We start from the raw sequence: 127,958 nt of genomic DNA, 5'->3' as shown, positions 1-127,958 counted from the left end.
ATGTGGGATCCTCCCGGACCAGGGCACGAACCCGTGTCCCCTGCATCGGCAGGCAGACTCCCAACCACTGCGCCACCAGGGAAGCCCAAGTCAAGGGCTTTTAAAGGCAAAGAAGGAAGATTGCATTACAAAGAGGTTTAATTAGAAGTGGAGGCAGAAACTAGTCTTGGCTAAACAAGTAAGAGTTCTCCACTGTGACAAGTTTCAGGTGTTCAGTCGTTAGCATATTTATATTGTTTGCCCAATTCAAAAGTTTATGGTTCCACCTGGTGAGGACGTGTGTAAAGGCCAACCTCCTTAATGGTCTCCTGCCTCCATTAAAAAACCCCTTGACATAAATAACTCCATGTTATTCCACATTTCACACCTGGAAGAGAGCTCTAACCAGAACCTGACCATGCTGGCACCCTGGTCACAGACTTCCAGCCCCATAACTGTGAGAAAATAATTTCAGTTGTTTAAACCACCCAGTCTATGGTATTTTGTTATGGCGTCCCGAGCTAAGACAAGGGGTCTTGATCTCTGGCTATGACAATGTGTATAAGAGAGCTCATAAAACAGGTGTTAGGAACTGAACTGAATAAGTCGCCTGGCCTCAGTCTGACGGATGATCCTCTCACTTTATGGAGATGTTGTTTACGTAACAGCAAGAGTCACATTTTGAAAAGTCTGTGCTTGTACTGTCAGAACATAATCTCCCCGCATGAACTAAGTCCCGGGTAATGCAGTTCCTGTTTTACGGTCACTCAGAAGTTGCTAGTCAGCATTGCTGGTGGCAGAACCGTATTGCCACATGGCAGGGGTACAATTCCAGCCACAAGTAAAGAAATTTGATGTTTTAAACCACCTGAAAAGACTTACTGGGAGCAAATTAATGACTTCTCTGGGGCTTTGTGAATTGTTGAGACAAATCTGGGGGCCTTCATTCCTTCCATTAAAGATTCCCAGTGATGCTCAGACCCAGGCTGGGAACCCTTAGCTCTCAGATGGTTGAACCAAGGGACCCTCCTGTCCGTGTGCCCTGTGGAGGCCTGCCTGGGACCCCCTCTTCTTGGGGGCTTCATGAGCTTCCCATTGCTGCTGTAACAAATTATCACAAACTTTATGGCTTAAAATAAAAATATATTATTTTGGGCTTCCCTGGTGGTGCGGTGGTTAAGAATCTCCAGCCAATGAAGGGGACATGGGTTCGAGCCCTGGTCCGGGAAGATCCCACATGCCATGGAGCAACTAAGCCTGTGCGCCACAACTACTGAGCCTGCGCTCTAGAGCCCGTGAGCCACAGCTACTGAAGCCCACACGCCTAGAGTCCATGCTCTGCAACAAGAGGAGCCACTGCAATGAGAAGCCCGTGCACCACAAGGAGGAGTAGCCCCCGCTTGCTGCAACTAAAGAAAACCCGGAGATAGCCTCATCCACCTGAGGGCAGAGAGCAGAAGCAACAAGAACTATAATCCTGCAGCCTGTGGAACAAAAACCACATTCACAGAAAGGTTGACAAGATGAAAAGGGAGAGGGCTATGTACCAGATGAAGGAACAAGATAAAACCCCAGAAAAACAACTAAATGAAGTGGAGATAGGCAACCTTCCAGAAAAAGAATTCAGAATAATGATAGTGAAGATGATCCAGGACCTAGGAAAAGGATGGAGGCAAAGGTCGAGAAGATGCAAGAAATGTTTAACAAAGATCTAGAAGAATTAAAGAACTAACAAACAGAGATGAACAATACAAAAACTGAAATGAAAAATACACTAGAAGGAATCAATAGCAGAATAACTGAGGCAGAAGAACGGATAAGTGACCTGGAAGGAAGACAGAATGGTGGAATTCACTGCTGTGGAAAAGAATAAAGAAAAAAGAATGAAAAGAAATGAAGTCAGCCTAAGAGACCTCTGGGACAACATTAAACACAGCAACATTCGCATTATAGGGGTCCCAGAAGGAGAACAGAGAGAGAAAGGGCCCGAGAAAATATTTGAAGAGATTATAGTCGAAAACTTCCCTAACATGGGAAAGGAAATAGCCACCCAAGTCCAGGAAGTGCAGAGAATCCCATACAGGATTAACCCAAGGAGAAACAGGGCGAGACACATAGTAATCAAATTGGCAAAAATTAAAGAAAAACTCTTGAGAGCAGCAAGGGAAAAATGACAAATAACATACAAGGGAACTCCCATAATCTAAACTTACACCTAAAGGAGCTAGAGAAAGAAGAACAAACAAAACCCAAAGTTAGCAGAAGGAAAGAATTCATAAAAATCAGAGCAGAAATAAATGAAATAGAAACAAAGAAAATAATATCAAAGATCAATAAAACTGAAAGCTGATTCTTTGAGAGGATAAACAAAATTAATAAAACATTAGCCAGACTCACCAAGAAAAAGAGGTAGAGGACTCAGGTCAATAAAGTTAGAAATGAAAAAAGAGAAATTACAATAGACACCGCAGAAATACAAAGCATCCTAAGAGACTACTACAAGCAACTCTATGCCAATAAAATGGACAACCTGGAAGGAAGGGACAAATTCTTAGAAAATAAAACAGAAAAACCCGCATGCAGCAATGAAGAAAAAAATTATATATATATATATATATTTATTTATTTATTTATTTATTTATTTATTTATTTATTTTCTTACAGTCTAGAGGCCAGAATTCCAAAATAGGTTGACAGGGCTGCCTTACTTCTGGAGGCTCTAGGGGAGAATCTGTGTCCTTGCCTTTTCCTGCTTGTAGAGTCTGAATTCCTTGACTTGTGGACCCTTCCTCTTCTTTAAAGCCGACAATGTAGTGCCTTCAACCTTTCTTTCTCCAATCTCTGCTCTGTCATCACATCTCTTTTTCTTTTTTTAAAATTTGCGGGAGTTCCCTGGTGGTCTAGTGTTTAGGATTCCGGGCTTTCACTGCTGGGGCCTGATTCAATCCCTGGTCAGGGAACTGAGAGATCCCACAAGCCTTGCCGTGTGGCCAAAAATTATTTTTCATAAAAAAATAAATTTGAGATATAATTGATATAGAACATTATATTAGTTTCAGGTGTACCACATAATATTCAATATTTGTATATATTGCAAAATGATCTCTACAGTAAGTCTAGTTAACATCCATCACCACACAGAGTTACAGAATTTTTTCCTTGTGATGAGAAGTTTTAAGATCTGCTCTCTTAGCAACTTTCAAGTCTGCAATACAGTATTATTAACTATAGTCACCATGGTGTACGTTATATAATCAGGACTTAATTATTTTATAACTAGATGTTTGTACCTTCTGACCACCTTCACAAATTTCACCCCACCCCCTGCTTCTGAAAACCACCAATCTGTTCTCTGTATTTATGAGTTCAGTTTTTTCTTTCTTTCTTCCTTTTTTCCTTTTTTTTCTTTTTAGATTCCATATATATGTGAGATCATATGGTCATTGTCTTTCTCTGTTTGACTTATTTCACTTAACATCGTACCCTCAAGGCCCATCCATGTTGTCACACATGGCAGGATTTCCTTCTTTTTTCATGGCTGAATAATATTCCGTTGTATATATACTGCAGTTTTCCTTATCCATTCATCCATCAATGGACACATCTTCTTTTCTGACACTCCTGCCCCCTCTATCCCTTATAAGGACCCTTATGATTACGTTGGGCCCACATATATAATCGAGGAAAATCTCCCCATCTCAAGATCTTTAATCTAATCACTCCTGCAAAGTCCATCTTGTCAAGTAAGGTAACATATTCACAGGTTGTGGGGATTAGAATGTGGACACTTTCGGGGGCCATTACTGAACACACCAGAGGAGCTGCACGGAATGACACCAGACAGGTGGGTAGCTGCTCTTAGCACCTCTGCTTTGGGCTCTTGCACCAATTCAGCCTTGCACGCCCCCTCACCTAGCACACCCACACCTCTAAATCCTGGCATCCCCAGGCTGGCCACTACACCAACACTCCCTCTCTCTCAAAATCTGAAAGCTGTGGACCTTGCAGGACTCTGCCTCCTAAGACTGGCATTCACCCTCTTCTTGTTAAACTCAGTGCACCGTTAACTTGGTGGGTGTAAAAGCCTACCTTGAAAAAAGAAGGGATAGAAGAATTAACTTAGTTTTCTAGAGCTTGGGTTTACAGCAGGTGAGAGTGGAAAGGATTGGCTGCATTTCTCTAGTAATCTGTATACACTCATTTGTGAAATAGGCTATGACTTTCTGTTTACAAAAGGGCATTCATCGGGCCATGATGTGGGTAGTGCTGGCCAGTCGTTAGGTCTACAGTAAGTCCCCTACCTACGGACCTTCAAGTTGCAAACTTTCAAAGAAGCGAACGTGCGTTCGCATGTCCAATCACGTAAGTTCATGTGTCTGGTGTACATTGTCATGTGCGTGCATCCTCTACAAGTGGTTGTGCTTTTGTGTACTTTACAGGACTGTATAGTGTACAGTAGTACAGTATCTTTATTTCAAGCCCAGGATGTCTGGAAGCAAGCGTAAATGCAGTGGGTATACAGCCAACTGTGTTAGTTGGGTACCTAGGCTAACTTTGTTGGACTTATGAACAAATTGGACTTACAAATGTGCTCTCGGAATGGAACTCGTTCGTATGTAGGGGACTTACTGTACTGGTAGGGAAGAGAAAGCGTTACTGGGAACAACAGGCTTCTTCATTTATCTCCTTCCTCAACACTAACAATTCTTTCTGGGTACACATTCCCCTTAAAAAGGCTTGTGCCAGAGTTGAGACTTCCAGGAAAAGCTGGTGTTTGATGTAATAATGCCAGTCACCTGGATCAGCATATTGGCTTAGCTTGGGCAGGACCTATGAAACAGCAGCTGATTTCTAGAACTCAATAAGAAAACAAAAATTCCATACCTCGTTCTGTAGAATTTTAAGGCAGCCTAGAATAATAAATACACTACATGGCGGTGTATACTATTTTATATATGGTAGTGTGCATCTGTTAATCCCATGCTCCCAAAGTATCTCTCCTCCATATGCAAGTATTTTTTTTTCTTTATAAATTTATTTATTTTTGGCTGCGTTGGGTCTTCGTTTGCTGCGCGCGGGCTTTCTCTAGTTGCAGCGAGTGGGGCCTGCTCTTCATTGTGGTGCGCGGGCTTCTCATTGCGGTGGCTTCTCTTGTTACAGAGCATGGGCTTTAGGCGTGTGGGCTTCAGTAGTTGTGGCATGAAGGCTCAGTAGTTGTGGCGCACAGGCTTAGTTGTTCCGCGGCATGTGAGATCTTCCCGGACCAGGGCTCGAACCTGTGTCCCCTGCATTGGCAGGCAGATTCTTAACCACTGTGCCACCAGGAAAGTCCAAGAGGTACAATGAAATCTTTCATGTTTAAAACGTGGTTTTTGAGTAACTATCACTGGATTCATTTTATATACAGTGTATATTTTGGATAATTTTAGATTTACAGAAAAGATGCAAAGATAGTACAGAGTATTCTGTATGCCACTTATCCTGTTTTCAGTTTCTCCTAAGGTTAATATCTTACATTTGTCAAAACCCAGAAACCAAACTGACACCTTAATATTAACTAAACCCCAGACTTTATTTGGATTTCACCAGTTTCCACATTAATGTTCTTTTTCTGTTCCTGGAGTCAAGTCCAGGGTACCACCTTACATTACACTGGATTCATTTTGAACTGGCAGATATAGGATTACAAAAAGGGTAGAGTTAATTATATGGTTTCTTGTTGGTACCATTGAAATCTGGGCACTTTTCGTTTTGAGTTTTGTTTGCTTTTTGAAAATAAACCAGATCATAAAGACAAACACCTGGATTTGTCCCTTACAAGCAAGCGTTTGCTAAGGGGGAAAACTTTAAATTTCTTGATAATCTCAACATGCCTTACTTAAAAACTGTGCACAATGAAGAAACTTTGGAGGTGATGGATATTCGTTATTTTGATTGTGGTGATGGTTTCACATATGTAAAAACTCATCCAAAGGTATACTTCAAATGTGTACAGCAAAAAGCATACCAATTATACCTCAATCAAGCAGCAAAAAAAGAAACAAAAAAATTGCATGTCATGTTTAAGATCTTAAAATAGGGTTGCAAAATGCTTTTAGTCAATGATTATCGAGGCATCAGATCAATCTATATATTCCAAGAGTCAAATTCTACCTTTTAGAAAACCTCAGTGAGAGAGAATTTTAACTGTAAAGATATTCCATCCTTAATGTGAATTAGGGATTTCTCCCTTGGAAATTAGACCAGGACCCATATAGAAAATGATCCCAATTCTATGCTAGTGGCTCTGATCTCCTAAGGTGGTTCCACACTGGGGAAACTCCAGTGCCACTTTGGACTTGGCAATACCAACAACCCAGTGATGTCACATGCAAAATTGTCCTTACCCCACCTGCCTGGCCAAGGGTCACTGGGGCTGATAAGAAGTGAAAATATGCCAAGAAGCCAGAGTTGTCTCCACTGAGAATTGGATATGTCATATTTCAGGCTGGTGTTGAAGGATTTTAAAAAACCAAGTGTCACAGAACAAAATAATTAGGCCATGGGAACATACAGTAGATACAATACAGGTGTACAGTTCCAATCCACAACTCCAAAATCCAAAGAGCTCTGAAAAGCACAGGCTTTTGTAACTTATGACCTGAGTTAACATGAAGCTATATATACCCTTTAATTATGCCATAAAATGCGAATGTTACACTTTTCCCTTGAGGATGACCAATGGTATGATTACAGGGTGCTGGCCCATGCACTGCCACAGGGGCTACACGATATCACCTGCAGCATGTCACCTTTCTAAAACCCCAAACTGCAAAATATGACTGGCCCAAGGTTTCCAGGTAAAAGGTTGTGCTTCTGTGCTGACAACCACTCCCAGTGACCACACATCAGTACCTGGTATCTTGGGGAATCTTGTCAACCAACTTGTAAAGAGGAAATTGGTATCCCCTTCTTACCTTCTTACTCTACATTGGAAGTCAGGGTCTAAACTGGAAACAACAGAACCCACCCTAGCTAATTCAAGTAGAAAACAAGTGTCTGAAAGAGTATCAGGAAGCAGAATCTTTGAAGAGCCAGAAACTAGGCCTGGGGGCCCCATGGACAGGAAGGGTTTTCACATCACCTGTGGGCAGTTCTACTGGACACATTCTTTTCCTACAGCCTCACCAGCACCAAGGTTTTAAACTGGGTGATTTTTGCCCATGTGGTAGGAAAAAAAAAACTTGTGAGATTTGTATCTTTTGACCATGAATAGGTTGACCACCTTTTGTTTAAGAACATTTGAATGTCCTTTTCTATGGACTGTGTGATCGCATCTTTAGCCTCTCTTTGGGTGGGTTATTGTCCCTTTTAAAGTTGATTTGTATTAGTGATATTAGCCCTCTTTAGTCATGTGTGTTGCAAATATGTCCCCCAGATCGTAGTTTGTCTTTTGAATTGGTTTGTGGTCATTTTTCCCATATAGAAATTAATACTTTTTATGCAGAACAATGAAATATTATACAAGTGGAAATGAATGAGTCAGAACCAAATTGACAGATAGAGGTTGATCTCTTGTTTGGAGCAAGTGAAAAATCTTAGGGGCATGAGAGTGTGTATAGTACACTCCCGTTCTTACTTAAAAAATATGGTACTCTATTGGTACCATATGGTACCATATAGTATCTAATATGGTACTGCATGTACTCTATATTCCGTAAAGATACACAAGAAAACACTAATGATGGTTCAACACGTGAACATGCATTGCTTTTTTGTGTATATATACCCTCTAAAAAAGACAAATGTTCTTTTTGAATTTTGTGAACTGTGGATGTGTTATCTTCCAAAAAAATGATTAATCAATTATTTAATGTAATTAAAGTGATAATTACTTCCCTTTCTGCTTCTGAATTTTTTTTTCCTTGGAAAGAAAGAGATTCTGTAGTTTAACATTGTTAACAGATCCATTCATGTTTTCTTCTAGGACTTCGTTTCATATTTATTTAATTGCAATTCATATTTTTGTAAAGAATAAAGTTAGGATCTCAGTCCTTTTTTTCCTGTCATCGGCAGGCGGACTCTCAACCACTGCGCCACCAGGGAAGCCCCCTGTTGACATTTTAATTGGGATAGTCCTGAATTTAGAAAATCATGCGGTGAGAATTGACATATTTTACAACCAAGTGGATCTTTCTATTTATTCATCTTCTTCTATATTCCTCAAAATAATCCCTTCTAGTTCTTGCTAAGTTTATGCCTCAGCATTTCATCTTGTTCTTTGTTTAAAAGAGTTTCTTTTTATTTTATTTTATTTTTTAAAATTTATTTATTTATTTTTGGCTGCGTTGGGTCTTCATTGTTGTGCGCGGGCTTTTCCTAGTTGCGTCGAGCAGGGGCTACTCTTCATTGCGGTGCGCAGGCTTCTCATTGCTGTGGCTTCTCTTGTTGCAGAGCACGGGCTCTAGGTGCGTGGGCTTCAGTAGCTGTGGCACGCGGGCTCAGTAGTTGTGGCACACGGGCTTAGTTGCTTCGCAGCATGTGGGATCTTCCCGGACCAGGGCTCGAAACCATGTCCCCTGCATTGGCAGGTGGATTCTTAACCACTCAGCCACCAGGGAATTCCTGCTTCTCATCTTTTGATGTGTTATTGCCGTGATTGTAGAAGAGACCTTTTCTTTCATTATATTGTTTTATTTTTCTGATAGGCAGTGTTTTTGAATGTGTTTGTCCTTCTGAAAGAAGGCATAGGTACTGAAAGTAATTTTTTAAAAACTGAGACATAATTGGCATATAACATTGTGTTACTCTTAGGTGTATAACATAATGATTTGTCATATGTATACATTGTGTTACTCTTAGGTGTATAACATAATGATTTGTCACATGTATATATTGCAGGACGGTCACCACGATAGGTTTAGTTAGCACTCATCACCACACATGGTTACAAATTTTTGTTTGTGTATGTGATGAGAAATTGTAAGAGTTACTCTCTCAGTAACATTCAAATGTACAATACAGTATTGTTAACTATAGTTACCATGCTGTACATTATATCCTCAGGACTTATTCTTCTTATACCTGGAAGTGTGTACCTTTTGACCCCCTTTAACCCATTTTGCCCCCAACCACACCCCCTGCCTCTGGAAACCACCAATCTCCTCTCGGTATCTATGAGGTCTTTTTTCTTCTTTGTATTGTTTTTTTGTTTTTAGATTCTACTGGTGAGTGAGATCACACAGTATTTAGCTTTCTCTCTCTGACTTATCTCACTTAGCATGATGTCCTCAAAGTTCACCTATGTTGCCATCAGTGGCAGGCTCTCCTACTTTTTAATGGACGAATAGTATTCCATTGTAGCCATGATGTCTGTAGGACTGGTTTTTGTTTCTCTGCAGGAAATTTGCTTTTTATAGCTTATTTTCATAAGGTGTTCCATGACTAAATCCCCTGATTGTTTCTAGTACCTTTCCCATTGATTGTCTTCGGTTCCTCACCTTCGCTCACATCACCTTCAACGGGAATGGTTTTGCCTCCTCTTTCACCTGCCATCACACACCATTTGGATGAAGCCCATGTTCTGAGGTGTTGTTTCCAGAGACCTAAAAATGCACAGACCCTGATGATGCTTTGGTGTTTATAGACAGCGGCACGTCCTCGGTTGGCAGGTGGACCCGGGCTAAGGCTTTAGCGTGGTCAGCGTTCGCGATCTTGCCTTCTTACCCAGCCTGCCCCTGAGCAGATAGCTGCTCCTCTATCTTCCGGGCCCTGGACAGGATTTAGACTGGGTGGCTTGGTTGCCAGTTAATGGTACTGTTTACGTAGAGCATCTCCCCTTAGAGCTGGCAGGGCCACCCCACAGGGATGTTGTATGTCAGCAGTAGGATTCCGAAGAGTCCTAACTGTTGCCTGGAAGGGGGTGGGGGCCCTGAAAAGATGCCAAGGTTCTGGGCTGGCATGGGGGACCCCTGGGACAGATTTCTCAGTGTAACTCTGGGGTCAGTTTCACCAACAACAATGGCAGAGCAAAGCCTGGAAATTATTGAGGATTTCAACAATTCTCCCAGGAGGGGAGAGGAGTCGAATGAGAGAGGTGACTCGTAAAGTAGGAGATTCGAGTTTCTCAGATGGTGGTTCACTCAGAGGAGTCATCCCCGTTGGGGGCCAGAAGGAGAGGAGAGCGAGTTTTCCAGAGGTGGTGTTGTAGGGTGGTGAAGTGGCCTGGGCTGAGGTCCCCGGGGGAAGGTAGACTCTCAGGGCAGCCGTGGCCTGGAGGTGCGCCCGAACCTTTGATACTGGTGGCCAGTTCCCTGCCCCACACGCCCACTGGGCAGGACCTGCCCTCCTAGGAGCATGTTCCACTAAAGCTGGGGAAAGGACAGATGGCAAAGGAAGAGGGCATGATTGCAGCTGGGAAGGCCCTGAACATGCTTAGGTAAACACAGATTGGACTTTCCTAATGGCATCATCAGACAGATCCTGGAATCAGCCCCGGGGCTGCTTAAGAATAACAGAAAAGAGACGATAGAGGAGAGTCAGCTTCCCAGAGCAATGTTTTTTTGGCTAACCTACACTCAGAGGAGCCCAGGCAATTCTGCAATTGCCTTGTAATTTGTACTCAACTCGCTTAGTAAAAATAGCCACCTGGTTCACATCATACAGTGTGCTGCTATGTGGTTGATGTGAGAAGACACTTTTACCAGTGGTTAAAGCCCTTCGGATTTTTCACCGTTGATTGAGAAGACAAAGCGACATGTGGTTATTATGTTATAACCACACAGTATCAAAGGTTACTTAGCTAAGTGTGAAAGTAATAGTAAGCGTGGCAAACATCAAGAAACTTAGGAGACTATTCCTCGAAGCCTTTTGAATACATCCAGTACTGCATAAAAATCAAATACGTTCTTCTCAGATCAAGGTCATATGCTCTTGCATGTGCTGAAACCCCCTCTCAGTGTGCCGAGGAATCAGATCCTGGTGAATAAGTCTCCTTGGTACATTCTTTTTTTTAAAAATTTTTAAAATTGAAATATAGTTGACTTACAATGTTGTTTTAATTTCTGCTGTACAACAAAGTGACTCATTTATACACATAAATAAATTCTCTTTTATATTCTTTTCCATTATGGTTTATCCCAGGATATTGAATATAGTTCCCTGTGCTATACAGTAGGACCTTGTTGTTTATCCATTCTATATGTAATAGCTTGCATCTGCTAATCCCAAACTCCCAATTCATACCCCCCCCACCTCCCCTCCCCCTTGGCAACCACAAGTATGATCTCTATGTCTGTGAGTCTGTTTCTGTTTTGTAGAGAAGTTCATTTGTGCCATATCTTAGATTCCACATATGTCTGACTTACTTCACTTAGTCTGATAATCTCTAGGTGCAACCATGTCGCTGCAAATGGCATTATTTCGTTCATTTTTATGGCTGAGTACCCTTCCATTGTATATACATACTTGGTACATTGTAATGTCCCATAGAAGAGTGATAGAGAGGTTTTTAATCATGTCGCTGAGACGCAGGGTAGTTTAGAGAAGGATGGGTGGACTCTGTCTCCTTCTGGAAACAGATGTAAACAGCTCAAACGACTTCACATCAACAAATACTGATGAACTGACTAGGCATGTGACGTTCCAAAGGACGTAAAATGATAACATAGACTCTGCCTCCAGGATCTTGCAATCAAATAGCAGAATAAGATGGGAACTCAAATAAGGCAGAGGAGGAGGAAAGAAAAGAGAGTTCTTAGTAGGAGGGGGCTGGTCAACAGGGTCCACCGCTGCAGAGCAAAAAGATGGGAGAGATTGGACCAAATCTTGGGGTGTGGCTGCCGGGAACAGCAGTGGCTTTCAGAGAGCAGCAGGCAGGGAAGCCAAACTGAGAGGGATTCACCAATGAGTGGGTGTGAGGAAGCCGAGAAAAGTGTGGTCCTGAGGCACGGTGGCGAGCCCAGGAAGTGGTAGGGCTGCAGGAAATTTGTGTCACTTTTCTTACGTAGAGGAAGACCTGGGGATGTTTATAGATGTGGAGAAGGAACCAGTGGAGGAGGGATTAAAGATGCCGAACACGTGAGAGTGATCACCAAGCTCTCTCCGTGCCCCGTATGCAGACCTAGCCGTACTTCATAACTGCTGGAAGGCATTCAGAGCACGGGTGTTTTATCTCTTAATGAGTATTGTTTTGAGTTTTGTTTGCTTTACAATGAGAACCTATTAATATCCTACTTGTGAGGTTAAAAACAACAGCCAGAACAGGTGTTTGTTGAGGTCGACCTTGTTCCCTGGAGGGGCTCAGGGCAAGTTTGAGCTCAGCTCAGACCTTCAATAACAACATAACAACTATGGATAAATAAACGTGGTCTATGCATATAATGGAATAGTGTTCAGCTGTGAAATGGAACAAAGTACTGACACGTGCTACAACATGGATGAACCTTGAAAACATTATGCTAAGTGAAAAAAGCCGGGCACAAAGGGTCACATACTGTGTGATTCCATTTATATGCAATGTCCGGAACAGGCAAATCCACAGACACAGAATGTAGATTGGTGGTTGCCGGAGACCTCAGGGAGGAGGGGTGTGGTGTGACTGCTTAAGGGGTACAGGGTTTCCTTTCGGGGTGATGAAAATATTTTGGAATTAGGTATAGGTGGTGGTTGTACAACATTGTGAATATACAAAATGCCACTGAAATTATAATATACTTTAAAATGGTTAATTTTATGTTATATGAGTTTTATCTCAATTAAAAAAAAACAAACAAAAAAAAACCCAGGGAATTCCCTGGCAGTCCAGTGGTTAGGACTCCGTGCTTTCACTGCTGAGCACCTGGGTTCAATCCCTGGTTGGGGAACTAAGATCCCATAAGCTGTGCAGTGCGGCCAAAGCAAACAAACAAACAAACAAACAAACAAAAAACAGCTCAAAATGATGCTGGGCGCTGCCCATTGCTGGACTCTGCATTCTTCCCTTCAAGGATTTGTTACTCACTAGCCTTGCAAGTCAGCCCAGTCCACAGTTTGCTGGTCTCTGAAATAGGGATCCTAACATTCATCAGGGCAATTAACCTCCTGGCACCACGTGACCCCAGCTGATCTCCTGCTGTCCTCCTCACGGAGTGGATTGCGTGCCCCTTCCCAAAGCTTCATTGCATCTCAATCTTTAGCCGACGTTGTGGCTGAAATGTACCAGGCTCTGCAGGGACACCCACCGTCCTGGTTAGTCAGGGATGGGGCATTTCCTCAGAAGAGGGAAGTTCAAGTGCTGAAACTGGGAAAGTCCCGGGTAAACAGGGATGAGTGATTGCCTTATCTCGTGCTCTGGTCAAACGATTTGCAGAAGTGAAGACTAAGATCTCTCCAGTTTTGGGGGACAGTCCCAGGTTCTCTCATCCTGAGATGGTCTTCTCTTGAAGTCATAGGGTCACATTACAGATGTGTGACAGGGCTCCCGTGGGCCAGGGCAGGAGGCTGGATCTTAAGATTAGTGAAGCCAAACCAGCACTAGACTAGGGGCGGGATCAGTTTCTCCTTTTGTAGTGGAAATTGGAATTTCTTTTGAGGTCCACTTTGAGGTCAGGTTGCAAGGTACAGAGATGTAAGGCAAACTCCCGAGGATTATGCTAATGGTAGTGAGAGGACCTTGGCAGGACCATTTGGGCTGGACAAGGACCTGGGGCTTAGATGCAGTCAGTGGGGGAAATTAGGAGATGCCTCAACCTGGGAGATGTAGATTTACTGAGATGCCAAGGAGGCTCCGAGAGAGAGTGACTGGGACTCTACTGTTTTGCTTTGAAGTTCAGTGTTACTGGAGCCCATCTGATGGATGGAGGGTGGGGAAGCTTGACTGAGGCTGATGGAAGAAAGATCAGTGGGGGTCCTGATTCACCTTAAGGGCTGGGTGTGTGAAGGGGTTAGGACCGAGGGGATCTGAACAGTGGTCTTGGAGCCTAAGTCATTGGGGAGGAGTGTTAGTCTGGGTCAACCTGTGAGGGACACGGCCACCAGCACATTGTGGGGTGCCTTCTGGGAAGTGGTTGTGTGTGAATCAAAAGTGGGCTCTGGGACTTCCCTGGTGGCGCAGCGGATGGGACTCTGCGCTCCCAATGTAGGGGGCCCGGGTTCAGGGAACTAGATCCCACATGCATGCCACACTAAGGAGCCCACCTGCTGCTACTAAGGAGCCCACATGCTGCAACTAAGACGCAGTGCAACCAAATACATACATAAATAAATATTTTAAAAAAGGAGGCACTATGGGGCACTCTTCGTAACAGCCCCAAAATGGGAACAACCCAAATACCCACCAGTTTATGGATGGATAAAGAAACTGGTCTAACTGTATAACGGAAATTATTCAGCAATAAAAAAACCCCGAGTACTTCCCTGGTGGTCCAGTGGGTAACATTCTGCGCTCCCAATGCAGGGGGCCCGGGTTCGATCCCTGGTTGGGGCGCTAGATCCCACATGCATGACACAGCTAAGAGTTCTCATGATGCAATTAAGAGTTCTCATGCCGCAACTAAGTCCACATGCTGCAACTAAAAGATCCCACATGCCGCAACGAAGATCCTGCATGCCGCAACTAAGACCTGGTGCAGCCAAAATAAATAAATAAATAAAATTTAAAAAAAGAAAAGAAAAATGGAGAAAGTCAATGAAACCAAAAGTTGGTTCTTTGAGAGATCAATTAGAAAACAAAGAAACAGCTAAAAAAAAAACCCAAAGTGTGCACGTTACAACGTGGATTAGCCATGAAAACCTTGTGCCAAATGAGAGAAACCAGTCAGAGGTCACATGTATGAGTCTCTATATGAAATGTACAAGATAAGGAAATCCATGGACAGAATATAGATTAACGGATGCCAGGGGATGGGAGGAGGGGGATGGGGAGGGCCAGTTGCGGGGTACAGAAGGTCAACTTGGGGGGTCACACATTCTACCAGTGTGCCTCCCAGAGTCATGCTGTGTAACCTCTGCGGGCCCATTATCCATGGGCTGTGTTTATGCTTCAAGACCAGCTCTTTGTGACGGAGTCTCTGACGCATGGAGGTGATGGGGAGGGAGGACAACACAGCCCAGATGCTCTCAACGCTCTTAGTCTCTTTTGCTCAAATGTGGGTTTTCTGTGTCACAGAGCTGAGTTTTGCCCTGAAGTTGTGGTTTCCTGTCTCTTGCCAAGCTTCTGTTTGCCATCCTTTCGTGTGAGTTAGAACAAGTCATAACTGGGGGTGTGGGAGGCCAAGAGACGGCCCAGCTCAGTGCTCTCAGTTCTGGCTGCACTTTAGAAATACCTGGGTCTGTTTAAACACTAGCAATGCCCGGGATTGTACCCAAAGTCTCTTGAGTCAGTTGCGGTGGGTGGTGAACACCCACACCTTGACTGTACAGCCAGGATGAGAACCCCTCTTCTGCAGAAAATATTACAGAATAGATCAAAGCGCATGCAGGCAAAACAGAGGGGGAAAGTATTCCAGAGATGTCTCAGGCGGTGAATTAATACAAATACTGTGGTATTTTCCTAGGTTTTGTGATGTCCAAGATATTTGATTCCTTTTTGAGATTTGTAAATTGTAATTTTATTTTCTCATTCTACACAGCTGTTCACTTTTGCACCAAATTTTGTATTCTTTTTCTCAAAAAGGGACTCCCAAGATTCTATGAGTTTTATGCCCCAAAACATTTGGGGTCTGCTTCTCGTCTAAAGGCTCACTTAGGTTCAAGTTTAACATTTTGGCAAGAATATTTCACACATATATCACATTAGTGCTCCCATAATGTCTGTGTGTCTCAATTTTAATGACCACTCAGTTAAGTCATGACAAGCCAGATCTGTCCACTGTAAAGACCCATTTGTGCCATTGCAATTAGCAAGCAGTCAGTGGAGTAGTATGTTGTCACCGTGCAAATATTCCACTCCCCAACTTTTCACTGAATGGCTTTAACAAGCATTGGTGTTCCTTTCTTGAGTCAGTTACACCACTGGGTGTTGCAAAATGCTAACTGTATGATTCTTTCACTCATTTTGCCTTTATTGTCTGGAATTCTTCTATGAAGAAAGCTTTCCCTTGTTGTTTCACAGATGATTTTTTTTTTTTTTTTTGCGGTACGCAGGCCTCTCACTGTTGTGGCCTCTGCTGCCGCGGGGCACAGGCTCCAGACGCGCAGGCTCAGCGTCCATGCCTCACGGGCCCAGCCGCTCCGCGGCATGTGGGATCTTCCCGGACCGGGGCACGAACCCGCATCCCCTGCATCGGCAGGCGGACTCTCAACCACTGCGTCACCAGGGAAGCCCTCACAGATGATTTTAATGTCAGCCAACCGTCGTTTAGAAGCAACGATTCAGTCCAATAGCCAAATTTACAGAGGAGAAATACCGAGGTTCAGGTAGGTATAAAGATTTGCTCAAAATCACACAGTAACTGGCAATCAAAGTCTCCTTTTTTTTTTTTAATACCAAAAGAAAAACCTTTCCCTTGAAACAATTCCAAAACACCAGAGCAGTGCATACCAAACTGTTGTTCTTTTAGAACTCCTGTCAACATTTCCCAGAACAGGACCTGGCTTGGAAAATACTACCAGGTTTTGGGGAACATTGGGAGGCTTTTCATTTCATCCAGGAATGGAATTAGCTCCCCACTCTCTCATGGCCATTATTTATCATGGTTCTGGAGGTTCTGGTTAACAAAGTAAGATAAAAATGGAAAAAGACGTATAATTGCTAGAAATAAGAATACAAAATCACCACTATTTGCATGTAGTATAATACTTTTTCTAGAACAGCAGTTCTCCTTTTGGCCTCAGAACCCCTTTACCTTCTTAACATTTACCCTCTTAAAATTTACAAAATGACTTTTTAAAAATGTGGGATATATATATATTTACCATATTAGAAATTAAGACTGAGAAAAAACCTTTAAAATTTTTACTTATCCATTCAGAAGTTAAAAAAACCAATTACGTGTTAATGCAACGAATTCTTAAGAAGAATGATTCTATTTTCCCAAACAAAAAGCATCTGGTAAGAAGAGTGCTACTCTTTTGTAGATTCACGGATCTCTTTAACCTCAGGCCTGCTGGAAGGCAGCTGGGTCCTTATGTCTGCTCTGCACTCAGCAGGTGCCCTGTCATGCGTAATGCAGTCAGTGGGAAATTCCACTTCACACCCATGAGAGAATGAGTGAAAAAAGCAAATAATCTCTTGGTTTTCATTATGAAAATAGTTTTGACCCTGCGGACCTCCTGAAAGGGTTTCTGGGACTATACTTTGAGAATAGCTGTTCTGGAACACTCAAGAGACTCAGTTAAAAGCTTTACTAGTATCTATTAGCTTGCTAAAGTGGCTGGATAAATGATAAATACATGAAGACAAATCACTTTCCCATATACCAGCATCTCTGGAATGTCCCAGGCCCAACACAGAGTGTGTTGTGTGTGTGTGTGTGTGTGTGTGTGTGTGTCCATTGTGTCACCTTTATAGCAAATCTGGAATCTTAGCAATCCATGGCTCATGTTGCTGGGAGTCTAGGCTTTTCAAATGTTCCTTTTCCCTAGCCATTCCTTCTAGGGCTCCTGGATGGGGCAAAAAGGGCAGACAAGATGGGGAGGCAGAGAATGAGGGCTCACATATATCATCAGAGCTGTGCCTGCTGTGAGGAGCCCTACTGTGTGCTGTTGGCCCTCCCTCCAAGTCCTCCCCCACACTGTACTGCTGACATCCGCCGGCCAGGCCTTGCAGAGAGGAGCCCATGCTTCTCTTGGTGCTGCCTTGATCTTCCCATGGCTCCCGGGCACTGAGGGGAGCAGGTGATTGGGAGGTTGGCCCAAGGGGTGGTCAGAAAGGCACCTCACAATCTCTGGGATCTGCCACCCTCTCTGGCACTCTGGCCCACCAGCCAGACCTCTGCATTCATGAAGCATGTCTCACAGGGGCAGTGCTTTCTCTTCCTCCAGTTCGTCTCCCTTCCAGGAGCTGCCATCTGGGTGTGGAGTTTGTACAGGTGGGTCCCTGAGCCTCATGTGAATCAGTAGGTGTGACTGGGTATCTGTGTCTGTGTCCTCACATAGTCCAGGGCCCTTCAGAAGGTCAGTTGAGCAGGCAGTGGCCTTGGTCAATTGAGTCTCATTTGACACATGTCAAAAGGCTGGGAAGACACAGTCGTGCCGTGAGGGTGGGAAATTTCAGTAGGATGGAAAAAAAAAAAAAGAAAGAAAACAAGGGGCCAGGTGAGCAATAGTGTCCGAGTCTTCTGGAAGGTTTTGCCAGAGGAGACAGGAAGGAAGCTCCTTCCTCCAGACACTGCTGGGAGCCCAGTGTGAATGTCCTTCTAGCATGAAGGGAGACCCAACCTCTTCCAGGAGACCCATGACTTCTTTGTGGTTAAATCCAAAAGATGCTTTTTAGTCCCCTTATCCCAAAGCAGTGGACATTTTCAGTGTCGTACAAATTTATAACAAAAAAAACTTGTTTCCTTTGTAAACAGAAAAAAAGGGTTTTTTAAAAAATGATTATTTTGTATGCCTGTCAGAATTTTCTTCATGGTACTATATTTCAAGTGTCCTCAGACTTTATCTTAATTATGTTGAAATACTATGGAGTCTAGTTTTGTTATAGCCTTGGAATTCTCTTGTTTGGATGTTTTTTCATGAAATAGAAATGCTTTATGACTAACAGTTCATTTATTGCCCAGTTAATTTTTTAAAAAATAGGTTTTACGGTATAATTTATATACCATAAAACATCCATCTTAAGTGTATAATTCAATAATTCTTAGTAATTTTATAGAGTTGTACAACCACTACTGCAGTCCAGAATATTTGCTCATTTTTGTTTAACTCTGAAAAACACCTTAAGTACAATTAGTGTTAGAGAAAATATGGATATCTATTTTTTAAAAACCCTGAAATTTGAAAGTATTTTAAAGTAGTGTTTTTGCTTTCAGTGACAATAGCTTAAACTAAGCCAATTGAACTCGTTTTAATGAATCAATCAACTATTCAAAATTTTATCAAGCATAACATAATGGCTCATTCTATGGGTCAACCTGGCTTGGCTATGGCACCCAGATATTTGGTCAAACATTATTCTAGATGTTTCTGTGAAGATAGTTTTTAGATGTGTCCTAATCTCTTCTTCTCATAAAGACAGCAGTCCTATGGGATTAAGTTCTACCCTAATGACCTTATTTTACCAGAATTACCTCTTCAAAGGCTCTGTCTCCAAATACAGTCACATTCTGAGGTACTTGGTGTTAGGGCCTCAACATCTAAATTTTTAGGGGACGGAGAGAGACACAATTCAGCCCGTAGCAGATGAAAAGCTAGGCTACTTGGCTAACTTCCTTTAAATTTCTTTTATCATTTTTCTTCTTGAGACATTCACTTGAAAAAAAGAGTTTCACCCAGTGTCTTAGTCAGTGTGGGCTGATATACCCAAAACACCATAGACTGGGTAGCTTATAAACAGAAATTTATTTCTCACAGTTCTGGAGGCTGGAAGTCCGAGATCAGGATATAAGCACGGTTGAGTTTTAGTGGAAGCCCTCTTCCGGGTTGCACACTGCCGACTTCTTCTTGTGTGCTTACCTGGAGGAGAGCAAAGAGGGGAAGCAAGCTCTCTGGTGACCTTTATAGGGGCACCAATCCCATTCATGAGAGCTCCACCCTCGTGACCTCATCTAATCCTAATCACCTCCCCAAACCTCCACCTCCTAATACCATAATGAGGGGTAAGGTTTCAATGTATGAATTTTGGGGAGACACAAACACTCAGTCCACAACACCCATATTGGAAAGTCAAATTTTAATTTTTAATCATGTGAGCTCATTAAGGGTTTGACCTAACATTCTTGTCAAAGTGATGATTTCTGGAGAATGACTGTGGCCGTGGCTGCCTGTGTTTGCTTGAGTTTTCAAAGGCGTGGAGTAAACTGAAATCTCTGTAAAGAAGGTTTTATTTCTCCCAGTCTGATTTCCCCTCCTACGTGTCCCTCCAAGTAAAGTCAACAAATAGGGCTTAACACTTTTAGCTTCTCTTAACACTTTGTAATTTAGTGAATAGATCATTCATCTGTTCATTCATCACTTGACCATAAATTATTAGTAAGCATCTACTGTGTAGATGTGCCAGGTAATTTCTAAGATCGGGGATACTGCAGTGATCAAAAGAGATTAAAAGAAAAAAACCAAAAATTCTATCCCACTTACATTTTAGTGGGGGACACAGAAAATATTTAAGAGATATAAGGTAATCTTTTCTTTCCTAAAGAGAAAAATAAATCAGGGAAGGGGGTTAGGAAATGTGTGTGTGGGGGGGCGGGGGTGCAATTTAAAGTAGATTGAGCAGAACAGGCCTCCCTGAAAAAATAACATTTAAGTCAAAACCTGAAGTGAAGGGCTTCCCTGGTGGCGCAGTACTTAAGAATCCGCCTGCCAATGCAGGGGACAGAGGTTCAAGCCCTGGTCCGGGAAGATCCCACATGCCATGGAGCAACTAAGCCCATGCGCCACAACTACTGAGCCTGCGGGCCACAACTACTGAAGCCCGTGCACCTAGAGCCCGTGCTCTGCAACAGGAGAAGCCACCACAGTGAGAAGCCTGGGCACTGCAATAAAGAGTAGCCCTCCGCTCGCTGCAACTAGAGAAGGCTGGCGCGCAGCAACGAAGACCCAATGCAGCCAAAAGTCAAAAAATAAATAAATAAAATTTATTTTAAAAAAAAAACGCCTGAAGTGAACGTGTGAGCCATGGGGATAAGCATGGGAGAAGTGCATGCTAGGCAGAGCAATTGGCAAGTGCAAAGGTCCTGAGGCAGGAACATGCCCAGTGTGCCTGAGGAGCAGTGGAGGCCAATGTGGCTGGAGAGAAGGGAGCAAAGGGGGAGATGATGCCACAGGGGTGATGAGGTGCCCCATAGATCATTGGAAGGATTTGGGACTTTGCTTTAAGAAGGGAGCCATGGGAGGGTTTGGAGTCCATGGGTAGTGTGGGTGGCTTACAATGCTGAATGGTCACCTAAAATGATTGAATAGGGAAAAGGGCTGAAGGAGGAAGGAAGGTCAGCTAGGAAGCAATGCAATCATCTACCAGGAGATAATGGTGGCTTAGACCAGGTGGTAGCCGCGGAGTGGGTAAAAGTAGTCAGACTGAGATGTTTTGGTGGGATTTCCCAACAGATAGAATGTGAGACAGGAGTCAAGAGTGGCACAAGCTTTTTGGCTTCAAAAAAATGAAAGAAGGGAGTTGCCGTTTACTGTGAAGGGGAAGACTGAGGGGGCAGGAAGTTTGATTTGGTTTCAAATCAGCATAAGCATATCTTATTTTATAACAAGACTTAAAAATTTTTTTTTGGCAGCATCGTGTGGCATGTGGGATCTTAGTTCCCTGACCGGGGATTGAACCCGAGCCCCCCTGCAGTGGAAGCGTGGAGTCTTAACCCCTGGACTGCCGGGGAATTCCCAGAAGACTTTTTAAGAAAGAGATACTGTGTCGGAGGCACACGATTCCAGGATCTTCTAGATGATCCTGCAACCCACAAATTGTCCTAAAGACTGTACATCCATCACTGCTTAGCTCAGTAACTGCTTATCTTAGCACATCCATGTGACATGGCGTGACCTGCCAAATTTCTGTTTATTACTGTCTAATGTATTATGTTATACCTGTGTTGTAATGAATGATCGCTCATACATACTGAGCACTTCTTGTGTTTCAGGCAGAGGTGAAGCTGTTTGCCCAAGTTCATCCAGCCAGCAGGTGGGATCTGAACCAGTTTGCTGGACCCTGAAGTTCTAATCCGTCTGACACACAATTTGGTGCCTAATTGCAGAACTCAATGTTGTGCCCCATCAGAAAGAAGTGCTTGAGAGTAACTGAATTATCCATTCCCATGCTCGAGAACAGCGAACTCAGTAAGTTATTTGTTCTTATGGCATTTGAGTTTTTGCCTGAGATCCACACTTGAAAAAATAAGCTTCCCTGCGTTAGAGGAAGTGTAGCTAGATAACTGCATGCTTAGTCAAGGGGAAATTTTCAAAATAAAAGACGGTATACATTTGAGGAAGTGGGTTAACAGGCCATCGCCCAAGAGGCCAACAAAGAATCAGAGAAATTCACACTTCTCCATAATAATTGTTTAAAACTGAATGGACAACTCAAAAGCAGTATACATCTTAATTTGTAATCAGTCTAAGTCGATGATCCCTGAACATGGTAATGGAGAGACCTGCATGGTGAGGGGGCATACAGTACACAATCGAGGTTTGTGGGATGAATGAATGTTCTTTGCTTTTTATTTTCAACTTCCTTTCCCTGAAATGACAGACAGCAACAGAACTAGGAAGACCCAGTCTTCAGCTGACGTATTTATCCTTTTTTTTTTTTTTTTTTTTTGCGGTACGTGGGCCTCTCACTGTTGTGGCCTCTCCCGTTGCAGAGCACAGGCTCTGGACGCGCAGGCTCAGTGGCCGTGGCTCACGGGCCCAGCCGCCCCGTGGCATGTGGGATCTTCCCGGACCGGGACACGAACCCGTGTCCCCTGCATCGGCAGGCGGACTCTCAACCACTGCGCCACCAGGGAAGTCCAGCTGATGTATTTATTCTTGATGGTTATCGTCATCAAGATGTAAGTTACAGGAGGCAGATACCAGCTAGTACAGGGCCAGTTACAGAAGAAAGCTTTTGGGTACACCCTCAGTATAGTTTCCAAGGAAAACAAATATGCAAGATAAATGCTTCATTTTACCAAATCCTCTCTTTCTTAAAAAAAAAAAATCAAAATGCATCTATTATTTTCCATATGGTTATGATTTTAATAAAATCAAATGAACACGTCTCATTCAGGGTAAATATGTACTCAAATCCTTTAAGTCATTGGTCATTTAAGATGAATTCTCCCAATATCTAAGCCTGCAGGTTTGTTGACCACAGCAAGTAGGCATGGCCAAGTGTTCTGCTCAACATATAATAAGGTAGAAATCAAGGTGTTGGCTGGACTGAGTTCTCGTCTGGAGGCTCTGGGGGAGAAAACCCTCCTTGAAGCCTGTTCTTCTTGTTGGCAGAATTCCAGTCCTTGAGCTGTAGGACTGAGGACTTGGACCGTATTTCCATGCTGACTGTCAGCCAATGGCTACAGGCCCCCTGTATTCCTTGCCATGGGGCTCTTTCCCTCCAGCAACAGGGTGTTGAATCTCTGTGCTTCAAATTGCTGACTTCCTCTTCTGATATGATGAGCCAGAGAAAACGCTCTGCTTTTAAAGGGCTCATAAGTCACGCCCACCAGGATAATCTCCCTATCTCAGGGTCAACTGTGCTCTATAATACAACCTAACCATGGGAGTAAAATCCATTATCCTCACAGGGCTGGGGATCATACAGGGTGTTTACACCAGGTGTGGGGATCTTGGGAACGATCTTTGAATTCTGCCCACCACACCCAGCTTCAGGAACTCATGGCCAAAGTTGTTTCATCTTGTTGCAGAATCAGCTCCCTGGGAAGCAGGTGCTGAGATGAAGGTTAGCTTGCAGGAGGCTTAGTGAGAGCGCTCTCAGGATCAGTGCTATGCAAGGGAGGAGACTGAGGTAGGGCTGCGAAGAGGGAGGCAGAAGCTGGGATGGTCCTTCAGAGGTGTCTCAAGGTGAGGCAGCCCTGCATGGGCAAGACCCTAGATGTGGGCTGCCCCAGGCAGGGGTTCTCTGAGGGCAAGGCAGCAGTCCGCAGCAAGGTTCTCCCTGAAAATGCTGACAGTAGGAGGTAAGGGAATAAACTTTTCATTTCTGATTGATACATTACAGTGATTGCACTGCATTTCTACTCCCCTCTCACTCCCATTCATCCAGTAATATATTGAATTAAATCCAAGATATCATATAACTTCATCTATAAACATTTTAGTCTGTCTTTGAAATACAGGAAACCATGATATCCTTATCTCATCCAAACTAAATTAATAATTCATATTATAAAAATGCAGTTAGTGCTAATTTTTTATTTAAATTGTCTCATAAGTGTCATGACTCTCCCCCCCACCCCCCGCCATTTCTCTCAAGTTTGCTTGTTTAAGTCAAAATTGAAAATAGATGAACTCTCTCTTTTTCCTTGCACTTGATTTATTAATGACACCAGACAACTTGTCTTGGAGACTTGATCAGAGTCTGGGGTTTGCTAATTACATCTGTATATAGGAAGTTTCTTTGTCCCCTGTACTTCCTGTAAGTTAGTAATTGGATCTAAGGCTGGATTAGATGAGGATTTATTTTTTTGGCTAGAGTAGTCCACAGATGGTCACGTGCTCCTCCAGCAGGAGGTGCATCATATGTAAATATTCAATACATTTTCTTTATCCATCCATTCATCAGTGGACATCTGGGTTGCTTCCACCTCTTGGCTGTTGTGAATAATGCTGCAATGAACATGGTTGTGCTAATCTCTCTCCAAGATCCTGCTTTCAGTTCTTCTGGATATATACACAGAAGTGGGATTATTAGATCATATGGTAGTTCTATTTTTAATTTTTTGAGGAACATCCGTACTGTTTTCCATAGCAGCTGCACCATTTTACCTTCCCAAAAATAGTGCACAGAGTTCCAATTTCTCCACATTCTCACCAACGCTTGCTATTTTCTGGTTTTGTTTTTTTCTTTTTGATAGTGGCCATCCTAATGGCTGTGAGGTGATATCACATTGTGGATTTTTTTTTTAATTTATTTATTTTATTGATTTATTTTTTTGGCTGTGTTGGGTCTTCATTGCTGTGCACGGGCTTTCTCTAGTTGTGGTGAATGGGGCTGCTCCTCGTTGCGGTGCACGGGCTTCTCATTGCGGTGGATTCTCTTGTTGCAGAGTACGGGCTCTAGGTGCGCAGGCTTCAGTAGTTGCAGCACACAGGCTCAGTAGTTGTGGCGCATGGGTTTAGTTGCTCTGCGGCATGTGAGATCTTCCCAGACCAGGGCTCAAACCCCTATCCCCTGCATTGACATGTGGATTCTTAACCACTGCGCCACCAGGGAAGCCCTGCACATCTTTCATATGCTTATTGGTCATTTGTACATCTTTGTTGAAGTATCTAATACTTTGTCCTATTTTATTTTAATTTAATTTTATTTTTGACCATGCTGTGTGGCATGCAGAATCTTAGTTCCCCAGCTGTTGCAGGAAGGGGGACCCCTTCAGGGCCTGAGAGTGGGCTCTTGTCTAACACTCAGAAATTAATTGTCCGAGGAGACACACGTTCTGACAAAGCAAGAGATTTTACTGGGAAGGGGCATCCGGGCAGAGAGCAGCAGGGTAAGGAAACTCAGGAGAACTGCTCTGCCACGTGGCTTGCAGTCTCAGGTTTTACAGTAACAGGGTTAGTTTCCAGGTTGTCTCTGGCCAATCATTCTGACTCAGGATCCTTCCTGGTGGTGTGCACATCACTCAGTCAAGATGGATTCCAGTGAGAAGAATTCTGGGAGGTTGGCGGGACATACGGACTGGCGTCTCCTCTATCTTTTTGACCTTTCCTGAATTCTTCCAGTTGGTAGTAGCCTGTTAGTTCTGCATTCCTTACCAGGACCTCCTGTTGTAAGATAACTCATGCAAGTGGTTACTATCTTGCCTGGCCAGGGCAGGGGGTTTCAGTCACTGGTTCCCCTAACACAACCAGGGATTGGACCCATTCCGCCTGCAGTAGAAGTGTGGAGTCTTAACCACTGGACCACCAGGGAAGTCCCTCCTTTGTCCATTTTAAATCAGGTTATTTGTTTTTTTTGTTGTTGAGTTGTAGGAGTTCCTTATATGTTCTGGACATTAGTCCCTTAACAGATATGTGATTTGCAAATATTTTCTTCTTTCTGTAGGTTGCCTTTTCACTCTGTTAATTTTCTTCTTTAATATGCAGCCATTTTAAGGTTCTATGTTACCTGCGTTGTCTATTTTTGTTTTGGTTGCTTGTGCTTTTGGTGTCACCTCCACCTCCCCCAGAAAAGAAATCATTGACAAATTCAGTGTCATGAAGGCTTCCCCTTATGTTTTCTTCTAGGAGTTTTATAGTTTTAGGTCTTACAATTAGGTCTTTAATACATTTTGTGTTAGTAGATAGTATGAGGGAAGTGTCCAACTTCATTTGTTTGCATGTGGATATCCAATTTTCCCAATACCATTTGTTGAAGAGGCTGCTGTCCTTTCCCCAGTGCATGGTCTTGGTACCCTTGTCAAAGATCATTTGAGCATATGTATACTCAAAATTTTTATTGGGTTCAGTAGACAAAGAACGAAGGAGTGATACCAAACTCTGTCCCCAAACTGCACTCTACCCATAACCTCAAAGTTGCACCTGGCACGGTCTGGCCTCTCCCTGGGGTGATAGGGCAGGAGAAGCTACAGTGTTAGCTATCTGTCTTGGGTAATAGCTCCAACTGTTCTGTACCACCCCTGTCTTCAGTAGCTTGTTCAAGAGGTGAAAGAGGACGAGTCAGAATCAACTCAGCCAGAAGAGTGTGCGGGAGGGGCCAGGGCCATCTCCTTTCGGGTCCAACTCAGCTTTGAAGCAGGGCCTACTTCTTCCCATCCTCTCTAAGTGTATTTCTACGGATGTGGGGCTTCCTTCTCAATGGTTCATTTACTACAAAGTCCTACTTATTAAAAGGCAAGGGTGGTTGTGGTAAAGGAGGTGGTGGCTACGTATTTGGTTAATTGCTTTATCTTGCTTAGTAAAGCCAACGACAACCAAACCATTTCTGGGGCAGGTTGTGGTGACCAGCACAAGATTCTTACTTTTTCTTTCCTTTCCTCCTTGTTCAAGACGAGGCATTCGCAAATAGAAGAACTTCACAAAGCTCCCTGCGTAACCATACTTTGAGGAACTATCTCCTGAGGGTAATAGCGCCAAAGGATTCCCATGAAGCCCTTTAGAAAGGATTGAGGCACACCATTTAAGAAAAGTTTTAAGCCAGTGTTTTTCAAATTACAGGTTTATTTGTAGGGTATCCTAGTTCGCTTCCAGAAATTTAAGAATTTGCCTTCACTTTGGTGGTAATCTTTAAAAAACCAATATAAGCATATTCTGGAATCATCAGAATAAACCTATTGTTTAGGGTCTCCTTGAGATGTACTAGCACTATTTTGATCATTTCCAGATAATGGGACCTAAACAGAGACAGACTTAATATGTTCTATTCCAGCCAAATGTCATCAAATGGTATTAACCATACTGTACAATCAGAGACTCATGGTAGTTTGATCTTTAACAAAAGCAATGGCTAAATTGGTTAATTATAAGGTGCATGGGAGACAAGCCATGCTGAACTCAGAAGAACCTTCTCTCTGACCAGATTCATTCTGACAGTGGCAATTTAACTTGATCAATATAACATTATTTTAAATACTGAATTAATGTTTTTGCTTTAACTTTATTGTTTTTCAGTTTGGATTAGAATTCATTTATAAATTTGATTTGGTTTTGTGGTTGTATGAGAGCTATAAACTGAAGATTATATTTGGTTTTAAATTCACACGTATTTAAGGAATATTATAATTTAAAAATTGTCAATATTAGGAGATGCCAAAGAAGGCAATTACAATCCAACTTCCCACAAAGAAAAGCTCAAATCAGCATGGTTTCACTGTTGAATTTTGCAAAACATTTAAAGAAAAATGAACACTAATCCTTCATAAGCTCTTCCAAAAAATACAAGAGAAGGAAACCTTTCCCAACTCATTCCATGAGGCCAGCATTACCCTGATACCAAAACCAGACAATGGCATCAGAAGAAAACTACAAGTCAATATCCTTTATGAATATAAATGCAAAAATCCTCAACAAAATACTAGCAAACTGAATCCAGCAACATGTAAAAAGGATTATACACCATAATCAAGTGAGATTTGTCCCAGGATTGCAGGTTGGTTTAATACAAAAAAACTTATCAATGTGATGTGCCATTTTAATAGTATAAAGGAAAAAAAAAGATGATCTCAGCAGACACAGAAGAAGCATTTGACAAAAATGTAACACCTGTTCATGATGAAAACACAAAGCAAACTAGGAATAGAAGGGAACTCCTTCAATCTGATAAAGGGCATCTATAAAAAAACCCACAGCTAACATCATAGTTAATGGTAAAAGACCATAAACTTTCTCACTAAGGTCAGGAACAGGACATTCTTTCACTTCTATTCAACATTGTATTAGAGGTTCTAGTTGGGGCAATTAGGCAAGAAAAACAAATAAAAGGCATACAGATTAGAAAGGAAGAAGTAAAACTATCTGTATTTACAGATGATGTAATCTTCAATATAGAAAATCCTAAGGAATCCACAAAAAAAACCCCACCCACCCAAACAAACAAAAAACTTGCTGAACAAAGAGCTAATAAATTCAGTGAGGTTACAGGATACAAGATAAATATAAAAATAATTTTGTTTCTATACACTAGCAATGAACAATTTGACAATTAAATTAAGAAAACAATTCAATTTACAATAGCATCAAAAAGAATAAAACAATTAGGAATAAATGTAACCAAAGAAGTACAAGGCTTTCACACTGAAAACTAAAAAATATTAAAAGAAATTAAAAGTGACCTAAATAAACAGAAAGCTATCCCATATTCATGGATTGGAAGATTTAATATTGTCAATATGGCACTATTCCCCTAAACTGGTCTAGAGACTCAATGCAATTCCTATCAAATTCAGCTGGCTCTTTTGCAGAAATTGAAAAGCTGATCCCAACATTTATTCTTCACTGTCCTGTGCATTATTGGATATTTAGCAGCATCTCTGGCCTCTACATGCTTGATGTCAGCTCTCATCAATCCTCAGGTAAAACGCGCTTTGGAAACTAGAGATTTGGAAGTTCCCTCAGGCTTGGAAACATTAAATGCAAAGGAGATATGGGGAGGCACCAGTAGCATCTGCTATAGTTAACCCTTATACCGTCAGAACAATTTTTGCCCCATATTAACTCACTGTATGCTGTAACTGGTTCTTCCAGGTGATGGCTGGTCACGATTAAAAAAGAATTTTAAAGATCATCGTAATAGGGCGATTAGAGGGACAGCTCAGTCCCTATTTCTGAAGATGTTCTTAAGGCCATAATAGACACTCATCTCCCTCTTCTCCCACAGATTTGAGATTCTCCTCACTCTAAGCCAGCACTTCTGATCTGGGTTGCTTGCCTGATGGGATGACCCAGACCTTGATCCCTGAGTGATCTGTACCCCCATGACTGTGCCCTTATCAGGCCATTACTTTAATTGTCCATTCCCAGTCATGACTTGGCATGGAAGCATGAAGACATGCCTCAGGGAATTCCCTGTGTTTCAGAACCACTCCTTCTTGTCCCATTATGTAGTTTTATCTCCTCATAATAATTGGGGTGAACTACGCTTGCCTTTACAGCATCTCCTTTTTCTGTCTTCTGGTCTATTGGCATGAGGAGCTCAAAATAACTAAGTTTTAGCCACAGACTCAAGTTTAGTGGAGTCCTATGTCCTTTTGCAAAACACCCCCTTACCCCCATCAGGGAACTGAGACCTCTAGTCCAGCCAAACCTAAAGTGCAGATTCCCCAGGGGGACCCTGGGAGTGATGGTGAGAGATGCCACTAGACTTCCATCCCTTGGTTCCCAGGGAATTCTACCTATCAGAAACCAAACCCTCAATCCCTCAGCAATCACCTGCCAGCTGGTGCCTTAGCTGTGGTGTTTCAGACCATCCCAATGTTTTATCAGACTGATAGCTTCTAGGTGATGTTCCATACAGTAGGATCACCGGATCCCAGGATCATGTGCCCATTGTTGTACCTGCTTTGACATAAAATGGAACCCTTGGTCTGAGGCAATGTGTCAGGATTCAATCAGAGAAGCAGAACCACCCTGAATGACGTAGAATAACGTATTGTTTTAGGCAGAATAATGCCCCCCACAAAAGATGTCCACGTCCCAATTCCTGGAACCTGTGAATGCATTAGTTTAGGTGGCAAAGGGGGAATTAGGGTAGCAAGTGGAATTGAGGTTGCTTATCAGCTGACCTTAAAATTGGATTATCTGGGTAGACCCAATGTAGTCACGAGGGTCCTTAAATGTGGAAGGGGGAGGCAGAAGAGGAGGTCAAGCAATGCCAAGTGAGAACTTGACCTGTTGTTACTGATTTGAAGATGGAAGAAGGGACCACAAGCCAAGGAATATGGGTGACTTCTAGAAGCTGGAAAAGTCAAGGAAATGATTCTCCCCTACACCTTTCAGAAAGGAACACAGCTCTGGTGACACCTTGATTTCAGCCCAGTGAGACCCATTTTGGACTTCTGAGTCACAGAACTTACAAATCAGTCATATAATAAATTTGGGCTCTTTTTAAAAAAATAAATTTATTGATTTATTTATATTTATTTATTTTTTTCTGTGCTGGGTCTTCATTGCTGCACGCAGCCTTTCTGTATTTGCGGCGGGGGGGGGCTACTCTTTGTTGCGAAGCACGAGCTCTAGGCGCGTGGGCTTCAGTAGTTGTGGCATATGGGCTCAGTAGTTGTGGCTCATGGGCTCTAGAGCACAGGTTCAGTAGCTGTGGCGCATGGGCTTTGTTGCTCTGTGGCATGTAGGATCTTCCTGGACCAGGGATCAAACCCGTGTCCCCTGCATTGGCAGGCAGATTCTTAGCCACTGCGCCACCAGGGAAGTCCCTAAATTTGTGTTCTTTTCAGCCACTGTTTGTGGTAATTTGTTAGAGTAGCAACGGAAAACTAATACTGATATTTATTATAGGGATTAGACCCTTGGCAGTTATGCTGTCAGGAAGGAAAGCTGAACGTGAACTGACCAGCTGCTGTCCCACACCAGCAAGGCAAGCAAGCGAGTCAGCAACCATCTGCCCAGCTGCCCAATGCCATGATGGATGCTTGCCTCTGTCTTAAACATCTTCGGCAAATTGCTTCCCAGGGGTCTCCTAACCTGCAACAATACAGAGAAGGAAATTCTGGGAAATGTAGCTTCTGCATAGCTATTTTGACACTAAAATGCCACCCAGTCTTTTGACCTTTGGATGGTGATGGGGACTAAGGCACTGCCGGGCATGTAAGAAATAGCATTAGTCCCAGTAAAGTGAATTGCTAGCCCTCCAGGTGGGTGCTTGGAGCGTGGGTGGATGAAGGCTATTACTGTGTAGGATTCAGCATCCATCTAGGCTGACGTGGGGTTGAACGACCAGCCTTGGTGACAGGGAGCCCAGGCTGTTGGGCCCGTGCATAGCTTCTTTCATGGCTGCTCTAGTCCTGGGCACACTGTGTAAACACCATGGGGGCTGAAGATGGAGACTGGTTGACCTCTATAGCATGAGTGGGCCTCTCCACCCAGTGGCCCAGGGCTCCCCCATGGTGGAAGCTCTCTGGTTGAGCACTGGTAACAGACACCCAGACCTGCCCCTTCCCCAGACCTGTTTGTCCATGATTTTCTAATTTCTTTTATTCCAGGCCATTTGGTGGATTCATGAGTACAAGTAAAGGCATGTAATTTATTCTTTCATTTAAAAACATGTATTAAGCTCCACCCTGTACCAGGTGTGATGCTGAGCACTGGGGTCACTGTAGTGAGCAAGTGTCACTGTCCCCACCTCCAGGGAGCTGGCAGTCTAATAGGGGAAAGGTCATTATACGAGTTCTTTCTAGGGTGATGTGGAAGTACGGAGTGCTGAGGGGCCTATAACAGGAGGACATAGCCTAGTCAGAGGGTAACAGCTCAAGGAACAAGAGTAAGGCCGGGAAGGTCGGGCTGGAAAAAGGAGCCACATTAGGCGAGGAAAGGATTCAGGGCTCAACCTAAGAGCAATGGGAAAGCATCTGATAGGTCCCAAATATTGTCTTTAAAGGGCCACTCTCTCCTGTGAGAATGACTTGGAGAAGGACAAGAGAGGAGCAGGACCGGTTAGGAGGTGGTGTGTGGGAGCCAGATGGCGGCGTAGACTAGGGCAGGGGTGACAGACACAGAAGCGGAAGGATTCAAGAGCAGCTGAGAAGGTGGAAGGAATGGTACTTGGGGAAGGATTGGATAAGGAGTGAGGAGGAAGGAAGGGTCAAGGACACCTTGTGGGTTTCCAGTCTGAGCAAAAGGATGGATCCATTTCCTGAGCGGGCACAGAGTGCAGTGGAGGGGAGCCTGGAGGTTCATTTCTTCATCTACGTTTACTGATTTCTTAGGAAGAGGTCAGTACATGGAGGTGCTGAAAAGGGTAGAGTAAAAGGCTGTCCCTGCCCTGAAGGAAGGCAGTCTAGTGGGCAAGAAAGAAAGGCAGACCAATACACGAAAGGCAGTAATTCAGCTGGCAAAAATATTCTTTTTTTTTTTGCCACGCTGTGTGGCATGTGGGATCTTAGTTCCCCGACTAGGGATCGAACCCATGCCCCCTACATTGGTAGGGTGGAGTCTTTTTTTTTTTTTTTTAACATCTTTATTGGAGTATAATTGCTTTACAATGGTGTGTTAGTTTCTGCTGTATAACAAAGTGAATCAGCTATACGTATACATATATCCCCATATCCCCTCCGTCTCGCGTCTCCCTCCCACCCTCCCTATCCCACCCCTCTAGGTGGTCACAAAGCACCGCGCTGATCTCGTCTCCCTCCCACCCTCCCTATCCCACCCCTCTAGGTGGTCACAAAGCACCGCGCTGATCTCCCTGTGCTATGCAGCTACTTCCCACTAGCTATCTATTTTGCATCTGGTAGTGTATATATATATCCATGCCACTCTCTCACTTCGTCCCAGCTTAGGTAGGGTGGAGTCTTAACCACTGGACCAACAGGGAAGTCCTATTCTGGCTTTTTAACCAAGCAATCCTACCCTTGGAGAGTGATCTGAAAGAAATAACTCTAAGTGAAACAGTGAATTCATTTCAATTCAACAGATCCCTTTTTTGAGCAACTACTCACGGTATGTTGGGCACCGTTTGGCCTGAGGAATCAAAGACAAACGAATATAGCCCTTCACCTCATGCTGCTCACAGTCCGGCAGGAAAGACAAGCATGTGAGTAACTGTGATGTGAAAGAACATGTGAACAGAGCCAGCTGAGAAGTGAGTGCAAGGTGGTAGCTGGCCAGATTCTTCAGAAGGTCCCCACCCCACGGAGCTGCCTCCCTCAACGCCTTCATATTGGGACAGAATTAGATTAGCATTCATTTTTCTGGCTTGCAATGTTGACTGTCTTAAACACTGTTTATTTATTTAGGCTGCGTTTGGTCTTCGTTGCTGCGTGCTGATTTTCTCTAGTTGCGGCTAGCGGGGGCTACTCTTCGTTGCGGTGCGCGGGCTTCTCATTGTGGTGGCTTCTCTTATTGTAGAGCACGGGCTCTAAGCGCTCAGGCTTCAGTAGCTGCTACACGCGGGCTCAGTAGTCATGGCTCGCAGGCTCCAGAGCGCAGGCTCGGTAGTTGTGGCACACGGGCTTTGTTGCTCTGCAGCATGTGGGATCTTCCTGGACCAGGGATCGAACCCGTGTCCCCTGCATTGGCAGGCAGATTCGTAACCACTGCGCCACCAGGGAAGTCCCTTAAACATTGTTTTAAATTGTGAATAAAACATTATGTGTGATGAAGCTAGTATACATTTCTGTATGAAACATTATTTATATTGGTTTGGGAGGTGTTGGGAGGGCTAGTAGTATTTTTGAAACTTAACATCCTCAGCGTTGCCCGATAAAAATACAAAATTAAAATTATGCTTTCACATAAGCAGATGAATAATGTTTTAGTGTATGTCCCAAATATTGCATGGGATATTACTAAAAAAATTTTGTTGTTGTACAATGCTTTGAATACTCTGGCATTTTACATAGAGATGATTATGAATTTTTTAGTATAAAACAAGTTTTGAAATCTTCTAAATGAATTCTGTCACATAGACATGTAGAAGTCATCTTTGTGGCCCATCTGTAATTTCAGACAAATAACAAAAAACTTTTCAGTTTATGTTTCATGCAATATTTGGGACAGACTTATACTAAAAAATTATGTATTGTTTACCTGAAATTAAAATTCGATTTAAATTTAACTGGGTGTCCTGTATTTTTGTTAAATCTAGCAACTCTAAACGGTATACACCGTCTTCAGCAACACACTGCTTTCTTTGTGTTTCCTCATGACACAGCGGTTTAGGAATCTATTTCGAAAACACCAGCTAGCTGTGAACCTAAATAGGATGACTTATCTTCCCCTAGTGGCGAGTCCAGTCAATGTATGTAATTCAACGCCCACTTAATCACCTACTAAACACTTACCAAGTGTCAGCTACAAAGTTAAAAAAAAAAAAAAAAAGCTAGTCCTTGCTTTCATGGAGCGTGTTATCTAGCAGAAGGGGATACATATGTTGGCAAATGCTATAAAGTCTCTCCTAGGTCAATGTCTCTGCTGGACAGACATGAAGGGGAGATGGGCACAAAGGCGACTTCTACATGTGTACGTGGTGGAGGTCTTCTAGGAAGATTTCAGAGTGGATGGTGCACTTTTATTCTGAAACACTCATAATCATCTTCTTTAAAAAAAATTTTACTTTATTTATTTATTTTTGGCTGCATCAGGTCTTTGTTGCTGTGTGCAGCCTTTCTCTAGTTGTGGTGAGCGGGGGGCTACTCTTCGTTGCGGTGCGCGGGCCTCTCATTGCGGTGGCTTCTCTTGTTGTGGAGCACGGGCTCTAGGCGCGTGGGCTTCAGTAGTTGTGGCACGCGGGCTGCAGAGCGCAGGCTCGCGCACAGGCTTAGTTGCTCCGTGGCATGTGGGATCTTCCCGGACCGGGGCTCGAACCCGTGTCCCCTGCACTGGCAGGCGGATTCTTAACCACTGGGCTACCAGGGAAGCCCAATCATCATTTTTTTTTTTTCCAGCCGTGCTGTTCGGCTTGCGGGATCTTGGTTCTCCGACCAGGCTTCGAACCCTGCCCACTGCAGTGAAAGAGCCAAGTTCTAACCACTGGACCGCCAGGGAATTCTCCAGCTCTTTTTAAAAGTTAAATTCCAGGGTATTAAAGCCTTATAAAATCTGGGAACAGACAATAGTACACAAAAGGCACTCTGCTGTTATGCAGTTAGGGACTAATTCCAGTCTTTTGGAAAAAAATGGACCATCGTTCCACTGGAGAGATAGGAAAATGCTTTTCTTCTTCTTCAGTCATTCCCTTTCCCCTCAACTCCTCCTCTCTGATGGATGCAGGAACTTTGGGGACAGAGGACCGGGAGTGGCCAGTCACCGTGAGGAGAAATGTTTAATTTCAACCTGCTCCTGAGAGAATTTTTCCATTTCCTCCCTCTTCCCAAGACCTTTTTCTAAGCCAGCATATCGACTCTGCCCACTTTTTCTTTTCTTGGTCTGCATCAATTACTACTTCTTCACCCAGAAGGTATCTTCTGCTACAACATGAGTTCTAGTGGGGACAGAACGTGGAAAGGGAAGGTATATCCTTTCCATGAAAGACGTATCAAATTCTCTCTTCTTGCCTTTTTTTCACTCAGGTGAAAAAACTGGATGCTACTGGTATTTGTCATTACTGTTAAGTAACAAGGCGTTTCCCGGGCGTCAGAGATGAATTTACTCATATTTACTTCCCTCTACAGTTTGAAAAAATTTTGCGGAAGCTTACTAAAAACACACGAAGCGTTCCCAGCCTGAATGTCAGTGGTGTTTAACTTCAGATTCAAACGTATCTAGAAGGCAGATCAATTTACATGTGGGACTAGGGAGTCTCCTTAAAGAGCTTACCCTGAGAAGAAATGTTGGTAAAAGGAAGCAGTGTAGTTCGACGGAGCAGAGTCTGCACCACACTGCAGACTCACTGGGTCAAGGCCGTGCTCCGGCCAAGTCTAAAGTTGAGGCTGTGAAAAAGCAAAGGGCAAGCAAGAGAGCTCCCTGTCCAGGAGCTCCACGGGGCGGTGACGGCAGTGGGGCCCCCTTCAGGATACCAACGCCGGGCATGCGCACACCGGGTACAGGGACCAGCCCCCTCGGTTGTGAATACCTTGTGAAGACAGCAGTTGCCACTCCTGTGATGCATGTTTAATCAGTTCAAGCAGAACCACCATAAAACCCAAGACTTTTGGCCTCAGCGCTTATTACAGAAAACTGTTTAACAAACTGTTTAAAAAACAGCAATGGGGGTTAAGACAAAGTACAAACGAAGTAAGATACAAAGCTCACTGCATAGAAACATCGGAGACACGGTTGTGTCCTTCCACAACTCAACAAGACACACAAACAGTGTCAGAAACACCCATTTGGTTCAAATTTTAGATTTCAGTCATTTGACAGTTATTTCCTGCGCGCTTTTTCCGTCAGGCACCGCACTGTGGTAGGTGCTGGGGATACAGTAATAAGTGAAAGCAAATTCCTGCTCTCACAGAGCTTCCGGTCCCCTGGGGGGCAGACAGACACCACGAAACAAACATGGCAGGTAGTCAAAGGGTTACGGGGAGGAGCGGGCAGGTAGGCAAAGTTTCTGTACACTCTCCAAATTCTTAGGAGCCGTCAGAGGCTGCTTTGAAGGTCACGGTTTGGGGAAAAGATACAAACTCTCAATTATATTTTTGAAATAACTTTTTTATAGGTTGCAAATTTCTGGTCAGACTGTTTAGTTCATGGTTCTCGAGCAGCATTTATACTTTTCTAACTAGAAGCTGTGCTAAGTCTTTATGGCTGTACTACTGCAGTATGGCCCACATCCTGCATGTGCACGTGTAGGTGTAAGTATGCATGTTTACAGACGTATGTCACCACTTACGTATATGTTAATCTACGTTACGTATGAATACATTATTTCTGGCTGCAATGATACAAATCTTTTACATCAGTGCGTAGGTTATATCTAGCTTCTCCAAGAACTATCAATACTGTAGCTCTGAGGCAATTTATTGGTGCTCCCAAGTATATGGTATTTCCAAGTAAACTACGCTTCAGAAAAAATACTTGTCACTTTACAAGCACATCCTGATTAAGCTACATGTGGACAACAAAGAAGAAGGGGACGGAATTGCATTTTTAGGTCAGAAGACAAGGCAAAATCGAGGGTTTTTTGTTCGCTGCTGCTCAGATGCTTGTTCGCTGAAAACCACAGGGGGTCCTAAACCCCAAAGACACACAGACTCCCACATCCAGGGACCTGGCGACTTCTGTGGTGTCTTTTCAGCCTAATGCCCGAGTTTTCCCTCTTCCACGTCCCATGAAGGAGCTGCTTCCCTTTGGGATGTCCATTCTGAAGCAGCCTTCTTCCTGTGGTAAATCCTGGGCCCGCGTGCTGACCAGGCCTGTCGCACTGACACAGCGTGGAAGCCCGGGCTGACGGGGTCCTGGCACGTCCCTCACTTCCTCGCTACAGAGGCAAATTCCCACTGACAGGGCCTTTACAAGCGAAGGGCCAACCCAGATCTGCTTTGAACCAAAGGCCTCCGGTCAGCAGGATCAAAGGTGTGCGTGGGTCCCTGTAGGGATTCTGCAGCAGAGAACTGCCTCGGCGGGGATCCCTGGCCCATACTGTATGCTCCCCTAGGAGCTGGACCGAGGTCCAGGGAAGCACACGGTATGCTCTGCAGAGGACGTGCTGAGCGTCACAGCCCCTCCCAGGGCAGCTGCTTTCAACCTTTTCTTCCACCCAGAAGACCACAGCGGACCACTGTGTAAATAAGACTGGCCTGCCGTGATGCTCTGGGTAGCTCCATCTCCCCTCCCTTTCACTGGTCCTTCTGCAACGACTGAAGCTGAGAACCCGGCCTCAGAGGCCACCAGAATTCCCACACTTCCCTCCTCTGCAGGATCTCCATGAATAATCCCAAATAGCGAATCATTTAAAAATAAGCTATAGATGCCTTTGAAAGGCATTACATATTTTAAAAATTAGGTTTTCTTCCCAGGTACATTTCCTCCCACACCTTGATAATAAATAATTTGCATTTTCTTGAGTGCATGTAGGCTGAGCAGAAGGGGTACCTGAATACTTCCAGACGGCGTAGAGAAGCTGGCCTGGTGTTAGAAATGATACAGATAAGCCACAAAAACAAACCACCCTCAGGAAGTTAGTCATCAACAGTTGATTACACACATGATTCTTGTTTTTCGCTAAAGCCACCTGCTTCTTTCCTACTGAATTACTCTACTTCTTACCTGTCTCTTCTCTCAGTACCATTTTCTGGTCCCAAGACTTCTTACATCCACTGTGACTAATGTCACATACTCCCGTATCTTAAAAGATAATAGTAAGCTATCTACTCAGGTAGTTTCCCATTTCTCTGTAATTTTAGAAGCTATTGTTCCAATGTTCTGAATCAGGAAGCCTTCATGGACACCTAGCAAAAGATTATCTGGTTTTAATCCTAAACCGTAGAAGGGATAGGTAACTGTGATGTAGAAGCCAATGTAATTGGTAAACGGATAGAATTCCCCTGGAAAACCTGTAAGGACCATACCATGTTTCTGGCATCTGCAGCTGTTTTCCAGAGTAAGCTACCTTTTCAGAAAACCAAGTGATGGTGGTATTCGGGCTTTTCTAAAGACATTTCCAAAGGGCCTACTTCCGTGTCCAAAGAAAAGACCAAATGTTCTAAATGTGTCCTGAAAAATAATGGACTGTAATACCGGGATGGAGAAGGGACAGATGGTATATGCAGCAGCAGTGGCAGCACGGCGACGGTATCAGCCGATGGGAACACAAGCGCCGCCCTTACCACACGACGGCGCGGTGGAGCTTAGGGAATCATTAGGAAGACAGAGGGCATCTTCTGGATTTAACTTCTCTCATCCAGGGCGGTCCCATGACAGGTCTTTCAAGACCTTACACGTGGAAAAGAATGTAGAAAACTCTTCTCCAAATTCCTTTCAAATACTTAAGTGCTTGCCTGTATTCTTTGGACCTACGATCTGAAGATGATCTTTCTTCCCCCACAAGCAAATATTCTCTTGCTAGTTACTGAGAGAAGCGAGGAGCCCAGGCTCCCACTGCAACTCCCGCAAGACTCCCTAGTATTTTCGAGTTCATTCCTGGTCACACAGTTTCCTGTTCCAGAAGTTCTTCACTTATTTTACTTCCACTGTTTTCGTCTTCATTAGAATAGTTTCCTGAATCTTGACTAGTTTGGGAATTGTACTTTTTGTGATCTTCAATTGGATTAGTCTCTTCTATTACAGTAATAGTGTTTGCATTTTCAATGATAGAACATCTTTCCGTTTGTTCCTCAGAAGTGGAAAGGAGTAGATTCCTTACTGGCTGTTCAGAGAAATACTAATTCAAAAGGGAAGGAACAGAAACAGATTATTTAAAATCACAAAAACTAGTTTTCCAGTTCTAATAAGCTGTGGTTTCTTAAGTTTTCTAGAAACCCTATCTTTTGACATGCATATTAAAAAGCAAGCTAAAAGCGTATCGATTGCACTATAACATTTAGAATAAGACCATCACTAGTGAGGTCACGTACATGTTGTTACTGTTTTGGGGAATTATATGAAGAGTCCCTAAGAAAGGTCCACTGTGCTATCAGGGGTGGGGAGTGGAAGAGTGTGGGCGAGGAAGGAAAGGGAGAACACTGGGATTTGGGACATTTTATTTTGACATAATAAAAATTTTGGTATCTAATCCACAAATACCCAGAAAAAGCACAGGGAGAAATTAATTTTTCCCTGTCCCACTAAGAATAAAGAGCTATTGTAACTTGATAGTTTTAAGTTCTTTAAATAACAGCTCTGAATAGAAGAGTATATAGAAATGATATTTAAAAACTCGGGCATAAAAGAGTAAAACGGTTCATATTTATGGAACGTTTGTACAGTGTTAGGCCCTTCTGGTTTATCTCCTTCGGTCCTCCCAATTCTGCAGGATGGTACGACTGGCTCTGTTTTACAGTCTACGGGCACTTGCTCAAGTACCCTTAAGAGAGCTGCTCAAGTTCACAGAGCCAGTAAGTGCAAATACACTACAGCCCATCAACAATTCACCTTCAGGTCTCTGGCTCCAAAGCCTGGGGAACCTGAAACAGGGCAGGCAGCGTGGAAGCCTCTCCAGTGAACACACCACCCCCAGGGTGATGTCCTCACTCAGTGCCTTCACTAACTCTGCCAACCAAAACACTGAGGTGCTGTGAAAGGAAACTCATGTTTTGCTCCTTCTTTTTCTGTGATTTTATCCACAGAATACAGTTTTTGCACTGATGAGAATGTTTTAATCTTTTTGTGAATATAGACTTTCAACGGTCAAACAAGTGCCACAGTAACCAAGCTGCCAAAAAATATGAGATTAAGGACACATCTTACTATTCCATGTTATATTCTATTAAATGACCGTTTCTAAAGTTAATTTCCTGAAACTCTGAAGAAAAAAACCCCAAATCAGTCTGTATTATTTTCTGAACATCAAGAAAACATTTACATTCTGTTGAAATCAAATATATTTCCCATTCATTTTAAGAAAAATCCAGTTAACTGTTGAAAAGAAAAGTAACATACCTCATCTACACTGGAAGGAGGTTTACTTGATGGAAAGAACACATAATTGATACATCTCAAGAGGACTTTCCCAACATAAATGGTAACAATGATAGAAAATAACGCAGTGCAAATTCCAGCTATAAGCCAGGTTTTGGAAGTATTTCCTAAAAACAAATAAATGGTGTTTAGCATCTATATAGGTTTTGACACACAAATACATTAAGACTGCTGACAGTCTGTGTGAAACAAATACAGCCACGTGAAAGGAAATATACATTCTATTAAATAATACCAACAATAACATAAAAAAATTCGCAACCGAACTAATTAAGGGATTGCCACATAATAATTATATTAAGGATTATATAAAAAATTAAAATAGTCTCGTTAAATTCTAAGAGTAATAATGAAAGGAAATTAATTATGCAGATATGCATGAAATATAAAGCATATAAAAACCACTGAACTAAGTTGATTATTAAAAATATTTTCTAAAACTGGAAGGCTCGGCGTGAAGTACTCACACAGTTCATGAAAAAATATTCTCTATATTTTTGGGGTAGAAAGGAAATATTTTACAACTTTCAATGAATTGGTTATTTTTATTAAGTCTTGTTACATTAAAAAAGAAAAGATGCAATCAAAGATTCTGACCTGGTTTTGTTTTCTCACACACAGTAGAACTAAAAACACTGCTTTTATTCCACTTGCCATTCTCAGTGAGTGCTTTGGCTTTCACACAGTATACAGTCAGCGGTTTCAAGTTAGGAAAGGTAACATCAGTTATTTCCTCTACAACTTTTCTCTATAAAAAAATAAGTAAATCGTTGATAAACTTTAGAGCCCCAAGAACTCATACAGGGAATATCTATTTTCTGAATTCCTTAAATAGTCAAGCTAAGATTGGCCTCTCCCAAACACTTAGTTGGTGTATGTTTGAGAAATATAAATTTGTTTTGGACAACACATTATAACCAAACTCAAAAGTTAAACATGGCTGCTGCCTGAGACGACTCTAATTTATTTTATAAGTCCATGCTGATTTGGTTTAATCACCATCATGTTATCTCTGTTTAGTGGCAGAACAATTAAGTGCAGAGGTTCTGGCCTCAAACTGCCTGTAGCAAGATATCACTCACAGCTACGTGGCCTTAGGCAAGTTATTTAAGTTCCCTGGGCCCTACTCCCAGATCCGTAAAGTGAGGACAATTATTACTCCTATTTGTATTAGTCGGCTATTGCCACAATAATGTTGCAGAACAAAACATTACAAGGCCAACAAAATAATGTTGTGCAATGCTGTGTAATGAAACAGCCTGTGGCTCAAAAGATATTTGTTTTTCTTACTCGTGAGTGTCCCAAAGTCCTGGGGGAACGCTCACTGAGGCCGTGGATCAGGTTTAGGTCTGCTCCACGGTCTCCCATCCGCCTGGGGCCAGAGACCACACGGAGCTTGCTTTCCTCTTGACAAATGGGAGAAGCATGCATGCGCACTTAAGGCCTCTGCTCATACCACATCCACTCCCATTCCACTGTTTACAGCCTCGTATCAATGAGGCAGTAATGAATATTCCATCCCAGGTATTTGCTGAATAGTGATTTAATCAAACTGTCTGGCAGGGTTGAAGAATGATCCAGACGAGTCATGTAAAATACTTAGCCCAGTACCCGATACATAATGAGTATTCAGTAAATTTGAGCTGTTATTACAACTGTAATTATTGATGTGTTACCCAGCATAGGATGGCCAAAGGAAAAAACGAAAGTTATTGAATCTACTATTTGTCAAGCAATGTGGTATGTATTTTCATATATTTTACCTCATTTTAAACCTTATAAACATCCTTTCAAAAAAAATTAAGTTACAGTGTAATATGTATGAAATGGATAACTAATGAGAGAACCTGCTGTATAGCACAGGGAACTCCACTTCGCTGTACAGTGGAAACTAACACAAGAGTGTAAAACAACTATACCCCAATTAAAAAAAAAAATTAAGTTACTATGACCACCACCACTTTAGAGGAGAGGAAACAAAGTTTTAGCAGTTAACCACCTTGCCTAAGGTTATACAATTTGGGGGCTTGAGACACAAATTTAGATCTTTCTGATCTAGGGATGACTGAGAACTAACCATCGTGCTCAACAGGGCTAAATTCTGCTATGGTTACAGAGTGTTCAGATAGTTAAAATGAAACTAGCCAAGTTGCTGGAATTTTCTTAGATTTTCAACAGAAAATGAAGTTACAGAGTTTACCAACTTATGTGCACAAGATTTTTTTTTTTTTTTTTTTTGCCATTCACGGGCCTCTCACTATTGTGGCCTCTCCCGTTGTGGAGCACAGGCTCCGGACGCGCAGGCTCAGCGGCCATGGCTCACGGGCCCAGCCGCTCCGCGGCATGTGGGATCCTCCCGGACCGGGGCACGAACCCACGTCCCCTGCATCGGCAGGCGGACTCTCAACCACTGCGCCACCAGGGAAGCCCATGCACAAGATTTTTAAAGGTTGATTCCTTGATTGTAATTCCACAGGGAAAAGTGATCTAGGAATAATGCGGATTATCTGATGTATACTAGCTTTGTCAGTGGTTTTTGAATTTTAGGGTTTAAACAAGTGTTTCTCAACCCTTTAGTCATGCCTACTTCCCTAAGGAGCCTTTTTAGACTATTTTTTCCTAATCCCTCCCCCTTTACAAAGTTGAATAAGATTTTGCTGGGCGCAGTTGAACACTTGAGGCAGGTTTTCCTCCTGGAGGGTCACGAACCACTGTAACAGCTAAGATTCTTTTGCGCCCTAAAAGCCAATTTTTGCCCTCTTGGAGGTGCCCCACCCCCAGGGGATATGTGGCAATATCTGGAGGTATTTTGGGTTGCCAGAACTGGGACGGAGCGCTACAGGCATCTAGTGGGTAGTGGTCAATGGTATTGCTAGCCATCCTATAATGCACAAGGAAGCTCCCGCAACAAAGAATCAGCCAACCCAAATGTCAAGAGTGTTGAGAAACCCTGGTTCACGAACACCTGAGAATCCTGTTAAAAATACAAATTCCTGAGTTCTACCCCCAGAGATTCTGACTGAGAGGGAATAAGCTCAGGATCTGAATTTTAAAAACTAACTTGCGGGGGGTGGGGGGGACTTCCCTGGCAGCCTAGTGGTTAGGACTCCGTGCTTCCACTGCAGGGGGCACGGGTTCCATCCCTGGTCGGGGAACTAAGATCCTGCATGCCACGTGGCGTGGCCAAAGAGACAACAATAACAGCAATTAACTGGGGCCCAGATGCAGGTGATCGTAACTCCTACTGTGTAAAACATGGGAAATGCTCACTTCTTCCTATTGTAAATATCTGAGTTAATCACATAGTCGTAAAGTTTAAAAATTTCCCTAGAATTTTAACTTCAAGCTTTGTTTAACCAAACCACAGTTATAACTCTAAATTATAAACCTATACCACATAGTCTTTTTACCTCAGCGTTTGAAGTGTTTTCCCAAAAAATAACTTCATAAATTAGTGGGTAAAGCTGGTTCACAGACTTGTTTTCAGACTCTTTTGGAGCACCGATAGAGACGTGCAGTGAGTCATCATTAACGGATTTCATGCTAATGACTGGAGGAAATATGATAGCTAGAAAAAATGTGTAAAGACACAAAGTTCAAATTAGACTAAGAAAACAATTTTAAGAGTTCGCACCAAATTGGAGAATTACAATGTAAAGTAAAAACTATCGGCTTACTTTTCATTTCAGTATTAAATTTTTTCTCTTCAGACCAAAAAGATGTGTTATTTCCATCAGATGCTTGTACACGGATACGGTAAATTCCTTCTGGGAAAGCATTTTGAGGAATCACACAGTGGGTAGTTTTGACATCTTCACAGTTTGGTATTTGTTTCCATTTGTCTGAATGACTCCCAGGAATCCTTTTTAAAAACTCACTTTTAAGACAAAAAAATGTTTTTTCTTCCAAACACATTAATTTAGTAAACATTTACTGAATACCTATAATACACTAGACACTCTGTTAGGGGCTAAGGTTACAGAGATAAACGGTCCTCACCCTCAGGAAACTCATAGGATGGTGGAAGAGACATGTTCACAAAAGAAAACCAAAGATCTTGCTCCAAAGTGTGATAAGGTAGTGGTGTGCTAGAGCTGGCTCGTACCGGTGCACAGAAACAACTGCTAAATTTTCAGGAATGCTGCCAGCTAGTTGCTAAACACAGCCCCTTTAAAGAGTTAAGTTACATAAACTTACAAATAAATAAATTATATTAAAAACAAAAGTAATAAATACTCAAAACCCATCTTGTCCTAATTATTTTCCTACATTTTATTATCTGTGCTCAAGGCTAGTTACGTCTATCGCGTCTATGCGGCGGAAACGCTATATGACGGAGGGCTTACTGTCCATCTTCCCAAATGCATGTTCAGTGACCTGCTGTTGGGAGCTTGACAGTGGCCATAATAGGAGTAGTTATGTTATAAAAACTGGCAAATGCTACAGATAAGGCTTTTCCCTTCTGGAAAGCCAGCTGCTAAACGTACCAGCACACCTGTGGGTAAGTGCTTATCAGAGATAACACACCAGTGTCCTAAGAGCAAGTCTGCACAGAGTAAGACTGGGCCTGGAGAGGTTAAGTCAGCTGCTCAGAAACCAACAGCTCCAAGCATCTCAGTTCAAGCCTGGAACTGTAACAGCCTCCTGACTTGTCCCCTTGTCTGTCCTGTCTCCTTAGTCCTGCTGCACCACACACAATGTGGCCACCTTCACCTTCCTCAAACAGAGGCCTCACGTTACCCGTCCCTCAACACAAAATTCCCAACGGCACTCAAATGCCTACAGGGCAGTCTGAAGCTAAGCCTAAGCTTATGCCATCCTATTAATTCAATGTTCTCTCTCATTGCTCTCCCAGGCCCAAATGTTCTGCTACTCTCAAAGCAGGTCCTCCCTTCTTGTCGGCAAAATTCCAAACTGGCCCCCCAAATTCCTACCTGCTGGTGCACAAGCCCTACATGATCCCTTCCGCCTCAGTGTGGGCAGGATCCATGAACTCTTGATTAGGTTACATTATTTGGCAAGGTGAAGGGATCTTACGAATGAAATCAAGGTCCCAAACCAGTTGACTTTGAGTTTATCAAATGAGAGCCTATCCTGGGTGGGCCTGACCTGATCAGATAAGCCCTTTAAAAGAGGGTCTAGAGGTTCTAGAGGACAGAGATTCTCTCTGTTGATGGCCCCCAAGAAGCAGGTCACCATGAGTTCTGCAGCTGCAAGAAACGGATTCTGCCAACCACCACATGAGCTAAGGAGACAGCACGAGACAGCTTGTACGAGACAGCACCCCAGCTGACACCTGAACTGCAGCCTTGCGAGACCCTGAGCAGAGAACCCAGCTAAGCCACACCTGGACTCCTGACCCAAAGTCACGGACAGATAATAAACTGTGGTTTTTTTTTTTTTTTGCGGTACGTGGGCCTCTCACTGTTGTGGCCTCTCCCATTGCAGAGCACAGACTCCGGACGCACAGGCTCAGCGGTCATGGCTCACCGGCCCAGCCGCTCCGCGGCATGTGGGATCTTCCCGGACCGGGGCACGAACCCGCGTCCCCTGCATCGGCAGGTGGACTCTCAACCACTGCGCCACCAGGGAAGCCCAACAGTGTGTTTTAAGCTGCTAAGTTTGTGGTAGTTTGTTACAGAGCAATGGGAAATGAACACCTCCTCGTTACCCCGACCTAATTTTGTCTCTTCATATCCTGAGCTTTCCCCTGTGTGTAGCCCCTGCCTGGGATGCCCTCTCTTGTCATTTAAAAATATGTGACTCAGCAGTCAAGGCCTGGTTCACACTGCATCTCCTTCCAGAGGGCTTCTTCGGTCTCTCCAGCCCCATCCACCTTCACGCTTCTGACTTCTGTAACCCTTATAGTCTGTACTCCACTCCTCAGTCCTAAATCACATTTTGCTATGCAAAGGCAGATAACTGCTTCGGATTCCTAGCACCATGTGTTTTACTCTGCTGTACCCTTACGATTCCTTTAGTGCTTTGTACGGTGTGCTAAGGACCCAAAAGAAACTTAGAGACCAGCCATCAGAAACCCCCATCCCTGTCTAGTCTGTGGCCCTACTGTTTAACATGCTTTTGAAAGTGAAGAATACATGAAAGACTCCTCCTGTACAGTTTCCTGATCTGTGTGTGTGTGTGTGTGTGTGTGTATCCGTAAGGGCGTGTATGACATGAATGCGTTTATTATACAAACTGTTACTGCTTCGAAACTAACACCAAAGGGTTGAAAGTAATCAATCACAGCAGTACTGACTTCCCTTTTCCCTCGTTTTTTCTGTGTCTTTCTAGTCTCTTTCCTCTCACTCCTCCCTTCCTGCTTTACCTATACTTGCCTTTGGCCCCTCTAGTCCTCAGTCCTCAGTATCTCTTTCTTTCCCACAGTCTACTTCACCTTCCACTTGATTACCCTCTTCTCTCCTCCCTCTCTACTTATCCCCTACAGTTTTCCAACTAGTATAAACTCATGCAGTCCTTTTCCACTCACGTGGTGCTAAGCTTCACTCACATTCGGCTGGTCTCTACTCAATCACGTAGAGCCCAGTTCTCTCCAACTTTCTTAATTTCCCACCAAAGCAATCACTAAAAAATCTGTCAAAGCCACTAAAATAATCAAGACAATGGGAAGGCTAACTCGAATTGAACATGACAGAGTGACTGGACTCAGATCATTTCAAGGACTCATGGAAGAGGTGGGTTCTGAAGAAAAGATCACGGCCATGTGTCAAGTATTCCAGATTGAGGACATAGCACGTGCAACTAGAATCACACCTTCAAAAAAAAAAAAAAAAGAGAGAGAGAGCCGGTAAGAACACTAGATATTATTAGAATACACCCATTTTACAACGAGTGAAGAAACTGAGGCCCAAAGAAGGTAAGTGATTAGCTCAGTGACATCCTGGGACTAGAATTAAACACTCCAGTTCCAGGATATCACAGCCACCTTTCCATTGGGCCACACGTGTGCACGGAGCAGCAGGTGACTGAAGCCGAGTGAAAAGAGACCTAACAAACTGGGCAAAATGAACTGCAGAAGGACACTTATGGACTAGAACTTACTGGGACCACTGAGCTCGAAAAGTCGTGTTTTCATGCGCGTAATCCCATTTAAGGACATAGACCTGATTTTCAGCATCGATTTGTATATTTTCTGGTGAAGGCACTTTGTGTTTCTCTAGAAGACAAAGAGCACAAAACACACACACACATTTCCTCCGGTGAGATGGCAGATGGCTAGAATTCCTAACAGCATGAGCGAGAAGATAAAAGGCTTGCGTCTTATCATAATGACGTAACAGCGGAATAAGTTATGCTGTGTATTCACACAGGGGAATACTACACAGCCATTTAAAAGAATGTGATAGATCTATATGTGCTGACACGAAAAGAGAGCCTCAATATATTGGGTTAAACAAGCAAGTTCAAAATATATCTGGCAGGACCTTAGTTTTTAATTTAAAAGACAAAAACCCCAAAACTGTTAAGTCCAAGTATATACTTACATAAGCCCTGAAAAAAGTATGAAAGGTTGTACACAGACTGCTGGTGATACTTATCTCTGGTAAATGGAATTGGGGGTCAGGAGGCAGGAGAGGAAACCTTTAAACCCTTCTATACTGTTTGATTTTAGAAACAAAGCATATTAAACTTATAATTAAAATAATAAATCCAAGCTCCTGCCCTTAAACCTTAATCGTTGGCAAGATGTCACTGATTAAATGTATCAGGATGCTTTCATATTTTAACATTTCATCTATAAAGGTAAACTTTTTAGAAGACTAACTGTTCTTCTAGCAACTACCTCCCTTTCTTGTGGATTCTGAATAAAAACAATTTTTTTCATTAGAAAATACTTGGATTTTATGCAAAATTTTCATTACTATTTACTTGAGACAAAAATCCCAAATAACATTTGTTGCTTACGTAAATGCTGTTAGAATGCCTTTGTTTTAATATCTATTAAACCATCACATAAGCTTTAGCAACTATTGGAAAAATGCCAAAATTAATAGGTGGCCAATTTATATACATAGTTATTGAATCTGAAGCAAGACTTCCTCCTTACCTGTGGTGTTTATACAATACACTGGACTATAGAAACCAACTCTTCTTGGTGAACGTAGTTCTGCTTTAACTTTTAAACAATAAGTAGTCTCTGGTGAGAGTTTATAAATTTTATCTCTGGAATAAACAGTTTCAGTCCTTTCCTATAATTAATAAAAAAAAGAAGTCTGTTCTTTAAAAAAGTAAAAAGTCAAGTTTTAGAGTTAATTCATGTCATTCTTCTCTCACATCAAACAAAGATAAAAATAATGCTTACTTCTAGACTTGAAGAGTTTTTCCAGATAACTAAGCTATATATAAAGCTGGAACGATCCATAGCCCACATGATACTATCTTTTGTCCCAGGAGGAGAGATGTTTATTATTATTGCCTTATCTTCAGCTTCTAAATGTACATCTAGAGGACCAATCTGAGCTGTAAAAATAAAAACATTCACTATGTAAGTTCACGAATACAAGCCCAAACATTCATACAACAAACAATTCTAAGCACTTAATATGTGCCTGGCATATAAAATGGAGAAAACCCCTCGTGGAGCTCACACTTTAGTGAGGGATGTGGCCAAAAATCCCAAATAAACAAGTGCATATAATGCTATAAGGTCATGTGTGCTATAAGAAAAAATGAAGTAACATAACGGGACAGAGAATGGCAGCAAGAGCTGTTTTAGGTGAGTTAGTGAGGAGAAGGCTCCCCGAGACTTTGAGCTGAAACCTGAACAAGGTGAGGGAGTCAGTCATGCAAGTCTCGAGGGGAGAAGCATCCCCAGCTGAGGGGGCACCAAGGGCAGAGCCCCTGAGATGGGAATGTGCTCACCATTTTCAAGAGACAGTAGGGGGTGCTCGAATGGCTGAGTGGTAGAAAATGAGATCAGAGAGGCAGCTAGAAGCCAGGTAACAGGCAGAACTCTGTAGTCTGAGTCTGTAGTCTCTGGAGGACTGCTGAGACCTGATTCACATCCAGGAAAGATCACCCTGGTTGATGTGTGAGGAAGCAGGGAAGCTACCGCAGTAGTTCGAGTGACAAATGGAAGTGGCCTGGCGAAGGCTGGTAGCGGGGCGTGGAAGTGAGAAGGGATCCGATTCAGGATATACTCTGAAGGTTGATCACTCAGCATTTGTTGATGGACTGGATGTTGCATGAGAGAAAGAGATGTCAAAGGTGATGCCAGGGCTCTTGGCCTGAGCTAATAAATAGGTGATGTCATTAACCGAGATGAAAAACACTGTAAGAAGAGCAGGTCTGGAGGGGGAAAATCAAGAGTTCTGTTTGACATTTTAAATTTGAGACGACTTGTAGACCTCTAGGTAGAGATGCTGAATAGAGAGCTGGTGATATGAGTCTAAGGTAAGGGGAAGGAATGGGGCTGGAGTGATATAATTTGGGGAGTCAAGGGCACAGATGATGTTGAAAGCCATACAATTCCTGGTGGAGGGGGCGTAGGAGAAGAGGTTCAACGACCAAGCCCTGCAGACTGAGCCCTGCAGCTGTCCAACATTTAAAGGTCTGGGGGATGAGAAGAAACTGACAAAGGAGCAACCAAAGAGCAGCAGGAGAGCCAGGAAAGGGCAGCGCCCTAGAGATCAGAGATGGGAGGGTTTCAGGAAGAAGGGAGTGATGATCACGCCGATGCCACAGGGGAACTGGGCCAGAAGAGGACAGGGAATCCACTAGGCATTGTGGAGGTCACGGTGACCTCGGCAAGAGTAGTTTTAGGGTAGTGATGGGTAACAAAGCTCAGATGGAGAGGGCTGAAGAGGGCGTAGGAGGAAAAGTGTACAGAGAGGGGGTACAGATCATTCTTGTGTGAGTTTTGGTATAGGGCAGTGGTTCTCAAACTGTTTGGTCTTGGGACCCCTTTACACTCTTAGAGAAACTGAGGGTCCTAAAGAGCTTTTGTTTACATGGGCTATGTCATTGAATATTTAGCATATTAAACATTAAAATTGATACAAATTTAAAATATCTACCAATTCATTAAAAAATAGTAATGATAAAACCCACTATGTGATAAAAAATGACTATATTTCCCAAAACAAACGAGCCAAAAAGCTTAGTGAGGAAAGTGGTGCTATTTCACATTTTGTTCAAACCTCTTTAATGTCTGGCTTAATAAAGAAGGCAGCTGTGTCTCACACCTACTTCTGCATTCAGTCAGTCACCATTTCACATCAAACAGCCTCTAGAAAACTCCAGAGTACACTCACGAGAGAATCGAAATGAAAAAGACAAGTAAGTCTTAGAATTATTAAGAAAATAGTTTGGACTTTATAGACTGCCTGAAAGGGTCCTGGAGACCACACTTTGAGAACAACCACTATAGCAGCGGTCCCCAACCTTTTTGGCACCAGGGACCAGTTTTGTGGAAGACCATATTTCCACGGATTGGTGGGGGCAGCAGTGATGGGAGGAGATGGTTCAGGCGGTAATGCAAGCGGTGGGGAGAGATGAAGAGCAGTGAGGAGTGGTGGGGAGCGGTGAAGAGTGGTGGGGAGCGGTGGGGAGCAGTGAGGAGTGGTGGGGAGTGGTGAGGAGTGGTGGGGAGCAGTGGGGAGCGGTGAGTTCGCTCGTCCAACACTCACGACACTCACCTCCTGCTGCACAGCCCGGCGTGGAAGGGGTGGTTTGGGGTCCCCTGCACCGTAGGGAAAGCAGGAAAATGATGCCATAGCAGGAAGGAGACACCGGTTTAAGGGAATCCTTGTTTGTTTGTTTGTTTTTAAAGATGGGAGATTTTATATCATGTAAATGAATGGGCCAGGGAAGAGGCTGTTCTGGTAATATTTAATAAAGGATACAGTGTAATTCAGCTGGCAACTCCTTACCTTCTTGAAATGGTATAAATGGCTTAAGCTCATGCCACTGAGAAGTGCTGTTTCCTTTTTCTGCTCTTATACGCAATTCAATCTTTTCATAAACAGTTTCAAGCTTGACTGAAGAAAAGTTGCATTCGGTACCAGTAATATGCTGACACCCAGGCAACTTCTTCCAATTTTCCATCCCTGGTCTTCAAGATAAAAAAGCAAACAAATGGATGAACGTTATAACTACAAGAGTGACAAACATGTTTTCTATTTACATTAACATTATAAAGTGTAAGTAGTTATTTCTTCTACTTGAGTTAACGTCCTGACAATATTTTTGTGTGTAACATTCTACTCTTTTTCAATACATATATACCAAGTTATTATTTATACAATGGAATAATTCTGACATATAGTTAACTTTTTAATGTAAAAAATCCTAATGCATTAGGATTTCAAAGAAGCAGAGAAAGAAAGAACCCATAAGATAAAAGTGGACTTACTGTTGGCTTTGTTAAAGATAGTTGTGTGACTTTTGGCCAACTACTTTGTATTCTGGATCCTCTCTTCCTTACTGAAAATTTGGGAAGTGGATTTGATGATTCCCTTCTGACCTCTTCCTATGAAGAGACTTACTAACCCTAAGGAAGACCTCGGAATCAGTACGGTTTGAGAATTTCCTCTGCTCTTCTCAAAACCAAACCATTCCTTCTGCATACTGATCTCTATAATTCCTTTGTTACATGACTAGAAACAAAGAACTTAAAATGTTAACATAAACTAACAAACTTCTCAATGTGGATTTAGTCCATTAAAAAGTTTGGGTGATATTAGATTTTTTTTAAGCATGTGAAGAAACTAAGTTGGCACAGAGTGCCTTAAACAGAAAGGACATGTTGCTACAAAGTGGACAGGAGGCGGAAGTGAAGGTGAGGGACAGAAAACAAACATTAGATTTCAAAATGTTTGCCTGTGGTAAGCCCTGTCTGCCTTAAACCAGAGAAACTATCCTCTGAGAAGGCATTTTTGTCAAGCCTAATTCATAGTTCTAGCACTAGCTGATTTTTATTTTTTTGGGTAATATTGTAGACCTCATTTTAAAGATGCTAAAGCATGTTTATTTTTTTTAAAAAATTAATTTATTTTTAAAAATATTTATTTCTTTGGCTGCACCAGGTCTTAGTTGTGGCACTGGGGGTCTTCATTGCAGCATGTGGGATCTTTTTTTTGTTTTTAGTTGCAGCGCGTGGGCTCTTAGTTGCGGCATGCGTGTGGGATCTAGTTCCCTGACCAGGGATCGAACCCAGGCCCCCTGCACTGGGAGCACATAGTCTTAACCACTGGACCACCAGGGAAGTCCCTAAAGCATCTTTAATAAAAAGCTAAGGATGCTTTTTATTAAAAGCTAATAGAAATTAGGGATGATATCTAAATAATGTTTGTGCTGACTCCAATTCAAGTCTACCTTATTTTTCAAAAAATAAAAATCTTTAAAAAGTTACTGGGGGGCTTCCCTGGTGGCGCAGTGGTCGAGAGTCCGCCTGCCGATGCAGGGGACACGGGTTCGTGCCCCGGTCTGGGAAGATCCCACATGCCGCAGAGCAGCTGGGCCCGTGACCCATGGCCGCTGAGCCTGCGCGTCCGGAGCCTGTGCTCTGCAACAGGAGAGGCCACAACAGTGAGAGGCCCGCGTACCACACACACACACACACAAAGTTACTGGGACTTCCCTGGTGGCACAGTGGTTTAGAATCCACCTGCCCATGTAAGGGACAAGGGTTCTATCCCTGGTCTGGGAAGATCCCACATGCCGTGGAGCAACTACTCCCGCGAGCCACAACTACTGAGCCTGCGTGCTGCAACTACTGAAGCCCGTGCACCTAGAGCCTGTGCTCCGCGACAAGAGAAGCCACGGCAATGAGAAACCCGCGCACCGCAATGAAGAATAGCCCACGCTCGCTGCAACTGGAGAAAGCCCGCGTGGAGCAACAAAGACCCAACACAGCCAAAAAAAAAAAAGTTACTAATAATATACACTACCATATACACTTCATTCCTGGCGAGTTTCCCCTTCTTTACCTATCTGAGCTTTGAGATTAGAGTTGGCATTAATAATACCTTGATTTAAATGCAAATCTTCCTGAGAAACTCCTCCACAACAGAATCTATTTTTTTAAAATCCAGACTTTAAAAATCTAACCCAAAAATTCCGATTGTTTTTCCCCTCAAATGTCATTTATTAGAAAATATAATTCCAGAGAAATTAGGAGATTAAGGAAGTCTGGGAAGTGGGTACGGTACACAGACCTCTTTAAATCAGGTGCATAGAGGGTCAAATAAAATGAGCTCCAGGCAAAAGGTCAGTAAAGCATTTCTGGTCCGTTTATATGGAGAACTTTCATTACACTCAACAGAAAACCTTATAAAAAATTTAAAACTAAGCCTTGATATGGTTTTAGCCCACCCTCACTCTTTACATCTGTCTTCCTGCTCCAGGAGATGCAGCTGCCCACTCTTATTACAACTGCTTCTGCGTGTAAGGGAGCTACTACAGTAGTAGCTACTTTTATATTTTCTTAAAAAAAAAAAAAACTTTATCATATACAGTGTTTAGATCACAACAGAAATATAACTTGAAAATAAATGTGTAACCAATAGAAAATTCATTGCATAAAACCAGTTTCATAATAAAACGTCATGCCATCTTTGTCTCTCCTGTTCACTAACGTATTCCAAGTACCCAGAAGAGTGTTTGGCATAAAAGGCATTCAATGTTTGTTGAATGAAGACTGCACACTACATATCTCATAATACATTTTATTTATTTTAAATAAATAAATAAATTCATTTATTTAGTTAATTTATTTTTATTTTTGGCTGTATTGGGTCTTGGTTGCTGCGCGTGGGCTTTCTCTAGTTGCAGCAAGCGGGGGCTACTCTTCATTGCGGTGCGCGGGCTTCTCATTGCGGTGGCTTCTCCTGTTGCGGAGCACAGGCTCTAGGCACGCGGGCTTCAGTAGTTGTGGTGCACGGGCTCGGTTGCTCCGCGGCATGTGGGATCTTCCCGGACCAGGGCTCGAACCCATGTCCCCTGCATTGGCAGGCAGATTCTTAACCACTGCGCCACCAGGGAAGCCCCTACAAGGGTAATTTTAAATAAAGGAATCTGAAATAATCTCTATTATACCTAAAATAGTTGTTTCATAACAACATTCTGAACTAAGGCAAAGAACAAATTTGGTAACAAAACTCAAAGTTCAATTTAAAGAAAATCTCTAAAGATGAAAACTGTTAAATTATCAGCTCTGAGGAAAACCATATGTGTGTGTGTATGTGCGTATGTGTATACATATATATGGTTGACCCTTGAGCAACACGGGTTTGAACTGTGTGAGCCCACTTACACGCAGATTTCTTTCAATAAGTACACGTTACAGCACTACACGACCTAGGGTTGGTTGAATCCACAGATGCATAACCGCAGATATGGAGGGCCTACTGTAAAGTTATACTCAGATTTCCGACTGCACGGGATGGGGGTTGGGTGGGGTGACCATCCCTAACCCCCGCCATTGTTCAAGGGTCAACTGTATATACACACAGACACAAATTACTAACCATCAACTGGAGAACAACCGGGCTGTGGCTGAAGTGGTGGAATCCTGGTTCTAGAGGTCCTACACCCTGTTTCTTCACTGCCTGATTCCCTGCCTGCTCTTTCTTGGAGAGGGATCATGGTTAGCAGACAGGGTCCCAGAACCCAAAGCAAAGTACTGTACTTCCTGAGTGGTATTTCCTTCTGTAATCCCTTCGTCCACAACTCCCTGTCTGCCTATCCTCTTGGCAATCATTAAGTAGAAAGTTAGCACTAGGGAAGAGGCAGAAACACCAGAAACACTGAGTCTGTGGGAAGGCAGGGTCCAATATACTGATGTTTATAAAGTGTATCTAGAATTAAAACTTTGTGTATGATGGAGACAAGAGGAAAGCCTGACCACAGAAGCCTATTGCAAGACCGTGGCTAGACCTTTAGGGGCACTCTTCCATATCCTCAAGGTATGCTCTAGGTCAGCCCCTAATTTATATTTAAAGAAGTTGGAGGGCTTCCTTGGTGGCGCAGTGGTTGAGAGTCTGCCTGCCAATGCAGCGGACACGGGTTCGAGCCCTGGTCTGGGAAGATCCCACATGCCGCGGAGCAACTGGGCCCGTGAGCCACAACTACTGAGCCTGTGCGTCTGAAGCCTGCGTGTCTGGAGCCTGTCCTCCGCAGCAAGAGAGGCCGTGACAGTGAGAGGCCCGCGCACCGCGATGAAGAGTGGCCCCCGCTTGCCACAACTAGAGAAAGCCCTCGCACAGAAACGAAGACCCAAGACAGACAAAAATAAATAAATAAATAAATAAATAAATAAATAAATTTAAAGAAGTTGGAGCATACAGAACAGAGAAGGTATGGCTGTGGACTACAGAAGTTGTCTGTTAGCCTCGTCCCCCAAATCTCTTGCTTCAACACCCAAAGATGAATTTGACTGTGTCTCTATTTGTAGAAATGAAGTTATAAATATTATGCAAAATAGGCATTTTCTTTAAAAAATGGAAAAACCAAATGTTTCCTAAATCTGAAAAAAAAAATTTATGGTGTTAAAGTGGTAAAAATGATTCAGCAAATCAATAAGTAGAGTAACGTACATTTTATACTCTGCTGAAAAAGTCACATTCCTGACAGACTCACGGCTGCCGTTCCACTGCAGGATAAAGTTGTCATCAATGATGCAGACCCTGCCATTTTCAGGAGATTTTAGGTTTGTTCCCCCTGTCAAGGCAGTAAGAAAGAAGATAGTTATACATACATACACATATACATACTATAGATATTTTATATATTTTTAAATGTTACTCTTCACATCACTGATTGGAGAATGAATACATTTAAGTATAAAATATAAAAGTTAAGTATATAAAGAAATCTTAAAAAACCTAGTGCTTGCTCTCAGGATAGGGAGGCTGCTAATTATTTCTATCTCTGCATCCGAGAGAGTTGGTTTTTTAAAATCTATAAAAAGCAAACATTATATATCAATTATATCTCAATAAAGGTAGAAAAAATAAATCATAAAAAGGTAAGCATTGTCTTTTAACTGGAAAAAAAAGTCTCTGTATAAAAATCGTATTTTTCTTTGGTCTTAGAAGTGATACTGACGTAAAGGATACAGGGTTGCACTGTTTAACAGCCTCAATTTGGTTTCGCATACGATGTTCAGAGAGGGATATATTCTGATAGAGAGCTGAACAGATGTGGTTTCAGAGCTGACAACTATTCATAGGAACCAAACATTCACATAAGAAAATCGACAGAGATATAAAAGTTTATCATGTCACCCAAGCCCTACAGGAACCTGAAAGGGTCTTGATCACTGAATGTATCTCTCCCGCTGCGGAGCACAGGCTCCGGACGTGCAGGCTCAGCGGCCATGACTCACGGGCCCTGCCGCTCTGCGGCATGTGGGATCTTCCCGGACCAGGGCTCGACCCTGTATTTCCTGCATCGGCAGGCGGACTCCCAACCACTGCGCCGCCAGGGAAGCCCCTTCTGTTTATTTTTAAGGACTTCCATCTAGAGACCTGTTTTATTTCTTATGCTTTTTTAAAAAACTGAAGTGTAGTTGATGTACAATACTGTGTTAGCTTCAGGTGTACAGCAAAGTGATTCAGTTTTATATATACATGTTGCAGATTATTTTCCATTTTAGGTTATCACAGGATACTGAATATAGTTCCCTGTGTTATACAGTAAATCCTTGTTGCTTATTTATTTTACGTATAGTAGTTTGTATCAGTTACTCCCATACTCCTAATTTATAACCCCCCACCCCTTGCCATTTCTTTTTTTCTTTTTCCCCCTTTATTTCTTATACTTCTAGTACAAATCTTCCACCAGCTGGATGCCCTCTCTTCTGCTTTTTCCTTTTTGGCCTCTGCAAATAGCGTTTCTCTTCCTCTCTGACAGCCCAAATCCTCCAAGACCCAGCTCAAGTTTGCCCCCAACAGAAAACCTTCCTCAAATACTGCAGCTCATGCCAACCTTGCTCTTTCTTTACATGCTGCATCATGAATCTGCACCACTCAATTTCACACTAAAGTAGATGTCCTCAGCACAGTACCCGACATCTAACAGGCTCTCAAAACTTGCTGATTGAAGACGTCTTTTAAAAAATTGCTTCTTTGGGACTTCCCTGGTGGTGCAGTGGTTGAGAGTCCGCCTGCCAATGCAGGGGACACGGGTTTGAGCCCTGGTCCGGGAATATCCCACATGCTGCGGAGCAACTAAGCCCGTGCACCACAACTACTAAGCCTAAGCTCTAGAGCTCGCGAGCCACAACTACTGAGCCCGCATGCCACGACTACTGAAGCCTACGCGCCTAGAGCCCGTGCTCCGCAACAGGGGAAGCCACCGCAGTGAGAAGCCTGCGCGCCGCAATGAAGAGTAGCCCCTGCTCGCCGCAACTAGAGAAAGCCCGTGCACAGCAACGAAGATGCGATGCAGCCAAAAATAAATAAATAAAATAAATACATTTATTTTAAAAAATTGCTTCTTTATGTTAAACACAACCTCCAACCATACTGGAAGTTCCTTAAGGCAAGGTATACACAGCTTCATACTTAATCTGCATTTTACAGAGTCTTCAGACTAACGCTGAGTTCACAGGAGCTTTTTCCATATCACAAAGGACTGATCTTTCATGATGATAAATTACAAGTTTTAAAAGACCAGCTTTTAAGTTTACTCTTTTCCCGGCAATATTTCTAGCCTTTACTTCTGCTTCAGGACAAGGATATTATCTCCTCACAGACTTTCTACTACAGAGGTCCTTGTATAGAACTCTTATTTATTGGGATTGCTGCCTCTACTTTCCGGTTAGAGATATTATGGTATGGAGTCAAAAGGGGAGACAGCTGAGGAAACATTTTCTGATTTTTCTTTTTAATTTGGGGAGGTACTCATTGAGTCTCCCCACCCACATTTTCTATTTTACACTCCTATTCTCTGAGACATCATCACCGAATAGAATTACTCTCTCGTATCCCACTCTAAACTTAATCCCCATCCCAGTTGTTGGAATTTTAGAGATTCTATGCAGCCAAAGGACAGTGACTGCGTTTATGGGGTTAACAAAAGGTCTGATGGCATTTGTAGTCTCCAGCCCAGAATATTCTAATTCTAGTAATTCTGGGCCCTGAGATAGGATGCAGCAATTTGATTCCTGGGGTAGAGCCAGGTATTTCCTCAGAGATGAAATCCTTCTGCTCCTAAGGGAAGGAGACCCTGGAGTTAGAGGCATCTTGGCATTTGGGAGGCAAACAAATAATTGACTGATAAATGGACAGGGACTTGGAAATAGTTATTAAATAGGATTTTAGAGTTCATAGATTTTGTTCTATTAGTATTAGCAATATCCCTTTGATAATAGTTTATTTCAACCTTTAGCATGTAAAATATATAAAAGGGTACTTAACCCAATATTTCTATTTATACAATTGGTTGCTTCAACCCTTCACATTCATATTGATGACTAGAAATGGTTTATTATATATATACATTTTTAGTATTTAGTTATTTATTTGGTTGTGCTGGGTCTTAGTTGCAGCAGGTGGGCTCCTTAGTTGTGGTTCATGGGCTCCTTAGTTGCGGCTCGCCAGCTCCTTAGTTGCAGCACATGGACTCCTTAGTTGCGGCACACGGGCTCCTTAGTTGTGGCGTGCAAACTCTTAGTTGCGGCATGCATGTGGGATCTAGTTCCCTGACCAGGGATCGAACCCGGGCCCCCTGCACTGGGAGTGCGGAGTCTTATCCACTGCGCCACCAGGGAAGTCCTATGGTTTACTATATTTTTAAGTTTGACATAAATCCAGACACATACATCTATACAGATATAAATTTCCTCCCATATTTTGGATAGTTTTCTTAGACGAGGATCCCAGAGTTGCATTTACTAGGTTTGAAAGTATGAACAGTTTGATGATTTTGAAACATAAAGCAACATTATGATCTCAAGTTAGGGTTAACATTTCATTTCGTTTTCAACATTGCTATTCTTTTGAGAAAAAAGTAGATTAGTTAATTGAAAGATCAGTAAGCCCTTAACATATAGGTGGATAATCAAGAACTAAACTGTGGGACCTTTAGAAAAAGTCTAACCTTAGGCCCCAGGGCTTTGAGGCCAGATTCTCAGGGTTTGATTTCCTCCTAAAGCACTGGCTAGCTATATGGCCTCAGTCCACTCCTCTGTAAAATAAGGATAACAGTGCCTAGCTTTGTTCTGAAAGCTAAATGAGTTCATACCTTTAAAACACTAAGAGTAGTGCCTGGTACACAGTTAGGAGGGCAATAAATACCAGTTGTATATGAAGTTTATTTTAGCTCTCCTCTAATCTAGATTAAAATTGTGATCTTAATGAACACCCTCCTGGAATGTTAATTTTACATGAAAATTCTGGGGAAAGTCTTTTTATACGAAAGCAAACATGAGTTTAAGGCAAAATTTTCATGAACAAAAGACTCCAAAGAAATTACCAGGGGTTACACCAGGACCCTAGTACCCATATACTATATACCATGTATGTGGAAGAGTTTGAGAAATAGGTGTGAAACAGAATAAAGGAAACATCATTTAAAATGAAGTCAGGAGGCCAGAAGCTGGAGCCTTCATGCACTTTCACTCACCATCAATTCCAGACCCCAGGAGGAAGAATTCTCCTCTACCAGCAACAAGCCCAGCCAATGGGAAAAGCAGCACCATCCTGAACTCTTGCTTTCCTCCAATGGACTTTCTCTCAAAACAGCCCCACCCAACTTCCTCTTTTTTCTCTATCAAGTCACCTCCTTCTCTTTTTGTTGTTGGACTTGCCTAAGGTTTTTGACCTAACTTGCTTGTCCCAAATTGCAATTCCTCTGTTATTCTGGAAGAAACCCATTATGCTGGTAAAATAACCAACTGGCTATTTTATTTTTTAGGACAAGATAGGATACCATGTACCCCAGAAAATAAGGATATGCTTTTCTAAACAAACAGGTGTTTTAAGCCCTCTAGGCAGCCTCACCAACTCCTGAATTCCTGCTCTCAGCCACTAGACCCTGTTTGTCTCTGGGCCTACAAAGACGAAGGGGGACACCGAGTCCCCCTTCTCACTACAAAGTCAACCGTATGATAGCTGCCATTCCTCCATGCATCCCAGCTAAGAAAGGCAGCAAATTAGCTTGGTGGCTCCCAGCCTTTGTATTTTGGCTTTGTATTTTTCTTTTATTATTATTATTTTTTTATTAGATTGTACGAATCCTGAGGGCAGAGAAATGCTTGCAAACCTTATCCCCCTCCCACATGGGACCAAGTAACTGTTTACTAAATTGGAGAAACAGCAGCACATAGCTCGTGGCTAAAGCCTTGTTTATTATTAAAAAGTCCAGTCGAGCTGCCGGATTTTTCGGACGGAAACAAACTCGACACCAAAGCTCTCCCACACCCCGCCCCGCGGGGTAGGAGCCCAGGGAACAGGCACAGGGCGGAAGGGATGGCGAGGAGGGCGCCCCCAAGCAAGCGGTGTGGAAAGATCTTGAACATCACTTTCTCTCGTTTGATTTTCGAGCCCAAGTAGGTTTCAATGTGAGCGCTGCGACCACGGACAACCAGAGGTCTCCCAGAGAGGACCTCTGTCCCTCCCGGGTCCGAGGTTTCCCACGCTGCCGCTGTCCAGCCTCGCGCCCAGCCCCCGCCCCAGGGAACGCCATCTCTCACCTGAGGCTGCGGGCAACACCCACGGCGCCCCAGCGACCAGCATCAGGGTCGTCGCGCCCAGGAGCGCGAGCATAGTCCGCGGGCCGCCGGCAGCCCTCCAGTCACATCTTCTGCCACCGCAGGTAGGACGATGCGGCACGAAGGAAGGTTGGGCGCACTGGCTGTCCCCGGGCCTGCGCCCCAAGCTCACCAAGCCCACGTCCGCGTCGCCCCGCCCCTCTGCCCACCGACTCCCGTGCACGCGCCGTCCCTTCTGCGCGCGTGCCACGCGCACACGCGTGGGACACCGGTGAGCAGCCCAGCCTCCGCTGCCCTCCCCCTCCCCCCCCCACCCCTCTTTACGGCCCGAGGCGGTACACTCTCGGGTTCCGGGAAGACCGCGTCTAAGCGGAGGTCTTGACCCCCCGCCGGCAGGAACGCGGAACTTGGCCAGTGCGTCTGCGCAAGCCTCGCGGCCTGGCGTCCGCTCCCCCGTCCTCCTTGCCCCCTCACTTCCGGCTACTAGCCGCGGGAGGCCACTGTCGGGCTCTCTTGTCCCTCGCCCTCCCCAGCCCGGGTAGCGGACAAGGGAGCCTGGGAAAGCGGTGTTGGGGAGGCTTGGGGATTAAGGGAGAAAGCAATGAGGAAGCTTCTGAGCGGGTCAGGCCGCGAAGGGTAGGTGTGTCCAGAGTTAAGCCTAGACACGTTGAGCTCCCATTTTCCGAGCGACCTGGCCCGGGGCAGCACGGGTCCCTTGGAGAGGGTCGTGACGGCGTCCGGGCCTTGGGGGTGGTGTCCGAAACAGAGGTCTCTAAGCTCTTTTGACCGTCTGCCCTTATCAGTAAATAATTTGAGGCCATTATTCAATGGTTATTTAAGTACGTTAGTAAGAGATTATGTACATTATAAAAGTACACAAAAGGGAAAATGTAAAGGACGAATGATGAAATAAGTAGTCAAAGGCGTAGCTGTTAATTGTAAGAACCAGACAATTTAATGCTCAATTATAAAGTAAAATGAGTTTTGGTAAAGAACTATGCGCTTGAATATTGCCTTATAAACAACTGAGGTATAATTTGAATACCATGAAATTCACCCATTTCAAGTGAACAATGATTTTTAGTAAATCTGTCCAGTTGTTAGCCCTCATTTTTAAAAACCTTGGATTATTACTTTGTGATTCATAAAATTTTAGGTTTGGTTCTGAGTATGTCAGTGTCTTGCTTCCACTGAGGTCATAGATGGAAAAATACTAGATGAGAATATGTGGCTCTAAATGGAAGAAGGAAGTTCCTGATTGAACTTATTAAATCATACTCTCATTAAAAGCCTTGACAACGACTTATGGTTTTCATCAAAGTTTTTATTTCCTGCCGTCCAAAGTTGTTCTTGCAAACTAGTTGGAATAGAACAATGGGCCCAAAGTAATTCATGGACTGAAACATTTCATTCGAAATATTTTAAAATATGTTGAAAAATGTCCCTCCACTTTGGTGGGCAGCTCGAGATGCACATAGCATTTTTGGCAACAAAAATCACATTCAAATGGAAATATTTCCAAATATATTTTATTTTATTAAAATTTATTTATTTATTTTTGACTGCATTGGGGCTTCGTTGCTGCGCGCGGGCTTTCTCTAGTTGCAGCGAGGGGGGGACTACTCTTCATTGGGGTGTGTGGGCTTCTCATCGCGGTGGCTTCTCTTGTTGGGGAGCATGGGCTCTAGCCATGCGGGCTTCAGTAGTTTTGGCATGCGGGCTCAGTAGTTGTGGCTCGTGGGCTCTAGAGCACAGGCTCAGTAGTTGTGGAACACAGGCTTAGTTGCTCCGCAGCATGTGGGATCTTCCCGGACCAGGGCTCGAACCCGTGTCCCCTGCATTGGCAGGTGGATTCTTAACCACTGTGCCACCAGGGAAGTCCCCCAAATCTATTTTAAAATGCAAGAATTATATATAGTGAATACCTGTATAGTTTCTTTTGATTTTCATTTGTTCACAATAAAACCAATTTTAATGGATTTAATGCTTTGTTTTGTTTTTCAGTATTGCTACATGACATGCTAATGTTTTACACTTAGTAAAGAAAAGGTCAGTAAATATATTTTGTAAAACCAGTTGAATGGCACAGAAGACTTTCATGGTTTTTCCCATCTTAATACAATAATTGTAAAGATTGGATTGTATCTTAATAAAATTGGATTGAATTTTTAAAAATTACCACAGGCGTGACACCCTGTAGTACTTCGTGCACTTCAGTTTCAACTTGTTTGCTGTGATAGTTTGTCTCTGGATGAAACATGAATTAATTTCCTGTGTGGTGCTAGCTCTGTAACCTTAACCTAGAACTTGCCCCTCACCCCCTTTGTTCAAGTCAAAATGATGCATCAGAGGTTATGTAACTGAGCAGGACCCTATCAGGCCTTCCCAGAATAGACCCTACTCCCACCCCTCCATGTCCTCCGCCTGCCTTTTGTCTGTAGAAAAACTTTAGTCAAAGAATAAATTTGGGGCTTCCCTGGTGGCGCAGTGGTTGAGAGCCCGCCTGCCGATGCAGGGACCGCGGGTTCGTGCTCCGGTCCGGGAAGATCCCACATGCCGCGGAGCGGCTGGGCCCGTGAGCCATGGCCACTGAGCCTGTGCGTCCGGAGCCTGTGCTCCTCAACGGGAGAGGCCACAACAGTGAAAGGCCCTAGTACCGCCAAAAAAAAAGAATAAATTTGACCTGAGAAGTGAGAAAATGCAGAAAGAAAGGAAAACAGTCAAGCAAGGCAAAATAATAATAGTTTAGTCATTAAACAGAGTCAAGGACCTTTAGTTCCTTCTCAAGGGCTATAGATAGTGTTCTGAGCCACATCCTTTGAGCTGTTTTGCAGATACTGAAACCCCCGCCAGGTGGAAGAAGTTAACTGCATGCTGCCCACAAGCACGTAGATCCCAGACCGGCTGGAACCAGAAGGTTGATAATGCTGACTCCCAATTACCTCACCACCAACCAATCAGAAGAATGTCCACGAGCTGATCACACCCTGCTCCTTGAACACTGTAAGACTTTTCACTACCCACTGCAGGGCGGGACACACAGGCTTGAGGGCTTCAGCCCACTGTGGCCCCCTCTGCCAGGCAAAGCAATAAAGCTATTTCTTTCTACTTCACCCAAAACCCTGTCCCCAAGATTTCATCCAGCACCAGCGTGCAGAGGCTGAAATTCGGCATCAGTTACACTTGCAGTTTTTCCATAAAACATGTTCTTTTAAACTTTTTATTCTGAAATAATTTCAAACTTACAGAAAAGTTGCAAAAATAGTAAGAGAACTCCTGCATACCCTTTGCCCAGATTCACCAAGTTGATACTTCGTCATATTTGTCATCTCTGTCTACACATACAAGTATGCGTACAAACTTCTTTTTCCCTGAACTTCTTTAGCTTTCTTTAATCTGGAGCAGTTACTTGGCCTTGGTCTTTCACAACACCGACTTTTTTTTTTTTTATACAGGCTAATTATTTTACAGAATGCTTTTCAATTTGGGCTTGTCTGATGTTTCTTCATGATTGGAATCAGGGGTCTAGAGCGCAGGCTCAGTAGTTGTGGCGCACGGGCTTAGTTGCTCCAAGGCATGCGGCATCTCCCTGGACCAGGGCTCGAACCCGTGTCCCCTGCATTGGCAGGTGGATTATTAACCACTAAGCCACCGGGGAAGTCCCAATCCTTATTTATTTAAAAACTTTTTAAATTAATAGACTTCACTTTTTAGAGCAGTTTTAGATTTATAGAAAAATTGAGCAGAAAGTATAGACAGTTCCCATATATTCCCTTCATTCCCCCCCTCCCGTTTCCCCTATTGTTAATATCTTGCAACGGTATGGTACACTTGTTACAATTAATGATTCTATACTGATACATTATTATTAACTAAAGTGTGTAGTTTACATTAGGGTTCTCGCTTTGTGTCGTATAGTTCTATGGGTTTTGCCAAATGGTTGATGTCATTAATCTACCACTACAGTATCATACAGAATAGTTTTACTGCTCCAGTGGTTAAGAATCCTCCTGCCAATGCAGGGGACACGGGTTCCAGCCCTGGTCTGGGAAGATCCCACATGCCACGGAGCAACTAAGCCCATGTACCACAGCTACTGACCCCATGTGCCACAACTACTGAAGCCCGCACACCTAGAGCCTGTGCTCCACAACAAGAGAAGCCACTGCAATGAGAAGGCCGGGCACCACAATGAAGAGTAGCTCCCGCTCGCCGCAACTAAGAGAAAGCCCACACGCAGCAATGAAGAACCAATGCGGCCAAAAATAAATAAATAATTAAATTTATTTTTAAAAAAAAGAATAGTTTTACTGCTCCCAAAATCCCCTGTACTCCAGCTATTCACCCTTTTTATTTTAGTGCTCAAATTGTCCCAGTCTTGGCCAGGGGGAGCCATTTCAAGCTGGCTCCTGTTTCTTTTGATACATCCCATCTTTTGTTTTTTGGTTTTTTTTGAGCACTTCTTTACCTTTGGGCTTAAAATGTTCTAGGCTCATTTTATACTTTTCCTGCCCCAGCCCTGAAATCAACCATTTCTCCAAGGGGCCCAGGCTTCTTTTAGAGGGAAATAGTATTTAGAAACCAAGATGGGGGCACTAAAACTTTTGTTTTAATTAAAGAAGTGCAAATCAAAAAGTCAAAGGAAAAGGATGGGAAGTTCCTTTGGCTCAATGTCTAATCCATCTCATAATTGTCTGGTACCATTTTGGTTTTTTCTTTCAGATTGTGGGACATTTGCCTGATAATTATTATCAGTCAGGGATGAAGGCAGGTTTAAAAACTGGCTGGAGGGCTTCCCTGGTGGCACAGTGGTTGAGAGTCCGCCTGCCGATGCAGGGAACACGGGTTCGTGCCCTGGTCCGGGAAGATCCCACATGCCGTGGAGCAGCTGGGCCCGTGAGCCATGGCTGCTGAGCCTGCGCGTCCGGAGCCTGTGCTCCGCAACGGGAGAGGCCACAGCAGTGAGAGGAAAAACTGGCTGGAGAAAGGATAAGGGGGTCCGTTTTGCTCTACCAGCCCTATTGTTCCCTAAAGGTATAGAATCTGTCTTCTCAGTATGGGCTGAACAGTGAACAATAGCAGTTTTAGAAGGGAGGTGGATAGCTTGTAATAGGGCAGCAATTATACGCCCATTAGCAATAGGAGTCCCTGCAGAGGTTAAGAATCCTCGGGATTCCCAAATTGAGCCAACAGCATGGCAGACTCCAAAAGAGAGGTGGTTTTCCCTTTTCCTAATGTACACACTCTAGTAAAAGCTACCAGCTCAGCAGCTTGGGCTGGTTTGACAGTGGTCAAAGATTATGCTTCAGGCGTTTCATGTGGGGAACCCATGGCATAACTAGTTATTACGTTTCTCTCGAAATTTCATTTATGAGCCATCACAAAATAGAAGTTAGTCTTGGTTGTCTGAAGGGATGTCTGAGAGATCTTCTTGTGGCTTTGAGACCATTTTTGTAGTTTCAAGGCAATCATGTGGAATGGAATCAGGCTCCCCATCATCAGGGAGGGGGCATGAAGTAGCTGGAGAGTATTACAACGATGGAAGATGACGGAGGGTTAATTAAAAGAGCCTGGGTGGTGCTTTGCAATGACCTAGATGGGAGGGATAGGGAGGATGGGAGGGAGGCTCGGGAGGGAGGCTCAAGAGGGAGGGGATATGGGGACACGTGTATGCATATGGCTGATTCGCTTTGTTGTGCAACGGAAGCTAACACGGCATTGTGAAGTAATTGTACTCCAAAAAAGATCTATTAAAAAAAAAAGAGCCTGGGGACTTCCCTGGTGGTCCAGTGGTTAGGACTCCATGCTTCCACTGCAGGGGGTGTGGGTTCGATCCCTGGTCTGGGAACTAAGATCTCGCATGCCGTGCAGTGTGGCAAATAAATAAATAAATAAATAAACAAACAAGCCTGCTCATAGGTGGTTTGTTGCCCATGTAGGGAGATGCTGCACCCTATGAACTTGCAAGATAGCAGACACAGCATGGGGAACAGAAAGTTGCATGGGAGACCCTATTGTTAGAGTACTGGCTTTGTCAATCAAGGTGGCAGCTGTGGCCACCACATGTAAGTGTGGGGCCTTACCCAATGCTACAGTGTCTAACTGGCATGAGAAATATGCTATAGGACTCACCTGAGAGGCAAAAGACTGTCCTATAATGCCTGCGGCAATTCCATTATTTTCATGGCCGTATGGATGAAAAGGTTGGTCAAAATGAGGTAAGCCAAGAGCTGGAGGTGTCGCCAGAGCTAATTTTAAGGCTGCAAAGGAGGTAGCAAAAGGCTTGCTGGTGAGGAGTTTGAAACTAGAAAATCACGACAGGTGTTCAGAGGCCCTAAAGATATTAGGGTGGGCTGAGACATGGGCAATGAGGTAGGCTGCCCAGAGACTCCAGCTGCTTGAATAGACTCAGAGGTGACAGGTAGAGATAAATTCTCTGAGCAGATGGTAGAGAAAATCTCACCAGTGTCAATTAAGAAATCCAGTTCGGAACCTCTGTTTTAAGTTTAATGGTAGGCTTTTGGGGTTGAACTGAGGATCCGCTGACACTGTCATTTGAGGGGGAATTGTCTGTCAGGAGGAAAAACATGAACCAGGGAGTAATGGGACCTAGAGAGGTTGTTTCTTAAACTTTCCTTTCTCTTAAGTGCAGGACAGTTTTTTCTCCAATGTCTGGATTTCTTACAGTATCTGCAATTGTCTGGAGGCAAATAGGAAGAGCTCTGGGTGGGTGTGGAGTTGCTCTTAGAATCATGCTTTTGTTTTTCTAAAGATTCCAGTTGCAAAGCAAGAACTCTTGCTTTTAACTGTTTTTCCCCCCTGACATTCCTGAAAACTATTTTCAAAGCATTGAGCTACAGCTTCCATTATTAGCTTAGCGGTTGCCCAGACCAACTGACCACACTATTTTGAATCTGTTTTTAATAACAGGGAGAAAATTTCCCACTAAAGCAGATATGAAGAGATTCCTGTGTTCTTGGGGCTTCTGGGTTCAGTGCAGTGTGTCTTTGAAAAGTTTGTATAAAACGTTCAACAAAGGCTTTTGGATGTTCCCCATTCTTCTGAGTGTATAATTTGACCTTAGACCAATTAATCTGGGGGGGAAGACTTCTACTATTGCTTGAACAGCAGGCTTATAGGGCCTACGCGTGTGTTCTGCCCTATAGTTCTTCCTCCTTCTGACAAATAACACAACAGATAGAGACAAAGAAAAACAGTGACCATCTGGGAGGACAGAATCAATAAAAAGCAAGAGTACTCATTTACCAAATGCCAGAGGCTCTATGTCACAAGGAACTAGCTCCAAAACTAATCTCCTGCTAATCTAAATAGAGAGAGAGAGAAAAGGGACTCCCACCACTTTCTCTTCAACCCTGCAGGCAGAGATCTGGGAGGCTGACGTGATAAGAAACCTTAGCTTCTGCTGGCCTTTGTCAGGTGTCTCAGGATCTCTCAGCTGTAGCAGACTTGGGGTGGCAAGGGTCTGGCCAGTCTCCTGGCTGGCTTACCAACTGTCAGGGAGGAGGGAATTTCCTCCTCCCCTCCCTTCTTGAGTTCTTGCAGCTGGACTAATAATAAAATTGACACTAGAGAGATTAACAGGAGGAAAGAAACAAATTTTAACTTGTATATATGGAGTTCTCATAGAGATGGGCCCTAAGAAGTGGCCAAGGCAGGCAGCTTTTATACTTTTTTGATAAAGAAATAATAAATTTGTGAGGAATTGTCAGGACAAAGAAACTTAGTTTTGGGTGCTTAATTAGTGAAGAATCTAAACAAAGTTTGGGGGACTTCCCTGGTAGTCCAGTGGTTAAGACTCTGTGCTCCCAATACAGGGGTCCTGGGTTCGATCCCTGGTCAGGGAATTAGATCCTGCATGCTGCAACTAAGACCTGGCACAGCCAAATAAATAAATAAATATTAAACAGAGTTTGGGTTTGGGGTAGTAAATTAAAGAAGTAACAAAGTTGGTTTATATAGGCTTCTTGGGCCTGAATTCCCTATCTCTTGTGATAAGGGTGTCCTACATCTAGATGCAAGGGAATGCACCTTTCACATGGAAGATTTATTTCCTGCTTTCAGGGGGACAGAGGAGGGTCAATTTTCTTCTTGCATCCACTGCTTCTCAAACAACTTCAATTCAAAATAATCAACATGCCATCAGCATATTTTGGGGTGACCCTCCCTGAACCCCAACACCAGAATCTGGCACAAGGAGTTCAATAAATATTGGCTAATTTTCCCCCTGGCCATTGTGGTTATTGTATTTTCTATTTCAGAAAGGCTCAGGAGGAAGATCTAGGTCTGCTATTCTGAAGGATCATGTGACCCCAAAATCAAAACTTTCTTGTCTAACCTCAACTGGGCTGACATTAAAAACCTTCTGCACTCACTACAAATCTCTGCCCCACCACTTCTCATTTTCAACAGATGTCCCACTCAACTCCTACTTTCTTGGAAAATTCAGGCAACCACAGATCAGACTTTAGTTTCTCACCACCAAAATCTCACGTGCGTCTGAACTTGCAGCTCTTCTTTCCTTTTTTCTTTCTTTCTTTCTTACTTTCTTTCTTTCTTTCTTTCTTTCTTTCTTTCTTTCTTTCTTTCTTTCTTTCTTCTTCCTTCCTTCCTTTCTTCCTTTCTTTCTTTTCTTTTTTTAAACTCTTTTTAAGTAGAGAGGTTTAATTTTGAAATTGAAGGCTATGGAGAATATCTAAATGGATTTCTTTAAAAGGAGCAATAATTTGATCCAATTTTCCAGTAGAAACACTCTAGCAGCAGTGTAGAGAGTGAGTTAGAGAGAACAGTGGGAGACTGAAAGATTTTTTAAAATACAGTTGTGGTTAGGCCCGGATAAAAGGGATGGCCTTTAAGGTAGGACTGGATTCATGGATAAGGTAAGGAGCTAGTGAATACTAGGGAGTAGCATCTATCTTTTGCTAATTAGTTGTGGAAGAGGTTGTAGTTGAGGATGATGGAAGAAATTTTCACATGTTGAGATATGGGGAACTCATTCTGGCTTAACTTTATGCTAACTAGAACAGCCTGTTTTGTGGCTTATTAAACATGCATTGTACATCTGCTTTAACCATTAAAGAAAAGAATGCATTTAAAACTCAAAATGGAGTAACTGTAGTTCAACCATTCAAAATGGAACTGGGTGGTCATTGTGGATGTGGTTTCAGACATGTTCCTGCATTACTGAGAACTTGAATTTTCTGAACTGTATCAGACTCAAGGACAGCAACAGCCATTCTCAGAACAATATGTTAGCAGGTGCCAGCTGCAACCTTCCGGTCTCGAGGTCTCCCCTTGTAACTATGCAACCATTTCAGACCCCAACCAATCCTTGCTTCACAAGCACCCTTACTTCTTGCCAGTTCCAATTATAATTCTTGACAAGCTTATATAATTTTGCTTTTATAAGCCTCCCCTTTTTTGTAGTCCAGCTGAACACAATTCAAGTGCTTCTTGAATCTGTGTCTCCCAGGCTATAGTCCTCAGTTTGGCTCAAATAAAATTATTTTCTATTCAACTTATAGATTGTTTATTGATTATTTCTTTCAACAAGGATAACTCCTAGGCTTCCACTTCAAAGAATGACTTGACGGTGAGCCCATCACCAAGACAGAAAATAGAAGAGGAATGAAGAGCAGGGTGGAAAGACAATGAGTTTATGTTGAGACACGTTACCTGCTTTAGCAGGTAAATGTTGCATGTAGAGGTCTGAGTTGGAAAAATAGATCTGGTAGTCATCAGCTTTATATTTTATTAAATGAATCCATGCATGCATATGAGGTCCCTAAGAGGGAAAGTGTATAGAATGAGAATGATAGAGAACTGAGGAACACAGGCACAGAAATTCAGGAAGGAAAAGAAGAATCTACAAATGGGTCCCAGAAGAGCCATCCAGAGAAAAAAGCCATCCAGAAGGAAAAGAAGAATCTACAAATGGGTCCCAGAAGAGCCATCCAGAGAAAAAAGGGAAACCGAGGGAGTGACACAGCCTTTCTTTCCTTTTCTTTTTTATTTATTAATTTTTTAAAAATTGCAGGATAGCTGATGTACAGTATTATATGTTTCAGGGGTACAACATAGTGATTTACAATTTTTAAAAAATTTTTTATTGGAGTAGAGGTGATTTACAATGTTGTGTTAGTTTCAGGTCACTTATACATATACATGTATTCATTCTTTTTCATTTCTTTTCTCATGTAGGTTATCACAGAATACTGAGTAGAGTTCCCTGTGCTATACAGAAGGTCCTTGTTGGTTATCTATCTTATATATAATAGTGTGTGTATGTTAACCCAAGCTCCTGATTTATCCCTCTGCACCACATTTCCCCTTTGGTAACCATAAGTTTGTTTTTTACATCTGCGACTCTGTTTTGTAAATAAGTTCATCTGTACCATTTTTTTAGGTTCCACATATAAGAAATATCGTATATTTGTCTTTCTCTGTCTGACTTACTTCACTCAGTATGACAATCTCTAGATCCATCCATGTTGCTGCAAATGGCATTATTTCATTCTTTTTTATGGCTGAGTAATATTCCATTGTATATATGTACCACATCATTCCCTGTTCCCTTGTTCTCAGGGTCTCATGATTTCACACTCATTTGCTGTTCCTTCTGTCTCTCTGGCCATTCTCAAGCTCCAGCGCAAACCCACACCACTGCTTTTTACTTAATATTGGTGTCCCTCACTGTTTTGTCCTAACCCCTCTTTTTACTAATTTTAAGCAATCTCCCCTCATGGTCTCTTCCCCTCCATGAGTTCATTGGCTGTCATTTATGCCGGTGGCTCCCAAAATTGTCTTCAACTTAGATCTCTCTCCCGATATCCAGATTTTATACGCTGTTATTCTGGCCTGTGAAATCTAGCTGCTTCAGCCTTCGTGGATTCCTAGTTCCATCTACTCAACCCACAGGGCTCTGGGTTCCTCCTCTCTGTGCTGACTCCTGGCAGTTCTCTCCAGAAAGTCAGCCTGGGCAATCACAGAGCTTATCTCGGTTGTTTCTCTTCTCTCAAGGATTGCTGTCCTGAGCTGCGTATTGATATAGATCCAGAACCAGGAGTCCCATCATTATACTGCTTTTCAGATACTTTCTCCTCTCCATTTTCTCTGTTCTCTTCTTATTAGTAGGAAGTTTTACTTTCTTCATTGACCCTTGATGTCTCTTAATCTGTTCACTCTTGTTTTTTTTTTATCCCTTTGTACTTTTGTCCTTGGTTTTGGAGGACTTATTTGACTTCCAATGAAATTTTTATTTCTGCAACTGTGTGTTTAATTTTCAAAAACACTTTATTATTCTGATTTTTTTTTTTAAGTAGCGCCCTGTTCTTGTTTTATGGATCCACCAACACCTCAGATCCTTTAGAACTTGGGTTTTTGTGACCGTCTTTTCTGTTCCAGTAGTCTATTTCTCCAAGAGTCAATTTGCTCTGTTTGCTTACCTTTGTCTTTCTCTTTTACGCTGCTAGTTTTTCTCATCGTCTGGTCATCTTTGGGCATCTATTTATTTAAAAGGTCAAAGGTTTGGTTTTTTCTTTCAAAAAGCACAAAACATGATTCTTGAGCATTATAACTGATGTCTTATTTAGTAGAATAAGTTGTGTCTGGGTTAGAGGTAATAAAACGTTATGAACCCACAACAGTAGGCTCTTCTCAGTACAACTGCTGAGAGCGCAGAATTGTGAAAGTGGGTCATAAGGGAGGCCTTTGAGAGCCATGTATACCCACCTGTTTTTTTTATCTTGTTTTGACCATTTGCAAAGCTTATTTGCTGCTTCAGGAATAATTCAAAATAAAACTCCATCCTAAGCAGGGACTGAGTCGTCATTTTCCAATCCTAGAATCAGGACCGGACATTATTGTCTGGCCTTGCATATACCAACGCTATTGGTGATCCATGGCCCTTAGGATTCCCTTTACTTGTCTGTGTACATCAGCCAGCATCTGCTAATGGCAAGCACCTATACCTCTGTTGGATGCAGGCTAGAAGTCCTTAGGAATGATGTGTAGCGGTATATATGCCCCACTTCCTTACTCCTTGGCTAGGATACTTCTGAGGAATGTGCTCTGCATCGTTTTCCTCAGCTTCTCCATGGGATTAAGATTTACTCTGATAGCTGGTTTATTGGAAGTCTTCTTTCTCCTGTATCATCTTCCCTCTGCTCTTGTCTTTGCACCTTCCAGGAAAACTACATGCTCTCAATCATCACCTCAGGATCTTCTTCTGGAGAGAATCCAATTAAGATAGATCGTAATGTGAGCCAAAAGCTGACACCCTTCCCATTTCTACGTCTACCAGAAGCCGCACTCTTCTCTCTCCAAAAGTCCATTAAGAGAGTCTGGTGAGGAGGAACAGATTTCTACTCCTGTGCTTCCTAGCATGTATTTGCCCCTGCTAACGGCAAGAAGAATGCAGGTACCCAGAATGTGGCAGATATGTCTCTAAGACTGTTAAACCACAAAGAACACAAACCTGCCAGATGGGTTGGAGGATAGACCTCAGCTGTCATAAAGAATCTCTTCTGCTCTTGTTGGTGTTTCACATCCATTCATCTCCACTACCATACGGTACTTTGTGATTCCTGCAAAATAAGAAGTCACAATAATACAGAAATCTGCAAATTTTGTAATAAATTAACCACTTACGTATCATTTAAGGGAGTGGTCCTCAAACTTCTGTGTGCATCAGAATCACTGAAGGGCTTGCTAAAACACAGATTGAAATACAGAGTTTCTGATCCAGTAGGTCGGGGGTGGCACCGGAGAGTTTGCATTTCTGATACGTTTCCAGGTGATTGCTGTTGTCCAGAGAACACACTTTGAAAATCATTGCTTTAAGGAATTTTGATGTTCTTCCCATCCTAGCTTAACTGATTATATTTCTTAGTCTCTCTTCCTTTCACGGAATCTTCTAACACAATTTATGTAGTTTTCCATGTGATTGTATGGAATCTTCAATATTGTATGTAGTCCTTTGTATCTACAGGACTCAAAGTTTCCTATTAGTGATGACAGGATATTCAGAATTTTCTTCTGTATCAGGCTAGCATATTTCACAAGCAGTTCTTTTATCCCAGTAAAATATTAACCTGCTTCGTTGAATTTTAAATGCAATCAGCAATCTCATTATTTTTAGGTGTAACAATTAATATATCCAAATATATTGCCAATGCAGTTCAGTTTCTGTCAAAAGTCACAAGGTTTCCAATTTTTTGGGACACTTTTTTACCTCCATAAAGTGATAGGCTTTGAAGGAAAAGCTTTGATCTCTCTCTTAAGTCTGATGCCTTTGCATTGTGCTTCTCAGAATAAAGAACCAAGTACCCCAAGGAGTTTGAGGACTGCAGTGTTTCCGGAAGGTGGAAAATTGATGTCAGAATGGGGCGGAGAGAAGAAAGGAAAGACCTCAGCTGAGAGGCCATGGCAGGTGTGGCCAGCAAACAGGAGGGCCACCAGCAGAGCTTAGAGGGTCAAGGCAGGTTGGAGAGGATGAGCAAGAGGGCCGGGACACGGCAGCTCTGAGGAGCAAGGAGCAGGTGCTTCCTGAGTTGGAAGCAGCAAAGGTGTAGCTGCTTGTTAACGCCTACAATGTGTCTTAAGCAGAAATTGTCTCTGAAGGACCTTAATCATAAAACACGTTACAATTTTCTATAATAAGAAACCCTGTGACCTTCAGTTGCTCCATCAAAGAGCAAGATACGAAAAAGATTATTGGCTGTTTTATACGAAACATCATTAACCAGGAGGGTCAAAGGTCTTCTGGCTTACACCACACAATGCCATCTTGCGTGTTGCCTTTATGACAAACCTTCTCCTTAGGTTTATTGAGTTAAGATGAAAAAAAAAAAAAAAAGAAATAAGGCTTTGTGGAGAAATGTATTTGATGACAAATACATAAGGTATGTTTGTTTTTGGAAATGGTGTTTGCTTCGAACATTGTAAATAAACACACTGACGATACTTAACCCACCACTGTAATCTGTGCCCAAAGCAACTGACCGACCGAACCAGTGTTGTGTTATTTCAATTCATCACTGTGGTGGCGGTTCTTCTGTTAGTCAGAAAGCACTAGATTCCCATCTTAGCTTTATCTTTACAGACACGCTCCAAAAAACGTTGCCTGAAACTACCCAGATATTCATCAACGGATGAATGAACAGATGCTGTGTGTGTGTGTGTGTGTGTGTGTGCGCACGCGTGTGTATGAATATTACACAGCCATAAAAAGGCATGAAGTACTGAAACACGCTACAATGTACATGAACCTCTAAAACTTCACGCTAAGTGAAAGAAGCCAGACATAAAAGGGCATATATTGTATAACTCCATTTACATGAACACTACCCAGAATAAGTAAATCCACAGAGACAGAAAGCAGATTGGTGGTTGCCAGGGATTGGGGGAAGGGGGTGTGGGTGATGAAAATGGTTTGGAATTTGATATGGGTGATGATGGTACAACATTGTGAATGTACTAAATGGCACTGAAGCGTACACTTTAACAAGGTTAATTTTATGTTATGTGAATTTCACCTCAGTTGGGGGAAAAAAGAAAAAGAAAAACATTGCGTGTGTCGCATTAGATTCAACTATAATGTGAAGCTTGCCCTTCCACAGCAGGCACTCACCTTCCCTCTCCCAGAGCCCCTGAGGTTGAGTTTCTCAGATGCTTCTTCCAGCAGCACCTCTAAGCTCAATAGAGAAGGGACGTCTGACTCATGTCATAGGAACCCCAATACAAGGCAGACTCCTAGGATAAAAACAGGAGCATAGGGTCATGGGAAGGAGAGAGAAAGCAATGAGGGGGTAGAATTTCTGCCATAAATTCTGCGTTTTAGAATGAATGAGAAACAATCAACGTGAACGGGCTTAAATTTCCACATGGGGAAAAAGATGCTGTGCAAGTCCTAGTTATGGATACAGATATAATTTAACTACAAATGGAAGAGTTTAAGAAAGTTTACACGTGCTGATTCCAAATTGTGTGCCTATCATGTCTAAGAATCCAAAAGATGGGAAGCAACCAGTCACGGAACACAGAAGACCTCAGCTCTGGGTCTGGGTCTGCCACTCATTTACTGGGCATGCATTCATTCATTCATGCATGCATCCAACAAATAGATCTTGAGCACCTATTAGGTGCTAGGTACTGTTCTAAGGGCTGGCGATCCAGCATTGAACAAGACACACAAAGTCTCTGCCCTCGTGGAGCCTATCGTCTAGTGTGGATACAGACAACCCTGTGAACAAGTATTTGTTGAACCGAATTGAAATAATGTAAGGACAAGTCATGACACATGCTATGCAAAAGAACAAAGCAGGACAAGAGACAGTGAGAATGAAGATCTTTCCAAAGGGGAGACATTGCTGCAGAAATGCAGTGACATGAAGAGGGGGCTGTGTAAACAGAGAGCATTCTGGGCATAAGGAAGAACACATGTGAAGGCTCTGAGACATACATGTGCTCGGCATGTCGCAGGCGTAGCAAGGAGGTTGGAAGAGCTGCAGTGTGGAGAGGGAGGGGTGCGGAGGAAAGGAGCCAGGGAAGTAGTGTGTAGAGCCTGCAGGCTCCGGGAAGGGTTTGGGCTTTATTCTGAGTGAATGGAGGCCATTATAGAGATTTTAGCAGAGGAGTGAACTTATGACTCAAAAGGCTCCCTCTGGCTGCTGTATAAAGATTCAAGTATAGGATGGGGGGCTAGAGAGGAAGTAAAGAAACCTGTTGAGAAGGTCTTATAGTAATCCAGGGGATTGGTGAGGGAGACCTGGTTGGGGTAGAAGCAATGGTGGTAGGGAGAAGTGCTGCACATTGAATCTATTTTGAAGGTAAATAATACATGTCTTGGTGATGGATTGTAGTCTGGGGTGAGAGAGAACTGGAGGAGGAAAGGATGACTCCAAGATTTTGGCCTTGAGTCTGTAAGCCTTTGGTTCTTCATATATAAAGTGAGGGAGATTTGACTAGGCAACGTCTAAGGCTCCTTCCAGCACCGAGAGTCCAAGACTCTAAGAGAACACTGGCTAATACACAGAAATGGAAGGACCAAACCTCAGTTTACTCATCTGTAAAATGCACCCATCTGAGGCCGGTGCTGAGGAGCAAGTGAGGTCACACGTAACACTAGCATACCCTGAGGGTCAAATAATTACTAGCTTCTTGCCATTGTTTTTGAAGAGTGAGCGTATCTAGCTGTGCCAGGTTCTTGAAGCCTCTGGGAAAGGGGTTCCAAACTATTGGTGAGTTTTATAAAACAAACCAAGTATTTGGCATGCAGAGTGTTACTTAAAACTGATGAAGGGCTTCCCTGGTGGTGCAGTGGTTGAGAGTCTGCCTGCCGATGCAGGGGACACGGGTTCGTGCCCCGGTCCGGGAAGATCCCACGTGCCGCGGAGCGGCTGGGCCCGTGAGCCATGGCCGCTGAGCCTGCGCGTCCGGAGCCTGTGCTCCGCAACGGGAGAGGCCACAACAGTGAGAGGCCCGCGTACCACACACACACACAAAAACTGATGAAAACTTACGTCCACACAAATACCTGCCTACGAATGTGTATAGCAGCTTTATTCATAATTGCCAAAATTTGAAGCAATCAAGACATCTTTCAGTAGATGAATGGATAAATAAATGGTGGTACTTCTATACAATGGAATATTATTATTAGTGGTAATGAGCTATTAAGCTATGAGAAGACATGGAGGAAACAAATGCATGTTACTAAGTGAGAAAAGCCAATCTGAAAAGGCTGCATACTGTGTGATTCTGACTATATGATATATTGGAAAAGGCAACATTACTGGAGACAACAAAAAGATCAGTGGTTGCAGGGGTGAGAGAGGAGGAATGGATGAATGGGTGAAGCACTGGGGATTCTTAGGGCAGTGAAACTATGTATGATACTATAACGGTGCAGACCTGTCATTATACATTTGTTCGAACCCATAGAATGTACAACACCAAGAGTGAACCCTTTGGTTAATAACTATGTGTGAATATTGGTTCATCGATTGCAACAAATGGACCATACTGGTGTGGGATGTTGATGGTGGGGAAGGCTGTGTGTGGCTGGGGGGGAGGGAACTCTGTATTCTCACTCAATTTTGCTGTGAACCTAAAACTGCTCTAAACAGAAAGTCCATTAGCTTTTCAAAAATGCAAATTACCTTTAGGCAGAGTTTCATGGGCCCAGCTACGCCATGTGATCTCAGCCCTATGGGCACGTGACCCCTGCTCTTCAGCTTGGGAACCTCCAGACTTATTTAAACCAGTGACCCTGAGCCCTTTTGAGACTTTTTTTTTTCACTTTGTGCAACTGAAGGTATATTCAGAGTTGTGTAGCCATCACTACCGCCTAATTCCAGAACACTTTCCTTTCTCCCCTAGAAAACCCCATACCCTTTGGCAATTATCCTCCATTTCCCCCTGCAACTTCCAGCCCTAGGCAGTCACTAATCTACTTTCTGTCTCTATGGATTTGCTTGTTCTGGACATTTCATATAAATGGAATCATACAAGTGCAGTCTTTTGTGACTGGCCTCTTTCACTTAGCATAATGCTTTTTTGTTTGTTATAATTTTTTTTTTTTTTGCAGTACGCGGGCCTCTCCCTGCTGCGGCCTCTCCTATCGCGGAGCACAGGCTCCGGACGCGCAGGCCCAGTGGCCACGGCTCACGGGCCCAGCCGCTCCGTGCGCACTCGGGGTCCTCCCGGACCGGGGCACGAACCCGCGTCCCCCGCATCGGCAGGCGGACTCCCAACCACTGCACCACCAGGGAAGCCCCTATTAGTTCTTTTTTTTAAACATCTTTATTGGAGTATAATTGCTTTACAATGGTGTGTTAGTTTCTGCTTTATAACAAAGTGAATCAGCTATACATATACATATATCCCTATATCTCTTCCCATGCTTTAAGGTCCATCTGTGTCGTAGCCTGTATCAGTACCTCGTTTCTTTTTATGGCCAACTAATATTCCATTGTATGCATATACCACATTTTATTTATCCATTCATGTGTTGATGGATATATGAGGTTGTATCTACATTTTGGCAATTATGAATAACAGTTCTATGAATATTCGTGTACAAGTTTTTAAATGGGCGCACGTTTTCATTTCTCTTGGGTATATACCTAAGGTGGAATTGCTGGGTCATATGGTAATTCTGTCTAGGGAACTGCCAGACTGCTTTCTGAAGTAGCTCCATCATTTTACAATCCTAACAGCAGAGAAGAGGAGTTCTGATTTCTCCACATCTTTGCCAACACTTGTTATTATCTGTCTTTTTAATTATGGCCACCCTATTGGATGTGAAGTGGTATCTCATTGTGGTTTGAATTGTATTTCTCTGATGGTTAATAATATTGAGCAACTTTTCATGTACATCTTGTCCAACTGTGTGTCTTCTTTGGAGGAATGTCTATTTAGATTCTTTGCCCATTTTTTTTTTAGAGCAGCAGCTTTTAAAATTAATTAATCAATCAATCAATTAATTAATTAGGCTGTGTCCGGTCTTAGTTGCAGCATGTGGGATCTTTTGTTGTGGAGCACGAGCTCTTCATTGCAGCACACGGGCTTCTCTCTAGCTGTGGTGTGTGGGCTGCAGAGCGCACGGGCCCAGTAGTTGTGGTGTGTGGGCTTAGTTGCCCTGAGGCATGTGGGACTTAGTTCCCTAACCGGGGATCGAACCTGTGTTCCCTGAATTGGATGGCGGATTCTTAACCACTGGACCACTAGGGAAGTCCCTCTCTTTGCCCACTTTTAAATTGGATTATTTGTCTTTTTACTCCCTTTGAGGCTCTTGAAAGCCCCAGTTCTTCTACACACAACAATACAAATAAGACCTCAGGTTAAGAAACTCTGGGCTCTGGAACCAGACTCTGGGGCCGACCCGAGACAGAATCAATAGGTGAATTTGGGAAAGGAGATTTGCAAGGTCACCTGGCACTTACCTCCCTCCAGGCTCGTAATGACATTGCACTTACCCCATTAAAAAACTTTAATGTTCAAGGGTTTTTGTACACTGATAGGAACCCACATTAAATTATTTGTTTTTTTTAACAGTTGACAATTATCTAAGTATTCACATTCTGCTTAGACAATTATTATATCAAAAAACATGAATTTTACAAATTAGAGTTCCCCAAACATTTTAACAGTGATCTCAGTCAGTCAAACTGTTCCAAATGAAAACTTGATGAAAATTATAAGCCAAATTATGAGATAGTTTAAAATGCTTTAAACATCTTAATAATCTGACACACGTGAAAGCAATGATTACAAAATTGTCAATATAAAGCTATCAAAACTTTTGTTTGGCAAAAATGCCAGTGTCGTGGATCTAAATTTGCTTCTATTATCTCTGTTCTTAATTTTACTTTCTCTTTTTCATATTGCTTCCCTGGGATGCTGGAGCCCTCCATTTGCCCCTCCAGATCCACTCTGCTCCTTGTCTGCCCTGGGAGACACTTTGTATAAAATGCATCAATGGAGCCCTTTACCTTCTGACTCTGGCTGGGTTCTGCCAGTGGGAGGCATCAGCCTGTGATTGGAGGGTGGGGGACACTGAGGTGGGATCCCTTCCTGGAGGGTTTGTGGGTTGGCCATAGACCCTGCTGCTAATCCGTACTCTCTCTGGGGTCATGGTTCCTCCCATTTCCCTCCAGGCCTAGAGCTAGTAGTGGGATAAGAATCTGCCTGCCAATGCAGGGGACACGGGTTTGAGCCCTGGCCCGGGAAGATCCCACATGCCGCGGAGCAACTAAGCCCGTGCGCCACAACTACTGAGCCTGCACTCTAGAGCCCACGAGCCACAACTACTGAAGCCCGTGTGCCTAGTGCCCGTGCTCCACAAGAAGAGAAGCCACCACAACGAGAAGCCTGCGCACCGCAACGAAGAGTAAGTAGCCCCAACATCCCACACAGAGGGGTCCATTTGTTACAACTGATAAGGCTACGCTGAAAGATCCTTATCACCCAAAGTTCACAGTTTACATTAGAGTTCACTCTTGGTGTATACTTACAGGTTTTGACAAATGTATAGTGATACGTATCCACCATTATAGTATCAGACAGAATAGTTTCACTGCCCTAAAAATCATCTGTGCTCTGCCTGTTCCTCTTTTCTTCCCCCTCCCCTCCCCCACCAGGGCAACCACTGATCCATTTACTGTCTCCACAGTTTTGTCTTTTTCAGAATGTCGTACAGTTGGAATCACGTGGGATGCAGCCTTTCAGATCGGCTTCTTTCACTAAGTAATATGTGTTTAAGTTTCCTCTATGTCTTTCCATGGCTTGATAGCTCATTTCTTTAGCGCTGAATAATACTGCATTGTCTGGATTTTCTTGTTTATCCAATTCGCCTACTGAAGGAAGTCTCGGTTGCTTCTAAGTTTGGGCAATTCTGCCTAAAGCTGCTATAAACATAGGTGTGCAGGGTTTTGTGTGGACATAAGTTTTCAGCTCCTTTGGGTAAATACCGGGGAGTGGGATTGCTGGATCATATGGCTGTTCATTGTTTTTTAATGACGAATCCCCCGTTTTAATCCTCACAGTTTCAGAAATTTCAACCTGGGAAAACCAATGGATCAAACGAAATTGCTCTTCCTCCATTCGTCTCCTTCCCCTTCTTTCCCTTCTCTGTTCCTCCACCCTGCCTTCCCCCTCTCCCTCCTTGTAGTTGACTTGCTGTTGTGCCGTTACTTTGTCTTTAGTTGTTGGTTTGTTTCGATCTCTGTATTTCAGCCCAAGAAGAGCGGATTTCATGAGGGCCTGGGCCAGGGAGCAGAGACCGAGGGAGAGGGGGCATCCAGGTTCAAGAGCACCTCTCTGCACTGTGATACATAATATACACTGAGCCAAGGGAAGTGCTGCAGGGGGCAAAAAGCTGTGATGGGGGAGGGGGAATTGGATGCAGGAGTAAAGGTACAAACTTCCAGTTATAAGACAAATAAGTCCTAGGGACGTGATGGGCAACATCACGAATTTTACAGTACTGTTGTATGCCATATACGAAAGTTAAGAGAGTACGTCTTAAGAGTTCTCATCACAAGGAAAAAATACATATATTTTCTATTTCTTTTACTTTGTATTTAGCTGATGGACGTGCACTAAACTTATTGTGATCATGTCATGATGTAAGTCGAATCATCATTTCATGATGTAAGTCAAATATATGCTGTACACCTGAAACTTAGTGCTGTATGTTGTTTATGATCTCAACGAGACTGGAAGAAAAAATAAATAGAAAAAATTTAAAAAAAAGAGAAACAAGCATACCAAAAGCTGTGAAAAACCTTAATTCGATTTATAAGGGTACTTTGCAAAAAAGTCTCAACCTCAAAATGTCTAAATTAAATTTAGATGTTCAGTAAAAGAGATGTTTTGTGATTTCTAAAAACTCTCTGTCGTATGTGTATGTGTGTGGGTGTGGTGCATATTGCTGATATTACTAAATATGGAATCATCTAGGAATATCAGATATAGATTTTGAATTATGTCCCGTTATTTGCTTATTGAGAAAAAAAATTATATTTTTTCTAGCTTGGAAAAAAACCCAAACTTGTTATTTCTTACATGGGAAGTACTTGATATATCCCTTGACCTTTCTTGAGAAATTTTAACTCATTTGGGGATGTGTTTGGAGCACAGATAGTGTAATGAACAGTCCTGCTGGCAGTGTCTCAATAGCTCTACTTTGTGTAAAATTATGCTGTGAACTTGTTTATCCTGAAGTTCGATATTAAGGTATCAGTTAATGAATTTGAAGTAGGTATTTATAGCAGCACTTACTCAGTGGAAATTTCATCTTCAGTGTATGTATTTAAAGCTTCGTTCCATAGTAATTCTTTAAATACAGTCTTTTAATTGCTACTCCAGTATTTTTTAAGTGTTGCAGAGTCTCTTTTCAGAGACATCTCCTTCCATCATCATAATCTAATAATTCCAGGAAAAAAGAATAAAAGCAATAGTAGTTTTTTTTTTTTTCCCAAATACCTGGCCAACTCATTCACAATTATGGAGTCCAAATGAGGACTTTTTCCCTGAGTCTCTACCAAGAGCAACTAATGTGAGTTTCTCTGATCACTGAAGCACCACTTTCCCAGGGGGAAAAGCGGGTAAACGCATCTCTGTGGTGCCCTGAGAAGTGTGGAGAATTAACTGGAACCTTAACTGAAATCACAAGCACAGCAATTTTGTGCCTCAGAAAGTCTATGATGAGCCAAGACCATCAGAGCTGTGACTGTAATGTCATGACCTTGACACGGTTGTTACAAAAACTCTGCAGTAAACACTTGTCCACAGCATTTACATGTGATCCTCCAAATCTAAAAAGCTCTGACAGAGAAAGACAAATACCATATGATATCACTTACATGTGACATCTTAAAAAATGATACAAATGAACTTATTCACAAAACAGAAATAACTCACAGACATAGAAAAGAAACTTATGGTTGCCAAAGGGGAAAGGTGGGGGGGATAAATTAGGAGTTTGGGATTAAAATATACACACTAATGTATAGAAAGTAAGTAACCAAGGACCTACTGTATAGCACAGGGAACTATACGCGATATCTTATAATGGAAAAGAATCTAAAAAAGAATATATATATATAACTGAATCACTTTGCTGTACACCTGAAAGTAACAGAACATTGTAAATCAATTAGATCTCAATAAAAATTTTTTAAAAAGAGATAATAAAACAACAACAACAAAACCAAAAATCTCCAAAAGCCAAAAGTGCTTTTTTTTTTGGTCACTTTTCGGTGGCATGCCCTACCTGCCCTTATTTGCTGTAAAATGTGACCAAAACTGATGTGAATCCATTTATAGTTTTAATTTTTCTTTCAGGATGATGACTCATAACTTCTATTTCAGAGATATTAATGTATTTGATTTTATTTCATCTAAAATATTGTTCAATCTAAGCGCTTTCTCAGTCTCTGTTCTTTTTACTGAACTTTTTTTTTCTGTTTTACAGATGCAATTTCTTCTTAAATCCCTCTGAGAGTATTAATTATAGGGTTTAAGAAAACACAGTTTTCGGCTTTGTGCATGTTTTTCATTTCCTCTGATGTTTAAAAAATTTTTTTATTTATTTATTTTTGACTGTGTTGGTTCTTCGTTGCTGCATGCGGGCTTTCTCTAGTTGCGGCGAGCAGGGGCTACTCTTTGTTGCAGTGCGCGGGCTTCTCACTGCGGTGGCTTCTCTTGTTGCAGAGCACGGGCTCTAGGCGTGCGGGCTTCAATAGTTGTGGCACGGGGGCTCAGTAGTTGTGGCTTGCAGGCTCTAGAGCACAGGCTCAGTAGTTTTGGCACACGGGCTTAATTGCTCCGCGCCGTGTGGGATCTTCCCGGACCAGGGCTCAGACCTGTGTCCTCTGCACTGGCAGGTGGATTCTTAACCACTGCGCCACCAGGGAAGTCCCCCCTCTGACTTCTTTTGTGCCCTCAGTTTGGGTATGTCTTTCCTCCTATGTCTGGTGTCCTCGCTGTCTGCCCGCTTTTAAGACAGGTATTGAGTGATGCGTGGACTCTGTACAGAGTTGCGGCTTGCTGATGGAAGCTGGAAGCAGGGCTGGAGGGGAACCCCCAGCTTCTGGAATCGGCAGGCTTTTTCTCAGGGTATGGTCAGTTTCCTAAGAGAAGAGGTCTCCTGCCTGGGGGAGAGAAGAGATGGTTTATGTCTGCCTGGCCACCACCCTGGAAGAGGACCTGGGGAAGAGGGCTGGAGTCTCCTCGGTTGTAGATTTAAGCTCAGTCCCCTAAATACAGTGCCTCACTCCCACTAGCCCTGAGCATCCGGGCTCCTAACTTCCCCAACTTCTCAATTTTTTGAAGAGAATAATCCAGGGGGATTTGAAGAAGGGTGGCTGACTATGTGCAAGCTGGGAGGGGACCTGGAGGAACTAAAAACTGCCCTACACACGACCAGCTCCCCCATTTCCAACTTCATCCCGTGGTCCTGTCTCTGGGGCGCTTGGCACTTCTGTTTCTGGGAACTTTCTGGGGGCTTTGTTCTTAGCCGGCTGGCTTCTCATGGGCAGCCCTTTCCTGAGATACTTAATTTTCAGGTCTCTCTACTCTGCTAAGTGCTGTTCCTTTATTGACTTTCCAGATTCCAAATATCTGTCAACATCTCTTGTCTCTTTTTTCTCTTCCTCTGCTGTTGTACATGTGGGTTTCTGCTATTGTATTCTGTTAATGTGACTTGGGTTGAGGTTTTCTGCACTTGGAAGCAGACTCTTCACACCTTATGTCCTCAATGTGGTTGGCTGGAAAATGACGCAGCTAGGATTGGAGTTGAGGTCTGCTTGACCTCCTAGGGGAAGACTGGAGATAAATAAATACGTCCAGTTGGCTGGGTTTCATGATGAGGGCCTGAGGCCTTTCTGTCGAGCATGGAATTGCTGAGTGGAGTTTCGCATTGTCACTCTTGCACAAACCACACCATCCTAGAAATCGCTTTTGATTTCCTCCTCAGGAGAAGCAGGGAAGGGTGGTGATTAAGACCTCAGGCTCTGGACTCAGACCTCCCGGGTCTCAGTCCATTACCTGTTGGCTGTGGTACCTGGAGGACTTTCTGTGTCTCCTCTCGCCCCCCTGCTCCCCGCCCCGGGTCCCTCCATTGTAGCCACACTGGCCCCCTTGCCCATCCTTGCTCATGCAAAGCATGCTCCTTTGCACTTGCTGTTCCCTCTATTGGGAATGCTGTTCCCCAAACAGCTGCAGCTCTTTCTCCCTCACCTCCTTCAGGTCTCTTCCTCAAATGTCTCATCTTTACTGAGGCCATCTGTGATCTCCCTCCTGCCTCCCAGCTTTCCTTGTCCACACTCCTTGGCCTTATTTTTCCCCATAGCAACCTGCCATATGACTCATTTACATGTCTGTCATTGTCTACTGTATTTCTCTAGAGAAACAGAACCAATAGGATATAATACACACACACACACATATATATGTATGTGTGTATATTTGTATAAATGTATGTATATATACATAAAGAAATTTATTATAGGAATTGTCTCATGCAACTATGGAGGCTGAGAAGTCCCATGATCTGCTCTCTGTAGGCTAGAGACCCAGGAAAACTCATGGTATAATTCCAATACAAGCCTGAAGGCCTGAGAATCAGGAGAGCTGATGATGTAAGTTCCAGTCCAGGTGCAGGAGGAAAGACCAACGACCCAGCTTGAAACGGTCAGGCAAAGAGAATAAATTGTCTCTTTTGTTCTATTCAGGCCTCCAGTGGGTTAGCTGAGGCCCTTCCACATTGGGGAAGGTGACCTGCTTTACTCAGTCTACCTAATCAAGTGTTAAATCTCATCCAGAATCCTCACAGGCACACTCAGAACAATGTTTAGCCAAATATCTGGGCACCCTGTGACTCAGTTAAGTTGACACATAGAATTAACTAGCACATCTATCTCCTGTCACTAAAATATAAGCCCCAAGAAGGAGGGGACTCTGTTCCCTTCTCTGTTGTATCTCCAGCACCTAGAACTGCGTCTGGTTCTGGTTCTGGTTCTGCACAAGATAGTTGCTCAGTAAATATCTGTTGAGTGAATGAATGAAACGAACCCATCTCTCACTGAGAGGATGAGGAACTTGAGGCCCAGGATGGTGCATGGTCAGTGGGCTTGTGGCTGGCTAAGGTAGGACTCAACCCCAGGGGGCTGTATCAGTTATCTATGGCTGCATAACAAATAACCCCAAATGTAGTAGCTTAAAACAGCATTATTATCTCTGTTTCTATGGGTCAGGAATCCAGGCAGAGCTTGGCTGCTCCTCTGTTTAGGGTCTCTCAAGGTGTCAGCCATGGATGAGGGTCCACTGGAGAAGAATCCACTTTTTCTTTCTTTTTTTATTGAAGTATAGTTGATGTACAATATTATATAAGTTTCAGGTGTACACTATCCTGATTCACAATCTTTACAGGTTAGACTCCACTTATAGTTGTTTTAAAATATTGGCTGTATTCCCCGTGTTGTAAGGGAAGAATCCACTTTTAAGCTCACAGGGTTGTTGGCAGAATTTAGTTTCTCTAGGGCTGTTATGATCTTGGAGAGAGCAGTGAGCGGTCCTGAGGAGAGATCTTAGTTCCCTGTCTAGGAATTGAAGCTGGGTAGCTTGGATGAAAAAGTAGGAATCTTAGCCGCTAGACCACCAGGGGCTAGAGGCTAGAAGCAAAGTGGCCCTGGCTCTTGCCCCAGTTTGAAAGCAAGAATGTTTCAAGGAGGCAAAAACTGTAAAAACAGGTAAACAGTTTATTATTAGAGACACAGCACAACATATGGGAGAGCACACAGAGAAACAGTTTACGTATTTAAGTCAGAAGCAAGGCAGAAATACACACATGGAGAGAAGGGGTGTGGGCATCCTGAATGAGAGGTGCAGTAAAGAGGCGGTTAAATCATTTATACAGGGCAGTTCTTCCGGGTCTTTGTTTACCTTTGGCCAATTATCTTGTTTCTTTTCCCACAGCTGACCTGTCCTAGGGTCCTCCCCCATCTGCCTGTGCATCTTCCCGCCAAGATGGATTCCAGCGTGGGGAGGCTTAAAATCACCTATTATGGGGTGGCACCCCTCCCTTTTTGACCCCCAAGGAGCCTTCCTGAGCATGTGCAGCCAGAGAAGTTTTCCTTGACCTCCATAGTGGTCATCTTATCTGTTTACTTCAGCAGAGCTCAGCTCTCGCCACTAACTGTCCTTGGAGAGTCTAGGGAGAACAAAGCTTCAATTTTACTCCGTTTGACAAACACCAGCTGTCCAGCCCAGGGGTCCATCTACCTCCTACATTCGTTAGGCTGAGGATCTCAACTCCTTGCTGGCTAGTGACTGGAGGCCGCCTCAGGTCCTTGTCATGTGGGCTTTTCTTTTTTTTTTTATATTTATTTTATTTATTTATTTTAATTTTTTGGGGCTGCGTTGGATCTTAGTTGCAGCACGTGGGATCTTTGTTGAGGTATGTGGGCTTTTGTTGTGGTGTGGGGACTTCTGTCTAGTTGTGGCCTGCGGGTTCCAGAGCACGTGGGCTCTGTAGTTTGCAGCATGTGGGCTCTCTCGTTGAGGCACGCGAGCTCAGTAGTTGTGGCGTGTGGGCTTAGTTGACCCACGGCACGTTTGATCTTAGTTCCCTGACCAGGGATCGAACCCTTGTCCCCTGCATTGGAAGGTGGATTCTTTACCACTGGATCACTAGGGAAGTCCCCACGTGGGCTCTTCTACCCTCAAAGGGTGCAAGCTGAGAAGGCACTACAGAGAGTCGGCCAGAAAGATGGGAACCACAATCACCTGTAACCTAAATACAGAAGCAGCATCCTGTCCCCTTTGCCGCATTCTATTAACTCATAGGTACCATCCATACTCAAGAGGAGGGGATTATTCAAATGTGTGACTACCAAGAGATGGGGAACAGGGGTGACCATCTCAGAGTCCTCCTGGCATAGGTGATTAAGACCACAGACTCTGGAGCCAGACCACCTAGCTTCAAATCCCTGCTCTGTCACTTCTTCCCTGTGTGATCTCAGGTAAGTTACTTAACCTCTCTGTGTTCTGGTTTCAACATTTGAAAAATGAGGCAAATAATAGTATCTGCTTCATAGGGCTGTTGTGGGAATTAAATAAAAATGCAGAAGGGCTTAGAACAGGGCCTGCACACAGGATTGGCTATTACTCCTTCCTGCTCCATCAGGGCAAGTGCACACACACCCTCAAAGGAAAGGAAGTCTCAGCTGCCTTGGGTTTCCTGCTTTTTGTAGACCTGTTCAATCCAATCTAGAGTCTGTCCTTGCCCAGATTTCTCCTGCTCAGAGACTTTATTCCCATAGTTTTAACCTTCTGGCCATATTTTTAGTCACAAACCCAGGGCAATAATCCAGCTCATAGAGTGCCAGCCTGTACGTTAGTGGCTGTTGAATGAAGAGTTCCGATGGGCGTGGAAACTAAGGCCGTGTTTGATGTCTTCTCGGCCCACACACGAGTGGTGAGGTAGCCAGGAGACAGAACGTGAACTTGACTCAGGGAGAAAAATCACATTGAGTCTTTGTTGCATGAAACAGGTTTTTTTTTTTTTTTTTTTCCATTTTTTTCTCCCCCAGGGAGTGGATTGGCTTGAGCATTGTCTGAACTAGAGTTCAGGATACGAGACAGCAGGCAGGCAGTCCTCAGGTTAGTACCTTGCTGAGGAGAGGGTGGTATTAGGTTCCCGTACAATCAGCTGCTCGCCCTCCTTCCCATTTTAAACATTAAAAAGAGGTTATAAGTCTGCGTCTTTATTCTCTTCTTCTTATGGCTGAGTAATATTCCATTGTATATATGTGCCACATCTTCTTTATCTATTCATCTGATGATGGACACTTAGGTTGCTTCCATGTCCTGTGCAAGAGGGAAGAGATATGGGGATATATGTATAACTGATTCACTTTGTTATAAAGCAGAAACTAACACACCATTGTAGAGCAATTAAAATCCAATAAAGATGTTAAAAAAAAACAACAAAAAAAACCCAAAAAAGAGGTTATAACTGGTCAGGTTAAAACAAGGGAGCCATTCACTACTCTGTTAGTTTCCTGTGGCTGCCTTGACAAATTACCATAAGCTGAGTGGTTTAAAACAACAGAAATCAGTCTCCCACAGTTCTGGAGACCAGAAGCCTGAAATCCAGGTGTTGGCAAGGCTGCGCTCTTCCAGAGGCTCTAAAAGAGAAACTGTTCTTTCCAGCTCTGGTGGTTCTAGACATTTCTTGACTTGTGGCCACGTCACTCCAATCTCTGCCTCTGTGACCATGTGGCCTTCTCTCTGTGTCTCTTCATCTGTCTGTTATGAGGACAGCCATCATTAGATTTGGGGTCCACCAGGGTAATCCAGGATGATCTCATCCCAAGATCCTTAATTTAATCCCATCTGCAAAGACCCTTTTTCCAAATAATGTCATGTTCATAGGATCCAGGTATTCGGTCCTGGGCATATATTTTGCGGGGGGCACCCTTCTGCCCATAGCCTTGGCAGAGGAAGGGTCTGGTCTATACACCCCACGTGATTCCTCACTCACAGCCAGATGTGGAAGAGAACTTTCACGTTCCATTATAAGGACACTTGTAGGGGTATTTAAGGCCCACCCAGATAACCCAAGATAATGTCATTATCTCAAGACCTTGACCTTAATCCCATCTGCAAAGGCCCTTTTTCCAAGTAAAGTCACATTCACAGGTTCCAGGGGTAAGGACCTGGATATCTTTTTAGGGAGCTATTTTTCAGTCTATCCCATCCCTACCCTATCCCATCCTGCTGCCTGAGTAATTCCACAATTGAATGATTGAATGATGCCCATGTGGATAAAGTGGAGATGATGGTCCAGTCATGGAAAAGCTGAGAGATGCTGAAATCGTAGACCGTGAGAAGGTCATTTCCAAATGTTTTAGAACAAATTAAGGCTGTCACCAAGGCCCAGTAGAGGAAGAGGCAATACATGAAAGTGAAGAGGAGTGTAACTAAATAATATTCACCCATTAATGTTTTTTGAGCTCAGACTTGAAGAGGATCCATTCTAAAGGTTCAAGGTGGGCACACAGCTCCAGGCAAGTGTTAGTGACTAGAACCTGCTAACGAGAGTGCCAGCGAGACTAGAGCACCAGAATGAGCCCAGTATCTCCTAGAGGAGAGTTTCTGGGAAGCCACATTTGCAGCAGGAAGAACAAACAGGGGCAGGCCCTCTGCTTTGGGTAGAAGGGGTTTTTGAAATGGAGAACCAGGAGGAAGCAAAACTATTTACCTGCTATTTTTGCTTCTGGCTTCACCATCAAAGCGACTCAGACAGGAAAGCACAGATGGGGTGACAACGTGCTGCTGGGCAAATCAAAGCTGGAGATGAGCATAGTTAAGGGCCCTTTGGAAGGAGCTCTGGCCTCCAAGGCTAGAAGACTTGGCAGACTTCACTGTGGACCAGTGAGAAATACAGGTGGGGAGGCTGGAGAGGCACCAGTGGAATGAGGGCGAAGGAAGCATCAGGAACCCATGAGCAGATCAGGGTCCTCAGATCATGAAATTCTCCAGTTTGACTCATAATGTAGAGAATCCATTAACCATGGCCCAGAGGATAATTTGAGCTGAGGGAGATTTTGGGGGGTTGGAGATATTTAGTTGAAAAAGTATTAATGAAATTTATCCAATACTGATATATAGAGCCAGCTAACCAGACAATCCTCTCTTTGCATGTTTATTCTCTGTCCTTTTCAAGGAGAATCAATAGTGTATATCTCTCGAATCCACTGGATTCAATTCTTGGGCGTTCCCTCCTCCCTTCCCCCTCCCTTAATTCCCTAACCCAGCCTAGACACAGATCCTGTTGCCTACACTCCCCTCACCCCATCACTTTTCCCACTGAGTACAAATGAGGCAGATGAAAACATGGGACCCATGAAAAGAAATCCTGACAGCTCTGGACCAGCCAAGGGCTGGCAGCAGAAATTATAAGAGGAAAGAGACTAATTAAGGAAGAGGTAACGCTGAGTTAGCTTGTGGAGGGGGAATAAAAGCATGTAAAGCTTTACCAAGAAATATTTCTCTGTCTCATCGTGACTGTAAAGGTCATTAGTGGATTGATGGGACCTGAAGAATACAGAACTTTAAACTCAGCAACCAACTAGTAGCCCCTTTGTTGTTCTAAGTGCTGGGGAAGACAAGGATGTGGTCCCACCGCTTTAATAGCTAACAGTGTGAAACCAACGCTGTGAAAAGACAATGTTAAAAGGTGCTAAACTGCTTGCGGAAACAGTCTGGCAGTTCAGCAAAGAGCTAAACATAAAACTGTCCAACGACCTAGCAATTCCAGTCCTGGTTATACACTCAAGGGAACTGAGAACACATGTTTACACAAAAGCCTGCTCTACACAAATGTTCATAGCAGTATTATTCATACTAGCCAAAAAGTGGAAACAACCCAGTTGTCCATTAGCTGATGAATGGATAAACAGAATGTGGTAAATCCATACAATGGAATAGTACACGGCAATAAGAAGAAGTGAAGTATCGCTACATGCTACAGCATGGATGAAACTTGAAAACACGCTAAGTGAAAGAAGCCAGTCACAAAGGGTCACATACGATATCATTCCACTTACATGACTTGTCCGGTATAGGCACATTCTGTGTCCATTGACACAGAAAGTAGATTAGTGGTTGCCTAGGGCTGGGAGGTGACGGGAGGAATGGGGAGTGATTGCTAACGGATAGGAGGCCTCTTTGGGGGGTGATAAAAATGTTCTGCATTGATAGGGATGATGGCCATACAACCTTGTGAACATACTAAAAAATTTCGGACCCTACACTTTAGATGGGTGAATTGTATGGGACCTGAATTATATCTCAGTAAAGCTGCTATTTAGTTTTTGTTAAATGCTGAAGTTGCAGTACACACAGGATGCTAGGGCAGGACTGAGGAGGGCCACTAATGTGATTTAGGGGTTGGCTGGGAACTTCCTGTGTTCTTTGCACCAATACCACTAGCGTCACTTCTCTGTACAGCTTCCTGGAGTCCGCCGGCATTGTGATCAGCCACAAAGTCTTCCTCTGGTTTAAAATAGAAACCATCTGTGTGTCGTTCTCTTGTTTTATTTGGCAAATGCAATCTGTTGTCATTCTTTAAGACCATATTTTCTAGCCATGAGTTCTACATAGAATCTCTGGTAGGCTAGAAAAAGAAAGGGAAAATATTAATTTAAAAAATTTGAAGTATAATTGACCTACAATGCTATGTTAGTTCCAGGTGTACAACATAGTGATTCTATATTTCTCTACAAATATAGATTACAAAGTGATCACCATGATAGAGCTAGTTACCATGACCATGTAAAGTTATTATAATATTCCTGACTATATTTCCCATACTATGCATTTCATCCCCAAGACTCATGTATTTTGTAACTGGGAGTTGGTACCTCTCAATCTCCCCTACCTATTTTATTCACCCCCATGGCTCCTCCCCTCTGGCAACCACCTGTTTGTTCTCTGTATTTATGAGTCTGTTCCTGTTTTGTTATATTTGTTCCTTTGTTTTTTAGATTCCACATCAAAGTGAAATCATATGGTATTGGTCTTTCTTTGTCTGACTCATTTCACTCAACAAAATACCCTCTAGTTCCATCCATGTTGTCAGAAATGATAAGATTTAATTCCTTGTGTGGATGAGTAATATTCCATTGTATATATGCCACATCATCTTTATCCATTCATCTATCAATGGACCCTTAGGTTTTTTCCATATCTTGGCTATTGTAAATAATGCTGTGACGAACATAGGGGTGCATATATCTTTTCAAATTAGTGTTTTTGTTTTCTTTGGGAAAATATCCAGAAGTAGAATTCCTGTATTGTATGGTAGATCTATTTTTAAGTTTTCGAAGAAACTCCATGCTGTTTTCCATAGTGTCTGTACCAACTTACGTTCTCACCAACAGTGCATGAGGGTTCCCTTCTCTCCACATCCTCACCAACAGTGTTTTTTCTTGTCTTTTTGATAATAGTCATTCCGACAGGTGTGAGGTGATATCTCACAGTTTTGATTTGCACTTCCCTGCTGATAAGTGATGTCGAGTATCTTTTCATGTTTCTATTGGCCATCTGTATGTCTTCTTTGGAAACATGTCTATTCAGGTCCTCTGCTTATGTTTTAATTGGGTTATTTGTTTGTTTTTGATGTTTCACTGTATGAATTATTTGCATATTTTGGATATTAACTCCTTATCAGATATAACATTTGTAAATAACTTCTTCCATTCAGTAGGCTACCTTTTTGTTTTGTTGATACTTTCCTTCAGTGTGAAAATGCTTTTTAGTTTGAAGTAACCCCACTTGTTTATTTTTGCTTTTGTTTCCCTTGCCTGTGGAGACAGATCCAGAAAATATTGCTAAGACTGATGTCGAAGGACATTCTGCGATGTTTTCTTCTAGGAGTTTTATGGTTTCAGGCCTTGCATTTAAGTCTTTAATCCATTTTGAATTTTTTTGTGCATGGTGTGAGAAAGTAGTCTGGTTTGATTCTTTTGCATGTAGCTGTTCAATTTTCCCAACACAATTCATTGAAGAGGGTGTCTTTTCCCCATTGTATGTTCTTGCCTCCTTTGTCATAGGTTAATCGCCCATGTAAGTGTGGGTTCATTTCTGGGCTCTCTATTCTGTTCCATTGATCTGTGTGTCTGTTTTTGTGCCAGTACCATACTGGTTTTGTTTCTGTTTGTTTGTTTGTGTGTTTTTTGTGGTATGCGGGCCTCTCACTGCTGCGGCCTCTCCCGTTGCGGAGCACAGGCTCCGGACGCGCAGGCTCAGCGGCCATGGCTCACGGGCCCAGTTGCTCCGCGGCATGTGGGATCTTCCTGGACCGGGGCACGAACCCGCGTCCCCTGCATCGGCAGGCGGACTCGCAACCACTGCGCCACCAGGGAAGCCCTGTTTTTGTTTTTTTTAACCATACCGTTTTGATGACTGTAGTGCCTTTTGAAATCAGGGAGCATGATATCTCCAGCTTTGTTCTTCTTTCTCAAAATTGTTTTGGCTAATTAGGGTTTTTTGTATTTTCATACAAACTTTAGAATTGTTTGTTCTACTTCTGTGAAAAATGCCATTGGTATTTTGATGGGGATTGCATTGAATCTATAGATTGCCTTGGGTAGTGTGGTCATTTTAACAATACTGATTCTCCCAATCCATAAACATGGTATACCTCTCCATCTGTTTGTGTTGTCTTCAATTTCGTCCATCACTGTCTTATAGATTTTTGAGTATAGGTCTTTTACCTCCTTAGTTCAATTTATTCCTAGGTATTTTATTCTTTTTGCTGTGATTGTAAATGGGTTTGTTTTCTTAATTTCTCTTTCTGAAAGTTTGTTGTTAGTGTATAGAAATGCAACAGATTTTTGTGTATTAATTTTGCACCCTTGTACTGTACTGAATTCATTGATAAGCTCTAGTAGTTCTTTGGTGGCAACTTGAGGATTTTCTACGTATGGTATCATGTCGTCTGCAAACAGTCACAGTTTCACTACTTCCTCTCCAATTGGATTCTTTTTATTTTTTTCCTGTCTGATTGCTGTGGTTAGGACTTCCAATAATATATTGAATAAAAGTGGTGAGAGTAGGCATCCTTGTCTTGCTCCTGATCTTAGAGGAAATGCTTTCAGCTTTTCACCATTAAGTATGATTTTACCTGTGGGCTTATCATATATGACCTTTACTATGTTGAGGTATATTCCCTCTATACCCACTATGTTGACAATTTTTATCATGAATGGATGTTGAAGTTTGCCAAAGCTTTTTGTGCAGCTATGGAAATGATCATATGATTATTATTCTTCAACTTGTTAATGTAGTGTATCATATAGATTGATTTGCAGATATTGAACCATCCCTGCATCCCTGGCATAAATCCCACTTGATCATGGTGTGTGATCCTTTTAATGTATTGTTGAATTCAATTTGCTAATATTTTTTGAGGATTTTTGCATCTATGTTCATCAGGGATATTGGCCTGCAATTTTTTTTGCATGTGGTGTCTTTGTCTGGTTTTGGTATCAGGGTGATCCTGGCTTTGGAGAATGAGTTTGGAAGCATTCCTTCCTCTTCAATTTTATGGAATAGTTTGAGAAGGATAGGCATCAACTCTTCTTTAAATATTTGATAGAATTCACCTGTGAAGCCACCTGGTCCTGGACTTCTGTCTGTTGGGAGTTTATTGATTAGTGACTCAGTTTCATTACTGGTAATCAGTCTGTTCATATTTTCTATTTCTTCCTGATTCAGTTTTGGGAGACTATACATTTCTAGGAATTTATGTATTCTTTCTAGGTTGTCCATTTTATTGGTGTAAAATTGTTTGTAGTAATCTCTTATGATGCTTTCTATTTCTGTGGTCTTTGCTGTAACTTCATTTCTGAGTTTATTGTTTTGTGCCCTCTCTTTTTTTCTTGATGAGTCTGACTAATGGTTTATGAATTTTGTTTATTTTCTCAAATAACCAGCTCTTAGTCTCATTGATCTTTTCTATTTATTTTTTAGCCTCTCTTTATTTCTGCTATGATCTTTATGATTTCTTTCCTCCTACTAACTTTGGGGTTTTGTTTGTTCTTTTTCTAGTTCCTTTAGGTGTAAGTTTAGGTTGTTTATTTGAGATTTTTCTTGTTTCTTGAGGTAGGCTTTAGCACTATAAACTTCCCTCTTAGAATGGCTTTTGCAGCGTTCCATAGATTTTGGATCATTGTATTTCCATTTTCATTTGTCTGCAGGTATTTTTGATTTCCTCTTTGATTTCTTCAGTGACCCATTGGTTGTTTAATAGCATATTATTTAGCCTCTATGTGCTTGTAGTGTTTGCATTTTTTCCCTTGTAGTTTATTTCTAGTCTTATAGAACTGTGGTCAGAAAAGATTCTTGATATGATTTCAGTCTTCTTAAATTTACTGAGACTTGTTTTATGGCCTAGCACATGATCTATTCTGGAGAATGTTTCTTGTACACTTGAAGAGAATGTGTATTCTGCTTTTGGATGGAATGTTCTATATATTAAGCTCATTTGGTTTAATGCGTCATTTAAGGCCAGTGTTTACATAGTGATTTTCTGCCCGAATGATCTGTCCATTGATGTAAATGTGGTATTGAAGTCCCCTACTATTATTGTATTACCGTCAATTTCTCCCTTTATGTCTCTTAATATTTGCTTTATGTATTTAGGTGCTCCTATGTTGGGTGCATATATCTTCTTGTTGGATCGATCCCTTGATCATTATGTTATGTCCTTATCTCTTGGTACAGTCTTTATTTTAAAGTCTGTTTTTTCTGACATGAGTACTGCTACCCTGGCTTTCTTTCCATTTCCATTTGCATGGAATACTTTTTTTCATCCCTCACTTTCAGTCTGTGTGTGTCTTTAGATCTGAAGTGAGTTTCTTGCAGGCAGCATATAGATGGATCTTATTTTTGTATCTGTTCAGCCACTCTATGTCTTTTGATTGGAGCAGTAAGTCCATTTACATTTAAAGTAATTATTGATAGCTATGTACTTAGTGCCATTTTGTTAATTGTTTTCTGGTTGTTTTTGTAGTTCTTTTTTGTTCCTTCCTTCTTTTGCTCTCTTCCCTTGTGATTTGATGACTATCTTTAGTGTTGTGTTTGCATTTCATTCTCTTGTTTTCTGTGGGTATCTATTAAAGATTTTTGGTTTGTGGTTACCATAAGGATATATATATAATTATTTTAATTTGATGCTCTGTTAAATTAGAATACATGCCAAACCCTGCATTTTCACTCCCTCCTGCCCCGTTTAATGTATTTGACCTCAAATTGCCTCTTTTTGTTTTATGTATCCCTTAACTATTTATTGTGGATATAAATGGTTTTAATACTTTTTTCTTTTAACTTCCTACTAGCTTTATAAGTGGTTGATCTACTATCTTTACTGTATATTTGCCTTTACCAATGAGATTTTTCTTTTTATAATTTTTATATTTCTAGCTGTGGCCTTTTCTTTTCTGCTTAGAGAAGTCCCTTTAACATTTCTTATAAAGCCAGTTTAGTGGTGCTGAACTCTTTTAGTTTTACTTGTCTATAAAACTCATTATCTTTCCTTCACCTCTGAATAATATCCTTGCCAAGTACAGTATTCTTGGCTGTAGGTTTTTTCCTTTCATCACTTTAAATATACCATGCTACTTCCTTCTGGCCAGCAAAGTTTCTGCTGAAAGTCAGCTGATAGCCTTATCAGAGTTGCTTTATATGTAACTAGTTGCTTTTCCCCTGCTGCTTTTAAGATTCTCTCTTTATTTTGCCATTTTACTTACAGTGTGTCTTGGTGTGGACCTCTTTGAGTTCATCTTGTTTGGGACTCTGTATGCTTCTTAGACCTGGATGTCTGTTTCCTTTCCCAGGTTAGGGAATTTTTCAGCTACTATTTCTTCAAATAAGTTCTCTTCCCCTTTCTTCTTATCTTTTCCTTCTGGGACCTTTAATATGCAAATGTTAATATGCTTGATGTTGTCCCAGAGGTCTCTTAAACTATCCTAATTAAAAAATTCTTTTTCTTCTTTTTTGTTCTGTTCAGCTTGGGTTATTCCCACTACTTTTACTTCCAGTTTGCTGATCCATTCCTCTGTATAATCTAATCTACTGTTGATTTCCGCGTCCCCTGCATCGGCAGGCGGACTCTCAACCACTGCGCCACCAGGGAAGCCCTCTTCTAGTGTATTTTTTATTTCAGTTACTGTGTTCCTCAGCTCTGTTTGGTTCTTCTTTATATTTTCTAACTCTTTGTTAAAATTCTCACTGTGTTCACTCATTCTTCTCCAGATTATTATTATTATTATTTTTAATATTTATTTATTTGGCTGTGCCAGGTCTTAGTTACAGCATGTGGGATCTTTGTTGCCAAATGGGGGATCTTTAGTTGCAGCATGTGGGATCTTTTAGTTGTGGCATGCAGACTCTTAGTTGCGGCATGCAGGATCTAGTTCCCCAACCAGGGATCGAACCCGGGTCCCCTGCACTGGGAATGAAGAGTCTTAACCGCTGGACCACCAGGGAAGTCCTCCAGAGTTTGTTGATCATCTTTATGATCATTACCTTGAAATCTTTATTGGGATTGCTTATTTCCACTTTGCTTATTTATTCTTCTAGGTTGTTTGGTTTTTTTTTAATAAATTTATTTATTTATTTTTAGCTGTGTTGGGTCTTTGTTTCTGTGCGAGGGCTTTCTCTAGTTGCGGAGAGCAGGGGCCACTCTTCATTGCAGTGTGCAGGGCCTCTCATTATAGTGGCCTCTCTTGTTGCAGAGCACAGGCTCCAGACGCACAGGCTCAGTAGTTGTGGCTCACGGGCCTAGTTGCTCCGTGGCATGTGGGATCTTCCCAGACTAGGGCTCGAACCCATGTCCCCTGCATTGGCAGGCAGATTTTCAACCACTGCACCACCAGGGAAGCCCCCTTTTTTTTTAATTTTTAAAAATTTTATTTCTTTTTAATTTTTAATATTTTTTATTGGAGTATAGTTGCTTTACAATGTTGTGTTAGTTTCTGCTGTATAGCAAAGTGAATCAGCTATACATATATCCCTTCTTTTTTGGATTTCCTTCCCATTTAAGTCACCACGGAGCACCAAGTAGAGTTCCCTGTGCTATACAGTTGGTTCTTATTAGTTATCTATTTTATACATAGTAGTGTATATATGTTAATCTCAATCTCCCAATCCATCCCACCCTCCATTTCCCCCCTTCTCCCGCTTGGTATCCATACATTTGTTCTCTATGTCTGTGTCTCTATTTCTGCTTTGCAAATAAGTTCATCTATACCATTTTTCTAGATCCCACATATATGCGTTAATATATATTTGTTTTTCTCTTTCTGACTTAACTTCACTCTGTATGACAGTCTCTAGGTCCATCCACCTCACTACAAATAACTCAATTTCATTTCTTTTTATGGCTGAGTAATATTCCATTGTATATATGTACCACATCTTCTTTATCCATTCCTTTGTTGATGTACATTTAAGTTGCTTCCATGTCCTGGCTATTGTTGAATATTGTAACTAGTGCTGCAATGAACATCGGGTGCATGTATCTTTTTGAATTATGGTTTTCTCAGGGTATATGCCCAGGAGTGGGATTGCTGGGTCGTATGGTAGTTCTATTTTTAGTTTCTTAAGGAACCTCCATACTGTTCTCCAAAGTGGCTGTATCAATTTACATTCCCACCAACAGTATAGGAGGGTTCCCTTTTCTCCACACCCTCTCCAGCATTTATTGTTTATAGATTTTTTTTTTTTTTTGGCAGTGCGTGGGCCCCTCTCTGTTGCGCCCCCTCCCATAGCAGAGCACAGGCTCCGGACACACAGGCCCAGCGGCCATGGCTCACGGGCCCAGCCACTCCACGGCATGTGGGATCTTCCCGGACTGGGGCACGAACCCGTGTCCCCTGCATCGGCAGGCGGACTCTCAACCACTGCGCCACCAGGGAAGCCCAATGCTGAAGTCTTATTTGACCACCCAGAAAGTGTGATTTGGGGCTACAAACCTAGTTTTGAGATTGTAACTTCTCAGGAAAGATACTATCTTGCCTCTCCACTCAGAAATAAAACCGAAACCAAAAAGGTTCACTTGTAGTCCCTGGCGAGGGTGTGTAGTAGGCTGAATAATGACCCTCAAAAGTACCAGGTCCTAGTCTCTGGCATCTGTGAATGTGACCTTATTTGGGAAAAGGGTCTTTGCAGATGCGATTAAATTAAGGATCTTGAGTTGGGTAAGTGATCCCGGATAATTATCTGTGGGGGCCTTAAATGCAATCACAAGTGTCTATCAGAGAGAGGCAGAGGGAGACACACATACAGAGGAAGAGCAGGTGATATGATTATGGGGCAGAGATTGGAGTGATGCTGCCGCAAGCCAAGGAATGCCGGCATTTGGATGAGGCAGGAACAGGTTGTCCCCTAGAAACTCTGAAGACTTTTTCGACACATTAAATTCAGCCTAGTGATACTGATTTTGGACTTCTGAAGTCCAGAACTGTGAGAGAATAAGTTTCTGTTGCTTTAAGTCACAAATTTTGTGACACGTTATTATGGCAGCCACAGGAAACTGATATAAGGGTGGGATGGGATTCACTTATTCCTGGTTCACCTTCTACAGGATAGTGGACGCTCGTTGGGATTTCAGATTTATGGGGAGGCCTCCTTTATGTCCCACCTTGAGTGAGCCCAGAGCTTTGTCTTCCGTCCCCTGAGTCCTTGTGAGGGGCTGACATCTACAGGGTTTGTCAAATGCCCTCAAGGTGAAAGGTGGTACTTGACAAACTTCTCTAGGTTTCGGCCTCTGAATATTCCTTCCTTCCTTGCTAGGAAACATCTGAAGTGTTGTTTTTTTTAACATAACATCCAGCATTTTAGTTGACTTCATCTGAGGGTAAGGGAAATTGCCATCCTGCGGGACAGGGAAGTCTAGATGTAGTTCCCTAAGATTGCTGACATCGTGGAGGCCAAATGGTAGACATATCTCCTTCTTATATTCATCGTGCAGAGACATGAGCAGATTTCATCATTAAAGAGGCGATCAAGAGACACACGGAGTCATGAGGAGGATGGAATACGAGGGAGACCTCAGCAAACATCCATCAGTGGTGGGAGTTGGGGATGTATGCCGCGGGAGTGGGGGAGGCACTCAGACAGTGGACAGTGCATCTCCCAGTGTGGCTAGAGACCCTGGTGGCTGAGATGCCTCTGATTCCACTCCCACAACACAAAATATGGGGAGGGCCAGGGCAGCACCTCGGGTCAGCTCCCGGCCCTGGAGGGCCTGTGCCTTTCCTCGCCCCCGTCTTAGCCGCACCGTGTCTCCCACTCTTGGTAGGAGGTTGTTACACCTGCAGTCTCCAGCTAGTCACTCTCAGGCTTCAGCTGGTCCCCAGAAGGCCTCCAGGATCTCCCAGCCCTGGGGGACAGGTGTTGCTGAAAATCCCTCTGCTGAGGAATCATGCAGAGATGTGATGGCTCACTCCTGTCTTACTCCTGTGCCCGCCTGGGTGGGCTTTTAGGACTGGGAGATCCACATCCACTCTGTTTTGCTTTTGGAGGCCTGCTCGGGGTTTTAGTTGCACCCACTGGAAACTGACTCTGGCTGATAGAAGCAGGAAGCGAGTGTCTCAACCTGATCTTGGGGAGCGCACAGAATCTCAGGAAGGGTTGGAGGAACAGCCTCGGGAGGACGCAGGCAGGAACAATGTCCAAATCAGACCGAGTCTGTTGCTGATGCTAGTTCCCCCTGGCTACTGGATGCTTCTACCAGAACCCCTGCCTCTACTGCTGCCCTGCACCCACCTCCCCATCTTCCAACTGAAAGCTGGGCTGGAGCCCCGGTTGTGTGCCTATAGTCCAGCAGCAAGGGGGCTGGAAAAGAGCAGGTGGCATTTTGAGTCCCTTCACACTTGCCAAGATGGAGATTCCTCAAACATATGAAGAGGGGTTTAGGCAGGGACTGGATGAATAATGGGGTTGTGGGGCCTTTAGGGACTTTCCACCCCCTCACTTGTTCCCGTAAACCAATTCTTCTCCCTATCGTGCGCCACTCCTTCTCCCTATCGAAACCAATTCTTCTCCCTATCGTGCGCCACTCCTTCTCCCTATCGAAACCAATTCTTGTAGTTTTTCAGTTGACGGGGACTTGCCAGACAGCGGGTAATTTTCCAGTTGCCCGTAACAGGTATACGCCCTAACCGCCACAATGAACAAACAACTATAACGGCCAGAAGGTGGGACAAAAGTTCCTAAGCCAATGAATTCAAAAGTCACCACATTTACCCAATCATTGTGAGAATATACCCGCCCTATGAGTAAATAAACCTATAAAAAGTATGTGATTCCGCTTTTAGGGGTTCCCCATCGGCCTCCTGCGTGAGGTTCAGGGAACCCCGGTGCATCGGCTCCTAATAAACCTCTTGCGTGTTGCAGCGGCTCTCGACTCTTGGCGGTTCTTGGGCGAGTTGGAATCCCTCGTAGACCGTTTGGGTCTAACAGGGTATCTCCTTTCCTTCTCTCCCAAGTCAGATGCATCTACATGTGTACAACTTGACAGCCCTCCTGTCACACCTCCTTCAGGGAGGAAGAGCTGAACTGGGGAAGAGAATTAATTTCTCCCTTGTCATAAGACTAGCCCCAGATCAGAATCAGGGGCACTAAGAACACAAAACATGGTGATCTCTCCCTCACATTATTGAAAGAAATTTAAAAATACTGAACGGGTCAACAAACTTCTGATCTTTTCCCCCATGTTGTCTCTTTTAAAAAATGTCAAATTATTTCAAATAGTGGTTTTTCTATTCTGGGGACTTTTGATGGATCTGCTTTGTCTGCTAGGACATTTGTTGCTGACCGAGGTTTGTGAAGTCAGTCACACCCATGAGATTATGTAGCTGGTAAGGCCAGCTACCGTTTATTGAGTGACTACTATGTGCTGGCACTGGGGTGGGCATTTTTCACCAAGTGTCACTAATTCTTACATCCCCAGGTACAGATGAGGAAACTGAGAGGTTACAGGCTAATAAGCGTCCGAGGTAGAATTCAAAGCCCAGGGCCTTCTGTTCTCTGAAGCTTCCCAGATGCTGTCGGGCCCCTGCGCCTGGCACAGTCCCTGGCTGACAGCAGGCAGGGACTGAGGAACACCCGCTGAATCAATGAACATTAAAGATGGCACACGAGAGCCTGGTTGAATCTGACAATCACACAGATGTAGTGTCATTAAACGAACGCACACGGATTAAACGGAGAATAAGACTTTAATTGAGCACCAGCATTATATACATAAAATGTGTCCTCATAGAAAAGTAAATCCAGTCAAAGTGTCCCTGAGAATCCACAAAGTCTGTGCTCTGTACATGTACAGTGTTTGCTGACGGTTACTTTTGAGTCGAGGCCATTTTTCACATCAGTCTATCGGCACTCTGGTCAGGTTTTACAGCATCTTGGTTTTTATTCCTCCCTCATTTTAAATATTTCTGTTTCTCACCATTTAAAACTTGTTTTTCGTTTTGTTTGTTGGGCCGTGTGGCTTGTGGGATCTTAGTTCCCCGACCAGGGATTGAACCCAGGCCCCAGCACTGAGAGTACCGAATCCTAACTACTGGACCGCCAGGGAATTCCCTGGAACTTTTTTATATTGAGTGAGCACATGAGGCTGAAAATCACACCTTCAGTGGCTATTTTTTCAAATCATTAAGGCCTTTATAAGGTGGCTAGTTCCCAAGATGGAGTACTTGTGCCAAGTGAGCCTTTAAAATCCAGCTCCTTGGTGGTGTGGACGTTGTCCCAGCATCTGAGGTTCTCAATCTGGGGGTTACTCAGCTGGTCTCAGCCCTTGTTTGTCGGTCGCTCTGATCACCCTCAGAGGCAGGCGTGAGAAGGAGGGGGTCGCTGTGCCCGGCTGAGTGTGTTTCTTCCTTGGAGGCCAGCTCAGAGGACCCCTGCCCAGACAAGGTCCTAAGGCTGCAGCCCGCCCCAAGGTTCGGCTTGTGGCTTTCACACACTTCTGTGATGACGCTCAGTTTGTCAAAAACTTCATTCTCATCAGACAGTGGGAAGGAGAATAAGAGAAGTGTGCTGTGATGAGGGTGGTTCAGAAACTGCAGGGGAAAAAAGAGTTACTTATCAAATTTCCCCATTTCTTTTTCTGGGCTCACAGCTCTATACAGAACTCCTGGCTGGAAAACGCTGTTTTAAAAAAGTGTGACAATAACAGTATGACACTTCCTCAAAAAACTAAAAATAGAATTACCATATGATCCAGCAATTCCACTTCTGGGTATACACCCATAAGAACTGAAAGCAGGGCCTCAGCTCCCTCTCTCTCTCTCTCTCTCTCTCTCTCTATATATATATACATATATATACCCGTCTTCAGAGCAACATTATTCACGATAGACAAAGATGGAAGCGGTCCAAGGGCCCATCCATGGAGGACTGGATAAACAGAACGTGGTCTAGCCATACAACAGAATATTTTCTGCCTCAAAATGTAATGAAGCTGATACATGTGACAACATGGGTGAACCTTACGCTAAGTGAAATATGCCAGACAGAAAAGGACAAATGGTGCATGATTCCACTTACACGCGGTACCTAGACGAGGCAAATTCACAGACGGAAAGTGATGGTGGTGGCCGGGGCCAGGGGGAGAAGGGAGATGGGGAGGTTTGTTTATCGGATAGTTTCTGCCTTGCAAGATGAAAGGAGTCCTGTGACTGGAAGGTGGTGATGGTTCCACAACAATGTTAGTGTACTTAATACCACTGAACTGGACGCTTAATAGTGGGTAAGGTGGTAAATTTTATGTTATGTGTATTTTACCACAATTTAAAAAATGCGACAATAAACCTGCATCTCATTTGCTAAGTGATCACAGGTCCCCCTCTGAGAGTTCCTCTTGTAAACCCAGAGGGAGACTTTTAGGATGATTCCAAAGCTGTGGGGCTGATGCCGCCTGGGCATCCTTGCCTCTAGGAAGCAGGGATGCTGTGAGCACGGGGTAGATGTGTCTTGGAATAACAGCTAGTCTCCTGTGCGTCCTCAGGCTGAGTTGGGGGCCCTCTTTGGTGCTCCCCAGCAGCCTGTGTGTCCCTCTGTTTCAGCCAGCTCCGTGGCATCCAGTGTGGCAGCCACCAGCCACTTGAAACCTGGCTGGTCTGGATCTACGTGTGCTGGAGGTGTCAAACACATACCTGATTTTGAAGACTTCGTGTGAAAAAGAGAATGTAAATATTTCAACAATTGAGAAAAGTAATTGAGTGCATGCTGAAATGATATTTGGGATATACTGGGTTGCATAAAATGTATTATTAATTTCCTCTGTTCCTTTTTACTTTAAAAATAACTGTGGCTACCAGCAAATTTAAAATCTATGTGCTTTGTTTCCATCTAGCCCGTTTTACGAACGATGACTCATGGTGTGTCCCTCCCAGCAGACGGGCTAGTTACAGACAGGAACCAGAGTCTAATCATCCTTGTCACTCCAACACTTCAACCATGAAGATCCCTATGTACGTTTCCTGAAATATCTGCTGAGTGCACATTCTCCACTTTTCATCCTTGTAGGTTCACTGAGGCTCTTAAATCTTCAGGACGAGGTGCAGAAACATTCCTTAAAGCGTGGCATTCATTTTTAACTTCTTCCCCTCAGTTGGTTCCACCTTTAAGGGATCAGTTAAGCCTTCTGAAAGTAATTTCCATACCTCAGCCCTCTGAGATGACTTAACCTAAATTCTACCCTCCCCCACCCCCACCAGCCAACCGAAGGGAAAGGCAGGGGTCAGGAATTTTGCCCAGATCCGTTGTGCAAAGGCGGTAGCTGCGGAGAGGAGGGACCTCCCCAAATGCTCGGATCCAGTGGAGCCACAGGAACAGACTGGAAGCTACCCTTGACTCTCCTGGGAGACAGGAGAGGAGAGAACAAAGCAAGACGCGCTAAGTGTCAAGAAAGCGAAGAGCAGGCTGGCGGCAGGCTCAGAGTATCCGTGGTGGGTAAACCTCCCTATGGTTTTTTCAGCTAAAAGTCTCCATCTCCAGCAAATCTCCCTCAACTCAAAATTAGCCTCTGGGCCAGGGTTAATGAATTCTCTGCATTTTGAGTCAAACTGGAGAATTTCATGATCTGAGGACCCTGATCTGCTCATGGGTTCCTGGCACTTCCTTCGCCCTCACTCCGCTGGCCCCTCTCCAGCCTCCCCCGCCCACCCATATTTCTCACTGGCCCACAGTCAAGCCTGCCAAGTCTTCTAGCCTGGGAGGCCAGAGCTCCTGCCAACTGACCCCTTAATTAAACTCGCCTCTGGCTTTGGTTTGCCTGGTCCCACACTGTCCCATCTGTCCTTTCCTGTCTGATGAGCCCCTCTGATGGTGAAGCCAGAAGCAAAAAGCAGGTACACAGTTTGGCTTCCTCTCGGCTCCCCACTTACAGAACACCTCCTACGCTGAGCGAAGGGCCCGCCCATGTGTTCTTCCTGCTGCGAACAGGCTTCTCAGAAGTGCACCTCTAGAAGATGCACGTCTCATCCTGCTGCTGCAGTCTCCCTGGCACTCTCGTTAGAAGGTTCTGGCCGCTCTGAGTCTCTTGCCTACAGTCACGCGGTCCACGTTCTATCCATGTCAGGAGCTGTGCTGCCCACACTTGTTCACTGGAGCTGAAACAGCTCCCAGCCAAGTCCCTGTCCAGGAACTGCCCTCCGCAGAAGGGAGCTGCCTTGTACGAGTCCTTCCCAGGGGCCGCCCGGACAATGGACTGGCTGGTGTGAGAACAAAGGCCCGACCTCAGTTACCACGACAACACATTAACAGGCCCAGGAAAGCAAGAAGTGGCCAGGCCTCCCTAAGAGACGCACTTCAGAGGGTGGGGGAGTCACCCTGTGAAGAGTCAGGGACCTGTCACATCAGTTTTAGGGATCCCACGGAATAGGGAATGCCAAGACATCCTCTCCAAAGGAAGGGACCGTTATTGTGTCTTACCCGCCACCCCTACCAGGGAAGCACGATGCGAGGTGGGCCTCTGGGTTCTGGGGGCGGGGCAGCACATTCCACACCAGGAATATGGCTCCCGGTGTGAGTGATACAGAAGGCTGCCGGCTCTGAGGGGGGCCTGGAGCAGGAAAGGGCCCCAAAGAGGGTACGGGCTTTGGAGCAAGCCGTCCTAGCCACACCTCACACCGGCTGATGCTGGGGTACAGAGGCCCGGCCTCACCTCCCAGTGACATCTCAGCTGAACCCAGTGAACATGAAGAGGTCGTGAGACCTGGCAGATCCTTGGAGGGTCTGCGGTGGGAAAAGAGGCTGAGTGGAGTTTATGGCAAATCCCAAGAGGAGCGTCACTGTGTGACCACTACAGTTCTGAGGCCAGGCTGGCCACCTGCAGCCGAGAATTATACCCTGTTTGAAAACAGCTCTGGGAGTATTGGCCATGGGGACTTGGGAGAGACAGAGCCTTGGGCCACAGGACACCAGGTGACCGTGCCACCTAGAAGTGACCCTCACGAGGCCTGTCAGACCCACCAGGTCCTGAGGTGGGGTCAGAGGGCACACGTGCAGGCGGCCCGGCCTCCCCTGCACCTACCCCTTCTGCACCAGCACATCTGCCTCTGTTCACACCATGACCGCGCCGGGGGACGGGTCCTCACGACCAGGAGAAGCGGGAAGAGGCCCAACGTGGCTCACAGGGAGGTCAGCATGGCACATGGGCACAAACCAAAGATGGCCCACAGCTGCACTGAAGCCCCAACTGGGGGCCCTGAATGGCAGTGGGGGGGGAGCTCCCAACAGGCAGAGCTCCGGGCCGTGCATCTGGTCATCCCCTTTGTGTGGAAAGAAAAGTGGTCCAAGATCAGGTACTCATGGAATCCAAGGCAGGGGCCGATGGCGAGGCTGGTGGTCAGGGGCCAGAGGAAGGGAGACTGGAAGGCCAGCACAAGGGAGTCCGGAAAGAGGCATGTGGATGGACTGTGGGAGCAGCTCCAGGTGGGGAGGTCTCTGGACCACATATGAATTCCGAGACCCAGAGCCGGGCCCTCTGCCAGTGGAGCTCTGTCAGGCCTCAGCAGTGCCGGCCACGGCCCTGCAGGATAGGGACAGCCGATCATTCCCGAAACAGGTGTCAACTCCAGTCAGAGTGCACTGGTGCCCCTTCCAGAGTCCATGCCTCAGAATGTGACTTTATTTGGAGATAGGTCCCTACAGAGGTAATCAAGTTAAAGGAGCTCATTAGGGTGGGCCCTGATCTGACCTGAGGAGATTCGGACACAGATGGGAGAACGCCATGTGAAGATGAAGGTGAGATGGGGGGATGCTTCTACAAACTAAGGAACCAAAGGTTGCCAGCAACCACCAGCAGCCTGGGAATGACCGGGAACTGCTTTTCCCTCACAGCCCTTGAAAGGAACTGACCCTGCTGACACATGCATCTTGGGCTTCCAGCTTCCAGGACCTTGAGACAATGCGTGTCTGTGGTTTAAGCCGCCTAGCGTGTGGTAATTCTGTTATGGTGGCCCGTGCTGACTAACACAGACCTCACATTACATCACGTCAGGCCATGGGACCCCATGACAGCAGAGGAGGCCAGGAGTGCAATACCCTGATGGTATCGTATGCGGGGCCACCCACCCAGCGTCTGCCAGCCTGGAAGGACGACAGCTGGCCCGCTGAAGGTACGGGGGTAGGGGGGGATTGGGGAGTGGTGCCAGCTTGGAGACGGTGCCCTGTGAGGACCAGCCATCGTCCTCCAGCACCGGGCATGCATTGAGAATCAATGACAGTATGTGATAGTGTGTCCCCAAGAAGTAGAGTACAGGGGCTCAGGGACCAAGGGGTAGAAGTAGGAGTGGCCCTGCCTGCCGTCACTCCCGCTGACCCACTTGGGGAACTGGTATCCACACAATCGTAGGCTCTGTGAGCTCAGAGCAGGGGTCAGCAAGCTATGGCCCAGGGGCCGAAACCATGTTTCTTTGTATGGCTCAGGAGTTAAGCACGGTTTTAGAGTTGTAAGTGATGCCATTTCAGTGGTTACATAAGTATCTACATAATATCTCAATCTTGGTCTCAAAGCCTAAAACAGTTACTATCCCAGTGGGGGACGTTTCCACCAGGAGACACAGTAGGGATCCCATCGAACTTTAAGTGATAGCTGCCACCTCGTCATGCCAGGATCCTTGTGCTAAGAAACTAGCCAGCAAGGAAAGGAGTCGCCACACGGGTCATCAGGAGGAGAAAAGGGGCACCCAGCTGGGTGATGGGGCATCTCATGGTATTGGGACTTCCCCTGCCCAATTCTGATGGCAAGTGGATAAGCACAAGTGCCCAGATCTCTGGTGTCCTGTGACCAGGGGCTCAGTCCTCGCAGAGCGGAGGGTCTGAGTCACCCCATCAGGTCAGTAACCTATGTCAGCAGCAGCTGGTCAGGGGAGAGGGGCCTCTAGAAGGGACAGCCGAGCAGCGGGTGTTACTTGTGCCCGTGGGACCAGCTGCAGTGATGGGGCTGGACCTTGCTCCGTTAACCTTCCTCTTGTAACCTTCACCGGGGGAAGAGATCGACTTAGCTCCTCGAGAAGCTGCGCCCGTGGGTCCCTGTGGTTTATGGGGTGGGCTGGAGTGGACGCTGCAATGAGCCACCCAGATGTCCTTCAGGAAGGAGGAACTTGCTCCTCTGGCTGCTGGGAGTGGGGCTGCCTCCCCGCTGAGCGTCTCCTCCAAGGTTCCCGGGGCTGAAGGAGCTGCCACATCTAGTTACACCTCCTTCCTGGGGGCGCCCACATCCAGCCCAAGGGTAATGTGGGCCCGCGGGCCCTCTAGCCTCAGCCCTGGACATCTCTAAAGAGCCACTCCAGCTCCAGAGCCCCTTCAGGACTGGCATCGTATCTCTCATCCCATCCTGCTGCCCTGTCTCCCGCAGAGGTGTTACTCCCAAGGCTACCTCCACTAAGACTTCTGAATGCAAATCTCCATTTTAGAGCCTGTTTCCTGGGGAATGAGACCAAGGACAGGATCATTTGGGGCTGAGCCTGGCACATTTTCATTTCTAAGTGTGAGAGTATAGGCAGGATGATTTCATTTCTTAAGGTCACTTCCATCCTACAGTCTCTATCCAGGTACATCCTTTCTTCTTCCCAAACCTTTTGAAAATAGCTTTCTTAAAAAAAAAAAAAATTGCTTTCCTAAAGTCTCGGACACACATCCCGTAATTTCAGTCGCTCTCAGATATCCCACAGCTGAAACCGCACTTGCCCCTCCTCCCATCCTCTGCCCATGGCTGTTCGCTGGCACTCAGCCTACAGTCTTCCCTCTCTCATCTTTTCTGTTCCGAGCTCTGCTTTATCTCTTTCTGTCCCAGGACCATCACCTTTGCTCCCTGATGACTTGGGGCTCGGGGCAGGGAAGGTCGGAGAAGGAACAACGTGCAGGTTGGAGGACGGGATTCGGTAAACAAACCTCTACCCCCTCCCGTAGGGCTGTTCCATGAGCTCAGACTTCCCTGGAGGGGCACCAGGGATGGGACCAGCGTGCAAGGTGCGTGCCATTCTCCAGGAAACCACGCTGCGCTGGGTTAGGCGGCCCTGACTTAGAAGGACAACTTCCGGTCAGCGTTTCCGAATCCACACCTGGCTCCATCCTGCTACCTACCTCTTTCAGGTGCTGTGGAAGAGAATTCCTCGGGGGGATGGCATGCTTGGCCTTCTTGTAAACGCACCGCAGCAAGACGAAGCAGCCAGTGAGCGTCAGGAAGACGGTGCACACCGAGGCCCCCAGGACCCCGGCCACGATCCAGGAGGGGGCGATTTCTGCAGGGACAAGGGGCTGCGTCATGTTCTTGTCAGGCACAGATTGGCTGACAGTGACCGTAACGCTATTTTCACCATCACAATCCAAAGGTAACCCCTGACCGTTGCGGGGACCCACACGCTTGTCTCGGAAGGCGTGAGGAGGAAACCCAGCAGCTGTTCGGGGATCCAGAGGTTTCCAAGTCTCACCCTTTCCTGTCTTCCTCCAAGTGGGGTTTCTGGCATGATTGCTGGTACACACAAAAAGCAGCGGCCGCAAGAACTCTGATCCACTTTCTCTACTCACAGGGTAGCAATCAGCTCCCTGGTGGGGATAAAGCTCTTCTGCCTTGAAGCAGAAGACACGACTCCCTGGGCCCCAGAGCCCCGGTGAAACACACGCGCTACAGCGTTCTGAACTGAGAACTGCACAGATGACCCCACCTGATCCCCTGCACTCAGAGACCTCCCCCAACAGTGTGGTCGCCAGCAGCCTAAGGCTGAGCTCTGGGACCACCCAGCACCCCCTTGAGCTCCCCTCTGGAAAAACTCAAGGCTCCCAAAAGAATTCACCTTTGTTCTGCCAACTCTTGACCTTCCTTTCTTAGTGCATTTTCACAAAAAGCTCGGGACTGTAAATCTTTCCTCTGTCCCTTTGGGACCTACATGTATCTCCTACAACCAAGGAGCGTCTTTCTCAAGGACCTGAAAGCCATTTCTTTGAAATGTCATCATCGGGAAGGAGCGAGCCCTTCCAGTGGGACCTACCCTGGCATGGTTGGTGACACTATGATGAACCCCTGGGGGACAGTGCCTGGGTCTCCTTGGGTCTCCAACCCAGACATTTTAGCATCTTAGACAAGGACATTCCACAAGCACACCTGGTTGATGGTGGCAAAATTCAAAGGATGCTTTTGTGACTCACCGAGAGGGGGAAATGGGGAAGGAGAGCAGACACTGTTTTACACAGGCTGTGAATTGTGGGAGAATCTAGTGATCAACACCCTCTATATAAGGCTCTCTAACTTGTTTCAGTCTGTCTGATCATGCTGTCAGGTGGACTCCCTTTCTGTTTCACAGGGAAATCGTGCCTTTGCTTACTTATGGGATTAATCTGTAGGCAGTGGGCTTAGATATTACTTCCTTCCTGTCATTTACTAGCTGAGCAACTTTGGGCAAGTTACTTCACCTCTCTGGACCTTCATCTTCTGACTCTGAAAGGGGAGAAGAGCCTTTCAATGCTCTCATTGAAAACTTGTGAGGTTTAAATGAGAGAACTATGTTTAAAAAAACCTAAAATGATATTTGACAAAAGCAGATTTTCAGTGAGCTATACTTTTCCTTTCCTTTTTTTAAAAAAATTATTTATTTTTGGCTGCGTTGGGTCTTCGTTGCTGCACGCGGGTTTTCTCTAGTTGCGGTGAGCGGGGGCTACTCTTCCTTGTGGTACGCAGGCTTCTCATTGCGGTGGTTTCTCTTGCTGCGGAGCACGGGCTCTAGGCACTCAGGCTTCAGTAGTTGTGGCACGTGGGCTCAGTAGTTGTGGCACATGGGCTTAGCTGCTCCACGGCATGTGAGATCTTCCCGGACCAGGGACCGAACCCGTGTCCCCTGCATTGGCAGGCGGATTCTTAACCACTGAGCCACCAGGGAAGCCCTACTTTTCCTTTTCTTTTAAAAAATGTTTGGGGGCTTCCCTGGTGGCGCAGTGGTTGAGAGTCCGCCTGCCGATGCAGGGGACACACGTTCGCGCCCCGGTCTGGGAGGATCCCACATGCCGCAGAGTGGCTGGGCCCGTGAGCCATGGCCGTTGGGCCTGTGCGTCCGGAGCCTGTGCTCCACAACGGGAGAGGCCACAACAGTGAGAGGCCCGCGTACCGAAAAGAAAAAAAAAAAAAAAGTTTGGATTTTGTCAGTTAATGGGTGATCACTTAAGAGTCACGAAATATTTGAAATAGTTCTCTTTTCGGTCAAAGTGTGTGCCTCATGCCATGTTTCATGACATAAACCTTAAGGAATATTTAAATGTATGATTTTAATAATGTCCTTATTAATAACGGTAATGACATCCAACCCATATTGCGGGTTCACTCCGTGCCTGGCGCTGTCCTGGGTGACACCCTTTGATTCCCCTCATTTTGCAGACGAGGCGGCCAAGGCACCAGGCAGTTCAGGATGCGCCCCACACCACTCGTTACGTTGGAGTTCACAGCAGGGAAGGACGGGACACAGGACAACCGGGCATGTACTCAGGCTTGGGGAAAGCAGTTGGCAGGTGTTTAGAGGAAAGAGGGATGATTCCAAGGTCAGGGATCTAGTGATTCAAGCTGGATGGGGATCCCCAAAGCACAGAATTCTGATTCAAGCACAAATGATTCATGAAAGGAATAAAAAGATAAGCTCTTGTTATTTAACGGTGCTGTTGAGAGGCTTAGCCATGGCAGGGGGAACACAGGCGGGTCGACTCAGCCTCAGATAGAGGCGTGGCACTGGACAGGGAACTACAGAAAAAGAAAGGAGGCTGACAGAGAATTCCCTCCAGAGAGACAGCAAGACTTTCCATCTTCTATATGGCTCTGCATTCCTGAGAAAATTTGCTTAATATGATTGGAGAACAGCTTCGGATGGCACTGAAAAGATCACGTGCCTGGTTGAGGTGAAAGATTCCTAGATTCGGGCAAGTAATTTGTGCATTTACAAAACGAAGGAAAAAAAACCAACAACAAGATTCAGGAAACTCCAGCCTGGAAAGCTTGATGTGATATCCAGAAAAAAATACAGACATTCTGGAATGGATGGTTAAGTGGCTAATTACAAATACTTAAGAAAGATAAGGACAATCACAAAAAATAATAACATGAGGCCACCGAGAAGAAATTGGCTCAAAGTGGCTGCCTTTCTTTTTTTGGATAGGGTTACTTGTTGGTAAATTACGGCACATTATGGGCTGGTTTTTCCCAGCTGTTTTCCTCGCAATGCTCATCCTCAAAAAAGATCAAATATGCTAAAAATGCTAATATATAGGGTGACTTTTCTGAGAGAGAAATGCGGCGTACCATCATTTCCAAGCACATCTGACTACCGGGCTCTTGTTTTGAGAAATGTCCCATAACCACTCACGGGACACAGTTGTGACACTGCTGCATTTGGCACTGGGTGTCAACTTCAGGTCATATTTGCCAAAGTCTTACATGGTGACTTTGTGGACAGTAAAACCAAATAGCTTACATAATAGTCCACTGTATTCAGACGGATTGGTGACCAGTAAGCAACTAGTTAGGTGGTCTAGAGGGAGGTATATCCTAGACACACCAACAGTTTAAAACAACGAACTGGTAAGGATCCTGAACCTCCTACCAGCAAATCAGCTGATGAGACAAAGCAAAACAGGGAGAGAAATATGTTCAATGACAAAAACCAACATTCATGAAGAACTGAATAAGCTGAAATGATGAATCACTGTGACGGCAGCACTGCAATTGCCTCAGAACGGCAGTGACACAGAAGATGAAAAGTATTACTCTCCGGAGGGAATTCTTTATTACTCTCTTTGTATTTCTGTAGCCCCCAGATCAGCACCTTGCTTCCAGGAGGGCCTCCGTAAATGAAAATGGTCAGGAGCAGACCTGCATATATGCATCCTTTTGTGGTCTGAGCTGGCGGAACCTCTGGACATCTTTAAGTGACAAAAAGGCCCCAAAGGGCCTGACGTTTGTACACAGACATCTAGGCCACGAGTTTTTATCATTCTGTACGTCAATGCAATGCATCCGTACAAAATTACTCAGTGTCTAGGCCAACTGGTACCCTCCCCCTCCCTCATTTCCTTCTTCCCTTCCTCCTTCCCCATGTTTTCTTTTTTAAGAAACACCAAGCGTGGAGGCGCTCTGCTAGACACTGCAGTACACATCCTATGTGGGGGACTGTGTTGAGGTCCTGAATTCACGAGGAACCCTAAAACCAGCTTGCTGAGGACAGTGAAGGGGTTTCCAAACTCTTCCCATCACGTGCCTGAAGGAACTGGAGATGCGCAGCCTCGGAAGGAAAGGCTTCTGGCGGGGGGTGTCAGGGCTCGACCTTGGCTGGGTGGGCTTGGGAGGACTGAGACTTGCTTCAGGGAGCCCAAGAGGACAGAACGAGCACACTGGAGGCGGACACGTGGAGGGAGACCTCAGCTCCCCGGACGGAAGGATCTCCCATCAATCCCTTTGGTCTAGGAGTGAACGAGCTGCCTCAGAAGGTGGGGTCTCCTTCCCAGCATGAGGTGGTCAGTCGCGGCTGAACTGGGTGGGAGTTTGAGCTGGATGATGATCTCTAAGGAGCCTTCCGGCCCTCACACTCTCGGGGAGTCTCTAAAGCTACTTAAGATGCTCAGAGGAGGGACTTCCCTGGAGGTCCAGGGCCTAGGACTCCGTGCTTCCACTTTAGGGGGAGTGGGTTTGATCCCTGGTGGGGGGACTAATAGCCCACAAGCTGCATGGTGCCCTCCCTTCAGGAAAAAGATGCTCAGAGGAGACAGAGCTGTAGACGGTGCATCTCGAAACTCACCGTCAGCAGCTGTTTGCTCACAGACAGGCTCACTCCACTCCCCAGTTTTGTTCCGATCAGGAAGAAACCCTCGAACTTGAACACAGTAAGTTGTCTGTGACTCAAGATTTCGGAGGACCTCGAAGTCATACTGACCAGTAACTGGAAGCTAGTAACAGAGACAAATATAAGAACATGGCTCAGCAGTGAAGGGACGTCGTCTTTTCTCCCGCCTCCCCGCCCCACTTACTCGTCATAATCTTTCCTTCAGGCTCAAAATAGGAGGATGAAGGAAGCAGGCGCTCCTCCTGGGTCGTCTCAGGGGCCCCGGAGACCATTCTGAGGTCGGGGTGGGCAGGGCAAGGACTGACCACGGTCCTGCCAAACCACCTCATGCCCTGACTTCTCCAGTTTAAATGACATACAAGCCATCCCACTTCCTTTTTTTAAAAAAATAAACCAGTTGTATGGGTTGAATTTCGCCCCTCCCAAATTCGATGTTGAAGTCCTAACCCCTAGTACCTTCAAAAGTGACTTGGTTGGATAGAGGGTCTTTGCGGATGTAATCAACGTAAATGAGGTCATTAGCGTGGGCCCCAATCCAATACGACTGGTGTCCTTATAAGGAGAAAATTTAGACACAGACGTGCACACAGAATGCCACGTAAGGATGAGGCAGGGATTGGGGTGATGCCTCTATATACTAAGGACCCAAAGATTGCCAGCACCCACCAGAAGCTGGGCGAGAGGCCTGGAACAGATCCTTCCTCATGGTCCTTAGAAGGAACCAATCCTGCTGACACTTTGATCTTGGACTTCCAGCCTCTAGAACCTTGAGACAATACATTTCTGTTGTTTCATCCACCCAGTTTACAGTACTTTGTTAAAGCAGCCCTGGCAAATGAACACACCAGTCATCTACAGTAAGACTCAGTGTGATTCTTCTAAGGCCAGAGCATGTTCCTGACAAGGCTGCCTGGGGGTCTCCTCTGAATCACTTCTCCATTCACGAACCTGAGCTGCCCGCCCCCAAGCGGCTCGACTCCCCTCGAGGGCACACCCCTCAGCCTAACTCCGGTGGGGGCATCCCACACTCATCTTAGTTTAATTTAAATATATCATAATTGATGATGTAGTTCTGAATTTGAGAAACCAAAATAGTTTACAGCAAAACCAAGGGAATTAAAAGAGTACATACTGCCTGTATTTCCAGCATGGTTACAATTTCCTCACAGAAGGGCCTTATGAAAAATCTGTTATGTGGATAGGAGCTGCAATAGAAAGTGAGCACAGACTCTGTTTTTACTTTAGTAATTGGTTACTTTTCTTTGGGGGCTGGGCCTGCTGACAGCTTGATTCCTTTATTGTATAAGAAGCTAAGCTCACTGAAGGCGAGAATTGGATTTTACCAATTGAAAACGTGAAGAGTACAGTATAACTTCTAATCATTAAAAGCAGAAATAAAAACAAAAAACCCCTGGCTTTCATTTCCAGAAACCCAATATTTCTAAAACCTTACCATGCATTTTTTTCAAGGCTAAACTCAGAGGTTGACACGTCAGACGCATACATGGAAGAGGGTGGCACGGATGTGAGGGCTTTTCTAGCCTTTTTTTGCTTCTGGACAACTTCTGATTTTTTTTCTCACTTTCTCCCATCAGGAAGAAAGAATTTCTAAAAGCTTTTAATGCTCTTAGCTCAGCGACCTAATATGGCACTCGCTCAGAGACACCTGCATTCTAAAAGGGAACCATTTAATCTTATTTCTTTCAGGCTGCTGTAACAATACCAATGACTGGGTGGTTTATCAACATTTATTTCCCACAGTTTTGGAGGCTGGGAAGTCCAAGATCAAGGCACTGGCAGACCTGGTGTCTGAGGAGGGCCTGCTTCCTGGTCCATAGCTGGGTCTTCTCAGGAGTCCTCACATGGTGGAAGGGGCAAGGGAGCTCTCTGGGGCCTCCTTTATAAGGGCACTAATCACATTCACGAGGGCTCCACCTTCACGACCTAATCACTTCCCAAAGGCTCCACGTCCTACTACCATCACATTGGGGATTATGTTTCAAAGTATGAATTTGCAGGGGAGTGTGGGTGGGGTGGGGAGAGGGGGAAGGGAACATAAACGCTGAGTCTATAGCACGTATAAACTGGTAAAGGTGACCCTGCAGGCACAGTGAGGGAGGCACTGGGGAGCAGGCAGCCTTTCCAACACTCTGTGTGTCACACCAGTCTTCCACACTGCAGGCAGAGTGAAGGCACAAATAGGTAACCATATGCCTGTCCTGAGGGCATATTCTAGGTAAGAAGCTAAAGAGATAAACTGGGTTTTGAATTTCATGCCCGGGGCAGGAGGCACTCAGGCCTGGTAACTGTGGAATCTGATCCTTAATCACAGTAGGCTGCAAGCTCCAGGAGTTACCTTCATACCCCAGACTTTGGCAGGGACACTTGCATTTGATAAGTGACCATAAAACTTTCTGTGTTGCTTCCTAGGCACACAAATCCTGGGGTCTTGACAAAAGCAAAATCATCTATTCTGTGAAGAAGGCAGATACCCTGCGTCAGTTAACGAAGCATTTTTAGAGACGGAAGTACAGTTGATATACAATATCTTATTGGTTTCAGGTGTGCAACACAGTGATCTGAGATTTATATACGTTGCGAGTTGATCACAACAGAGCATTTCTGGGGGAGGGAGATTAACTTGAGATTTTTGGGGGGCTACATAGCATGTAGATATAAATTTAATTACATCATTCTTCAGACAATATACATGGGTGACCCTTTCTTCCCAAACACTTGAGAATCAGTGATAAAATCAACATTTGATGCGGAGGAGATAACATACGCATAACTTAACTTACATAAAATATACGTAAGTTAGTTTAGGACCACAGATGGCATTCAACTCAGAAGCACTAAGTGTAAGAGTTGAACAAAGATGAATGAAAATAGTCCTGACACGTCTACACAAGGGGACGGGAACCTCACGTATTGACCATACCCATTGTTCAGGTAATGGGACAAGCTTACTTTTTTCATTATGTCATTAAATTCCTCAACAGTCCTATAAAGTAGGTTATTATCCCCACTTTATTAATCAAGTGGATTATATGCCCATTTTGCAGACCTGAGAAGCTGAGGTCAAGAATGTGACTAGAGTCACACAATGGCAGGGGCAACGTTCCAACAGGATCTTTCCACTCCCAGCCCATGTTGTGAAAGGCACTGTCCCTGGAAGAGGAGGAAAGCAATGGGGAAAAGTGGGGTCAGTCCAGTAAAATGTGACACCCACCATTCATCCAGGGCTGGGGCTGCCCTGGACACGGACTTGACTATTCTGTGGTGTACTGGGGCCTCATGCCACGAAGCAGTAGACATTCACTGATCACCTGACTCCGCTGACTCCAAGTTCCACCAGCCAACAGCTGAGTCAGCTCTGCCTTCTTAGGCAACTTCCCTTTGGGGAGAAAAAGGCCTGAGCTCCTGCACCGGCACCCAGGAAGTCTGCTCTGTGCATTGCCCCTGTGGAATGGGAAGCAGGACCTGACATACCGGCCATCCCCCACAATGGGAAGCTTCTGGAGCTCAAAGGACCAGGCCTGAGATCCTCTGGACCAGTGGTCCCCAACCTTTTTGGTACCAGGTACCGGTTTCGTGGAAGAGAATTTTTCCAAGGACCGGGGGCGGGGGGTGGTGGTTTCGGGATGATTTATTTATTGTGCAGTTTCTTTCTATTATTATTACATCAGCTCCACCTCAGATCACCAGGCATTAGATCCTGGCGGTTGGGGACCCCTGCTCTGGACCATAAGGTGCTGCCACCTGGCAAAGCCTCCCTCCGACCAACACTGAGCAAAGGAGAGGGAGCTTATATCTGCGACGCAGGTGATTCGCCGTGCTTACCTTTTCGTCTGAGCCATTTTTCCAATATTGCACATGATAAGTCCATGAGTTATAAATATTCCTCATGCTCCATGTTTCAGGTTCATTCTTAATTTTCGGGGCTAAGAAACGCATATGTAAAGAATTAGCAAGTGCTTCTACTTGGATTCTGGGAGGTCCGATAATGGCTAAGTATGAGAACAAAGCAAAATGACAATCAAAATTCACATGTTAAAAACATCAACATTTACTTTTCGTAACTGGGCAGACCAACGGGGCTACTGAAGTACTCTGCCCTGTGATACACTGCTGAGGTGATGCTGACAGACGTGGCTAAGGAGGATTCTTGGATTTTGTTTCTTAAAAAAAAAAAAAAAAAAACCTATTAATCTTTGCCTTCATTAATCAGGTTTAGTCCATTTATGTTTACTGTGATTTGATATATTTGGAATTATTCCAACTACATTACTTTGTGCTTTCTGTAGAGTCCCATTTTTTTTTTTTTAATTCCTCTCCTCTTTCTTTCTTTCTGTTGGGTTGAATTTTCTTTATTTCCATTGTTGCTTTGAAAGCAACAGATGGTATTTCTATTTTTAGTGTTGAACCTATATAATTAAACCACTTTCCAGCAAATACATTTTCCAACAAAGTCTGAAACTAGATCTTCCCAGACCAGGGCTTGAACCCATGTCCCCTGCATTGGCAGGCGGATTCTTAACTACTGCGCCACCAGGGAAGTCCTGGGCAATCCTTCTAATGCATCTCTCGATCTGCTCTTTGGAGGGCTGCACTTGAGTTCTGTTCATGAGATTCTTCTCCTCCTTATTCTCTCAATTGCTATCTGGTGGTTTAATTAGTTTTCAATTCCTGATGTTCTAATGATGTTCATTTTATGACCTCTGGTGGGTCCCCATGACCTTCCAGCTCTAACCGGGGAATATTTTTTTCAATGCCGACCAGCCAGCCTGACCCAACCCATCTGCCATCAGCTGTATCCGTCCCTCTGTCCTTCATCCTGGGCCAGCTGGCCTTTCTGTCTCTACACCTACCTAAAATCAGTCTTTATTCTTCTGCTGATTGCATCACATTTCTTTTAAGTCATGATTCCAAACTGACTTCCTCCTCCAAAACTCAACACACAAATCCTTCTACTTTTTCTCATTAACAGCACTGGCTCCAACTCGTTTTTACCCTCGAGGCATTAAAGTCATCAAATTTATATTTAATTATCTTATTGCTTTATGACTATCCTGTCCTATCTCTCCCACAAACTTCTTTAAGGCCACAGCTCTTTTTATTACATTCCCTAAGCTCCTTGTGCAAGGCCATCCACTTGGTGGGCACTCAAAGAATTCTTGCTGACGGGCCAACCAAGGGGGAAATGAAATCAAGGCAAGACGATGACATAACAACAAAATAAAAACCAAGATGGCTTACTGTCATCCACAGGACAGAAGGTGATGTTTATCCAGTCTGAATGCTCGTCTTCAAATTGAGCCCTGACCCTCAAGGTGTGGTCACCATACTTGGAAAGACTTGAGAAATCACATTCCGTCAAGACAGTACCTGTGCATATATCTTGGAATTTCCTATAGCTACAAAATCAGAAGAAATCATGAGAGTTCTAACCTCAGTCGCTCTGAGGCTGACTGATGCTTTATTCTTCTGCTACCATTTAAAAAAAAAAAAAAAAAAACCTATTAATCTTTGCCTTCATTAATCAGGTTTAGTCCATTTATGTTTACTGTGATTTGATATATTTGGAATTATTCCAACTACATTACTTTGTGCTTTCTGTAGAGTCCCATTTTTTTTTTTTTAATTCCTCTCCTCTTTCTTTCTTTCTGTTGGGTTGAATTTTCTTTATTTCCATTGTTGCTTTGAAAGCAACAGATGGTATTTCTATTTTTAGTGTTGAACCTATATAATTAAACCACTTTCCAGCAAATACATTTTCCAACAAAGTCTGAAACTAGATCTTCCCAGACCAGGGCTTGAACCCATGTCCCCTGCATTGGCAGGCGGATTCTTAACTACTGCGCCACCAGGGAAGTCCTGGGCAATCCTTCTAATGCATCTCTCGATCTGCTCTTTGGAGGGCTGCACTTGAGTTCTGTTCATGAGATTCTTCTCCTCCTTATTCTCTCAATTGCTATCTGGTGGTTTAATTAGTTTTCAATTCCTGATGTTCTAATGATGTTCATTTTATGACCTCTGGTGGGTCCCCATGACCTTCCAGCTCTAACCGGGGAATATTTTTTTCAATGCCGACCAGCCAGCCTGACCCAACCCATCTGCCATCAGCTGTATCCGTCCCTCTGTCCTTCATCCTGGGCCAGCTGGCCTTTCTGTCTCTACACCTACCTAAAATCAGTCTTTATTCTTCTGCTGATTGCATCACATTTCTTTTAAGTCATGATTCCAAACTGACTTCCTCCTCCAAAACTCAACACACAAATCCTTCTACTTTTTCTCATTAACAGCACTGGCTCCAACTCGTTTTTACCCTCGAGGCATTAAAGTCATCAAATTTATATTTAATTATCTTATTGCTTTATGACTATCCTGTCCTATCTCTCCCACAAACTTCTTTAAGGCCACAGCTCTTTTTATTACATTCCCTAAGCTCCTTGTGCAAGGCCATCCACTTGGTGGGCACTCAAAGAATTCTTGCTGACGGGCCAACCAAGGGGGAAATGAAATCAAGGCAAGACGATGACATAACAACAAAATAAAAACCAAGATGGCTTACTGTCATCCACAGGACAGAAGGTGATGTTTATCCAGTCTGAATGCTCGTCTTCAAATTGAGCCCTGACCCTCAAGGTGTGGTCACCATACTTGGAAAGACTTGAGAAATCACATTCCGTCAAGACAGTACCTGTGCATATATCTTGGAATTTCCTATAGCTACAAAATCAGAAGAAATCATGAGAGTTCTAACCTCAGTCGCTCTGAGGCTGACTGATGCTTTATTCTTCTGCTACCAAAGGATAACGGAGGATAACGTGAGAAGAATAAAGCAAATTCTTTACTGTCAATTTCAAAGAATACTATGTATCATTCATACGAGCATTTTCCAAACTGTGCTCCATGGAACCTTAATGATCCTTGAGGTATCATAAGACATTTCAAAAACAGTCCATCCCACAGTCAAACAATTTGGGGCAAAAACTGGGTGAGACATGAACAGGTGTCTGTCTTCACAACAGAACCGCTCAGAGACTTTCATATCCTAATAAAACGTGTCTTTCCAAAAAGGGGTTGAGTATTCAACATATTTGACCAAGAAAGCTACCTTCTTTGACTATGTATTTCTGAAACATGGGGGGCATGGTTTGTGAAATGTTGATATTCACAAATTAGCCAAAATAAGTGTATCACAATGATTTCAAATAATGTCTTGTAAGTGACTATTGTTCAGTTACGCTGGAAAAATTATAAAATTCGTTGACCTCAGATCTCCAGCCCTGGCACCAACCCCCGAAGGGAGGGTGGCAGAAACATGAAGTGGAAGGAAAGGAATGTTTGAGAGTACCTACCAGGTGCGTGTAACTTAACCTCACAACAGCCAAAGGAGCTATAATTAGCTCCACCTGAGGTAAGGAAATCCAGGCTCTGGTCTTGCAAAAAGTAAGAATCTTGTCTGACTGGCACCTTCCTGTCTTTGTGCCAAAACCAATCTGGCTACCCTAAGAGGTAATAATGAAGGTGATGGTGATAAAAAGAATAACAGCCAACACTTGTCAAGCACGTAGGTGTCAGGTGGGGCACTGATTTCGCAGTATTATCTCACTGAATTTTCACAACCCTAGGAGGGCGGAAGTGACATCACTCCTATTTTATAGGTGAGGCCCAGGTGTAGAGAGCCTAAGACACTCCCCCATGGGACTTCGGTCTGCTTGACTTCAGAGCCCATCGCCTCAGGCGCCACTCCACAGTCCAGGGCGCTCTTAGGAGGCAGAGATAATTGGGCTTATGCTATTTCACTGTCTGCTTTTTTCACTTAATAGACCACAAACATTTCTCTAATCAATCAAGTCTCCGTGGCTGCCTAACATCCCATCGTTGGGGAAATCCAAGGGTCATTTCATGAAGGGGTTTTTCTCACATGTGGCCATTTCTTTCCATGCATTTAAACTAATGCATGAATTGCGTGGAACACAGAGTATTGCAAGGGTTGTTCTGCAATAACTTCCGTTTCACTAGGTCATTTTTATTGCATCTACAGATATTTTTCTTCCCATTAAGTAGCTAATAGGCTCTATTCCCCATATTTACATCTAATTGTTTTAGATGTTTCCATATTCAAATCACCAAGCCATCCTCTGAAGTTCCCTCCACCACCGACCAGCCCTACCCAACGTACACATACAACAAGAATTTGTACTGTGCAACTTCTCTGGTTAAATTCTAATCAGACCTTTTCCAGAGCCACAGAAGGGTAATCAGATTTTTCAGGATCAAATTTCTTCCACACCCAGCACGTGTTTTGTTTTCCCCAGCACAGACCATGCTTGGTCTGCAAGTCTACGCTGAGGAGACCTGGAAACCAGGTATCCATTCTTGGTTATCGGGAGCTCTCATCTAAAAGACAAACACCTAAAACCAAACGCCTCTACTCCAATGGCAAAGAAGCAAAGAACGGAACAACAAGAAATAAACCACAGGGGAGAGGGACAGACAGAGAGGGAAGCTCATTTTCCACAGTGAAATCCCTAGAGCTATCAAGACAGAGTGGAGAAAACACAGACGAAATTACAAAACCAGTCAGTGCTAGAAAATACACCGCAGGAGAAAAATATATCTCAGAATAATGCTTATTAATTAAGTCCTTGGGGAAACTGACAAAACTGGAATATGGACTTAAAGGACTGTATCATTGGTGAAGCTACCAAATCTTGATAACTGTACCACAGCGATGTGAAAGGTTATCCTTGCTCTTATGAAGTACACAATGAGGTATTAAGGGGCAAAAGCAAGAAAATGTGGCGAACCTTAAAAATTGGTGAATATAGGCTCTTTGGAAGTTCTTTGTATTATACTTGAAATTTTGAAATGTTTTGTTACCTGGGAGTTATTTCGAACTAAAAAGTTTCAAAAAAATGTAAACGAGGATTATCTTATTCATCTTTCTCCTTCTTCTCTGACTTAGCAGGCCTTGGATATGTTTGTAAAATAAAGGCCCGGTGGGAGGAGTGTGGGATCCATGGCATCTGAGACCCCCAGTTCCTCCCTCCTCACTGAAGGAGCTGTCTGCCTTTGACAAGGTTTCTGAGTCACACGGGAAGCAGGTGTGCGGCTCACTGGCCTTTGGCTTCCTGTTGCTGTCTGCACCTGGCACAAAGGTGCGTCATCTGCACTCCAGCCTGTGGTGTACAGTGGCAGGCTGCCAAGGGAGGGCTGGCACAGGGAAAAACCGACAGGCTGGGCAGGTCCTGGGAGGTCAGAACACCACTGAGGCAATCGTGGTCGGTGATACCCTTCCTTCATAAGCGTCTGCCCAGCAGCTGTCTTACATTCAATTTCAGAGTAACTGAGTGCTCACTATGCAAATGGTCTGCACCCCCCAGTACTGGGGTGTGTAGTTTATAACCTACTGGAGGGGGTCGGTGGTGAGCAAGCAAGGGGCCTCCTGCCTGCTTTGAATACCTCAGTTTTCTTGGATAGCTTCCTCTGTTGACTTCTAGCAATACTACTCTAATAACTGCAAGATGGTCACCACTGGCATTTGTCTCTTAAAAAACATTAAGAGTGACAAGCCCGATATGTTTGCATTGTGCTAGGCTGCCACTGTGGCCGATGGCACCATCTACACGATAAAATGTCTGTCACACCATGAACCATCACGAGAAAAAGGAAAAAGGATTTCACTTGTCTGTTTTCAGAGAACAGCGCTTTCACAAGAATTTCTGGGACAGAAAGAAGAAGGCCAGGAGAGAGGCTCCCCCTGGGCTGTCAAGGTCACTGCGGTGACAGCAGTCAGACTCTCTCCTTGGTCTGGCAGTGACCAGCCCAGCCAAAGCCACCATCCTCTGCCAAGAGCACCCCAGACTTACCTTTGGTACTGAGCTGTGAAAGTCAGATTCCCCTTGGGAAAAGCAGGCGACTCCCACTGTAGAATGTTCCTGAAATTAACTGAATTCATTCTGACATTTTCAGGAGGTGGCACCATTCCTAATGCTGTAAAAATAAAGGGAAAAAAGTTGGCAACTCTCTTCCTCGAAAAGGCTGTCCAAGAAAATAACCATATCCCATACTCAGGTCTTCCCTATGGCTCCAAGTCTTCCAATGGGCATGTGGGTGAAGGAGAGACATGCTTTAGCTGTGCTGAGGAGTCTAGATTGTATCTGAAGAGAAGAAATTGCTAAGGGGAGGAAGATAGTAAGAGTGAAGTGGGGATGGCTGAGGGTGACCTGGATTTGGGTGGTGGTAGAAAGGTGTGAAGGGGTGGGTAGATGGATTTTAGATATATTTCCAGAGGTATAAAATCTAGGTTTCCTAATACATTTGGTGTGAAGAAGTAGATGTCAATATCCACTCCTGGCTTAAGTACCTGATGGCCTGACTGGAGATGGGGACAGGGAAATCAAGAGTCCCAGTTTAGAATCTGCATTAGGTTTGAGATGCTGAAGGATACGTAAGTCGTTATATCAGAGACAGCTGGATGAATGAGCCTGGGGCACAGAATATAGATCCGGGCTAGAGACAGAAATAGTTGTTAAACTTTTTAATAGAAAACGCCAAACATACACAAAAGTACAGAGAAGAGTATATTAAACCGCCACCGGCCCATCACCCAACTAATGCCAACAGATATAAATTTGAGAGTCGTGAGCCCATAGCTGGTATTTAATGCTAGAGTTCTGCTGATACCCCCAAAAGGGATAGTGTAGGGGAAGGAGAGAAGAGGGCTCGGGCATGAACTTGGCTGTATGGAGATCTGGTAGAGGGGGAGGATCCCAAATAGAAACAGGCTGGTAGGTAGGAGGGAAACCGGAGAGCAAGGTACCCTGGAAGGCCAGGGATGAGTTCATCAGAAAGGAAGGAGGGATCCATAGTGCTGTTTGAACCTGGGCTAGCAATTTAGAGCAGGACAGGAAGGGTTTCACTGGATTTAGAACTCAGAAACAACAGAGCTGCAGAGTTGAGGGGCAGAATTCAGATCTTGGGGTGCTGGGGACTTAGTGGGAGGCCCTGACGGCCCGCCCAGGCACTTAGTCACTTTGAGTGCGCCTCTGGGGTCCGCTCAGGGGTCGTCTTTGGGGCCATCGCTGCCCGACGTCGTGGCCGAGCCTCCTGGTTCCCGAGCGCACCTCGGGACGGGACGCAGCGCCAAGGCGGGGCCGGGTCTCCGCGCAGGCAGCCCGGCTTGGGAAGCGCGCTGGGCGCGCGATTGAGCCGACACTCCGGAGAATGCCCGGCGTCCCCTCCCCGCAGACCCCTCACCTGACACCAGGAGGCAGCCGCCCAGCCAGCTCCGGAGGCTCTGCGCCATGGTCACGCATGGAGCCCGGGAGGGCGCTCGGGGGGCCGCGGGCAGACACCGGGCACCGGGGTACGCGCCCCTACGCCCGCTTCCCCGCCAGCGTAGGGGAGCTCCGGTGCCCCCGCCCCGAGGCTGCTTCCGAGAACCGGCGGGGCGGGGCGACACGAAGCCCCGCCCCTGCCTCGGACCCCGCCCCCGCGCGCCAGTCTCTAGAGGCCGCTCTCACCCGATTGGCAGGGGCAGGTGCAGAGGTGGAAAGGCACTATCCTCCTCCAGGTGAGTGGAAAACAGATTGCAAAACTGTACGTGCCGTGTCCCTATTACATTAAATTCATGCTTTGAAAGGAGTCGCAAGTTAAATAAATACACTCCAACGCCAACCCAGAGGTGATATCTGGATGGTGGTGGTTTACACCATGCAGTATTCCCCAAGTTTTCTCCAGAGAACAGGCACGGCCTCTGTAACCCCTCTCCCCTCAAATAAACTGATTTTAAAGCACTCCATTAGCAGATCCAGTTTGAGAGGGTCTTCTTTACCGTAACTCCCCCCTCCCCCCAGGGATAAGCAACAACACAAAGCCAAGTCATTTCTTTGTCAATAATCGTTTCTCTCACAACACTGCTGAGAAAGGCCTAATTTCCTCTTTTTCAGCTCTGCAGTGGTGAGGTTGGAAAACCCAGAGCAGGGTAAGTACCAGGGGGTGTAAGACACTGCCTGGCGTCTGTCGCTAAAACACCTCACATGAACTTGAACGCAGGGAGGGAGAATGTGCCTTTGGCCCCCATAGGCCACTGCACAGAGTTGGAGGGAGTTTCGTGCAACCCAGAGATGCCAGCAGAACCACACATCCGCTGCACATATATCCTGTCTAATAAGAAACAACTCTGAAGACATTCCCAAATTTATATTAAAAAGCGTGTTTTCTTTTTTTACCAACCTCCAACCATTGTACAAAATTAAATCTTAAAATATGACACAGAGATTCTGTCCCTCTCCCTTATGCAAATGTTTCTGTATTAGTCACGCGGCCCGCACTTGGTGTGTCTGTCTTCCTCACTCAGATTGAGGAGGGTTGTGCAAGGGGCTGAGAGTTGAATTTTC

General features: G+C 44.1%; 3 protein-coding genes and 1 long non-coding RNA gene across 11 annotated transcripts in view; 1 reads left to right on the top strand and 3 right to left on the bottom strand.

Moving 5' to 3' along the window:
• The first annotated feature begins 8,020 nt into the window (after nt 1-8,020).
• On the top strand, nt 8,021-33,267 carry LOC112408547 (uncharacterized). Its single transcript, XR_003004961.1, has 3 exons — nt 8,021-8,117; nt 21,681-21,876; nt 32,843-33,267. It is a non-coding gene; the product is annotated as an uncharacterized LOC112408547 (long non-coding RNA).
• A 2,697-nt stretch (nt 33,268-35,964) lies between these two features.
• Nucleotides 35,965-61,428, bottom strand: IFNAR1 (interferon alpha and beta receptor subunit 1). 2 transcript variants are annotated; one of them, XM_024758145.1, is made up of 11 exons: nt 61,106-61,427; nt 56,004-56,127; nt 51,339-51,520; nt 48,770-48,927; nt 48,515-48,656; nt 47,509-47,623; nt 44,124-44,323; nt 43,857-44,014; nt 41,044-41,194; nt 40,408-40,553; nt 35,965-39,190 (listed from the first exon to the last, which is right to left on the bottom strand). In XM_024758145.1, the coding sequence occupies exons 1-11, from the start codon at nt 61,176-61,178 to the stop codon at nt 38,954-38,956; spliced, it is 1,686 nt and encodes a 561-aa protein (XP_024613913.1). In that variant the 5' UTR covers nt 61,179-61,427; the 3' UTR covers nt 35,965-38,953. The 2 variants fall into 2 exon arrangements, with proteins under 2 accessions (XP_024613913.1, XP_024613915.1); XM_024758147.1 differs by lacking the exons at nt 35,965-39,190; nt 40,408-40,553; nt 41,044-41,194; nt 43,857-44,014; nt 44,124-44,323 and adding an exon at nt 45,964-47,220 and having other exon boundaries at nt 61,106-61,428.
• A 41,993-nt stretch (nt 61,429-103,421) lies between these two features.
• Nucleotides 103,422-127,004, bottom strand: IL10RB (interleukin 10 receptor subunit beta). Of its 2 annotated transcripts, none has more exons than XM_024758356.1 (7): nt 126,817-127,004; nt 125,427-125,550; nt 122,120-122,277; nt 119,389-119,555; nt 115,501-115,648; nt 110,816-110,973; nt 103,422-104,283 (listed from the first exon to the last, which is right to left on the bottom strand). In XM_024758356.1, the coding sequence occupies exons 1-7, from the start codon at nt 126,863-126,865 to the stop codon at nt 104,002-104,004; spliced, it is 1,086 nt and encodes a 361-aa protein (XP_024614124.1). In that variant the 5' UTR covers nt 126,866-127,004; the 3' UTR covers nt 103,422-104,001. The 2 variants fall into 2 exon arrangements, with proteins under 2 accessions (XP_024614124.1, XP_024614125.1); XM_024758357.1 differs by having other exon boundaries at nt 119,389-119,489.
• Nucleotides 127,005-127,767: 763 nt separating this feature from the next.
• IFNAR2 (interferon alpha and beta receptor subunit 2) overlaps nt 127,768-127,958 on the bottom strand; it is a 28,054-nt gene continuing 27,863 nt past the window's right edge. For 2 of the 6 annotated variants that reach the window (XM_024758350.1, XM_024758349.1), the window contains exon 9: nt 127,768-127,958. This exon is cut by the window's right edge and continues 1,226 nt beyond it. The gene's annotated coding sequence lies outside the window, so the exon portion shown is untranslated. The other 4 variants (XM_024758353.1, XM_024758352.1, XM_024758355.1 and 1 more) reach the window with 2 other exon arrangements.

This window comes from Neophocaena asiaeorientalis, unplaced genomic scaffold (assembly GCF_003031525.2).
Source record: "Neophocaena asiaeorientalis asiaeorientalis breed wild unplaced genomic scaffold, Neophocaena_asiaeorientalis_V1.1 scaffold45, whole genome shotgun sequence".
NCBI classification, from domain to species: Eukaryota; Metazoa; Chordata; class Mammalia; order Artiodactyla; family Phocoenidae; genus Neophocaena; species Neophocaena asiaeorientalis.
The sequence above is the reverse complement of the archived record's forward strand: the minus strand, read 5'-3'. Positions and strand labels throughout refer to the sequence as shown.

What these genes read in the sequence shown, in the direction of transcription:
- IL10RB (XM_024758356.1), bottom strand. Translation starts at nt 126,865, where the DNA reads ATGGCGCAGAGCCTCCGGAGCTGGCTGGGCGGCTGCCTCCTGGTGTCA. An exon ending in TTCACAGCTCAGTACCAAAG is followed by an intron (nt 122,278 to 125,426) that starts GTAAGTCTGGGG and finishes CTGATTTTGTAG; the next exon opens with CTATAGGAAATTCCAAGATA. An exon ending in CTTCTGTCCTGTGGATGACA is followed by an intron (nt 119,556 to 122,119) that starts GTAAGCCATCTT and finishes TCTCATACTTAG; the next exon opens with CCATTATCGGACCTCCCAGA.
- IFNAR1 (XM_024758145.1), bottom strand. Translation starts at nt 61,178, where the DNA reads ATGCTCGCGCTCCTGGGCGCGACGACCCTGATGCTGGTCGCTGGGGCG. An exon ending in AAAACTCTTCAAGTCTAGAA is followed by an intron (nt 48,657 to 48,769) that starts GTAAGCATTATT and finishes TATTAATTATAG; the next exon opens with GAAAGGACTGAAACTGTTTA. An exon ending in ATTTAATACTGAAATGAAAA is followed by an intron (nt 44,015 to 44,123) that starts GTAAGCCGATAG and finishes CATTTTTTCTAG; the next exon opens with CTATCATATTTCCTCCAGTC.